Source organism: Jatropha curcas, chromosome 6, assembly GCF_041381405.1.
Source record: "Jatropha curcas cultivar XTBG-Jc1 chromosome 6, XTBG_Jcur_1.0, whole genome shotgun sequence".
In the NCBI taxonomy this organism is placed as follows: domain Eukaryota; kingdom Viridiplantae; phylum Streptophyta; class Magnoliopsida; order Malpighiales; family Euphorbiaceae; genus Jatropha; species Jatropha curcas.
Window position 1 is genome coordinate 896,024 of NC_143156.1, and position 144,179 is coordinate 1,040,202.

Sequence of the window (144,179 nt, forward strand, 5' to 3'; positions counted from 1 at the left end):
GATTTAGAGCATGTATATGATTTCAAGTTTAGCAAATTTTTTAATGGAAGAAAGAATTAATTAATTATTAGCATGTATATTATGAAAAATATAAATAAATATAACCTTATAGATCGATCTCCATCTTCAACCGCATCTCAGTTCTTTAACAATTAGGCAACCATCTTCAAATTCAAACAGCCCATGTGGCCATGCAATATTACATTTTCAGTTTAATTCTGGTTTATTTTTTAAATTTTCATTTGGATTTCAATTCCGCTAGCTGGTTCTATTATAAATTTCCTCATATAATTGGAATCAAGCATGACGTAAGCAAGCATACGTAAGCCCTTTTGCCCATGTGACAAACTGCATAAATGTAGACAATTGCTCTGATCTACATTTAATTATCTTGAAAGGTCAAATGTATTACGTTTCATAGGGAATACTAATTCTAATGAAAATAACAAATACCAGTAAGTAAAAAAATAGCAAAAAGGTAATTAATTAATTAATTAGTCCAACCCATTAATTAATTTCCTTCTCGATACAAGCAAATAAATAAAGAATGACTTCTCATGACCATTAATTAATTTTAAACTATTTGGAACCGTATATATTTAAAATTTTATTACTCGTATCTGATTCAAACCTGTTTAAATATCTATTTAATTACCCGTATTTGAACCCTTTTAAAATTTTACTACCTATATTCATCCCAAACTTATTTAAAGTACTCATTAAACAGGTAGGATATATGCAAAAATTCATATACCTTTTTAAAATTTTACAATTGTACTGAACTCATTACACTTCACAATTTAAGAGATTTACACTTGGCTATCATTTAAGATAAACTTATTTGCTTGAGGGAGGAAACACTTAAGGTGGAGGATGGGGAAATACCCAGAGTGGAAATACCCAAGGTGGAGGATGGGGCAATACCCAGGGTGGAAACACCCAAGGTGGTGGATGGGGCAATACCCAGGAAGGAAACACTCAAGGTGGTGGATGGGGTAATACCCAGGGTGGAAATACCCATGGTGGAGGATGGGGAAATACCCAAGGTGGTGTATGGGGCAATACCTAGGGAGGAAACACTCAAGGTAGTGGATGAGGCAATACCCAGGGTGGAAATACTCAGAGTGGTGGATGGGGCAATACCCAGGGTGGAAATACCCAAGGTGGAGGATGGGGCAACACCCTGGGTGGAAACACCCATGGTGGTGGATGGAGCAATACCCAGGGTGGAAACACTCAGGGTGGTGGATGGAGCAATATACAGGGAGGAAATACCCAAGGTGGAGGATGGGAAAACACCCAGGGTGGAGGATGGGGAAATACCCAGGGTGGAAACACACGAGGTGGTGGATGGGGTCCCTAGGGATGTTACCGCCCAGGTGGTGGATGGGGAAATACCCAGGGTGGAAACGCTCAAGGTGGTGGATGAGGTAATACCCAGGGAGGAAACACTCAAGGTGGCAGATCGGGTCCCCAGGGATGTTACGGCCCAAGAGGTGGATGAAGCAATACCCAGGGTGGAAAGACCCAAGGTGGTGGATGGGATAATTCACAGGGTGGAAATACCCAAGGTGGAGGATGGGGAAATACCCAAGGTGGTGGATTTGGTAATACCCAGGGAGGCAACACTCAAGGTGGTGGATTTGGCAATACTTATGGAGAAAACGCTCAAGGTGGAGGATGGGGCAATACCCAAGGTGGAAACACTCAGGGTGGAGGATGGAGAAATACCCAGGGTGAAAACACTCAAGGTGGAGGAGTTGCTAGTACCCAAGGTGGAAACACTCAAGGTGGAGGATTTGGAAATACCTAGGGTGGAAACACTCAAGGCGGCGAATTTGGTAATACACAGGGTGGAAACACTCAAGGCGGCGGATTTGGTAATACCCAGGGAGGAAACACTCAAGGCGGTGGGTTTGGTAATACTCAGGGTGGAAACACTCAAGGCAGCAGATTTGGCGGATTTGGTAATACCCAGGGAGGAAACACTCAAGGCGGCGGATTTGGAAATACCCAAGGAGGAAACACTCAAGGTGGTGGCAGTGGCAATACTCAAGGCGGAAACACTCAAGGTTGAGACGTAAGGAAACACTCAAGGTAGTTGCATGAAAGTTTTTTATATTTTAGTTAATTCAATTGGATGGAATAAATGGTAGTGTAAGTTTTGTATTAAAGGTGAGTATAATTATGAGCGCTATTGCTCCTAATGTAGGACTTCCAATGTGCGACTCGCAAAATAATATGAATTGTAATGTTCTTTGTATACTTTGCGAAAGTGATCTTCAATTGTGATGTTATTTCTAGTGAAAAAGTTTTATGTTTTTAGCACTCATCAAGTGTATATAACCAATGAGATATTTATTATTGGCTAAATACATAAATCAATCCTAAACTTTTCAACTTTAATCTTTTGATACCCTAAACTTTTTAGATGATCTATTATGCATCTAAACTTGTAAATTTTGGTAATATTATATACCTTTTGACACTAATTGACAGCTTAATTCGCAAGTGTACGAATCGCTACAAGTAATATATGATGAGGAAGATATCGTTCCCACGAGGATTGTAATCCAAATACCAAAATTATATTATCTTATTATTATTTAAACGATAAATGAGGAAATTGTTTATGGAAATTAAATTCAACAAGTAAAAATAAGAAGTTAAGCAAGCAATTATTGATTAAAGAAATCAAGTAAAACTACTAGGGGTTTTGATTTCACTTAACTCTATCCAATTTATTTCATTAGTTCATTAATCAATTTAATTATTCAAGTAGGGGAAACAACTCTGAATTCACTAACAAGCTCTTCCGATGTATTGCTAGCTATTTTAATTCCATTTAATTACCTATCTTCCAATAGCGCAATCAAATATAAATTAAATCATTAGGTTTTGTAGTTTGTTTATGAATCCACAAATTAAGGTTGTTAATTCATGAAAACCCCCCATGAGTCAAACTATATAACTTTCGCATCAAGTTGTTATTCTCATGTGATTTATTAACCTTTTTCATATCAAAGATCCTTCTTCCGATAGTGATAATTGAAATAAATCAATCTAGGGGAAAATTCTGCCTAGAAGCATTAAGTTCATTAATAAATCATAAATTGAATAAGGAAAAATAAATCTAATTGCATAAATTGAAAAAGAGATTAAGCTATATCAAACCCCTAGTAGAAGAATTTAGTTACATATAGTACTTAAATAAAACTCAACAATACTTGATAAATATTCCATAATCAATAAGAATAATGAAAGAAATAAACAAGATTAGGAGTTTAGAAATAAGAACTAGTGATAAATTGCTTGGATGGTTTCCTTGAATCTTTGCACAACTCTTGAATACTTAACTTCAAAAGAAAATAAAACTATGTACAAGACTAAGAGAATGAGAGATATATGAGATGGAAGATGAGATGATAGGATGTATTGGGATCCTTCCTCTCTTTATATAGACTTCTTGGATTCTACATTGTTTAGGGAATAAATTCCACCTTGTTTAGGGAATAAAGTCCAACTTTTTTAGGAATTAAAATCCTCAATAAAGCCTTAATTTTCTCTCAATCATGACTTTCCCATGTGCATAGCTTAAGGATTGATTTGCTTGTGAAGAAAGTATCCAAAGTGATCTCATGAAAATGGTGGGAATAAGTTGGCAATCTTGACTTAGTTTAGGATTCCCCACTGTAGCACGGGCGTGCTGATTAGCACAGTCTGGGGCGTGTGCGCCTTTGGAAGTCTTATGCAATAACAGCACGGGCGTGCTGATTAGCACGGGCACTGTAGCACGAGCACTGTAGCACAGGCGTGCTTAATGAATTTTTACCTCATTTTTATCATTTTCTTGCAAAACCCTGCATTTTTCCTCAAAATCAAGTGAGTTGTGTTTCTAGGAAGCTTTTAAATAAAAACATATCAATATTACATAAAAACTAATTTAAATAAATTAAAAGTAATAGAAATTTTAATCAAAATTACAATAAAAATACTATAAAAATAACACTTATCACTAATGTAAATAATTTTTAGGTTTTTTGGCTTTTATATGTAAAATATCGACTTAATATGTAGTTAACGTGACTTTTGGAACAATAATTTTCATAAATTTCAACTTTTCAATAAGTGCTTAATTGATCTAATTTTACAAGTTAAAGTGTTTAATGAAATAATTTTAAAAATTAAAGTGTTTAATAGATGTAGTTTTATAAGTTAAGTGTTTAATGGGTCAAAGTAAAAGTTGAAGATACTACAAGGTTAAACTGAAAAAGTTCAAGGGTGAATTTATGTATTCCGCCATTTATTATTATTATTATTATTTTACTGCTGCTAGTTTTTGAACATTACCTATGACATTTGTTTATCAAATATTTTTTTAACATATTTTTTCGTTTATGATATTACCTTGTCGAAATTGTAAAAAGGATGGTACTTAGATAAATAGAAGAGTAAATAAGCTTAGCTCGATTTCGATTCAAATTTCAAAAACTCAAGCACTAGTTTGAGTTTTGCTTAGATTCAATTTGCAACAAAACTTCTAAAAAAATTTGTAGTTCATTTACAAGCTCGAACTCGAGCTGGACCTCATTTATAAGATTTTTTTATAAGGTCATTTACTATATCAAATTTGTTGATGAATCGGTTCGGGAGTCTCATTCCAAAGTTTAAGCTCGTTAAATGTACTCAGTAAAAAAAATTTGAATTTAACTTGTTAAATTATCAAATGAGTTCAAATAGATTTTTCTTGAGTTGAATTACGAGCAATTCACAGTTTGTTTGGGTTATTTACAATGCTTTTATCTTGAATGCTATATTTACATAACTTTGCTATGAAAGAAAATCGAGTAAGCATTAATTCAAGCGAAATTGCAGGGTTTTTTTCACTTAATATTTCCAAGCTAGGAGTAATGTATTGGGAAGGTCTGATGCCCGAATTTAGATATTTGGCTATGTTAAGTTTTTTTCGAATTTTAATAGTAAAAGAAATTTTTTACTGATAAAAAAAATTCAAGGGAAATTAATTAACGAAGATATCGGAATTTCAGGAAGTACAGCTCAAGACCAATCTAAAGTACAAATTAAATGTTCATTTGGCAATTAATGAATTTTTAATTTATAATAAAAACAAGTAGATGTCTGTTAGCTTTATATTACTGGAACTGTATAGCAATAAATAATGTCAGTTAGCTTCTTTGCATGGAAGTCCATAAAGAAGCTTGAGAAATTTAAACTATATCTCGATTCTAAATTCCGTTGCTAATACATCCCTAAATCTGTCTCCAAATAACATTCCATTCCCGTAAATGTAGCAACGAAAATTGTCATCTAATTTCCGTTTCTAATTCGTTTCTGATCTGTTCCTAATTCATTTGTAACTTCAATAGGATATTTTTTTATCAGTTCCATTTCTAACCTGTTGTTAATTAGGAATGGATCAATTCCTGAAACGCAATTTTGTTATAGGTACAGTTGATAACTAAACCTAGAACAAAAGTATTAAGGAAATGGTTAATTAACGTCAATTCTATATTTTAAAAAATATATAATTGGCTAAATTAAACTTTTATTTATTATCAAAATAATTAGCGCTTATCTAATGGGCATATCCAAAGAAAATTAAACTTTTAAAACCCTAAATAAAAATACATTTAAAAAAAATTCTTATTTAAAACCCACAGACAATATAAATTTGAAAATATATTATTTATAAATATTCTTATATTTAATTTCTTTCAGTTCTTTTTATGAAAGAAAATAATCTAATTTCATGATAAAGTGGTATCTATGAAAATATTTAATTATTTTTTTCTTATAGACGATTGTCCATAAAAAATTAGTTACCTAATATTTTTCTTTTTTCAACTTTATCATCATAGAAAAGGAATATGTGATATTTGTTTCTTTTCTATACCCTTAGACATAATTGGATTATGGCAATAAAGGTAAAAAAAAGAAAAATTATAAAATAATAAAAATGATAAATATGTAATTGATCTACTAGTGTGAAATATAATATTTCTTTGTCTTCTTTTAAATATATTTATGAGAAATTTCTATAAATAAATATATGTCTATTTTTAATATTTAATCCATTTACACATTGGATAACTAAGAATATACAGAGGAAGAAAAACAATATAAATAGCAAGCATAAAGGAACTGTAGGATATATACCTACATTGTCGAAATAGATGGGTGATCAAGAAGGCCAAGATTAGTGGTCTTCTTTGCACTTAATTAGTATTATCCAATATATTCAAAATAATATTATTATTAGATTAACTAATTAAACATTATATTAACTAATGGTCTAAAATCATTCGAAGAAAGAGGATCTGGAATGTTATATTTATTATTATATTATATTATCTATTCTTCAGTCATTACTATCAGATGGTTCAGGTATGATGTGCTTGTGCATCATCAATGACCATTCCCTCATCTGTTATGTATATAAAATGAAAATTTCCCATAAAATAATCATAGGTTTGTGCTGTTAGAGAAATATGTCAAGTGCCACGTGAAAGCATTAATTGCCTTTTATCTTATCACAATTATAATTAGTCAAAATGGAAAATTAATGGCCAACATATTACTGATCCAATCTTAATATAATAATAACAGACTTTTAACGTTCACATTTGTGATTAATGTTTTTGACTAAACTATAATAATTAACTATATCTCCATTGCTATCAAACATGTGAAATGAATAGGATAATAATAATAATAATAATAATAATAATAATAATTTACCAATTAAGTATAAAAATTACGATTAAATCAGTTCAAGAAAGCATTATTATTAATTTAGATATCAACAATATATTTTCAGAACTAATTTCAAAACCTTGTTGTGCTATGTTTCATTATATTTTATTGTTCACATTTCGAACTAATGTTGGTCTATCTGAAATAATTAAATAATACCTCCATACCGGTCACTTAGTCACATATGCTACCAGTAATATAACAATTTCCAACGTCACATTTCATTCCTAGATGCCTATAAAAGGAGGCAAACTTCTTTGATTAGCACATCAGGTGAGAGACGCCATAATAGTTAACAAGAAACCTTCTAAAGTTTCTCTGAGCGAAACAATGAACACCCAAGGAGGAAATTCTCAAGGTGGAGGTAGGCATGGCCGATTCCGGTTCACCGAACCGACGGTTCAAATTTATTAAAATGTTGAACCTTAACCGACCCTTGAACCGTCGGTTTCGATTTTGTCCGGCTTCAACGCGGTTCCGATGAACCAACGGTTTCGTTCACGGTTTCTAGTGATATATGTTTTTTTTTAAAAAAAAAAATCGGTTTTAATGTTACATTTTTCTTTCATACATATTAATATGAGTTTAAAAAATATTAGTAAATTTTATTTTAAATAAATTTTAGAATGCTTATACTCATATAGGAATAAAATTATATAATTTTATAAAATAATCAAATAAATTATCACTTTATTTTGTTTAAATGTTATTAATTAAATAAATTATAAGAAAATTTTGAAAAATTCTTGAAAAGAATGTAATTTTAAACTTAGCAAACAATTTAAAAGGGTAAAAAAAAAAAGTTAAAAATAATATAAGTTTAGACTAAATATTTCTCTCTTTTCTTACCATTTTACTTTTTAGATTTTTAACTTTTAAAGTAAAGTGTATTTTAAAAAAAAAATTCTTAAATAAAGTATATCATGTAGTATAATATTATTGAGACTTTTAGAGATGTATAAAATAGGCTAAGTGATTATCATTTTGAAAATTTAAAAAAAAAAAATTTCAAGTTCAAACCAGACCGGAACCGCTGGTTCGGGGTCGGTTTCGGGTCATATTTTAACATTCACATGAACCTTAACCGGCCGGTTCCGGTCTAAAATTTTGGACCGCCGGTTCCAATCCGATTCCAGTTCATCTACAGTACGATTCGATTTTGATTCAGTTTCGGTTCAAACCGAACAGGTAGCCATACCTAGGTGGAGGATGGGGTAATATCCAGGGTGGTAACACTCAAGGTGGTGAATGGGGAAATACCCAAGGAGGAAACACTCAAGGTGGAGAAGGAGGATGGGGAAATACCCAGGGTGGAAACACTTAGGGTGGTGGATGGGGCAATACCCAGGATGGAAACACTTAGGGTGGAAGATCAAGAAATACCCAGGGTGGTGGATGGGGCAATACTCAGGGTGAAAATACTCAAGGTGGAGGATGGGGAAACACCCAGGGTGGTGGATGGGGTAATAACCGGGGTGGGAACACCCAAGGTGGTGGATGGGGTCCCCATGAATGTTACGGCCCAGGTGGTGGATGGGGAAATACCCAAGGTGGAAACATTCAAGGTGGTGGACAGGGTAATACCTAGGGAGGAAACACTCAAGGTGGCGGATGGGATCCCTAAGGATGTTACGGCCCATGTCCCTAGGGATGTTACGACTTAAGTGGTGGATGAGGCAATACCCAGGGTGGAAATATGCAAGGCGGTGGTTGGGGAAATGCCCAGGGAGGAAACACCCAAGGTGGTGGATGGGGCAACACCCAGGGTGGAAATATGCAAGGTGGTGGATGGGGAAATGCCCAGGGAGGAAACTGTCATGACTGTGGGTACCGAAGGAGGTGGCAGTCCATGCACTCAGGCGTATCCCACATCGGCTACGCACGAGGTAAAGGTCCTATACATAAAGGGTGGCAATCTAGAACATGGTAGACGCGTTTTGGGCTAGGAGGTGGTTCTCTGGCCCAGGAACAAAACCGTGCGGGCTTGTGTGTGGCCCAAAGCGGACAATATCTACCATGGGCCGGGTCGTTACAATTTGGTATCAGAGCCAAGCCTCGTCCCTATGGCTGGTGGTGGGCAAACCTCAGCGAGGGCGCTGAGTTCCCAAGGGGGGGAGAGTGTCATGACTGTGGGTACCGAAGGAGGTGGCAGTCCATGCACTCAGGCGTATCCCACATCGGCTACGCACGAGGTAAAGGTCCTATACATAAAGGGTGGCAATCTAGAACATGGTAGACGCGTTTTGGGCTAGGAGGTGGTTCTCTGGCCCAGGAACAAAACCGTGCGGGCTTGTGTGTGGCCCAAAGCGGACAATATCTACCATGGGCCGGGTCGTTACAGAAACACCCAAGGTGGTGGATGGGGAAATATTCAGGGTGAAAACACCCAAGGTAGAGGATGGGGAAATACCCAAGGTGGAAACACTCAAGGTGGTGGATTTGGTAATACTCAGGGAGGAAACACTTAAGGTGGTGGATTTGGTAATACTCAGGGTGGAAACACTCAAAGTGGAGGATGGAGCAATACCCAAGGTGTAAACACCCAGGGTGGAGGATTGGAAAATACCTAGGATGGAAACACACAAGGTGGAAACGCCCAAGGTGGAGGATTTAGTAATACCCTGGGTGGAAACACTCAAGGCGACGGATTTGGAAGTACCCAGGGAGGAAGCAAATCAAGGTGGCAGATTTTGTAATACCCAAAGTGGAAACAATCAAGGCGGTGGATTTGGTAATATCCAGGGTGGAAACACTCAAGAAGGTGGATTTGGTAATACCCAGGGTGGAAACACTCAAGGCAGCGGATTTGGTAATACCCAGGGAGGAAACACTCAAGGCGGCGGATTTGGAAATACCCAAAGAGAAAACACTCAAGGTGGTGGTAGTGGTAATACTCAGGGTGGAAATACTCAAGGTTGAGAGGCATGAAACACTCAAGGTAGTTGCATGAAAGTTTTTTATATTTTAGTTAATTCGATTGGATGGAATAAATGGTGGTGTAACTTTTGTATTAACGGTGAGTATAATTATGAGCGCTATTGCTCCTAATGTAGGACTCCTAATGTGCGAGTCGCAAAATAATATGATTTGTGATGTTCTTTGTATACTTTGCAAAAGTGATCTTCAATTGCGATGTTATTTCTAGTGAAAAAAGTTTATGTTTTTAGCACTCATCAAGTGTATATAACCAATGTGATATTTATTATTGGCTGAATACATAAATTCAAGCCTAAACTTTTCAACTCTAATCTTGTGGCACCCTAAACTTTGCGGATGTCCTATTATGCATCTGAATTTGTAAATTTTGATAATATTATATACCTTTCGACACTAATATAAATATTTTTTAGGTTTTTTGGCTTTTATATGTAAAATATCGACTTAGTATGTAGTTAGTATGACTTTTGGAACAATAATTTTCATAAATTTCAACTTTTTAATGAGTGCTTAATTGATCTAATTTTGCAAGTTAAAGTGTTTAATAAAATAATTGTAAAAATTAAAGTGTTTAATAAATGTAGTTTATAAGTTAAGTGTTTAATGGGTCAAAATAAAAGTTAAGCGTACCACAAGATTAAACTGAGAAAGTTTCAAGGGTGAATTTATGTATTCTGCCATTTATTATTATTTTACTGTTGCTAGTTTTTGAACATTACCTATGACATTTCTTTATCAAATATTTTTTTTAACATATTTTTTCGTTTATGATATTACCTTGTTGAAATTGTAAAAAGGATGGTAATTGGATAAATAGGAGAGTAAATAAGCTTAGCTCGAGTTTGATTCAAATTTCAAAACTCAAGCACTAGTTTGAGTTTTGCTTATATTCAATTTGCAACAAAACTTTTAAAAAAATTTGCAATTCATTTACAAGCTCAAAATCGAGCTGGAGCTCATTTATAAGTTTTTTTATAAGGTCATTTACCATATCGAACTTGTCGATGAATTAGTTTGCGATCTCATTTTAAAGTTTAAGCTCATTAAAAAATTTGAATTTCGCTTGTTAATTATCAAATGAGTTCAAATTGATTTTTCTTGAGTTGAATTACGAGCAATTCACAGTTAGTTTGGCTTATTTACAATGCTTTTATCTTGAATGTATGTTTATATAACTTTGCTATGAAAGAAAATCCGTAAGCATTAATTCAAGGGAAATTATCAAGTTTCTTTCCCTTAGTATTTCCAAGCTAGGAGTGATGTATTGGGAAGGTCTGATGCCCAGATTTAGATGTTTGGCTATTTTAAGTTTTTTTCGAATTTTAATAATAAAAGAAATTTTTTACTGATAAAAAAAATTCAAGGGAAATTAATTAATGAAGATATCGGAATTTAAGGAAGCACAGCGCAAGACCAATCCAAAGTACAAATTAAATGTTCATTTGTCAATTAATGAATTTTTATTTTATAATACAAACGAGTAGATGTCAGTTATGTTTATATTACTGGAACTGTATAGCAATAAATAATGTCAGTTAGCTTCTTTGCATGGAAGTCCATAAAGAAGCTTGAGAATTTTAAACTATTTCTCGATTCTAAATTCCGTTCCTAATACATTCCTAAATCTGTCTCCAAATAACATTCCATTCCCGTAAGTGTAGCAACGAAAATTTTCATTCTAATTTCCGTTTCTAATTCGTTTCTGATCTGTTCCTAATTCGTTCGTAACTTCAATAGGATATTTTTTGATCAGTTCCATTTCTAACCTGTTGTTAATTAGGAATGGATCAATTCCTAAAACGCAATTTTGTTATAGGTACAGTTGATAACTAAACCTAGAGCAAAAGTATTAAGGAGATGGTTAATTAACTTCAATTCTATATTTAAAAAAAATATATAATTGGCTAAATTAAACTTTTATTTATTATCAAAATAATTTGCGATTATCTAATGGGCATATCCAAAGATAATTAAACTTTTAAAACCCTAAATAAAACTACATTTAAAAAAAAAATTCTTATTTAAAACCCACAGACAATATAAATTTGAAAATATATTATTTATAAATATTCTTATATTTAATTTCTTTCAGTTCTTTTTAGGAAAGAAAATAATCTAATTTCATGATAAAGTGGTGTCTATGAAAATATTTAATTATTTTTTTCTTATAGACGATTGTCCATAAAAAATTAGTTACCTAATATTTTTCTTTTCTCAACTTTATCATTATAGAAAAGGAATATGTGATATTTGTTTCTTTTCTATCCCTTAGACATAATTGGATTATGGCAATAAAGGTAAAAAAAAAAAATTACAAAATAATAAAAATGATAAATATGTAATTGATCTAATAGTGTGAAATATAATATTTCTTTGTCTTCTTTTAAATATATTTATGAGAAATTTCTATAAATAAATATATGTCTATTTTTAATTTTTAATCCATTTCTACATTGGATAATTAAGAATATACAGAGAAAGAGAAACAATATAAATAGCTAGTATAAAGTAACTGTACAATATACCTACCCGGTCGAAATAGATGAGTAATGAAGAAGGCCAAGATTAGCGGTCTTCTTTGCACTTAATTAGCATTATCCAATATATTCAAAATAATATTATTATTAGATTAACTAATTAAACATTATATTCAAAAAATCATTTTTCATTAGTTTAGTCTAGTACAAACAAATAAACAATAGGTAGCATTTAATGCTAGCAATTGCTATTTTGCTAAACACCATTTATTTATAAATTGACCACCATCAGTCACCAACCACTTATGTCTACAGCAATCACTATCAGCTGGTATGAATATTAATTATGCAGAAACCATAACACAACTCGTTTACCTGTGTATCTTCATTCTTTCTTTAATTGTTTTTAGCAACTATGTCTCTGCCCATGCTTGTATTAGAATGGTATTAAGTTAAAACTCTCACAACAATGATAACACCAAATTTATCTCCTTATTTTTATTAATAATATTGTGAATTCTTAGAAAATAATAGTGTATTGTTTTAAAACTAGTTAGAGATATTTTGTTTTTATTTTTAAAGTTATTTTAAAAATTTATCTTATTGATTATTGATTATATTTTATCTACAAATAACTACATCAATTTGCTTAATAATACAACAATACAATAACTATATCAAACACTAAGTAAGTTTCATTGAAAAATTTAAATAAATTAATATGATAAAATAAATAACATATTCATATTCCATTTTCTCTCTTTTTTTTAGTCTTTTTATTCTATTTCTACCAAAAAAAATATCAATCCAATTTTCTATAAATTAAAAAATTATAAAAGCACTCTACCCGATATGTTAAAAATAATAAATATGAATACTTTTTTATATTGAGTGAATCTTATAAAGATATTATCGAAAATCCTATTGTTCCCTTATTAACTATAAATAATTGCTAAGATTTTAAAGTCCACTACTATCTAATATTTCTAAGGTTTGTATTATAAAACGTGAATTCATTAATTATCAAATAAATATTTAGAGTTTGGTGACAGTCGAAATGTGCTCCTCAAATTCTAACGTCATCTATGTTATGAAAGCAATATTTCTTTAGAAATATTAGCTGTTTTCTCAATGATTTAATGCTTACTCGACCTTCCTCCATAGCCAGACTTACGTAACATTGATATATATATATATATATATATATATATATATATATATATATATATATATATATATATATATACATATACTTATCAAGTCCTTTATTTTTTACTTATTGTTAAGGTTTAAAAGTTCATTAACAAATATCTACCTAATGTCTATTTGTTTGTATTATAAGGCTTGTTTCCGTAAAATGACTTGTAAGAAAATATTTTTCACAATTTTTTCGTTATTTTTGACATTCAGGAAAATAAGTAAACGGAAAATATTTTCCTGGTCAAAGGAAAATTAAGTCATTCTTTAAGGAAAATAACTTCACATTTTCAAAAGAGTAAACATTTTTCGGACATTGACAAACTTTGTAGATCCATATTTTTTTAATCTATTAATCATCATAGTCACTACCACCGGTCACCATTTACCACTGACTACCACCACTAGCTACCACAATCGGCAACCACCACCAGCCACCGGCGGCCACTACCACCCGCGACTTTCATAATATATATATATATATATATATATATATATATATATATATATATATATATATATATATATATATATATAAGGTATAGGTTGACCATGTTGTTGTTTAATATGATTTCTAACTTTTTCTCCCAAGAAATAAGGTAACCCAACTAAAAACTTTTCTTTCCAAAAGCTTTGATTAGAGTCTTTCCTTAACATTAATCGAGTGAGAAAAGTCGTTTTATAATATTGAAAATCACCTAAATTTCTACATTTAAGATTACTTAATAATTCTGCATTTTTATCTTTTAAGTGAGACGGATCGCCTATAAAATGTAATGAAATAGTAAGAATTAAAGATGACACTGCATCCTGGATTACTTCACCATTTTCATCATATATAGGTTCACCTTCATCATTTACTTGGATTGAGTTTAGTATTTCTAAATGTTGTTGGTTAGTTAGGTGATAATCCCACCAACCTTTAAGTTGACCTGTAAACCCAGCAATTAAAATTTCTGCTATAGCTTTATCAGAAATGATTGACTGGGTTTTATAAGCATTTGCAGCCATAGTCATTTGTTGCAAAATACTTAATATATTATATTCACTTAAACCATCTATATTCCATTCATAAATCGTTGAAGCATTATATTTAAATTGAGATATAGTGTTAGGTTTATCAATAATACCTAGATTTGGTGCCCTATTTACTATTTCTCTATGATGATTTATAGGATTTAATTCAAATTGCTTAACATCTTCTGAGTCAGGTTCACTAACATCAGAGTTGGTGTTTTCTTCTAATATATTTATGTTTCTGGATTCTTGGGAAGTATCAGGAGCTACTTGTTGTGTAGTTTCAGAGCGTACCCCAAGTTTACTTAATTGGTCTTTTAATTGATTCACAAATTCTTTTTGACTTGATTGAGAAATTTGGTATGGTTTAAACATGTGAGGTTTTACTGTTTCTTTACCTTTTATATTTTCTGTAATTAAAGGTTTATCTTCTAACAGATGTTCTATGCGTTTTAATTGAGAGTTTAAACAAATCAGACTTGCGTTACTAAAGTTATTTTGCTCAATTATTTTACTATTCACATCATTATCTCTAGCCACTTTATATGGTGCACAGATAATTTCATTATCTTGATGTTTTAATTTACTAATTATTTTAGGAGGAAAATCACTTTTAACAATTTGATTATTTACTATCCATTCAGATCTTTTATCTCTAGTGGTAATTGGGTTTAAACTTTTACCAGATTTATTTTCCTTAATTAATTCATACCATTCAAAGAATTTAATTTCAGTTTGGTTATTTATTTTATACTCTAAATATTCATGTTTTAATTCTTCAAAAGTATAAGTTTTTAATATCTTTTTCATTTTTATTAAATTTTTAGTTTTAGATATTTCTTTTATCAAACTTTTTTCAATATCTTCCTTACTAAGAACATTTAGTTCCCTATTTATATCACTAATATTTTCAGTTATAGCCGAAGCTGTTGGTGATTCTGGTGATCAAGTTACCAAATTAGATTGTTGATTTACATAATTATCTACGGGATTATAAACTGCTTGTGGAATGGAATTACTATAATCAACACCTTTCATTTTATTTGGAATATCTGAGGTAGAATACCTAGGTTTTACTAATGTCTGGATGATTGGTTTATTTTCAGGTTCTTTATATTTAGCATAAATTACTGAAGGTATAGAGGAACTAGGTTTATCATTTTCATCTGTAGTAACAGAGGAAGATGACCCTGTATATCTCATACTATGGCTCCTATTAAATTTTAGTGTAACTTTACCATCTTCAAACTGTTCAATTTTTTGTAAATTGACATTTGGTTTAATTGGTTCTAATATAGGAGGAGGTACAACCCCTTCCAAAATCCATTCATCGAGAAGTGTGATGTCTTTCCATTGAACGGTTTTAGGTATCACAGCGTTTGTTTTAGTTAAATCTGTTTGAAGAAAACGTGTTTCGCCAATTTTAGGTTGTAACTTATATTTAGTTCCAAAAGCTGAGTTCATTGCTTTATAATGAATTTTATAAATCAAAGCTATAGGAATTGATCCTTGTTTCATTTTATAATTGTGAGTTTTAATTTCCAAAACTATACTTTCTAAAATATTTAAATCATTTAAAGAGACAGTCATATCAGGATAGACCTCAAAAGAGATCGGTCCTTCACTTAAGCTAGTCTCAACAGATCCTAGTAATGAATCTTGAAAATTTAAAAATCTAGCATCTCTTATTACTGCAAGAATACTAGTGTTTAATCCTTCTCTTGTTAAAGGTTTTATTCCTACTTGTATTAATCCTATATGAATATATTTATATTTTTTACTTTTATGATGTTGTAAAGTTTTAGAAGATAAAAGAGTTATCCTTTCAAAAGGTTTACTGAGTTGAAAATCTCTTTTTTCAGTTTTAATAACATAATCAGTTTTAAATAAAGTAAATTTATTAATTTTATAAATCTGTTCTTTATCTACTTTAGGTATTTCTCATTCATCAATTGCTTTACTAAAATCTTGTAAAATTAATTCATTGCGATTTATGACCCTTTTAATTTCTGAGTTATCTGAGTCTTCAGATTTATTACTACTAGCCGATCTACATAATAAAGGATCCATTTTATAAGATACTATAAACCTTAATGACAACTGTCCGGTTATACCCTTCCTGTTATACCCTTTAGATGCCACACACACGGGTCTTACTCACGGGTTCAGACGGAATAGGTTCAGTGGAACACAGTCAAGACTGTCTATAATATATTATAAAATGAAGTCTTTATATGTATACCAGCAAGCAGATCTAAATCTCCTGGCTCTGATACCAACAAAAGAGATTTATAGACAGTCTTGACCCGATATATATATATATTTCCATTCTTCTCATATTTAACAATAAAATTTATAATTATAAAATTTCTGTTATTATTAATATTTTTTAAGGTCTTATGAGATAAAAACTTTAATATTTTTAACTAATTCTCAATATTACAATCAAACAACGGAAAATAAGTCATTTGAAAAATTATTTTCCATGGAAAATATTTTTCAGTAAGTTGTTTTACAAAAACAAATGGAGCATAAGAGAATGAATTATCTAAACTCGATTTATTGCCTCTTGTATGAACTGAATCAATAATATTTTTATACAAATTTATTTGTCAATGTGACTTACCGTTAATTAACGTGTATATACGCAAGTGTTGTTTGAGATAATTATATAAAAATTTAAATAAAACTCTTTCAATAGAAATTTTTTATTCGAAAGATAAAATAAGGATTAAAAGAACAAAGTGAGAAGCTTATATGCCAATTAATATATTTACAGACTAAAAAACATCATCATAAGGGCCTCTTTAGCAAGAGATGTGCCACCGAAATATACTCTAACCTACCAATAACATCAAGTCGAGAGGTTAATTCGGTTTAGAAACCTTAAACGAATCAAATTAATAATGGTGGTGATTCACATCGTGTGTTGGTTTGCCATAATCAAGTACAAAAATAAAAATTGACCAAGACCAATGTTGAAGAATTAATTAGGTTAAGTCTCTTTTAATTATTTCTCTGTTGATGCATAATGACGGCAACCCATCTGTGTACATTATATGTTGCAAGTTTTTAAAAAAATAATCCATATATAGAAATTTAGAGAAATTATTATTTTGTTGTCCAAATCAATTAAACAACTAATTGAAATTATGAAAAATTGCATTTTTTGACAAGACCATTTTTAAATGAAATGATATAATATTATCTCTTTTATTTTTAATTTTATTATTTAAAAGAATATATACAATTTATTTGATTTATTAAAATATCAATCAACTCTATTAGTTTTAATTGTATGTATGTCATATTATCAAGTCTTGCATTTTTGTTTATTGCTAAGATGGAATGATGGAATGTCACATAGTACATTAACACTCTTATTACTGTGAGTCGTACATTATGAGCAACAAGAATCATAATTATGTTGTGGTGGTGCCCACTCAAGTGGGACCCACACACAAATGAAAAGAAAAAGAAAAAAAAAAAAAGGGAAAAAACGTGTTTTTTTTTTTTTTTCGAAGGTTGGCAGCCAACCATTCAAAGGTTGGCATGCCATTTGACAAAAGAGTGCCGTGCATTGTTAATGCACGGCTCTCTCAAATGCTCTCATAACCTGCCTATAAATAGAGGCAGAGGCAGAACACACAACATACAACAGAAATACGAAGGAAAAATGTAGAGAGTTAGTTATTAGTTTTAGGAAGGGTTTCCTAACATTAGGGGAGAGAAAAATAGTGAGGATTATTTTGGGGTGTTTTTGGGAAACACTTTATGTGCCACTATTTTTGTATTGCTCTCTTTGTGTACCTACTATTTTTTAATAGTGGAAGAAAAAATATTCGGAGTTGGTCCTGTGGACGTAGCCCTAAACAGTTGAGGGTGAACCACGTAAATTTCTGTGTGTCCCATTTTAATATTTCCGCTGCTTAATTATTCTCGTATATTTTTATTGCCGGTATCCTAACAAGTGGTATCAGAGCTGATGCCCTAACAAGTGGTATCAGAGCCGAAGGTTTTGGTAGGTCCAGCCGGTCAGATAGCGGTACCGGATCCGTGGATATATTTGAAAATAAATATACCACGATGAAGAGAAAATTACGATGAGTCCATTGGTGCTGTCCGCTCGGAAAGACGTTGCAGAATCGACTTAGTGATGAATAGTAAAATAGTACCTCAAAGTTGGTGGTGAACAGTACTATTGGCGTTACTGTTGCTGAGCCCGTCACTGTTAAGCCCAGCACTATTACGTATAGTACTATTCACGTATACAGGTACTATTCACATACAGTACTATTTACGTGTACAGTTACTGTTCGAGTATACTTTTACTATTCATGGTCACTATTCACGTATACTACTGTTCACGTATACGGTTTATGTTGGTGATGATATTCTGCACAAGTCAAAATGGACAAGAAAAATGATCAGTCTAAATGGCGGGAATTATCATATATGGAGAACTGAGAGATCTCCTTATGGTAATCAAAATGCATTTGCTAGACAATACTGATGAGGAATGGGTTTTTGAGCATGCGTCCAAATCTCGATTGGTAGATTTGATGATGAAGGTTTCTGTAGCACCTTCAGAAATGATCAGTGGAAGCTCACAAAAGGTTCATTTGTGGTAGCTAAAGATCGGAAAAAGATCTGCAGGTGGTACCTTGTGTTGAAAGTCTTCTCGACAAGAGGAGGTCGGGCGGCGTGTCCCGCAGAGTTGTAGCGGCGGTACAAGATGGTTGACAGATCTAATAGATTATCGCTGGAAAGGAATATTGGACTGCAGTGAAATGGATTTTCAGGATATCCAATCACATTTGCAGGGGGAGCCGTGTCGTGGCAATCAAGATTACTGAAGTGTGCAAAGAGTTGCTGTGTAACAATAAGACCAAGACCGAAAAAAGATCTACAGGTGGTGCCTTGTGTCGAAAGTCTTCCCGACAAAAGGAGGTCGGGCGGCGTGTCCCGCAAAGTTGTAGCGGCGGTACAAGATGGTGGGCAGATCTAATAGATTATAGTTGTAGGGATGAGTATGGCGAATGTCCCCACTTGAGTGTGCAGAGGGAGATTTGTTGTGGTGGTGCCCACTCAAGTGGGACCCACACACAAATGAAAAGAAAAAGAAAAAAAAAAGGGAAAAAACGTGTTTTTTTTTTTTTTCAAAGGTTGGCAGCCAACCATTCAAAGGTTGGCATGCCATTTGACAAAGGAGTGCCGTGCATTGTTAATGCACGGCTCTCTCAAATGCTCTCATAACCTGCCTATAAATAGAGGTAGAGGCAGAACACACAACATACAGCAGAAATACGAAGGAAAAATGTAGAGAGTTAGTTATTAGTTTTAGGAAGGGTTTCCTAAAATTAGGGGAGAGAAAAATAGTGAGGATTATTTTGGGGTGTTTTTGGGAAACACTTTATGTGCCACTATTTTTGTATTGCTCTCTTTGTGTACCTACTATTTTTTAATAGTGGAAGAAAAATATTCGGAGTTGGTCCCGTGGACGTAGCCCTAAACAGTTGAGGGTAAACCACGTAAATTTCTGTGTGTCCCATTTTAATATTTCCGCTGCTTAATTATTCTCGTATATTTTTATTGCCGGTATCCTAACAAGTGGTATCAGAGCTGATGCCCTAACAAATTAACCTTAGCTTTCACAGATAAAACAAAAAAAAAAAAAAAAAAAAAACAACACCATTTATTCTGTCCAATTGAAATTACTTAAACACAGAAAACATGCATATTTCAACCTCGCGTATTTCCTCTTTGGGTATTATCCCATCCTCCACCCTGAGTGTTGCCTCCCAGAGTATTACCGCCACCTTCGCCTTGAGTGTTCCCTCCTTGGGTATTACCCCGTCCTCCACCCTGAGTGTTCTCATGCTTATATTTTATTTTTAAAAAAAATATATCCAATTAAATCATACAAATGTAAAGAAAAAAAGAACATATTTTTTTCTTTTTTTTTATTTCTCTCGGAATAAAATATTTCAACTTATAATTAAAATAGAATCAAATATTTAAAAAATAAAATATACAAATCTTCAAATGTCCCCTTATCATATATATTTATTAAAAGTAAATTTAAAAAAGATAAAACTTAAAATTTTCAAATCCTTACTATCCATATGTATTTATTTAAAAAATAATTTTTATCAATATATTCAATCAACTAATAAAATGTAATTTTCTATTTGACTATGACTAAAGTTATTTTAGTATATTTTAAATTTTATTAAGATTACTATCGGAAATCTCATTATTTTTCTCTATTCCTATATTTATATATAATATAGATAGATAGATTTTAAACGGCTTAATTAATTGATCCAGGGGTCGCTACAAGAAAAAAAAATAATAGAAACGGATTTACTCGTTTCTAAATTATAAAATACGCCAAATCAGTTTAGACACTGATACTATTTCCGTTTCTAGAGTGGCAAAGGACGATAAATCCGTTTCCAATATCCGTTCCTAAATTAAGCGCACTAATTCCACATGTAACTTAGCAACGGAACATTCCATTCTAAAATTCCGTTGCTAAATTTAACATAAGATTTTGAGCTTCATTCTGTTTAGAAACGGATTAGTCCGTTCTAAAATATGATAATAAATAAAATAAATAAAAAATAAGTATGTGTATACTTCATAGTAATGAAGTTTGATTCAAAAATGCACTATGATGAAATAAATATCATTTGTCATTTTCTCTTTTTTAAAAAATATTTTTTAGTATTTTTACTTAAAAAATGCTAATCAGACTTTTTCTATAAATTAAAAAAAAAATGATAAAAGCGCGCTGTCTCAACAAATTAAAAATAAATTAATTCACTTTCTTAGTTAAACTTCATTGAGTTAACCTTTGCAGAAAATAAAAATTAGGTGATGTTTGATTGGGGTAAGTAGATTAAGAAGTGCAATTTTTGATTGGGGTAAGTAGATTAAGAAGTTGCACTTCCCTAATTAAATGCAATAAAATTTTCAATTTATCATATTATATAAATCTGCATTTACATATTAACAAGTCTTTAATTTTCTTTTATTTATTGCTAACTAAGATTTAAAAATCCACTAATGAATAACTACCTAATGTAGACTTGTTTGTATTCTTAAATGTGAATTCATTAATTGTCAAACCAAATAAAAAAAAAAACTATAAATTATAATTCATTATTTATTGTTTGTATTATAATTCATTGATACAAATTTGTACAAAAAATAATGATTTGACATTACTCTATTATAATCTACGGATAAATAAATCACAATAAAAATTTTAAAAAATTTATCCCATTTTACTTTTTTTAAAGTAAATAGTTAGACATACCCTTATTTTTTTTTTATAAAAAAAAAATCATTTTTCATTGATTTAGTCTAATACAAACAAATAAACATTAGGTAGCATTTATTAGTAAACTTTTAAATTCAAACATTTGTTAAATGGTTCTAACTTCTAAAATATTCTAACATTTAGAATTTAGTTCAAACAATGCAATTCACTTTCATGGATCAATAAAATCTATTATTTTATTAATGGCTGCCTACTAAAGTCATTATTTAAATTAAATATGTGGATATATCTCTTCCTATTTTTCTCAATTCAAATAAACTTTAATGTCACAATTAATTATGGGGTGCTATTAATTACCAATCAAGTATAAGAAAATTAAGATTACGTTAGTTTAAGATTAGTATCCTAAATCTGCAAATGTATTTTAATGTTGACATTTTATATATGGTCTTGTTCTATCTTAAATAATTAACTATACCCAGTGAGGTTGTGGAAATACCCAGGGAGGAAACACATAAGGTGAAGGTTATGGGAATACTTAGGAAGGAAACACTCAAGGTGGATGTTATGGAAATCCTCAAGGAGGAAATCCTAAGGGAGAAATATTTTTTGTGTCTTGGTAATGTCTCAAAATATTTTAGGATATTTCAAATTTGACTACAGATATTTCGGAAAATTCGCATATTTGTATATAGTATAAATTATGTTTATTTTAATTTATTATAAATATATATAGATATATAGATATTACAATAAAAAATTACATATATTTTTTTATTTTTCTTATATCTCTTCTAATTAAAATTTCTAAACTATAATCAAATAATAAATATAAAATTAAAATTATTAGTTGTCCATTTAAAATCTTTTAAATTATAATGAAACAATAAAAAAGAGGGAAAGAAAAAAAACCATCTGGTAGAAAGCTGATAAATAAAGTGCTAGATAATATAAAATATAAATATAAATATAAATAAATTTGTAGTTGGCAATGCAGATCTATACTATAGACAAATTAATAATTTTAGGGACGTGAAATGATAAATATTTGAGAACGGAAGAAATATAATTTATAAATACATATCAAAAATACATGTTTTCCGTAAATTACTTTTTTTTTATTATATATCATATTTTATGAATTGTATTTAAAATATTATTAAAAGATTTATTTTTCCGCAAATAAATTTATTAAATTGCCATGTTATAGAAATTGTAGCGTCATTAGTTTATTTTAAATAATTATAAATTCAATTAAGTTTGTCTAGCGTTTTGTTAAAGCCCGCCCCCGCCCCCCTCTTTTTTTTTTTTAAGATGAAGGGTGCTCGTCCACAAGGAGGATTTGGGAGATCTCTTCCCGTGCTACTGCTTTGATGAAATCTAACTCCATAGACAATGGCCAGGGATCATCCTCTCAACAGGACAGAAAGAAAGAATCTTCCTAGAATGAACCTAGATTGTTTCTGGAAGCTCCTGTTACTTTGTCGTTCATTAAAAATTTTATGGCACCCTAAAGTTTTAGTTTGATCATTAAACACATATTAAATTCTTCAACTTACATAATCATTCTACTAAAAGGTCCTATTTGTCAATGTGATCGATCAAATATTAAATGTGTATGTAAAAATGAGAAAATTAATCAATATATTACTAGTAAAAGCCGAATATCCTAAAAATTATTGTTGTTAATTTGAAAAGATGTGCAATATTAATACAATTTGTATTTTAAGGTTTAATCATATTTGGGTATTACCAAATCCAGCTTTTATGTTATTATTACTGTCATTATGGATGATTTTTCTTGAATGATGATGTATTTTGTAATTTTACTTTGATTTTTTTTAAAAAAAAAATTAGAATTCTAGTTCTTCTTTGAAAAATATATTAATTTTAAATAAGGAAACTGAAACTAGAACCAACTAGCTTGAATTCAAATCCAACTGAAAATTTCAAATATAAAACAAAACATTAAACGAAATAAACTAAGGAATATGCATAGCTTTGTGCTGTTTGAGAAATATAATTAGTCAAGTGCCACATGAAAGCATTAATTGCCTTTTATCCAATCTTAATATAATACTAACAGATTTTTAACGTTCACATTTGTAGTTAATGTTTTTGTCTAAACTATAATAATTAACTATATCTCCATTGGTATCAAATTTTCAAATAACTTCAAAAATAAGAAAAAAATAGCTTTAACTAGTTAATTTAAAACAATACACTATTCTAATAACTAAGCAATATTAGTTCTAGGTGTATTAATAAAAATTTGGAGATAAATAGGGAGCTATTATTGTTGTGAGTGTTTTAATTTAATACCATTTCAATACAAGCGTGGGCGGAGAAATAATTGTTAAAATAATTTAAGAAAGAATGAAGATAGACTTGAAGTATTAGAATTACCGAAAACACTCGTACTAAATTATAGATTAACGAAAATATTTTGAAGGATTTTAATTTTATTGGTTGAAAAATAAATATAATTTTATTTTGATTGGCTATATTAATTTTTTATTTAAATTTAAATTTTATCGAATAAAAAAATTTATATTATATAGTACTAATAAGGTATATATTAAATATAGTAAAACTATAATAGCCTTAAGGATTTTAATTTTATTAGTATAAAAAATAAAGATATATATTAATAGTTAATAAAAAAAATATAATGGAATGAGAGAGTGTATGTTAATGGAATTAGAACCTAACTAGGAGAAAGCCAGCAATGCATAGGTTGTTTTATTACCGGATTATATATTTTATATACTTTTAAGATTAATAATGAATTATAGATCCTTTACAGAAACGTTAAAAATTATGCTCATGATCCAATTGTCATGCTACCCTTTATTCGAGAACTTTTTAATAATTATTTTGGAATATTATATAATTAAAAAAATTATTAATGCCGTTAAACTCTCATAATATGAGGAGTAAATAATTTTAAATTGTGAATTAACACCCTGCAGGCTTAATCAAGAATATTTCTATTGGTGGAGAGATAATTATGGTTAGATAAAGATAGTAGGAATTCTAGTTTATCTATTAGTTAGAGTTTATTTAGGAGTCTAATATTCTTCATATATATATTATTCTTTTATATATCAATAATATTAATGTTCAATAATTAATATTATCAGGAGTCCCAAAAGATGTTGGTCATTTATGTGCAATAAATGTTATAGTTGGTAGAGTGTTGTGGTTGAGTTACTTAAATCTGGAATGAATGGACTGATTTAAGTCCGAATAAGTGAATTGAATCTGTTTAAATGTTGAGGTGCTTCAGCTCGCTGTGAACTTCTTTAAGCTCGAATTTATTGAAGACTGCTTAAGTCCGTTGTATTGAGGACTGCTTAAGTATGAGCTGTTGGACTGTTTAAGTTCGAGTTGATGGACTGTTTATATCCGAACTGATGGACTGTTTATGGACCGCTTAAGTCCAAACTGGAGAATTGGCTGTGTCCGAACTAATGGACTGTTTATGGACCGCTTAAGTCCGAACTGAAGAATTTGTTGTGTCCGAACTGATGGACCGTTTATGGACCGCTTAAGTCCAAACTGGAGAATTTAATTATGTCCGAACTGATGGACTATTTATGGACATCTTAAGGTCAAACTGGAGAATTAGTTATGTCCAGTCTGATGGACTGTTTATAGATCGCTTAAGTCCGAATTTATTGACCTCCATTTTATTGTACTACCTGCAACCATTAGAGGAAGTGATGTTAATTTATCCACCAATGGAAGCCTTCCAAATTGAGTATGATACAAGGTTCCCAAGAGTGTAGGCAGTTGAGGCTGATCTCGGAATACTGGAAATTCAACCTGTAATTGCATCAGCCCATCGACCATTTAATCCGCACCCCAGTAGTAATCGAGGTCCATGACACAATGCTTCTCTGAGGAACTTCATGGAACATGATTCTTTCATCTTTTGAACGCGCACATTGAAAACAAAGTAATATAAATATATATATATATTAATGAAAAAAATATGTAGAGTAAATCTTATCTTTATATTTCTTTTAGGGAAGCTATGCTTCAATATTCGTGTAGTGTTACTATAGAAGGTACGTTCCACGCTCCCCGCACCAATTGTTAAACTCTAAGAATTTGAAGAGTAAATAATTGTGAATTTTGAATTAGCCCCTTGTACGCTTAATTGAGAATATTTATATTAGTGGAGAGATAATTATGGTTGGATAATGATAATAGAAATTCTAGTTTATCTGTTAGTTAGAATTTATTTAGAAGTCTAATATCTTTCAATATACATATATTATTCTTTTATATATCAATAATATTAATGTTCAATTATTAACATTATCAAATACTATTATTGTTTAAGACGAGGTTTGGTTTAACTTATTTATACAGTTGATAGCTGTTTCGTATCTAATGGCTAGTATTTCGTATCCAATAGCTGGTGAATTGTTCAAATTTTGGTTTTAAGACAAAGAGTAATTTAATTAAATTACACTTGATTTTGTTATAATTTAGGAGAATTAATACTTTGTTAATGATTAAAAAAAGACTTCGTTAAGTTAACCTTTGCAGAAAATAAGAATTAGGTGATGTTTGATTGGGGTAAGTAGATTAAGAAGTGCAATTTTTGATTGGGGTAAGTAGATTAAGAAAGTGCAATTTTTCGGGAAGTGCGTGAAATGCTTGTGTTTAACTTATATTCTCGATTCTATTTTTTAGGAAATAGGTCATCCAATTTCCCTTTCACAAGGAAGTAACTTCCTTAGGATGACTAAGAAAGTTGCACTTTCCTAGTAAAATGCAATAAAATTTTCAATTTATCATATTATCTAAATCTGTATTTACATATTAACAAGTCCTTATTTTTTTTTTTAATTTATTGCTAACTAAGATTTAAAAATCCACTAATGAATAACGACCTAATGTAGACTTGTTTGTATTCTTAAATGTGAATCCATTAATTGTCAAACCAAATAAAAAAAACTATAAATTATAATTCATTATTTATTGTTTGTATTATAATTCGTTGATAAAAATTTATACAAAAAATAATGATTTGACATTACTCTATTATAATCTACGGATAAATCAATCACAATAAAATTTAAACAAAAAATTTCTCCCATTTTACTCTATTATAAAAAAAAAAAAAAAACTTTTTTCATTGATTTATTCTAGTACAAACAAATAAACATTAGGTAGCATTTATTAGTAGACTTTTAAATTCAAACATTTGTTAAATGGTTCTAACTTCTAAAATATTCAACATTTAGAATTTAGTTCAAAACAAACCACCTTTTACTGGACTAGTCCTTGAACAATAATTATTCCTAATTCTTAACTCAACTCAACTCAATAATTACCTTAATTATTCTTAATTATTAGTAATTGGACTAGTCTTTGAACAATTAGTGTAACATTGGGTTACATCCTCCATTCCAAAATATAGGTTGTTTTACTGTGACTGTTTTGTCTCAAAATATAAGCCGTTTTGAGTATTTTTAAGGAGTAATAAATTATAGCTTTTCAATAATACATTTTCCTATATTAGATATAATAATCATCTTCATAAGTTACCCTTAGTTTTGAAATTAAGGGTAATATGGTTGATTTACTCTTTCTTTTATCGTAATTTAATAGAATTAATTAATTTCTTAAACCTCATGCAAAAACCTTAAACTACTTATATTTTGGGATAGAGATAGCGTATAGCAATTTAGTGCAAAGACTTTAAACTACTTATATTTTGGGACAGAGAGAGTATACAACGATCTAGATAATATTGCATGAGTTATTATACAAGCATAATCAACTATAAATCATAGAGAAATATTTATGCCATTCATATTCAACTTTATGTCTTATATATGATAATTGTTAAATAGATTCACCGAAAAATTCCCTATTATTGACCCAATTAACTAATTAAGAAGTTCATAAAATATTTGATAAGCCAATTTCTTATATAATGTCAAAACTAATAGCAGTAAATACTTGATGAGTAATAGGAACTCGAAATTTCTTCATTTAAAATATTATAGCATAAACTGAAGATCAATTATGTAAAGTACACAAAATACATTAAAAGTCTTGTTATTTTGTGAGTAGCAACACAATATGAGCAATGAGGCTCGTAGTTACTTGTTTTACACTTGGTTTTTGTATAATTTCACGAATTTGAAAAGATATTGAATTTAATTCTGATAACGACTCTAACTAATCATTTTACCAATTTTATTTATATATTTTTTTTGATTTATTGAGAGGTTCAATAAATCGAAATAACACTACAGGAGTAGCACTCTTTTGTACTCACCAAGTTTATGAAAGCACTTGTGGTCAAGATGACTCAAACTCGAGATTTCTAACTCCACACATAAATAAGAAAATCAACTAGACCACACCTCATTTACAAAAACTATATATTTGTTAGGCACTTTCTCAGTCTTTTTTTTTTTTTTTTTACTTTTTAATATACAAAGTCTTTTTATTACACACTCTCTCAGTCTTTTTTCATTTTTATTTTTTTCTATTTTTTCTTCTCATTGACTCTGCCTATTTTTCTTGATTCAAATAAACTGTAATGTCACAATTAATTATGGGGTGGTAATTAATTACCAATCAAGTATAATAAAATTAAGATTAAGTTAGTTTAAGAAGATGATTATACATTTACGATTAGTTTCCTAAGTCTGCAAATGTATTTTAATGTTGACATTTTATATATGGTCTTGGTCTATCTTAAATAATTAGTTATACCTGTCACCTAATCAGCAATGAATAGTGTAACAATTTTCTAAATCACGCTTCATTTCCGATATGCGTATATAAGGATTCACAAGTCTCTTGCCAAGACACAAAAATATTTCATCAAAACATTCTAACAAGTTCCGAGTGAAACAATGTCGACTCAAGGTGCAGGAAGCGGTAACACTAAGGTCGGAGACATTCAAGGTGGAGGAAGCGGTAACACTAAGGTCGGAGACATTCAAGGTGAACGAAGTGGTAACACTAAGATCGGAGACATTCAAGGTGAAGGAAGCGGTAACACTGACGTCGGAAACATTCAAGGTAAAGGAAGCGGTAACACTGACGTCGGAAACATTGAAGGTGGAGGAAGCGGTAACACTAATATCGGAAACATTGAAGGTGGAGGAAGTGGTAACACTGACGTCGGAAACATTGAAGGTGGAGGAAGCGGTAACACTCATGTCGGAAACATTGAAGGTGGAGGAAGCGGTAACACTAAGGTCGGAAACATTGAAGGTGGAGAAAGCGGTAACACTAAGGTCGGAAACATTGAAGGTGGAAAAAGCGGTAACACTAAGGTTGGAAACATTCAGGGTGGAGGTAGCAGGAGCAGTAGCACTCAGGCGGGGAGAGTGGGAACACTCAAGGCGGAGCTGGAGCTGGACATTCTCATGACAGAAACACTCAAGATGGAATTTTTCGTAGTGCCAAAAATGAATTAATTAAAGTGGACATCAGCATTAGTATCCCAAAAACTTTTTAATCAAATTCAAGCGCTTGTCATATTATATTATGTAAGGGAATAATCGGTGCTTGTTTTTCTGTGTGAAAGGTGAGGATAGTTAGAAGCATGATTGCTCCTAATGTATGACTCACAAAATAATAAAAGCTTTAATGTTGTTTGTATACTTTGCATAAGTGATCTTTAATTTATGCAATACTATTTCTAGTGAAATAATTTTATGTTTCTAATTCTATATATGATATTTCTATGTAATTAAATTTCAATAGTAACTATATAAGGACTAGTCTCATTCCTAAAAATGATGATTGATTTATTGAAAAGGTAAGTGAAATTTGCTATACTTGACAAGGTTAGAAATATGCTAAATACATACTTTGAAATTTTAACCTTGTAGCATTTTGAACTTTGAGGATAACCTATTATGTATTTGAACTTGTAAATTTTAATAATATTACACGTCTTTCTAAACTAATCACTACAAAAAAAATGTGCTTTTGCGACCGATGTACGTTGGTCGCAATATTGCGATGATGTTGCGACCAATTGCGATGAATGTTGAAGTAATAGAGATTTAACATTCACCGATGGATTTACGATCAAACTGCAACAAATTTAGCAACGGAATTGCGACCGCATGAATATCGGTTGCTAATTCTAGCGGTAATAACTCCCGCCAGTTTACCAGTAAAGTATAGGAAAATTAAGATTAAGTTGGTTTGAGAAGATGATTATACATTTACGATTAGTTTCCTAAGTTCGCAAATGTATTTTAATGGTGACATTTTATATATGGTCTTGGTCTATCTTAAATAATTATCTATACCCAGAGAGGTTGTGGGAATACCCATAGAGGAAACACACAAGGTTGAGATTATGGGAATACTCGGGGAGGAAACTCTCAAGATGGATGTTATGGAAATCCTCAAGGAGGGAATCCTAAGGGAGGAAATATTTTTTTGTCTTGGTAACGTCTCAAAATATTTCAGGATAACTCAAATTTGACTACAGATATTTCAGAAAATTTGCACATTTATATATAGTATAAATTATGTTTATTTTAATTTGTTATAAATATATATAGATATATAGATATTACAACAAAAAATTACATATATATTTTTATTTTTCTTATATCTCTTCTAATTAAACTTTCCAAACTATAATCAAATAATAAATATAAAATTAAAATTATTAGTTGTCCATTTAAAATCTTTTAAATTATAATGAAACAATAAAAAAGAGGGAAAGAAAAACAACCATCTAGTAGAAAGCTAATAAATAAAGTACTAGATAATATAAAATATAAATATAAATATAAATAAATTTGTAGTTGGCCATGCTGATCTTTGGACAAATTAATAATTTTAGGGACGTAAAATACCTAAAAGTGATAAATATTTGAGATCGGAGGAAGTATAATTTATAAATGCATATCAAAAATTAATGTTTTCCATAAATTGCTTTTTTTTTATTATATATCATACTTTATGAATCGTATTTAGTATATTATTAAAAGATTTATTTTTCCACAGGTAAATTTATTAAATTGCCATGTTATAGAAATTGTAATGTCATTAATTTATTTTAAATAATTATAAATGCAATTAAGTTTGTCTCGCATTTAGTTAAAGTCCTTTTTTTTTTTTTAAGATGAAGGGTGCTCGTCCACAAGGAGGATTTAGGAGATCTCTTCCCATGCTACTGCTTTAATGAAATCTAACTCCATAGACAATGGCGAGGGATCATCCTCTCAATAGGACAAAAAGAAAGAATCTTCCTAGAAGGAAAATAGACGGTTTCTGGAAGCTTCTGTTACTTTGTTGTTCACAGTAACAACTAGCCAGGTGGGAGAACGAGGATCGTTGGATCGACGGCATGAAGGCTATAACATAAAATTGGAGGCCTCATTTCTGCGGCATCCGGAAAAGCCATCCCATCCAAGATACTCCTTTCTATCCTTGATGAATCAATTGAATAACTTAATTTACAGATTGTTTTCCAAACTGTTATAAAGCGTTACAATTCGAATAATTCAATATGTATAATTTAATTATTATTACTAAATATTTATTTTACAAAACATAGAAAATAAAGAAAAAATTCAAAAATTTTTACACATCAATATATATTCATTAAAAATCTTATGGCACCCTCAAATTTAATCATTAAACATATATTAAATTCTTCAACTTAGGTAATTATTCTACTAAAAGGTATTACTTGTCAATGTGATCGATTAAATACTTAACGTGTAAGTAAAAATGAGAAAATTAATCAATATATTACTAGTAAAAGCCGAATATCCTAAAAATTATTGTTGTTAATACCAAAAGATGTGCAATATTAATAAAATTAGTATTTTAAGGTTTAATCATATTTGGAATGCCTACTTGGGTATAACCAAACCCAGCTTTTATGTTATTATTACTGTTATTATGGATGATTTTTCTTGAATGATGATGTATTTTGTAATTTTACCTTGCTTTTTTTTTTTTTTAATTAGAATTGTAGTTCTTCTTTGAAAAATATATTAATTTTAAATAAGCAAACTGAAACTAGAACCAACTAGCTTGAATTCAAATCCAACTGAAAATTTCAAATATTAAACAAATCATTAAACTAAATTAACTAAATTTTGTATAAGGTCATTTACCATATCAAACTTGTTGATGAATTAGTTCGGGACTCTCATTCCAAAGTTTAAGCTCATTAAATGTACTCAGTAAAAAAAAATTTGAATTTAACTTGTTAAATTATCAAATGAGTTCAAATAGATTTTTTCTTGAGTTGAATTACGAGCAATTCACAGTTTGTTTGGCTTATTTACAATGCTTTTATCTTGAATGCTATATTTATATAACTTTGCTATGAAAGAAAATCGAGTAAGCATTAATTCAAGGGAAATTATCAAGTTTCTTTCACTTAATATTTCCAAGCTAGGAGTGATGTATTGGGAAGGTCTGATGCCAGATTTAGATATTTGGCTATGTTAAGTTTTTTTCGAATTTTAATAATAAAAAAAAATTTTTACTGATAAAAAAAATTCAAGGAAAATTAATTAATGAAGATATCGGAATTTAAGGAAGCACAGCTCAAGACCAGTCCAAATTACAAATTAAATGTTCATTTGGCAATTATAATACAAACAAGTAGATGTCAGTTAGCTTTATATTACTGGAACTGTATAGCAATAAATAATGTCAGTTAGTTTCTTTGCATGGAAGTCCATAAAGAAGCTTGAGAATTTTAGAAACGACTATATCTCGATTCGAAATTCCGTTGCTAATACGTTCCTAAATCTGACTCCAAAAAGCATTCCATTCCCGTAAATGTAGCAACGAAATTTTCATTCTAAATTCCGTTTCTAATTCGTTTCTGATCTGTTCCTAATTCGTTCATTACTTAAGTGTGATATTTTGAGATCAGTTTCATTTCTAACCCGTTGTTAATTAGAAATGGATCAATTCCTAAAACGCAATTTACTTATCGGTAGAGTTGATAACTAAAAAAGCAATTTTCTTATAGGTAGCAAAAGTATTAAAGAAATGGTTAGCTAACGTCAATTCTATATTAAAAAAAAATTATAATTGGCTAAATTAAACTTTTATCTATTATCAAAATAATTAGCGCTTATCTAATGGGCATATCCAAAGATAATTAAGCTTTTAAAACCCTAAATAAAACTAAATTTAAAAAAAATTCTTATTTAAAACCGAGACAATATAAATTTGAAAATATATTATTTATAAATATTCTTATATTTAATTTCTTTCAGTTCTTTTTATGAAAGAAATAATCTAATTTCATGATAAAGTGGTATCTACGAAAATATTTAATTATTTTTTCTTTTCTTGTTCCTTTTCTTATAGACGATTGTCCAAAAAAAATTAGTTACCTAATATTTTTCTTTATTCATCTTTATCATTATAGAAAAGGAATATGTGATATTTGTTTCTTTTCTATACCCTTAGACATAATTGGATTATGGCAATAAAGGTAAAAAAAAAAAAATTATAGAAAAATAAAAATGATAAATATGTAATTGATCTAATAATGTGAAATATAATATTTCTTTTTCTTGTTGTAAATATATTTATGAGAAATTTCTATAAATAAATATATATTTATGAGAAAGAGAAACAATATAAATAGCAAGCATAAAGGAACTGTACAATATGCCTACCTGGTCGAAATAGATGGGTGATGAAGAAGGCCAAGATTAGCGGTCTTCTTTGCACTTAATTAGCATTATCCAATATATTCAAAATAATATTATTATTATATTAACTAATTAAACATTATATTAACTAATGGTCTAAAATCATTCGAAGAAAGAGGACCTCGAATGTTATATTTATTATTATATTATATTATATATTCTTCGGTCATTACTATATATCAGATGGCTAAGGTATGGTGTGCTTGTGCATCATCAATCACCATTCCCGCATCTATGATGTATTCAAAATGAAAATTTCCCATGAAATAATCATAACATACGAAGGCCATCAAATGAATAAACAAGGCAACATACAGGTTCACTGTAAGGATTTTTCCAAGTATAAGGTTTCCATAATAAGGTGATAGCCAATTTTTTAAAGTGTACGAAATCATAACAGGTAATAACGTATAATGAGTAGAGCATTGTTTTCAAGAATTGTATATACTTGAGCAGGCCTTTCAGCCGGCGTCGGAAGAAATTTTAGCAACTCAAACCGACAAACAAAATGCTATTATTGCGCAAGGTAGCGTTTGATGATTAGGACTATAGTGTTTCGGCCAAATTTGCCAAAAAATCTCACTAGTCCTGTCCACATAAAGAATTTCAATAAATAATTGCACAATGAACTTATTTAGTCAACGAGTAGAATCAGGTATGGAGGAAACTAAATAGTTATTTCAAGAAATAACAAATTGAAAACTTCAAGTTTTCGCTAAAATTTAAATATACCATAAATTATTTTATAATAAATAGTTTTACTATTTCATATAATAATGTTAAACTCTTATGATTTTGTGAGTCATACGTTAGGAGTAATAAGGCACATTAATTATCCTCACCTTTCACCAAAAGTAAAAAAAAAAATAAATTTTTTTCCATCAAATTAATGAAAACATAGAAAACTTTCACGCAAGATAACACAAGACAAACTTATATTAAACCCTCATGAGAAGTGTTTGAATTTGATAAAAAATTTTCTGATCCTAATGCATAGTTCTACTTTGATTATTACTTGCTTGGAATTATCAGAAACTTCACCTTGCTTATTTCCTCCCTGGGCATTACCCTAATCTAACTTGAGTGTTTGCACTTGGAGTATTGCCCAATCCCCCACCCTTAGTGTTTTCACCATATGTATTACAGCCTCCTCCACATTGACAGTTTCCTCCATGAGTATTGCCTCATCCCCCACCCTGAATGTTTCCATCCTGGGTATTACCCCCCTTCTCCACCTTAAGTATATCCTCCCTAGGTATAATCCTCACTCCCACCTTGAGTGTTTCCTCCCCAGGTATGACTACCACCTCCACCTTGAGTGTTTGTGCCATAAGTATTTGTCGATCCTCCACCTTGAGTGATTCCAAACAGAGTATTACCCCTACATCCACTTTGAGTATTTCAACCTTGGGTGTTACCACCTCTTCCAAGTTGCTTATTGCATCCTTGTGCATCTCCAACTCCTCCAACTTATGAATTTCATTTTTATGCATTATCTCCTCCTCCACCTTGAGTATTTCTTCCTTGAGTATTTCTTCCTTCAGTATTACCACAACCTCCACCTTGAGTATTATTGCCTCATCCCCCATGAATGTTCCATTACTGGGTATTATCCAACCTCTGCCATGAGTACTTCTTCCATGCAGATTCCACCATCCTCCACCTTTAATGTTTCCACCATGGGCTAACACCCCACCTCCATTTTGAGAGTCTTTAACTTGGGTATGACAACCTGTTCTATCCCCTTCATTTTCTATGTGCTGATTACCGCCTTCCCAACCTTCAGTGTTTCCTCCCTTGGTATTACCTCTATCTCCGCCTTGAGTGTTTCCTCCTTGGGTGTTGCCAACTTCGCCGCCTGGAGTGTTTCCTCCTTGGGTATTGCCAACTCTACCGCCTTGAGTTTTTCCACCAATTGTATTACCTCCATCTCCGCCTTGAGTGTTTCCTCCTTGGGTGTTGCAACCTCCACTGCCTTGAGTTTTTCCACCTAACGTATTACCTCCATCTCCGCCTTGAGTGTTTCCACCTTGGGTATTACCTCCATCTCCACCTTGAGTGTTTCCTCCTTGGGTGTCGCCAACGCCACCGCCTCCAGTGTTTCCACCTATGGTATTACCTCCATCTTCGCCTTGAGTGTTACCCCCAATGGTATTACCCCCTCTTCCACCTTGAGTATTTCCACCTATTGTATTACCTCCATCTCTGCCTTGAGTGTTTCCACCAATTGTATTACCTCCATCTTCGCCTTGAGTGTTTCCACCTTGAATATTACCTCCATCTCCGCCTTGAGTGTTTCCACCTATGGTATTGCCCCCTGTTCCACCTTGAATATTTCCACCTATTGTATTACCGCCATCTCCGCCTTGAGTGTTTCCACCTTGGGTATTACCTCCATCTCCACCTTGAGTGTTTCCTCCTTGGGTGTCGCCAACGCCACCGCCTCCAGTGTTTCCACCTATGGTATTACCTCCATCTTCGCCTTGAGTGTTACCCCCAATGGTATTACCCCCTCTTCCACCTTGAGTATTTCCACCTATTGTATTACCTCCATCTCTGCCTTGAGTGTTTCCACCAATTGTATTACCTCCATCTTCGCCTTGAGTGTTTCCACCTTGAATATTACCTCTATCTCCGCCTTGAGTGTTTCCACCTATGGTATTGCCCCCTGTTCCACCTTGAGTATTTCCACCTATTTTATTACCTCCATCTCCGCCTTGAGTGTTTCCTCCTTGGGTGTTGGCAACTCCATTGGCTTGAGTGTTTCCACCTATGATATTACCTCCATCTCCTCCTTGAGTGTTTTCAACTATGGTATTGCCCCCAGTTCCACCTTGAGTATTTCCACCTATTGTATTACCTCTATCTCCGCCTTGAGTGTTTCCACCTTTGGTATTACCTCCATCTCCGCCTTGAGTGTTTCCTCCTTGGGTGTTGCCAACTCTGCCACCTTGAGTGTTTCCACCAATTGTATTACCTCCATTTCCGCCTTGAGTGTTTCCACCCTGGGTATTACCTCCATCTCCGCCTTGAGCGTTTCCACCTATAGTATTGCCACCTGTTCCACCTTGAGTATTTCCACCTATTGTATTACCTCCATCTCCGCCTTGAGTGTTTCCCCCTTGGGTATTACCTTCATCTCCGCCTTGAGTGTTCCCTCCTTGGGTGTTGCCAACTCCGCCACCTTGAGTGTTTCCACCAATTGTATTACCTCCATCTCCGCCTTGAGTGTTTCCACCTATGGCATTGCCCCCTGTTCCACCTTGAGTATTTCCACCTATTGTATTACCTCTATCTCCGCCTCGAGTGTTTCCACCTTGGGTATTACCTCCATCTCCACCTTGAATGTTTCCTCCTTGGGTGTTGCCAACTCTGCCGGCTTGAGTGTTTCCACCTATGGTATTACCTCTATCTCCGCCTTGAGTGTTACCCCCAATGGTATTACCCGCTGTTCCACCTTGAGTATTTCCACCTATGGTATTACCTCCATCTCCGCCTTGAGTGTTTCCTCCTTGGGTGTTGCCAACTCCGCCACCTTGAGTGTTTCCACCTATTGTATTACCTGCATCTCCCCCTTGAGTGTTTCCACCTTGGGTATTCTCTCCATCTCTGCCTTGAGTGTTTCCTCCTTGGATATTGCCAACTCCGCCGCCTTCAGTGTTTCCACCTATGGTATTGCCTCCATCTCCGCCTTGAGTGTTTCCACCTATGGTATTGCCTCCATCTCTGCCTTGAGTGTTTCCACCTATGGCATTGCCCTCTGTTCCACCTTGAGTATTTCCACCTATTGTATTACCTCTATCTCCGCCTTGAGTGTTTCCACCTATGGCATTGCCCTCTGTTCCACCTTGAGTATTTCCACCTATTGTATTACCTTTATCTCCGCCTTGAGTGTTTCCACCTTGGGTATTACCTCCATCTCCACCTTGAGTGTTTCCTCCTTGGGTGTTGCCCACTCCGCCGGCTTGAGTGTTTCCACCTATGGTATTACCTCTATCTCCGCCTTGAGTGTTACCCCCAATGGTATTACCCGCTGTTCCACCTTGAGAATTTCCACCTATGGTATTACCTCCATCTCCGCCTTGAGTGTTTCCTCCTTGGGTGTTGCCAACTCCGCCACCATGAGTGTTTTCACCTATTGTATTACCTGCATCTCCACCTTGAGTGTTTCCACCTTGGGTATTCCCTCCATCTCCGCCTTGAGTGTTTCCTCCTTGGGTATTGCCAACTCTGCCGCCATGAGTGTTTCCGCCTATGGTATTGCCTCCATCTCCGCCTTGAGTGTTTCCACCTATGGCATTGCCCTCTGTTCCACCTTGAGTATTTCCACCTATTGTATAACCTCTATCTCCACCTTGAGTGTTTCCACCTTGGGTATTACCTCCATCTCCACCTTGAGTGTTTCCTCCTTGGGTGTTGCCAACTCCGCCGGCTTGAGTGTTTCCACCTATAGTATTACCTCTATCTCCGCCTTGAGTGTTACCCCCAATGGTATTACCCGCTGTTCCACCTTGAGTATTTCCACCTATGGTATTACCTCCATCTCCGCCTTGAGTGTTTCCTCCTTGGGTGTTGCCAACTCCGCCACCTTGAGTGTTTCCACCTATTGTATTACCTGCATCTCCACCTTGAGTGTTTCCACCTTGGGTATTCCCTCCATCTCCGCCTTGAGTGTTTCCTCCTTTGGTATTGCCAACTCCGCCGCCTTGAGTGTTTCCACCTATGGTATTGCCTCTATCTCCGCCTTGAGTGTTTCCACCTATGGTATTGCCTCCATCTCCGCCTTGAGTGTTTCCACCTATGGCATTGCCCCCTGTTCCACCTTGAGTATTTCCACCTATTGTATTACCTCTGTCTCCTCCTTGAGTGTTTCCACCTTGGGTATTACCTCCATCTCCACCTTGAGTGTTTCCTCCTTGGGTGTTGCCAACTCCGCCGGCTTGAGTGTTTCCCCCTATGGTATTACCTCTATCTCCGCCTTGAGTGTTACCCCCAATGGTATTACCCGCTGTTCCACCTTGAGTATTTCCACCTATGGTATTACCTTCATCTCCGCCTTGAGTGTTTCCTCCTTGGGTGTTGCCAACTCCGCCACCTTGAGTGTTTCCACCTATTGTATTACCTGCATCTCCACCTTGAGTGTTTCCACCTTGGGTATTCCCTCCATCTCCGCCTTGAGTGTCTCCTCCTTGGGTATTGCCAACTTCGCCGCCTTGAGTGTTTCCACCTATGGTATTGCCTCCATCTCCGCCTTGAGTGTTTCCACCTATGGTATTGCCCCCTGTTCCACCTTGAGTATTTCCACCTATTGTATTACCTCTATCTCCGCCTTGAGTGTTTCCACCTTGGGTATTACCTCGATCTCCGCCTTGAGTGTTTCCTCCTTGGGTGTTGCCAACTCCGCCGGCTTGAGTGTTTCCACCTATGGTATTACCTCTATCTCCGCTTTGAGTGTTACCCCCAATAGTATTACCCCCCGTTCCACCTTGAGTATTTCCACCTATGGTATTACCTCCATTTCCGCCTTGAGTGTTTCCTCCTTGGGTGTTGCCAACTCCGCCACCTTGAGTGTTTCCACCTATTGTATTTCCTGCATCTCCGCCTTGAGTATTTCCACCTTGGGTATTCCCTCCATCTCCGCCTTGAGTGTTTCCTCCTTGGGTATTGCCAACTCCGCCGCCTTGAGTGTTTCCACCTATGGTATTGCCTCCATCTCCGCCTTGAGTGTTTCCACCTATGACATTGCCCCCTGTTCCACCTTCAGTATTTCCACCTATTGTGTTACCTCTATCTCCGCCTTGAGTGTTTCCACATTGGGTATTTCCTCCATCTCCACCTTGAGTGTTTCCTCCTTGGGTGTTGCCAACTCCGCCACCTTGAGTGTTTCCACCAATTGTATTACTTCCATCTCCGCTTTGAGTGTTTCCACCCTGGGTATTACCTCCATCTCCGCCTTGAGTGTTTCCACCTATGGTATTGCCCCCTGTTCCACTTTGAGTATTTCCATCTATTGTATTACCTCCATCTCCGCCTTGAGTGTTTCCACCTTGGGTATTACCTCCATCTCCGCCTTGAGTGTTTTCTCCTTGGGTGTTGCCAACTCCGCCACCTTGAGTGTTTCCACCAATTGTATTACTTCCATCTCCGCCTTGAGTGTTTCCACCCTGGGTATTACCTCCATCTCCGCCTTGAGTGTTTCCACCTATGGTATTGCCACCTGTTCCACCTTGAGTATTTCCAGCTATTGTATTACCTCTATCTCCGCCTTGAGTGTTTCCACCTCGGATATTACCTCCATCTCCGCCTTGAGTGTTTCCTCCTTGGGTGTTACCAACTCCGCCACCTTGAGTGTTTCCACCAGCTGTATTACTTCCATCTCCGCCTTGACTGTTTCCACCCTGGGTATTACCTCCATCTCCGCCTTGAGTGTTTCCTCCTTGTGTATTGTCAGCTCCGCCGCCTTGAGTGTTTCTTCCGTGGGTATTAATGCCTGGTCCGCCTTGCATATTTGCTTCCTGGTTAGCATCACCGCCTTGTCCATTCCATCGTTGAATAATGCCACCTAGTGGATAAATAACTCCGTTGTGAATCCTAATGATAAGGTCATGATGTGGGCAATTTTGACACATGCATGACGTTGCACTTCCTAATTGAGGTAATGTTGAATGGTTCCCATGTGATGATAATTGGTTATTCCCATTTTGACAATATCCATAATGAATATTTGGCATTGGACAATAACCTATTGTTAAGATTCCGTTTTGAGGTCCGAATGATGGTATGCTCCCATTCTGAAAGTTTACCGACCGACAGTTTTGGTTATTTTTTCCGTGGGTATTTCCAGATGGTGGATCCCCTAATCTCGATCCTTGTTGATTGTATATTTCTTGGGAATTACCTCCTTGAGTATTCATCAATTGGTTTTCTTGGACATCTCGCACAGGCTGATTCCCGCATTGTTGGTTCAAGCAACAAGGAGGAGAAATGTATATTATCTGTACACAAGGGTTCAGACTGATAGGACATGTTGGTTGTAAAGTCAGTTGCTGTGTTTGGTTTGATTGGTTGTCCGCCATGGTTTCTTTGGGAGAGAACTTGGAATGTTTTTGTTAAATGGTTTGGTGTTTCTCATTTGATGTGCAAACCAAAGACTTCTGCGTCTTTATATAGACATCTAGGAGATGAAACGTGACTTGGAAAATTATTATCTTATTCGTTGCAAGTGGTTTGATGACAGTTAAACAAAATAAAAATAATTCTATTAACAATTCTATAAAAATGGAGGCCATTTGGTTTAAATTAAACAAAATTCAAACAATACAGCCATATCTCTGTCAAGACGTGGCCATGCATATTCCTCAGTTGAAATATTTCTAATTTTTTATTGCAAAAGAAATTTTTTTTTTTTTAATCCAAACTTATAACTTTTTATTTCAAATCCTACGGTACATGCCATCCGTATATCATTATGTTGGAAAAATTTCTTGCCTACGAGTTGAAGAGGAAAAAAAAAAAAATCTTTTATTGAACTCACATATTTTCAATATGGACAAATGCATAAATTATTATCTAAACATTATAAGAAAAGTTTAGTAGTTATTGATGTATTCAATCCTTAAATTTGTAAAATTATAATTATTGGATATTTTAACTTATAATTAAAATTGCACTTATTGACTCAAATTTTTTTTTAAATATACTTACTGAGCAAGTGAGAATGTGCGAGATATAAAAAATATATAAATTATTATTCAATAATTTATCGCAAAAGATTCATGAAATTTCATATATATATATCAAATAATTAATAAGTTGTGTAAAATTAATTTATTAGATGCAATGTTATAAATTGAAATATAGTTTTAATGATTTAAAAGTTTAATGGATTAACTTCAATGTTTTTTTTGTTTTTTTTTCTTTTTTGAATATTAGGGAGGGGGATTCGAACTTGAACCTATTGTTAAGCTGTATATGTACTCCTCATTAGACTATGCGGTGGTGTGCAGTTCTTTGATATATATAAACACAAAGTCTTGAGTCAATGAGAGAGCCATCAGCCTATAAATATATGATCTATGAATAAATAAAAATGATCTATGAATAAATAAAAATAAGTTGACGAAGACTTCCAGATTTTTTTTTTTTTTTTTTTGAAAAAGACTTTGAAAATTGTTGAATACTAGATCTAGAAGGATAAAATAAAATATGTATAAGACATTGAAAAAATATATATAAATTTTAAAAATATATATATTATATACCATAATACATAAAAACAAATATAAACTTAATGATTATTTTACATTCTAAGAGCAATTGTTATTGTACCAAACACCATTTATTTATAAATTAACCACCATCAGTCACCAACCACCAGTTATCAGCAATCACTATCAGCTGCTATGAATATTAATTATGCAGAGACCTAATAAAAATATAATTAATTTAGTCAATAATAATTTATTCAATCAACATAAGAATAATTTGCTTATTTTACAATTTGAAAAATCATTTAAATCTTATATTAAACTTGCATTTTTTCAATATGGATAAATGCATAAATATTCTCAAAGTCTTCGTCTACTTATTTTTATTTATTTGTAGATAATATATATTTAGGGGCTAATGGCTCTCTCATTGACTCAGCCTTTGTTTGTGTGTGTGTATATATATATATTTGTTATGAAAGCAATATTTCTTTAGAAAGATTTGCTGTTTTCTCCATGAATTAATGCTTACTAGACCTTCCTTCATAGCCAAGCTTACCTAACATTGATATATATATATATATATATATATTAATCAAGTCCTTTATTTTTTATTTATTGTTAAGGTTTAAAAGTTCATTAACAAATATCTACCTAATGTCTATTTGTTTGTATTATAAAGCTTGCTTCCGTTAAATAACCCGTAGGAAAATATTTTTCACAATTTTTCGTTGTTTGGGGCGTTTAGAAAAATAATTCAACAGAAAATAGTTTTCTGATAAAAAAAATTAAGTTATTTTTTAAGGAAAATAACTTATTATTTTCGACAAAATAAAACATTTTTCGAACATTAAAAAACTTTATACATCCATATTTTTTAATTTATTAATCATCGTAATCACTATAACTAATCATCATTTACCACCGACCACCAACCACTAGCCACCGGCAGCCACCAGCACCGGCCATCGGCGACTTTCATAATTTATATATTCTTTTGCATTCTTCCATATTTAACAATAAAATTTATAAATTACAAAATTTCTATTATTATTAATATTTTTATGGTCTTATGATATAAAAAATTTAATATTTTTAACTAATTCTCAATATTACAACCAAACAATGGAAAAATAAGTCATTTAGAAATATTAAAAATATTTTTCAGCAAGTTGTTTTACGGAAACAAATGCAGCATAAGAGAATGAATTATCTAAACTCAATTTATTGGCTCTTTTATAGGTATGAAATTTTAAAATTTTTATCATCATTTGATTAATTAAAAAATATTATTTGGTCCATAGAAAGTGACCAAAGTGATACGATATACTTAAGTCAAGCAAACAATTTCTATAAGATCAAAAGATCGATAAGTTAAAAAAAGTACTTATAGAGAATAATTCATGAAAAGATTCATTCTTTGTTGTTGTATCTATTTTGTTGAATGAAGCAATTTAAGTGAAGTAGTCTCTTGAATTTGGCTCTCCATTTTACAAAAAGGTAAAGTATATAATTGAAAAGATTTTAAAATATTTTTGCAAAAAATTTAGGAAAGGAGTTTTCCTTCAAAAAAAAAAACACTTATTTATTATATTATAAATAAATAAAACATAACACAAATAATAACTAAGCTTTAAACTGTGTTATGCTATATAAATCTTTTGAACAAAATTAATAAGAATTATATATAAAAAATATATTATTATTGTATTTCCTACAACATACCTTGAGTTCATTTGTCATCCTTGAAAATAAATAAAAACAATTAATGAATAAGACAGAAAAGTAAAAAGAAGTAGATTAAATTTGTTTAGCAGATTCTTATATATATATACACTCGTGTATAGAGCTTATAGCTATTTTTATTTATAAGTATATTTTTGGAAATTTAGAAATTATGAGTTGAATTTCTGAAGCTCTCTCTTTCTCCACCAATCCATTCATTCACTGTTCCATCCACTACCTCCTCCACTCTTTCCATTTGTCCAAAATGTTTCTTAGATTATCTCAAATTAAAATTTGGAATAATTAGTATAGGTTATACCTATGACTTCAAGAAGTGGGATAATATATATATATATATATATATATACACACACACACACACAAACAAAGGCTGAGTCAATGAGAGAGCCATTAGCTCACAAATTTACATTATCTACTAATAAATAAAAATAAGTAGACAAAGACTTAGAGAATTTTTTTTTTTCTTTCAGAATATTATCTGCCTATGCCTGTATTAGAATGGTATTAGGTTACAACTCTCACAACAATGACAACACCAAATTTATATCCATATTTTTACTAATAATATTGTGAATTCTTAGAAAATAATAGTGTATTGTTTTAAAACTAGTTACAGATATTTTGTTTTTATTTTTAAAGTTATTTTAAATTTTATCTTATTGATTATTTATTATATTTTATTTACAAATAACTACATCAATTTGCTTAATAATACAATAATACAATAACTATATCAAACACTAATTTAGTTTCATTGAAAAATAAATTAATATGATAAAAATAACATATTCATATTCCATTTTCTCTCTTTTTTTTTTATTCTATTTAGTCTTTTGCTACCAAAAAAAAATATCAATCCAACTTTCTATGAATTAAAAAATTATAAAAGCACTCTACCCAATAGATTAAAAATAATAAATATAAATATTGTTTTTGCATACTGAGTGAATCTTTAAAGAAATTATCGAAAATTCTGTTGTTCCCTTATTCTGATATTTATAATAATATAAATAGTTGCTAAGATTTTAAGGTCAACTACTATCCAATATTGTTAAGGTCTGTATTATAAATTATCAAATAAATATTTAGAGTTTGGATGAAAGTTGAAATGTGCTCCTCAAATTTTAACGTCATCTATGTTATGAAAGCAATACTTCTTTAGAAATATTTGCTGTTTTCTCTATGATTTAATGCTTACTCGACCTTCCTCCATAGCCAGACTTACCTAACATTGACATATATATATTTATTTATTTATTTTTAAGGTTTAAAAGTTCATTAACAAATATCTACCTAATGTCTATTTGTTTGTATTATAAGGCTTGTTTCCATAAAATGACTCGCAGGAAAATATTTTTCACAATTTTTCGTTATTTTTTGCATTCAGGAAAATGAGTCAACAGAAAATATTTTTCTGGTAAAAGGAAAATTAAGTCATTTTAAAGGAAAATAACTTATATTTTTTTAAACATTTTTTCAATTTTTTTAATCTATTAATCATCATAGTCACTACCACCAGTCACCATTTACCACCAACCACCACCACTAGCTACCACTATCGGCCACCACCACAAGCCACTGGCGACTTTCATATATATATATATATATATATATATTGCATTCTTCTCATATTTAACAATAAAATTTATATTATTATTAATATTTTTATGGTATTATGAGATAAAAACATTAATATTTTTAACTAATTCTCAATATTACAACCAAACAATGTAAAATAAGTCATTTGGAAAATTATTTTCAAGGAAAATGTTTATATATATTAATCAAGTCCTTTATTTTTTATTTATTGTTAAGGTTTAAAAGTTCATTAACAAATATCTACCTAATGTCTATTTGTTTGTATTATAAGGCTTGTTTCCGTAAAATAACTTGTAGAAAAATATTTTTCACAATTTTTTGTTGTTTGAGACGTTCAGAAAAATAATTCAATAGAAAATATTTTTTTGATAAAAAAAATTAAGTCATTTTTTAAGGAAAATAACTTCTCATTTTCGAGAGAATAAAACATTTTTCGGACATTAAAAAACCTTATACATCCATATTTTTTTAATTTATCAATCATCATAATCACTATAACTAGTCACCATTTACCATCGATCACCATCGCTAACTATCACCACCGACTATCGGCGACTTTCATAATTTATATATTCTTTTGCATTCTTCCATATTTAAAAATAAAATTTATAAATTACAAAATTTCTATTATTATTAATATTTTTTACGGTATTATTATGAGATAAAAAATTTAATATTTTTAACTAATTCTCAATATTACAACCAAACAATGGAAAATAAGCCATTTAGAAATATGAAAAATATTTTTTAGCAAGTTATTTTCCTGCAAGTTGTTTTACGGAAACAAACGCAGCATAAAAGAATGAATTATCTAAACTCTATTTATTGGCTCTTCTATGAACTGAATCAATAATTATTATTATTATTTTTTTTTTGGGCAAATGAAGGAGATTTTGACTTTCCAATTAAAATAGATAAAATGAGAGTAATTTTAAAAAATATTTACTTTATTGATTTGGTTTATGAATGAATTCATAGACCGAATCTGGACAAGTTTAATCCATATTATAAAATAAGAATTCATTAACGCGGAATCATTATTATTATATAAATTTGTCTGTCAATGTGACTTACCATTAATTAACGTGTGTATACGCAAGTGTTGTTTGAGATAATTATATAAAAATTTAAACAAAACTCTTTCAATAGGAATTTTCTACGCGAAAGATAAAATAAGGATTAAAAGAACAAAGTGAGAAGTTATATGCCAATAAATATATTTACAGACTTAAAAACATCATTAATATATTTACAGAAGTTATAAGGGCCTCTTTAGCAAGAGATGTGCCACCCAAATATACTCTAACCTATTAATAACATCAAGTCTAGAGGTTAATTCGGTTTAGAAAACTTAAGAAAATCAAATTAATAATGGTGGTGATTCACATCATGTGCTGGTTTGCCATAACCAAGAACAAAGATAAAAATTGACCAAGACCAATTTTGAAGAATTAATTAGGCTAATTCTCTTTTAATTATTTCTCTGTTGATGCATAGTAGTGGGAACCCATCTGTGTACAGTATATGTTGCAAGTTTTTAGAAAAATAATCTATGTGTAGAAAATCCAGAGAAATTATTATTTTATTATCCAAATCAATTAAAAAACTAATTGCTATTATGAAAATTTGCATTTTTTGACAAGACAATTTTTTAAGCGGAATGATATAATGTTATCTCTCTTATTTTTAATTTTATTATTTAAAAGAATATATACAATTCTTTTGATTTGTTAAAATATCAATTAACTCTATCAGTTTTAATTGTATGCATATCATATTATAAAGTCTTCCATTTTTATTTATTGCTAAGATGGAATGATGGAATGTCTTAAATAACAAAAGGATAACAAAAATAATAATCATAAAGAACAAAAATAATAATAATAAAAATAGACCAAGACCAATTTTGAAGAATTAATTAGATTAGGTCTTAAATAATTCTAAAAGTACACTTATAAATAACTACTTAATATCTACTTGTTTGTATTATTAAATGTCAAATTATTGCTTTTATTATTTATTTGTGTTACGTCACCTCTTTTCCAGGGCATGTTTTAATTTATCCAAGGAGCACTCACCTCTTCCCCTAAAATTCGGTCAGAATATTTTTTTTTTATCAGCAAAATTTTAATTTTATTAATTAAAATTACTAGGAAAAAATTTAACAAAACCTCAGCAAAGCTAAACCCAAGCCAACAGGCTTTTTTCAAAACACCCAATCCTAGTTGAAAAATGTTAAGTTAAAAAAATCTGAATTGCAATACATCGATATCATGAACAATGCTAGAAGTAAAATTCTTGAAAGAAGAAGCTATAACACTCCCGACAAAAATTTTGTAGTAAGTAAAACAGAATCAGATATAGTACTCTGACAATAACTTCAAACACGCTCTGTTGCTCACAAGATATACCTCTATTTGCTCAATCTCAACAAATCAAGTCACATAAGATATCGCCCTAAACCAAACGAAAAAAATTTAAAGAACACAACTGCAACACTGACATCTTCCATAAATCTATATCCAGGCGACGAAGTTTTGTCAGGAGAGTACCCCTTCCTTTGCCAGATGATTTGCAACGTGATTTTTTTTTCCTTGTTCACATGCTTAAAACAAAAAGAAGTTAGAGATGCAAGAAGAGAACGAAGCGTGTTGAACTTATTCTACCATCTCCATAGACGATTGTCAGGTTGGGTTACCCAACTAAAAATTACTTTAGAATCCATCTAAAAAATAATTGGATAATTCCGAATTTCTAAACTTGCAAAAATTTCTATTGCTTTTAATTATGCAAAAAACTCAGAATACATGAATTCACCCCTGAACTTTTTTACTTTAACTTTGTGGCACTCTCAACTTTCATTTTAACTTATCAAGCACTTCAATTTATAAAATCACATCTATTAGACACTTCAATTTTTAAAACTATTTTGTTAAACACTTCAATTAGCACAAATTAATGGTGTTTTTTATTTTATGTGTGCAAAACATGAGGATAATTTGGAGTTTTTTTTTTTTTAAACACTGGTATCCAAACCCTATTACCAGATACCGTCTAATCCAGCTCGGAGCTTAGTCACAGTCCCATATCACTCACCAAGACTGGACTGTGTGGCGCTTGCTTGGAACACCCTCAAACAAGCCAGCCAAGGATATCAATTAGTTATCTACAAGCCAATAAGGACGTTAGAACAACATAACATCAATACGTAATCATATAGATTCGCATATAAGAACAATTCGAGCATCATGAAGGAACATACAGCAACACATAGCACAACATCGCATATAGGGCAAAAATGGTAATTCTTATTTATATATCAAATATTACATCGAGGCAACTAAAATTATAATAAGGCAACCAATGACACCTTCTATAGGCGCAAGAGTACCTATGAAGGGCCGGGACAAAGACTCTAATATCCAAGTGACTTTGACCACTCGTCACTCTCCTACCTTCTCCCCCTACATTCCCATAATAAAAAAAAAAAGAAAAAAAATCAAGACAACAATGCAAGAGCCAATAAAACAAAGCCAACCTATTGAAACGCCATTTCTTGAGATGAGGAAAAGCAGAAAACAAAAAAAGCCTGTGATAAAGGTAGTTTGTAGCCAACTTGAAACGAGCATCAATGTATCCAAGCAACAAAGTGAGAAGTAGCATCAACACTCTTTTTTGATAGTACATTGGCAAAATAATTACAGATTAAAATATAATTTTTCATAAAAAGTTTTTTGGATTGGCCAGGTTCCAATGAGCTCCGCCCCCTATTTAATATAATTAATGGCTAAACAGTTTCATTTAAAAATTTATTGTTGCTGACCTAATTAAGAGGTTTATATAAGTATTGTCGAAACTAATAGCAATAAATAATTATAAATAACTGATGAGTAATAGAAACTTGAAATTTCTTCATTAGAAATAGTATTGCATAAATTGAAGATCAATTATGCAAACTAGACATAGTACAATAACACTCTTATTATCGTGAGTCGTACATATGAGCAATAAGACTCATAATTAACCTCACCTTTCACACAAAAAAAAAGAAAAAAAAAAAAACAACAACACCATTTATTCCATCCAATTGAAATTACTTAAACATAGAAAACATACATATTTCAACCTTGAGTGTTTTTTCCTTGAGTATTATCACATCCTCAACCTTGAGTGTTTCCTCCCTGAGTATTGCCACCACCTCCGCCTTGAGTGTTCCCTCCCTGAGTATTGCCACCACCTCCGCCTTGAGTGTTTCCTCCTTGGGTATTACCCCATCCTCCACCCTGGGTATTACCACCCTGAGTATTACCACCACCTCCACCTTGAGTGTTTCCTCCCTGAGTATTACCCCATCCTCCTTGAGTGTTTCCTCCTTGAGTCGACATTGTTTCGTTCAAAGAGATCTTGAAACTTGGTTAGAATGTTTTGGTGAAATATGTTTTGTGTCTTGGAAGTGAAGTGTGATTAACCAAAGAATTGTGAATCCTTATATAGGAAATGAAAATAGTTATATTATTCCTTGCTGATGAGATGACAAGTATAGAAGGTATAGTTAATTATTTAAGATAGACCAAGACCATAGAATTTCAACATTAAAATATAAATGAAAAGAAGTAGATGGGGAATTTGGGAAATACATATCTAATATAAGTAATCACTTTGGTCGGTAGCCATTAATAAAATAGGCAGTCTATGAAGACAAAAAACAGAAAAAAAAAAAAAAAAAAAAAAAAAGAGACTGAGAAAAAGAATATGTATTTTTTATGTGTTATCCACAATGCCATGTTGGCCAAATTGGTCTTTGATAATTAGCGCATACATATATAGTTTTCTTTATTCATTTTTATTATCTTTTATGAATCCTTTTTTTTATTATTAAAGATTTATTTATAAATGAAATGTAATAACGAATAAGATAAATGTTAAAATAACTTCAAAAATAAAAACAAAATAGCTCTAACTAGTTAATTTAAAACAATATACTATTCTAACAACTAAGTAATATTAGTTCTAAGTTTATTAATAAAAATATGGAGATAAATAGGGAGCTATCATTGCCGCGAGAGTTTTAATTTAATACCATTTCAATACAAGCGTGGGCCGAAAAATAATTGCTAAAAAATATTAAGAAAGAATGAAGATAGACAAGTAAAACGAGCTGTGTTATAATTCATTACATAAACAAAATAAATAAATAAATAAAGACTTGAGTTGCACTCCTCGGCGTTAGGATAGATATGTTTGTAATTCAAATGTGTTTAGTCAATCTGAATTACATAAATAATGGAAGAAGTCATTCTTTATTTTCTTTTATCAAGACGTATAATGGGAAGGGGGTTAATGAAATCTTTATATTTATTGTGAATTTAATATTTTATCTTATCTAATTTTATTACGTTCACTCAGCTAGTCACATCCTTTTATTGAATGATAATTTATTTTTATCATGATCTAATTAAAATTCATATTGTAATGATATATTGGTCAAACTTTTATTTTATGATTTATGTCTTTTCTGAGTTAGTTGCATGAAATTATTGGGATTATTTTAAGAAAGTTAATAGTAAAAAAAAAAAAAAAAAAACCTCAATCAGTTATATTAGAATGTATGAGAATTTGAAAAGATTAAATAAATAATTATATTTGTTCAATTAAGATAAATTAATATTATAATGATATATTTTTATATAAATTATTTAATTACAATCATTTCTTATGCTAATAAAATTTTTAGTTTATTACATGAAATCAATCAGTTGTATTAGGAATTAGACTAGTTCTTAAAGTTGTCATAACATAGCAGTCTAATTGATATTGTATGAGACTATCATTTTATAATATTACATAATCATAGAGTAATAAAAATATTATTTTATCTTAATAATATCATATAATATATATAAAAACTTAATTTTTTTTATATTTTTATTGTATAACATTATTTCAAAAGAGAAAGCTCATCATTTTTTATAGAGAAGAGTGCATAATTCTTGCTCGCATTTAAATGATGTGGAAATTTATTATTTAATAAATAGTGGTGTGTTATAAAACTACAAATTAAATGAGGAAAATTTTAATTTTCATAATCATCGTAACGCTCTCCTTTTAGTAACATTTACCATATTGATGATAACTTTATGGTGGAGAGGACTCGAACTCTTGAAAACGTTAAATTTTGTTTAGTTCATAAACCATTACCGATAAAATCTTGATTGGGGTGATAAGCAATTTAATTTTCGTAAGATTAAAAGCACTAATTTGCTAAAAGGATAAAAAATCTTTATGCTTTACAGTCCGAGAGAGATTCAACTGTTTATTCTGTTATTATTTAAATTAACAATATAACTATTAAAATTAAATTAAATACAATAGCTTTACAAATTCGTGAAACTATACCGTAAATATTATCTAATGTCTTTTAGTCTAAAAAACCATTTGTCTAATCAAAATCATATTTTCAATATGTATAGAAATATTTTCTTATTATAAAATTAAAAAATAAAATAAATTATGAAGTAGGATAAAGTTAAAAAAATTGGACCGAAATACATTAATCCAAAGAACAATGCTAGAAGGTAAAATTCTTGAAAGAAGAAGCTATAACACTCCCGATAAAGTTTCTGTAGTAAGTAAAACAGAATCAGATATAGTAACTCTAACAATAACTTCAAACACGCTCTGTTGCTAACTAGATATACCTCTATTCGCCCGATCTCAACAAATCAAGTCACATAAGATATCACCCTAAAGCTATTGTATTAGAGCATGTCCTTCGGTTTTGCTGCGTGGTGTTGACTTGTTGCATTTTCACTCTTCTTCCATTCATCACATATATCGTAAAAAAAATATATAAATAAAATTGGTAAAATGATTAGTTAGAGTCGTTATCAGAATTAAATTCAACATCATTTCAAATTCATGACGATGAGCCTCATTGCTCATAATGTGTTGCTACTCACAAAATAATAATACTTTTAATGAATTTTGTGTTCTTACATAATTGATATTCAGTTTATGCAATAATATTTTAAATGAAGAAATTTCGAGTTTCTATTACTCATCAAGTATTTACACAGGATTAGTTTTGACATTATGTAAGAAATTTGTTTATCAAATATTTTATGAACCTCTTAATTAGTTAATTAGGTCAGCAATAAGGAATTTTTGGGTGAATCTATTTAACAATTAATCATATATAACACATAAATATTTCTCTATGATTTATAGTTGATTATAATAATCTCATGCAATATTATCTAGATCGCTATATACTCCTTTTTTCCCAAAATATAAGTGGTTTAAAGTTTTTACACAGGATTGCTATATGCTATATTTATTCTAAAATATAAGTAGTTTAAGATTTTTACACGTAGATTAAGGAATTAATTAATTCTATTAAATTACGATAAAAGCAAGAGTAAATCGACCAAATTACCCTTAATTTCAAAACTAAGGGTAACTTGTGAAGATGATTATTATATCTAATATAAGAAAATGTATTATTGAAAAGATATAATTTATTACTCCTTAAAAATATTCAAAACAGCTTATATTTTGAGACAAAACAGTCATACTAAAACAATATATATTTTGGAATGAAGGATGTAACCCAATGTTACACTAATTGTTCAAGGACTTGTTACACAAACAATATATATTAGTAATGTCAAATCATTAATTTTTGTATAAATTTCTATCAATAAATTATAATACAAACAATAAATAATGAATTATAATTTATAGTTTTTTTTAGTTGGTTTGACAATTAATTAATTCACATTTAAGAATACAAACAAGTCTACATTAGGTAGTTATTCATTAGTGGATTTTTAAATATTAGTAAGCAATAAATAAAGAAAAAGGATTTGTTAATGTGTTGATGCATATGATTATGAATTAAGCTTACTTCATACTCTCCTGTCCCAAAATATAAGTCGTTTAAGGTTTTTATACAAGGATTAAGAAAACAATTAATTCTTCTAAATTATAACAAACTCAAGGGTAATTTTGACTAAATTATCCTTTATCTCAAAATCAATATTTGCTCATGAAAGTTTTTATTGTAGCTAATCCAAACAAGGATAATATTGGAAAAACATCATTTATTACTCATTAAAATACTTAAAACCAGTTATATTTTAGCCGGTGGTGGTGGCCACCGATGGCTGGTGGCCCGTGGTGGCAGCTAGTGGTGGATTACAATAGAGCAATGTCAAATCATTATTTTTTTGTATAAATTTGTATCAATGAATTATACTACAAACAATAAATAATGAATTATAATTTATAGTTTTTTTTAGTTGGTTTGGCAATTAATTAATTCACATCTAAGAATACAAACAAGTCTAAATTAGGTAGTTATTCATTAGTGGATTTTTAAATATTAGTAAGCAATAAATAAAGAAAAAGGATTTGTTAATGTGTTGATGCACATGATTATGAATTAAGCTTACTTCTTACTCCTTTGTTCCAAAACATAAGTCGTTTAAGGTTTTTATACAAGGATTAAAAAAACAATTAATTCTTCTAAATTATAACAAACTCAAAGGTAATTTTGACCAAATTATCCTTTATCTCAAAATCAATATTTGCTCGTAAAAGTTTTTATTGTAGCTAATCTAAACAAGGATAATATTGGAAAAACATCATTTATTACTCATTAAAATACTTAAAACAAGTTATATTTTGGCCGGTGGTGGCCACCGATGGCTGGTGGCCCGTGGTGGTAGCTAGTGGTGGATTACAATAGAGTAATGTCAAATCATTATTTTTTTGTATAAATTTGTATCAATGAATTATACTACAAACAATAAATAATGAATTATAATTTATAGTTTTTTTTAGTTGGTTTGACAATTAATGAATTCACATTTAAGAATACAAACAAGTCTACATTTAGGTAGTTATTCATTAGTGGATTTTTTAAGATTAGTTAGCAATAAAAAAAAGGACTTTGTTAATATGTAAATGCACATAATTATGAAATAAGCTTACTTCATACTCCTTCTGTTCCAAAATATAAGTAGTTTAACATTTTTATATAGGGATTAAGAAAATAATTAATTTGACCAAATTATCCTTTATCTCAAAATCAATAGTTATTTGTGAAAATATTTATTGTAGCTAATCTAAACAAGGACAACATTAAAAAAATATCGTCTATTACTAATTAAAATACTTAAAACAAAATAATCACTTAAAAACGACTTAATTATATTTTGAAAAAGAGGAGTAATTCATTTTATTTTTTAAATTATATAATAAGATAATATTTTCATACATATCGATTTTATCATTTTGATTAGAAAAATGGTTTTTTACACTAAAAAGACAAAATACCTTCTTTTAGTTTATGCCTTTATGGTATAATTTCACGAATTTTGTAACAATGACTTTAACTAATCATTTTTCTTTTATCTTTATGGGAGAACTAATCATTTAAGTAATAGTTATGATATTTAAGTGATAATTATTTATGGAACGAATTTTTTTTTTCCCCTTAATCATTAGAGAGGCTCTCTTGGTTTAAAATGATCTATTTTTGAGAAATATATTTTCCGGGAGGTACATTTTTATGGAAATTATTTTTCAGTAAATATAATTTGAATATATTTAGTATAAAAATCTAACTTTTTGAGAAGTAAATTGCTATTAAAAAGTAAAAGACAATAACATACATAATATAAAAATTAAATATATTTAGATAATGTGATAAATTGAAAAATTTATTGCATTTAACTAGAGAAGTGCAACTTTCTTAGTTATCCTAAGGAAGTTACTCCCGTTGTGTAAGAGAAGTTGGATGACATACTTCCTGAAAAATAAAATCCAGAATGTAAGTTAAATGCAAACATTTCATGCACTTCCCGAAAAATTGCACTTCTTAATCTGCTTACCCCAATCAACATCACCTAATTCTTTTTTCTGCAAAGGTTAACTTAATGAAGTCTTTTTTTTTAATCATTAACAAAGTCTTTTTATTAACTTCTTTTAAATAAAAACGATTAAACGTTAAAAGTAGATTTTATTGGTAATAACCATTTTATATTTACAGACATAGATATAAATGGTCTTTGTTTTTAATAAATTTAGGCAAGAAAAGAATGACAACAATTAAATTTTTTTTTTCCATTTTTTTGACTATTAAAATTATTAAAATAACCCAATAATTTCATACAACTAACTCAGAATAGACATAATTATAGATGACAATTGTAAAATAAAAGTTTGACCAATACATCATTATAATTAGATCATGACAAACATAAAAAGATAAGATAAAATATTAGATAAAATTACAAATGAATATAAAAAAATTCAATAATACCCTTCTCATTCTGTCTTGATAAAAGAAAATACAATATGACATCATCCATTGTTTATGTAATTCCAAGAAATGCCATTCAAGTCTTTTTTTTTTTTTTTTTTAAGTTTTACTTTGTTTACATAATGGACTATATTACAATTCATTTTACTTGTCTATCTTCATTCTTTCTTTAATTTTTTTATTCAACGAAAGGATGTAGTGAGTTGTGAACATAATAAATTAGATAAAATAAAATACTAAATTATAAATGAATAAAAACATCCAATAATTTCCTTTTCATTCCGTCTTGCTAAAAGAAAATAAAGAATGACTTCTTCCATTGTTTGTGTAATTCCAAGAAATGCAATTCGAGTCTTCTTTTTTTTTTTTAGTTTTATTTTGTTTTTGTAATGGACCATAATACAATTCGTTTTACATGTCTATCTTCATGCTTTCTTTAATTTTTTTTAGCAATTGTCTCCGTTCATGCTTATATTGAAATTTTAATATGACTTTTAATTAGGACATGACAAACATAAATCATGATTCATTCAGCAAAAAAATATGATGAGTTGTGACTGTAATAAAATTAGATAAGATACAATATTAAATTCACAATGAATATAAAAAGATTCATGAATTCTCTTGTCATTCAATCTTGATAAAAGAAAATAAAGAATGTACTTTCAAGAAATGCAATTTGAGTCTTTTTTTTATTTATTTTGTTTATGCAACGGATCATAACATAATTCGTTTTATATGTCTATCTTCATTCTTTCTCTAATTTATTTTAGCAATTGTCTCCGCCCATGCTTATACCGGAATTTTTAATATGACTTAATTAGGTTATGACAAACATAAATCATCATTCAACAAAAAGATGTGATGAGTTGTGAATGTAATAAAATTAGATAAGATAAAATATCAAATTCACAATGAATATATAATTCCCTTCTCATTCTGTCTTGATAAAAGAAAATAAAAAATGACTTCTGCCATTGATGCGATTCCAAGAAATGCAAGTCTTTTTTTTTTAAATTTTATTTTATTTATGTAACAGACCAATTCGTTTTACATGTCTATATTCATTCTTTCTCTAATTTCTTTCAGCAATTGTCTCCGCCCACGCTTTTACCGGAATTTTAATATGACTTTTAATCAGGTCATGACAAATTATAAATCATCATTCAATAAAAAAAATGTGATGTGATGAATTATGAACATAATAAAATTAGATATAGTAAAATATTAAATTCACAATAAATATTAAAAGATTCATTATTTCCTTCTCATTCCGTCTTGATAAAAAAGAAAATAAAGAATGACTTCTTATTCCTTTTTTATTATTATTTTGTTTATGTAATGATTCATAACACAACTCGTTTACTGGTCTATCTTCATTCTTTCTTTACTTTTTTTTCGCAACTGTATCTCCACCCCACACTTGTACTGGAATGGTGGTAATTTAAAACTCTCACAATAACAATAACTGTATATTTATCTTTATATGTAATGTTGTATTAGAAATTTTTTATTCGTTACTTATTATATTTATCAATTTGCTTAATAGTATAATATTTTATTAATAGATTAAAAAAATTCACAAAAAAATAGAAGGCAATAAACTCATTTTCTTAATTAACTAAAAAAAATAAAAAATATAAATATTACTTTTGCATATTAAGTGAATCTCCAAAACTAATGTGGACTGTGGTGATTTGTAATATAGAATAGAATGTGTGAATAATAATATTGCTAAATGTATATTTAATAAACGTTAAATTTTAAAAATCTCTCTCTAATGCACTATTTTCATATCCTTTTCCATTCTCTTTTTTCTTTTCTTTGCCGGATATACAATTTAACATAAAGCCAACCACTATAAAGCAATAAATAATCAAATTGTCTAAGAGACCCTTTAAAAATAAAAGGTGCGGTAGACAATATCTATTTATTTTTTTGACACCTCAGCTTGACATAGGATATAGTTATTATCATTTGAGTGCATTTTTTTAAAAAAATATTTTCATTTTTCTGATGTGGCAATTATATAGGAGTAATACACATTAGCGTTAGAGATGCTTTAAGAATATTATCGAAAATCATATTATTTCTTTATTCTCACGTTTATATGAAGTATAAATAAATAGATTACTAAGGTTTAAAAGTCAGTTACTACCTTTTTTCTCTTTTTTTTTTTTTTTTTTTTTTTTTTTTTTTTTTTTGAGTAAGGAAACGGGAATTGAAATTGAATCTATTTTCAGATTGTATATAGAATTATTATTAGGCTATGTCTTGGTATGCAGTGAATTACTACCTAATATCTACTTGTTTGTATTACAAAACGTGAATCTATTACTTCTTGAAAAAATATTTATTACTTCTTGAAACTATAAATGTGACAAGTATTTTGAAACAAACTATTTTGTCAAATGTGACAATTATTATGGAACGGAGGTAGTAGAAAAAAGCCACAAAATTTTCAAATTGACCATATTGAAATGAATTCTTACGGACGTCACCAAATATTTAAAAAATTATGCAATATTTAAATTACATTTTCAATAATCAAAGGCAGTTGGAAGGTTAAATGAACACAATTTCATCTTCACACAACTTTTCAAGTAAAGGATAAAAAATGAATTTCTCTCCATAGGTAAGAGCGTCAACTTCATTTTTGCAATTATTTGTATTCCCTTCGTTCCAACAGAACATTTAAAACCTAATTGAAGATTAAAATATAATTTAAGACATGCATTGATATTAGAGAAGGAATAAATTATATATTAGGGGTAAATTAAGAAAAAAAATGACAAAAAAGTTGGTTATACTAATTTCTTAATCTTAATAAAAAGAATGGAGGAAGTACTTCAGTTGTATTGGCATATAAAAACAGCCTTCATTTCCTAATTCTCATTAATTTTATCAACCAAATTTTGCTTTAATTCATTTACTGCATCCATTCTCAAAAACTTCAGCGAATAAATCAATGTTTACGAATCAGCGACAGGATTTCGGCTGAAGGAGATGGATTTTGGGAGGTACAAATATCTGTTTTGAATGAAGAGGTAAAAATTGAAAATGACAAATTCGGAATTTCAAAATCAGGAGCTGTTGTTTTGAGGGAATTGGAATAGCATGCAAAAAATGAAAATAATGCCATAAAATGAAAATTAACGGATAGAGAAAAGGATAACAGCTTTGCATTGATAATCTAAGCACATTTGATGCATTACGTGTATTTTGTCTGCCACTTTCTCGTTATTTTCATGTATTAATGCAGTAAAGAAAGCCAAAAAAAAGACAAGATGGGCTTTATACGTTGGTCTTGGTCCAAATATAGTAAGTTTGTCTATTTATAAAGGATACCCAAAATAAAAATGAATGAGAACAAATAAGTAGACGTCAGATAGTTATTCATTAGTGGATTTGATTTCCTATATAATTATGTACGGATTCACAATTCTCTGGTTGTAACAATGACTTTAACTAAACATTTTAGTATTTACTATAATATTAGAAAATAGTTATAATGTTGAATTAAACAATAATAGTTCTAATAATTTTATGTAGTACTTCAAAATTATTATCATAAAGTTCTCGAATAATAATTTTATGTTTCACAATCTTGGCCCGATTCATCTATCTGTGCCTTATCTCGTACCAATTTCTACATCCAGACATTAGACTCAAAAATGAATTTTCTCAACTAAATCAATTTTAAAAGATTTAAAACATAAAATTCAGGGTATATATACATATTTGCCATAACTATGAATCAGTATTGATATTTTAAAAAAATTGCCTCAGTTATAAAAAGTTTTTTGTTTTCTATTTGAAATTACCAATATAGGTATTGTCGAAACTAATAGTAATAAATAATTATAAATGATCGATGAGTAATAGAAACTTGAAATTTCTTCATTAGAAATAGTATTGCATAAATTGAAGATCAATTATGCAAAATACACATAGTACATTAACACTCTTATTATCGCGAGTCATAAATTATGAGCAATAAGACTCATAATTAACCTCACCTTTCACACATAAAAGGAAAAAAAAAAAAAAAAACAACACCGTTTATTCCATCCAATAGAAATTACTTATACATAGAAAATATGCATATTTCAACCTTGAGTATTTCCTCCTTGGGTATTATCCTATCCTCAACCCTGAGTATTGTCACCACCTCCGCCTTGAGTGTTCCCTCCCTGAGTATTGCCACCACCTCCGCTTTGAGTGTTCCCTCCTTGGGTATTACCCCATCCTCCACCCTGAGTATTACCACCCTGGGTATTACCACCACCTCCACCTTGAGTGTTTCCTCCCTGAGTATTACCCCATCCTCCTTGAGTGTTTCCTCCTTGAGTCGACATTGTTTCGTTCGGAGAGATGTTGAAACTTGGTTAGAATGTTTTGCCGAAATAAGTTTTGTGTTTTGGAAGTGAAGTGTGATTAACCAAAGAATTGTGAATCCTTATAAAGGCATATAGGAAATGAAAATTGTTATATTATTCCTTGCTGATGAAATGACAAGTATAGAAGGTGTAGTTAATTATTTTAGATAGACCAAGACCATAGAATGTCAACATTAAAATATAAATGAAAAGAAGTAGATAGGGAATTTGGGAAATACATATTTAATATAAGTAATCACTTTGGTCGGTAGCCATTAATAAAATAGGCAGTCAATGAAGAAAAAAATCAGAAAAAAAAAGACTGAGAAAAAGACTACATATTTTTAATGTGTTATCCACATGTAAAACGAGTTGTGTTATAATTCATTACATAAACAAAATAAATAAATAAATAAAGACTTGAATTGCACTCCTTGGTGTTAGGATGGATATGTTTGTAATTCAAATGTTAGCCGCCTTTGTTGAAAACAAATAAAAAAAATAATAGTTTTGCTCAATCCCACATCGGGGAGATGAGCAAAAGAGGGTGATAGGTTTGGCTATAAAAGGAAGTCAAAGTTTAGGTTTCAAAACACACCAAAAACACACTAAAAATACTTGAATGTGTTTTATATTAGGGATTTAGAGCAAGTCTCTTGGAGTCCCTTGGAGTATAAATATTTGGGGTGTTTTGAGGGTGTCGGGTAGAAAAATTTTTTGTAATTGTGGTTGTAACAATTTACCACATAGTGAATATTTTTCTTGATTGTCGTTTGGCAACGGCCGTGGTTTTTCTCCACTTGGGGAGTTTTCCACGTTAAACTATCGTGTTCTCTTTAATTTCTCAGTCATTATTTTATTTTCTCATTTGTTCCTGCTTGAAGCCGATCCGAAGGGCGGGAAAAATAGCAATTTCCCCAACAAGTGGTATCAGAGCCTAGTTGTTAGGCGTAACTTTTAGTGTTAAAATAATTTCTTATAATTTAAATTATAAGTATGCACTATGATTGCGGCTTAGTCTGATCTTCCACATCAGAAATACTGTTGTTAGAAATTATTTTATTTTAAAAGCAGGTGGAGTTTTGGAAGTCTTGAAGCGGGTGGAGCTTTGCTTTGGTGTGCTTGAGTATCGGTGGTGAAGGTCCTGACGATAATTATTGAAGTTATTATGATACGAAAGTTGTTTAGAGCCAGATTTTCAAGTTATATTAAAGGGATAAACAATCTTCTTGAATAGACTACACATGTTGTTTATTAGATTGAATTGGGTCTTTCTTATTCTTAATGCTACCAATATATTTTAATTTTAGGCGCATGTCAAAATTAGTATTTGGTAAGGGATTAATCAAAACGCGTTGTCTTGCTTATTCTGTTACTACGGAAAGACTAGGTTGTTTAAAGCATTTTTGGTAACCATAACCAATTTATTGATTATGTTAATGAGTCAATTTGAATTCAGTGATCAACACGAAGAACTAGTACAAGATTGACCTTGGCTGGAAATATTTCTCCAATTGAATTTCCCATTTTTAAATTACTATTTTTACTAGATTCAATAATTTTTCCAATCCTCCCATTCATAATTCATTTTTATTTTCTGGTTTTAAAAATAATATTTTTAATCTCTAGTCTCTGTGGATTTCGACCTTACTCACCATTTTCTTCAAGTTCTTTAAATTGGTAGTGAGATTATTAATTTTGGCGGATTCGACACCGGCCATCAAATTCGCATGTGTCTAGCAAAAAATGTTCTTGCTAATGTGCTTGGATTGTCCACGACAAAAGAGTTGTGGGAGAAACTGGAAGAATTGTACCAGGGAAAAAATATATCCAACAGGTTATATTTGAAGGAGCAATTTCATACATTGAAAATGGCGGAAGGTACAAGGCTGTCAGATCACCTGAGTGGTCTTAACAGCATCGTCTCTGAATTGGAAACTCTTGGAGTGCAAATCGAAGATGAAGATAAAGCTCTTCAACTCATCCTGTCACTTCCTTCGACATATGAGCACATGAAACATGTTCTGAAATATGGTAGTAAGGAAGTGGTGTATGCGGATGTGGTGAGTAAGCCCATTACTGAGGAGAGAAGACTGAATGAAATGAAAAATAAATCATATGAGGATTCAGCTTTATTTGTCGGTACCGGGTAAAAGAATAAAAGCTCCGGAAAGAGGAAGGTTGTCTGCTAGGTTTGTGGTCAAACTGGACACGTGAGGAAGGATTGCCCAAACGGTGGAGCTCATTCGGCTAGAAGCTCTAACGTTGTTGCTGCCAATGTGATCTCCTGTGGCGAAGGAGATGACGTGATCTCTCTGTAATTGAGAGATGTTTGTCCTCATGGCATGATTGCTACCCGTTGAGATGCCATGAAAGAGGACGGATTATTGGTAGTTGGTCCACGGAAATGCGCACGGCATTGGTTGACAGTTGATGCAAAGTGTGTGGTGGAAAAAAATATGTCGAAGGCTAATGAACTCTTGGAAAAAGTCAACAAGAGGGTTGCACCATAAACTATTAGCAGGATCCAACATGGCCGATGGAAAATTCTTGGAGTCGGTAAAGTGGTTCCAAGTGGCGATGCTCTTTTATGGTGGAGTATGATAATTCTTGACGATAAGAATTATGATTGTCGGTAGCAGACAATGTTGTGTTTTTTTTTTTTTTTTTCAAGATGGAGATTGTTAGCCGCCTTTGTTGAAAACAAATAAAAAAAAATAGTTTTGCTCAATCCCACATCGGGGAGATGAGCAAAAGAGGGTGATAGGTTTGGCTATAAAAGGAAGCCAAAGTTTAGGTTTCAAAACACACCAAAAATACTTGAATATGTTTTATATTAGGGATTTAGAGCAAGTCTCTTGGAGTCCCTTCGAGTATAAAATATTTGGGGTGTTTTGAGGGTGTCGGGTAGAAAAATATTTTGTAATTGTGGTTATAACAATTTGCCACATAGTAAATATTTTTCTTAATTGTCGTTTGGCAACGGCCGTGGTTTTCCTCCACTTGGGGAGTTTTCACGTTAAACTATCGTGTTCTCTTTAATTTCTCAGTCATTATTTTATTTTCTTATTTGTTCCTGGTTGAAACCGATCCGAAGGGCGGGAAAAATAGCGATTTCCTCAACATCAAATGTGTTTAGTCAATCTGAATTACATAAATAATGGAAGAAGTCATTCTTTATTTTCTTTTATCAAGACGTAATGGGAAGGGGTTAATGAAATTTTATATTTATTGTGAATTGAATATTTTATCTTATCTAATTTTATTATGTTCACTCAGCTAGTCACATCCTTTTATTGAATGATAATTTATTTTTATCATGATCTAATTAAAATTCATATTGTAATGATATATTGTAATGACATATTGTAATTAAAATTCATATTGGTCAAACTTTTATTTTATGATTTATGTCTTTTCTGAGTTAGTTGCATGAAATTATTGGGATTATTTTAAGAAAGTTAATAGTAAAAAAAAAAAAAAATTGAAAGTTGTTGTTCCATATCGTTTTCTCCCTTGTTGTTTTTCTTTTCTTATCTAAATTTGTCAAATAGGTGTTGTAAGTTGAACACTCTTAAAATATTTAAGGTGCTGAGTTGGTAAGAAAAATTATTTTTAGGGTATGAGTTGGCAAGAGAATTAATTTTAAAAATTTTGATTATCAATATAATTTTTAATGTAATTCCACTAAATTAATTATGTTATTTGATAAAGAAGTTAAAAACTACAATGGGTTAACTAATGGAATTAAAATATAACTTAAATTCATTAAAATTTATTGATGTCAAATTATATCTTTTTACACTCTTAAATTATAAAAAATTATGACATTAATAACCATTACAACTAAATGTGTGAGAATTTGAAAAGATTCAATAAATAATTATATTTGTTCAATTAAGATAATTTAATATTATAATAATATATTTTTATATAAATTATCTAATTACAATAATTTCTTATGCTAATAAAATTTTCAGTTTATTACATGAAATCAATTAGTAATATTAGGAATTAGACTAGTTCTTAAAGTTGGCATAACATAGCAGTCTAAATGATATTGTATGAGACTATGGTTTTATAATATTACATAATAATAGAGTAATAAAATTATTATTTTATATTAATAATATCATATAATATATATAAAAACTTAATTTTTTTATATTTTTATTGTATAACATTATTTGAAAAGAGAAAGCTGGTCATTTTTTATAGAGAAGAGTGCATAATTCTTGCTCGCATTTAAATGATGTGGAAATTTATTATTTAATAAATAATGGTATGTGATAAAACTAGAAATTAAATGTGGAAAATTTTAATCTTTTCATATTCATTGTAACACTCTCCTATGAGTAACATTCACCATATTGGTGATAATTTTGTGGTGAAGAGGATTCGAACTCTTGAAAACGTTAAATCTTGTTTAGTTCATAAACCATTACTAGATATGGAGAAAATTGAAAAATTATTTCAGAAATAACAAATTGAAAACTTTGAGTTTTGGTAAAATTCAAATGCACAACAATTTTTAGATTTATGAAACTCGAATTTCATATAATGTAAAGAATATATGTTCTATTTTATTCAACATCTATTATATTTCATGTAATTCCATTCGTTCATAAATCAAACTAGATCTATGAAATAATATAATAGCAGAAAAGTTGAAAATTTGGGCTAAAATAACTTAATTACCATTTTAGCCAAAATTTATTATTTCTAAAGATTATAAGTTCACTTATTTTTATAAAATAATTATTAAATGATATAGAGCAATCTAAATGATATTATATGAGATAATTATAGAAGCATGATCGACTATAAATTATAGTGAACTATTTAGGCGGCTCATATTTAATTTTATGTCTTACATATGATTATGAACAGGATTAAGCAAGCTCAAGAAAACAATGAACAATAATAAGCAAGATGGTATTGAAGAAGAAAAAAAAAAGGAGACAAAAAAAAACAAAAAAGAAAAAAGGAAGATGATGATGAAGAAGGGGAAAAAAAGGAAGAAAGAAAAAATAAAGAAGTAAGCTAAGGTAAGGAGAAAAAAAAAATGAATGTAGTTAGATGAGAAAAAAAGAAAGCTAACTTGGGTATGACAACCTGTTCCATCCTCTTCATTTCCTATGTGCTGATTACTGCCTTTCCAACCTTCAGTGTTTCCTCCCTTGGTATTACCTCCATCTCCGCCTTGAGTGTTTCCTCCTTGGGTATTGCCAACTCCGCCGCCTTGAGTGTTTCCACCAATTGTACTACCTCCATCTCTGCCTTGAGTATTTCCACCTTGGGTATTACCTCCATCTCCACCTTGAGTGTTTCCTTCTTGGGTGTTGCCAACTCCGCCGCCTTGAGTGTTTTCACCTATGGTATTACATCCATCTCCGCCTTGAGTGTTTCCACCTAAGGTATTGCCCCCTGTTCCACCTTGAGTATTTCCACCTATTGTATTACCTCCATCTCCGCCTTGAGTGTTTCCACCTTGGGTATTACCTCCATTTCTGCCTTGAGTGTTTCCTCCTTGAGGGTTGCCAACTCCGCTACCTTGAGTGTTTCCACCTATTGTATTACCTCCATCTCCGCCTTTAGTGTTTCCACCTTGGGTATTCCCTCCATCTCCGCCTTGAGTGTTTCCTCCTTGGGTATTGCCAACTCCTTCGCGTTGAGTGTTTCCACCTATTGTATTACCTCCATCTCTGCCTTGAGTGTTTCCACCTATGGTATTGCCCCCTGTTCCACCTTGAGTATTTCCTCCTTGGGTTTTGCCAACTCCGCCACCTTGAGTGTTTCCACCTATTGTATTACCTCCATTTCCGCCTTGAATGTTTCCACCTTGGGTATTCCCTCTATCTCTGCCTTGAGTGTTTCCTCCTTGGGTATTGCCAACTCCGCCGCCTTGAGTGTTTCCACCTATGGTATTACCTCCATCTCCGCCTTGAGTGTTTCCACCTATGGTATTGCCCCCTGTTCCACCTTGAGTATTTCCTCCTTCAGTGTTGCCAACTCCGCCGGCTCGAGTGTTTCCACCTATGCTATTATCTCCATCTCCGCCTTGAGTGTTTCCTCTTTGGGTGTTGCCAACTCCGCCACCTTTAATGTTTCCTCCTTGGGTATTGCCAACTCTGCCGCCATGACTTTTTCCACCTATGGTATTACCTCCATCTCTGCCTTGAGTGTTTTCACCTATGGTATTGCCTCCTATTCCACCTTGAGTATTTCCTCCTTGGGTGTTGCCAACTCCGCCACCTTGAGTGTTTCCATCTATTGTATTACCTCCATTTCCACCTTGAGTGTTTCCACCTTGGGTATTCCCTCCATCTTCGCCTTGAGTGTTTCCTCCTTGGGTATTGCCAACTCTGCCGCCTTGAATGTTTCCACCTATGGTATTGCCTCTATCTTCGCTTTGAGTGTTTCCACCTATGGTATTGCCCCCTATTCCACCTTGAGTATTTCCTCCTTGAGTGTTGCCAATTCCACCGCCTTGAGTGTTTCCACCTATCGTATTATCACTATCTCCGCCTTGAGTGTTTCCACCTATGGCATTGCCCCCAGTTCCACCTTGAGTATTTCCACCTATTGCATTACCTCTATCTCCGCCTTGAGTGTTTCCACCTTGGGTATTCCCTCCATCTCCGCCTTGAGTGTTTCCTCCTTGTGTATTGCCAACTCCGCCGCCTTGAGTGTTTCCACCTATGGTATTACCTTTAGCTCCGCCTTGAGTGTTTCCACCTATGGTATTGCCCCCTCTTCCACCTTGAGTATTTCCTCCTTGTATGTTGCCAACTCCGCCACCTTGAGTATTTCCACCTATTATATTACCTCCATTTCCGCCTTGAGTGTTTCCACCTTGGGTATTCCCTCCATCTTCGCCTTGAATGTTTCCTCCTTGGGTATTGCCAACTCCGCCGCCTTGAGTGCTTCCACCTATGGTATTGCCTCCATCTCCGCCTTGAGTGTTTCTACTTATGGTATTGACCCCTGTTCCACCTTGAGTATTTGCTCCTTCAGTGATGCCAACTCCGCCGGCTTGAGTGTTTCCACCTATGGTATTACCTCCATCTTCGCCTTGAGTGTTTCCTCCTTGGGTGTTCCCAACTCCGCCACCTATAGTGTTTCCTCCTTGGGTATTGCCAACTCCGCCGCCATGAGTGTTTCCACCTATGGTATTACCTCCATCTCCGCCTTCTGTGTTTCCACCTATGGTATTGCCCCCTGTTCCACCTTCAGTATTTGCTCCTTGAGTGACGCCAACTCCGCCAGCTTGAGTGTTTCCACCTATGGTATTACCTCCATCTCCGCCTTGAGTGTTTCCACCTATGGCATTGCCCCCAGTTCCACCTTGAGTATTTCCACCTATTGTATTACCTCCATCTCCGCCTTGAGTGTTTCCACCTTGGGTATTCCCTCCATCTCCGCCTTGAGTATTTCCTCCTTGAGTGTTGCCAACTACGCCACCTTGAGTGTTTCCACCTATCGTATTACCTCTATCTCCGCCTTTAGTGTTTCCACCTATGGCATTGCCCCCAGTTCCACCTTGAGTATTTCCACCTATTGTATTACCTCTATCTCCGCCTTGAGTGTTTCCATCTTGGGTATTCCCTCCATCTCCGCCTTGAGTGTTTCCTCCTTCGGTATTGCCAACTTCGCCGCCTTGAGTGTTTCCACCTATGGTATTACCTTCATCTCCGCCTTGAGTGTTTCCACCTATGGTATTGCCCTCTGTTCCACCTTGAGTATTTCCTCTTTGGGTGTTGCCAACTCCGCCACCTTTAGTGTTTCCACCTATTGTATTACCTCCATTTTCGCCTTGAGTGTTTCCACCTTGGGTATTCCCTCCATCTCCGCCTTGAGTGTTTCCTCCTTGTGTATTGCCAACTCCACCGCCTTGAGTGTTTCCACCTATGGTATTACCTCCATCTCCGCCTTGAGTGTTTCCACCTATGGTATTGCCCCCTGTTCCACCTTGAGTATTTGCTCCTTGAGTGATGCCAACTCCGACGGCTTGAATGTTTCCACCTATGGTATTACCTCCATCTCCGCCTTGAGTGTTTCCTCCTTGGCTGTTGCCAACTCCGCCACTTTTAGTGTTTCCTCCTTGGGTATTGCCAACTCCGCCGCCATGAGTGTTTCCACCTATGGTATTACCTCCATCTCCGCCTTGAGTGTTTCCACCTATGGTATTGCCCCCTGTTCCACCTTGAGTATTTCCTCCTTGGGTGTTGCCAACTCCACCACCTTGAGTGTTTCCACCTATTGTATTACCTCTATTTCCGCCTTGAGTGTTTCCACCTTGGATATTCCCTCCATCTCCGCCTTGAGTGTTTCCTCCTTGGGTATTGCCAATTCTGCCGCCTTGGGTGTATCCACCTATGGTATTGCCCCATGGTCCACCTTGAGTATTTCCTCCTTGAGTGTTGCCAACTCCACCGCTTTGAGTGTTTCCACCTTTGGTATTACCTCCATTTCCGCCTTGAGTGTTTCCATCTATGGCATTGCCCCCTGTTCCACCTTGAGTATTTCCACCGATTGTATTACCTCTATCTCCGCCTTGACTGCTTCCACCTTGGGTATTCCCTCCATCTCCGCCTTGAGTGTTTCCTCCTTGGGTATTGCCAACTCCGCTACCTTGAGTGTTTCGACCTATGGTATTACCTACATCTCCGCCCTGAGTGTTTCCACCTATGGTATTGCCCCCTATTCCACCTTGAGTATTTCCTCCTTGGGTGTTGCCAACTCTGCCACCTTGAGTGTTTCCACCTATTGTATTACCTCCATTTTCACCTTGAGTGTTTCCACCTTGGGTATTCCGTCCATCTCCGACTTGAGTGTTTCCTACTTGGGTATTGCCAACTCCGCCGCCTTTAGTGTTTCCACCTATGGTATTACCTCCATCTCCGCCTTGAGTGTTTCCACCTATGGTATTGCCCCCTGTTCCACCTTGAGTATTTCCTCCTTGAGTGTTGCCAACTCTGCCGGCTTGAGTGTTTCCACCTATGGTATTTCCTCCATCTCCGCCTTGAGTGTTTCCTCCTTTGGTGTTGCCCACTCCGCCACCTTTAGTGTTTCCTCCTTGGGTATTGCCAACTCCGCCGCCATGAGTGTTTCCACCTATGGTATTACCTCCATCTCCGCCTTGAGTGTTTCCACCTATGGTATTGTCCCCTGTTCCACCTTGAGTATTTCCTCCTGGGGTGTTGCGAACTCCGCCACCTTGAGTGTTTCCACCTATGGTATTTCCCCCTGTTCCACCTTGAGTATTTCCTCCTTGGGTGTTGCCAACTCCGCCACCTTGAGTGTTTCCACCTATTGTATTACCTCCATTTTCGCCTTGTGTGTTTCCACCTTGGATATTCCCTCCATCTCCACCTTGAGTGTTTCCTCCTTGGGTATTGCCATCTCTGTCGCCTTGAGTGTTTCCACCTATGGTATTACCTCCATCTTCGCTTTGAGTGTTTCCACCTATGGTATTGCCCACTATTCCACCTTGAGTATTTCCTCCTTGAGTGTTGCCAACTCCGCCGCCTTGAGTGTTTCCACCTATGGTATTACCTCCATCTCCGCCTTGAGTGTTTCCGCCTATGACATTGCCCCCTGTTCCACCTTGAGTATTTCCACCTATTGTATTACCTCTATTTCCGCCTTGAGTGTTTCCACCTTGGGTATTCCCTCCATCTCCGCCTTGAGTGTTTCCTCCTTGGGTATTGCCAACTTCGCTGCCTTGAGTGTTTCCACCTATGGTCTTACCTCTATCTCCGCGTTGAGTGTTTCCACCTGTTGTATTACCTCCATTTCCTCCTTGAGTGTTTCCACCTTGGGTATTCCCTTCATCTCCGCCTTGAGTGTTTCCTCCTTGGGTATTGCCAACTCCGCTGCCTTGAGTGTTTCCACCTATGGTATTACCTCCATCTCCGCCTTGAGTGTTTCCACCTATGGTATTGCCCCCTGTTCCACCTTGAGTATTTCCTCCTTGAGTGTTGCCAACTCCATCGGCTTGAGTGTTTCCACCTATGGTATTACCTCCATCTCCGCCTTGAGTGTTTCCTCCTTGGGTGTTCCCAACTCCGCCACCTTTAGTGTTTCCTCCTTGGGTATTGCCAACTCCGCCGCCTTGAGTGTTTCCACCTATTGTATTACCTCCATCTCCGCCTTTAGTGTTTCCACCTCGGGTATTCCCTCCATCTCCGCCTTGAGTGTTTCCTCTTTGGGTATTGCCAACTCCGCCGCCTTGAGTGTTTCCACCTATGGTATTACCTCCATCTCCGCCTTGAGTGTTTCCACCTATGGCATTGCCCCCTGTTCCACCTTGAGTATTTCCACCTATTGTATTACCTCCATCTCCGCCTTGAGTGTTTCCACCTTGGGTATTCCCTCCATCTCCGCCTTGAGTGTTTCCTTCTTGGGTATTGCCAACTCCGCCGCCTTGAGTGTTTCCACCTATGGTATTAACTCCATCTCCGCTTTGAGTGTTTCCACCTATGGTATTGCCCCCTGTTCCACCTTGCGTATTTCCACCTATTGCAGTACCTCCATCTCCGCCTTGAGTGTTTCCACCTTGGGTATTACCTCTATCTCTACCTTGAGTGTTTCCACCTTGGGTATTACCTCCATCTCCGCCTTGAGTGTTTCCTCCTTGAGTGTTGCCAACTCCGCCGGCTTGAGTGTTTCCACCTATGGTATTACCTCCATCTCCGCCTTGAGTGTTACCCCCAATGGAATTACCCCATGTTCTACCTTGAATATTTCCACCTATTGTATTACCTCCATCTCCGCCTTGATTGTTTCCACTTTGGGTATTACCTCCATCTCCGCCTTGAGTGTTTCCTCCTTGGGTATTGTCAGCTCCGGTGCCTTGAGTGTTTCGTCCGTGGGTATTAATGCCTGGTCCGCCTTGCATATTTCCTTCCTGGTTAGCATCACCGCCTTGTCCATTCCATCGTTGAATAATGCCACCTAGTTGATAAATAACTCCATTGTGAATCCTAATGATAAGGTCATGATGTGGGCAATTTTGACACATGCATGACATTGCACTTCCTAATTGAGGTAATGTTGAATGGTTCACATGTGATGATAATTGGTTATTCCCATTTTGACAATATCCATAATGAATGTTTGGCATTGGACAATAACCTATTGTTAAGATTCCGTTTTGAGGTCCGAATGATGGTATGCTCCCATTCTGAAAGTTTATTGACCGACAGTTTTGGTTATTTTTTCCGTGGGTGTTTCCAGATGGTTGATCCCCTAATCTGGATCCTTGTTGATTGTATATGTCTTGGGAATCACCTCCTTGAGCATTCATCAATTGGTTTTCTTGGACATCTCCCCCATACTGATTGCCGCATTGTTGGTTCAAGCAACAAGGAGGAGAAATGTATATTATCTGTACACAAGGGTTCAGACTCATAGGACATGTTGGTTGTAAAGTCAGCTGCTGTGTTTGGGTTGATTGGTTGTCCGCCATGGTTTCTCTGGGAGAGAACTTGGAATGTTTTTGTTAAATAGTTTGGTGTCTCTCATTTGATGTGCAAACCAAAGACTTCTGCGTCTTTATATAGACATCTAGGAGATGAAACGTGACTTGGAAAATTATTATCTTATTCGTTGCAAGTGGTTTGATGACAGTTAAACAAAATAAAAATAATTCTATTAACAATTCTATAAAAATGGAGGCCATTTGGTTTAAATTAAACAAAATTCAAACAATTCAGCCATTACATATGTCAAATAATTAATAAGTTGTGTAAAATTAATTTATTAGATGCAATTTTATAAATTGAAATATAGTTTTAATAATTTAAAAGTTTAATGGATTAACTTAAAATTTGAGGATACTAATATGTTTTTCTTATTCTTATAAATTTAAATGTCAATATTTTTTTGTTTTTTTTTTTGTTTTTGAGTATTAGGGAGAGGAGATTCGAACTTGAACCTATTGTCAAACTGTATATATACTCCTCATTAGACTATGCAGTGATGTGCATTTCTTTGATATATATAAACACAAAGTCTTGCGTCAATGAGAGAGCCATCAACCTATAAATATATGATCTATGAATAAATAAAAATAAGTTGACGAAGACTTCCAGAATTTTTTTTTTTTTTTTGAAAAAGACTTTGAGAATTGTTGAATACTAGATCTAGAAGGATAAAATAAAATATGTATAAGACATTGAAAAACCATTTATTTATAAATTAACCACCATCAGTCACCAACCACCAGTTATCAGCAATCACTATCAGCTGATATGAATATTAATTATGCAGAGACCTAATAAAAATATAATTAATTTAGTCAATAATAATTTATTCAATCAACATAAGAATAATTTGCTTATTTTACAATTTGTAAAATCATTTAAATCTTATATTAAACTTGCATATTTTCAATATGGATAAATGCAAAAATTTCCACTTAAATAATATTATAAGAAAAGTTTAGTGGCATCCCAAAGTCTTTGAGAATAAGTAGACAAAGACTTTGAGAATAACTTAATACCACTCTAAGTCTTCTCAAAGTCTTCGTCTACTTATTTTTATTTATTTGTAGATAATATATATTTAGGGGCTAATGGCTCTCTCACTGACTCAGCCTTTGTTTGTGTGTGTGTATATATATATATATATATATAGTTGTTATGAAAGCAATATTTCTTTAGAAAGATTTGCTGTTTTCTCCATGATTTAATGCTTACTAGACCTTCCTTCATAGCCAAACTTACCTAACATTGATATATATATATATTAATCAAGTCCTTTATTTTTTATTTATTGTTAAGGTTTAAAAGTTCATTAACAAATATCTACCTAATGCCTATTTGTTTGTATTATAAGGCTTGCTTCCGTAAAATAACCCGTAGGAAAATATTTTTTACAATTTTTCGTTGTTTGGGGCATTTAGAAAAATAATTCAACAGAAAATATTTTTCTGATAAAAAAAAATTAAGTCATTTTTTAAGGAAAATAACTTCTCATTTTCGACAGAATAAAACATTTTTCGGACATTAAAAAACTTTATACATCCATATTTTTTAATTTATTAATCATCGTAGTCACTATAACTAGTCATCATTTACCACCGACCACCGACCACTAGCCACCGGCAGCCACCAGCACCGGCCATCGGCGACTTTCATAATTTATATATTCTTTTGCATTCTTCCATATTTAACAAGAAAATTTATAAATTATAAATTTTCTATTATTATTAAAATTTTTTATGGTCTTATGAGATAAAAACTTTAATATTTTTAACTAATTCTCAATATTACAACCAAACAATGGAAAATAAGTCATTTAGAAATATGAAAAATATTTTTCAGCAAGCTATTTTCCTGCAAGTTGTTTTACGGAAACAAACGCAGCATAAGAGAATGAATTATCTAAACTCGATTTATTGGCTCTTCTATGAACTGAATCAATATATAGATATATATATATTTTTGGGCAAATGAAGGAGATTTTGACTTTCCAATTAAAATAGATAAAATGAGAGTAATTTTAAAAAATATTTACTTTATTGATTTGGTTTATGAATGAATTCATAGACCAAATCTGGACAAGTTTAATCCATATTATAAAATAAGAATTCATTAACGTGGAATCATTATTGTTATATAAATTTATCTGTCAATGTGACTTACCATTAATTAACGTGTGTATAAGCAAGTGTTGTTTGAGATAATTATATAAAAATTTAAATAGGAATTTTTTACTCGAAAGATAAAATAAGGATTAAAAGAACAAAGTGAGAAGTTATATGCCAATTAATATATTTACAGACTTAAAAACATCATTATAAGGGCCTCTTTAGCCAGAGATGTGCCACCTAAATATACTCTAACCTACCAATAACATCAAGTCGTGAGGTTAATTCGGTTTAGAAAACTAAACAAATCAAATTAATAATGGTGGTGATTCACATCATGTGCTGGTTTGCCATAACCAAGAACAAAGATAAAAATTGACCAAGACCAATTTTGAAGAATTAATTAGGCTAAGTCTCTTTTAATTATTTCTCTATTGATGCATAGTGGTGGGAATCCATCTGTGTACATTATATTTTGCAAGTTTTTAAAAAACAATCTATGTATAGAAAATCCAAAAATATTATTATTTTATTATCCAAATTAATTAAAAAAACTAATTGCTATTATGAAAAATTGCATTTTTTGACAAGACCATTGCTATTATGAAATTATTATGTTATCTCTCTTATTTTTAATTTTATTATTTAAAAGAATATATACAATTTTTTTGATTTATTAAAATATCAGTGAACTCTATTATCAAGTCTTCCATTTTTATTTATTGCAAAGATGGAATGATGGAATGTCGTGATCAAGCCGAGAGGTTAATTCGGTTTATAAAACTACAAATCAAAAGGATAACAAAAATAATAATCATAAAGAACAAAAATAATAATAGTAAAAATAGACCAAGACCAATTTTGAAGAATTAATTAGATTAGGTCTTAAATAATTCTAAATACTAAGAGACAATTTTTATCTTGACCATACGATATATATATATATATATGTATATATATATATATTCAACTGTTATTATTCTATATTATCATGTATCAAACAAATGGAAGAGATATAATGTAAACTAAAAGGATAACAAAAAAAAAAAAAAAAGTCATTTAATGCCTCCTAATTAAGATCAAACCAAAAGAGAGATCTTTTAGAAAACTTACGTATAATGCTTACTCGATTTTCTTTAGTAGGCAAACTTACGTAATCGTGCGCATGTCATATATATTATCATGTCTTTCATTTTTTATTTATTACACTAAATATTTAAAAGTACACTTATAAATAACTACTTAATATCTACATGTTTGTATTATTAAATGTCAAATTATTGCTTTTAATATTTATTTGTGTTACGTCACCTCTTTTCCAGGGCATGTTTTAATTTATCCAAGGAGCACTCACCTCTTCCCCTAAACTTCGGTCAGAATATTTTTTTTTTTATCAGCAAAATTTTAATTTTATTAATTAAAATTACTAGGAAAAAATTTAACAAAACCTCAACAAAGTTAAACCCAAGCCAACAGGTTTTTTCCCAAAACACCCAATCCTAGCCGAAAAATGTTAAGTTAAAAAAATTTGGACTGAAATACATCAATACAATGAACAATGCTAGAAGGTAAAATTCTTGAAAGAAGAAGCTATAACACTCCCGACAAAATTTTTGTAGTAAGTAAAAACAGAACCAGATATACCTCTATTTGCTCAATCTCAACAAATCAAGTCACATAAGATATCGCCCTAAACCAAATGAAAAAAAAATTTAAAGAACACAACTGCAACACTGACATCTTCCATAAATCTATATCCAGGCGACGAAGTTTTGTAAGGAGAGTACCCCTTTCTTTGCCAGATGATTTGCAACGTGATTTTTTTTCCTTGTTCACATGCTTAAAACAAAAAGAAGTTAGAGATGCAAGAAGAGAACGAAGCGTATTGAACTTATTCTACCATCTCCATAGACGATTGTCAGGTTGGGTTACCCAACTAAAAATTACTTTAGAATCCATCTAAAAAATAATTGGATAATTCCTAAATTCCGAACTTGCAAAAATTTCTATTGCTTTTTAATAATGCAAAAAACTCAGAATACATGAATTCACCCCTGAACTTTTTTACTTTAACTTTGTGGCACTCTCAACTTTCATTTTAACTTATCAAGCACTTCAATTTATAAATCACATCTATTAGACACTTCAATTTTTAAAATTATTTTGTTAAACACTTCAATTAGCACAATTAGATTAATGGTGTTTTTTTATTTTATGTGTGCAAAACATGAGGATAATTTGGAGTTTTTTTTTTTTAAATCACTGGTATACAAACCCTATTATCAGATATCGTCTAATCCAACTCGGAGCTTAGTCACAGTCCCATATCACTCACCAAGACTGGACTGTGTGGCGCTTGCTTGGAACACCCTCAAACAAGCCAGCCAAGGATATCAATTAATTATCTGTAAGCCAATAAGGGCGTTAGAACAACATAACATCAATACGTAATCATATAGATTCGCATATAAGAACAATTCAAGCATCATGAAGGAACATACAACAACACATAGCACAACATCGCATATAAGGGCAAAATGGTAATTCTTATTTATTTATCAAATATTACATCGAGACAACCAAAATTACAATAAGGCAACCAATGACACCTTCTATAGGCGTAAGAGTACCTATGAAGGGCCGGGACAAAGACTCTAATATCCAAGTGACTTTGACCACTCGTCACTCTCCTACCTTCACCCCCTACATTCCCATAATAAAGAAAAAAGAAAAAAAAATCAAGACAACAATGCAAGAGCCAATAAAAAAACGCCAACCTATTGAAACACCATTTCTTGAGATGAGGAAAAGCAGAAAACAAAAAAAGCCTGTGATAAAGGTAGTTTGTAGCCAACTTGAAAGAAGAAAGCATCAATGTATCCAAGCAACAAAGTGAGAAGTAGCATCAACACTCTTTTTTGATAGTACATTGACAAAATAATTACAGATTAAAATATAATTTTTCATAAAAAGTTTTTTGGATTGGCCAGGTTCCAATGAGCTTCGCCCCTATTTAATATAATTAATGGCTAAATAGTTTCATTTAAAAATTTCTTGTTGCTGACCTAATTAAGAGGTTTATATAAGTATTGTTGAAACTAATAGCAATAAATAATTATAAATAACCGATGAGTAATAGAAACTTGAAATTTCTTCATTAGAAATAGTATTGCATAAATTGAAGATCAATTATGCAAAATATACATAGTACATCAACACTCTTATTATCGTGAGTCGTACATATGAGCAATAAGACTCATAATTAACCTCACCTTTCACACATAAAAAAAAAAAAAAAACAACACCATTTATTCCATCCAATTGAAATTACTTAAACATAGAAAACATACATATTTCAACCTTGAGTATTTTCTCTTTGGGTATTATCACATCCTCAACCTTGAGTGTTTCCTCCCTGAGTATTGCCACCACCTCCGCCTTGAGTATTCCCTCCCTGAGTATTGCCACCACCTCCGCCTTGAGTGTTCCCTCCTTGGGTATTACCCCATCCTCCACCCTGAGTATTACCACCCTGGGTATTACCACCACCTCCACCTTGAGTGTTTCCTCCCTGAGTATTACCCCATCCTCCTTGAGTGTTTCCTCCTTGAGTCGACATTGTTTCGTTACGAGAGATCCTGAAACTTGGTTAGAATGTTTTGGTGAAATATGTGTCGTGTCTTGGAAGTGAAGTGTGATTAACCAAAGAATTGTGAATCCTTATATAGGCATATAGGAAATGAAAATTGTTATATTATTCCTTGCTGATGAGATGACAAGTATAGAAGGTATAGTTAATTATTTAAGATAGACCAAGACCATAGAATGTCAACATTAAAATATAAATGAAAAGAAGTAGATCGGGAATTTGGGAAATACATATCTAATATAAGTAATCACTTTGGTCGGTAGCCATTAATAAAATAGGCAGTCAATGAAGACAAAAAACAGAAAAAAAAAAAAAAAAAAAAAAAAAAGACTGAGAAAAAGACTATGTATTTTTAATGTGTTATCCACAATGCCATGTTGGCCAAATTGGTCTCTGATAACTAGCGCATACATATATAGTTTTCTTTATTCATTTTTATTATCTTTTATGAATCCTTTTTTTTATAAATGAAATGTAGTAACGAATAAGATAAATGTAAAATAACTTCAAAAATAAAAACAAAATAGCTCTAACTAGTTAATTTAAAACAATACACTATTCTAACAACTAAGTAATATTAGTTCTAAGTTTATTAATAAAAATATGGAGATAAATAGGGAGATATCATTGCTGCGAGAGTTTTAATTTAATACCATTTCAATACAAGCGTGGGCCGAAAAATAATTGCTAAAAAAATTTAAGAAAGAATGAAGATAGACAAGTAAAACGAGCTGTGTTATAATTCATTACATAAACAAAATAAATAAATAAATAAAGACTTGAATTGCAAGCCTTGGTGTTAGGATAGATATGTTTGTAATTCAAATGTGTTTAGTCAAGCTGAATTACATAAATAATGGAAGAAGTCATTCTTTATTTTCTTTTATCAAGACGTAATGGGAAGGGGTTATGAAATTTTATATTTATTGTGAATTGAATATTTTATCTTATCTAATTTTATTGTGTTCACTCAGCTAGTCACATCCTTTTATTGAATGATAATTTATTTTTATCATGACCTAATTAAAAGTCATATTGTAATGATATATTGGTCAAACTTTTATTTTATGATTTATGTCTTTTCTGAGTTAGTTGCATGAAATTATTGGGATTATTTTTAAGAAAGTTAATAGTAAAAAAAAAAAAAAAAATTGAAAGTTGTTGTTCCATATCGTTTTCTCCCTTGTTGTTTTTCTTTTCTTATCTAAATTTGTCAAATAGGTGCTGTAAGTTGAACACCCTTCAAATATTTAAGGTGCTGAATTGGTAAGAAAAATGATTTTTAGGGTATGAGTCGGCAAGAGAATTAATTTTAAAAATTTTGATTATCAATATAATTTTTAATGTAATTCCACTAAATTAATTATGTTATTTGATAAAGAAGTTAAAAACTACAATGGTTAACTAATGGAATTAAAATATAACTTAAATTCATTAAAATTTATTGATGTCGAATTATATCTTTTTACACTCTTAAATTATAAAAAATTATGACATTTATAACCATTACAACTAAATGTAAGAGAATTTGAAAAGATTCAATAAATAATTATATTTGTTCAATTAAGATAATTTAATATTATAATAATATATTTTTATATAAATTATCTAATTACAATAATTTCTTATGCTAATAAAATTTTCAGTTTATTACATGAAATCAATCAGTTATATTAGGAATTAGACTAGTTCTTAAAGTTGTCATAACATAGCAGTCTAAATGATATTGTATGACACTATCATTTTATAATATTACATAATAATAGAGCAATAAAATTATTATTTTATATTAATAATATCATATAATATATATAAAAACTTAATTTTTTTTATATTTTTATTGTATAACATTATTTCAAAAGAGAAAGCTGGTCATTTTTTATAGAGAAGAGTGCATAATTCTTGCTCGCATTTAAATGATGTGGAAATTTATTATTTAATAAATAGTGGTGTGTTATAAAACTAGAAATTAAATGAGGAAAATTTTAATCTTTTCATATTCATTGCAACGCTCTCCTTTTAGTAACATTTACCATATTTGTGATAACTTTATGGCGGAGAGGACTCAAATTCTCGTTAAATCTTGTTTAGTTCATAAACCATTACCGATAAAATCTTGATTGGGGTGATAAGAAATTTAATTTTCATAAGGTTAAAAGCACTAATTTGCTAAAAGGATAAAAATTTTTTATGTTTTACAGTCCGAGAGAGATTCAACTATTCATTCTGTTATTATTTAAATTAACAATATAAATATTAAAATGGAATTAAATACAATAGCTTTACAAATTCGTGAAACTATACCATAAATATTATCTAATGTCTTTTAGTGTAAAAAACTATTTGTCTAATCAAAATCATATTTTCAATATGTATAGAAATATTTTCTTATTATAAAGTTAAAAAATAAAATAAATTATGAAGTAGGATAAAGTTAAAAAAATTCGACTGAAATACATTAATACAAAGAACAATGCTATATGGTAAAATTCTTGAAAGAAGAAGCTATAACACTCCCGATAAAGTTTTTGTAATAAGCAAACAGAACCAGATATAGTAATTCTAACAACAACTTCAAACACGCTCTGTTGCTAACTAGATATACCTCTATTCGCCCAATCTCAACAAATCAAGTCACATATATAAGATATCGCCCTAAACCAAACGAAAAAAAATTTAAAGAACACAACTGCAACACTGACATCTTCCATAAATCTATATCCAGGCGACGAAGTTTTGTAAGGAGAGTACCCCTTTCTTTGCCAGATGATTTGCAACGTGATTTTTTTTCCTTGTTCACATGCTTAAAACAAAAAGAAGTTAGAGATGCAAGAAGAGAACGAAGCATATTGAACTTATTCCACCATCTCCATGGACGATTGTCAGGTTGGGTTACCCAACTAAAAATTACTTTAGAATCCATCTAAAAAATAATTGGATAATTCTGAAATTCTAAACTTGCAAAAAATTTCTACTGCTTTTAACAATGCAAAAACTCAAAATACATGAATTTACCCCTGAACTTTTTTACTTTAACTTTATAACACTCTTAACTTTCACTTTTAACTCATCAAACACTTCAATTTATAAAAACACATCTATTAGACACTTTAATTTTCAAAATTATTTTATTAAACACGACAATTTGCACAATGAGATCAATTAAGTACTCATTAAAAAGTTGAAATTCATGAAAATAATTATTGTAAAAATCATGCTAACTATAGATGAAGTTGATATTTTACGGATAAAAGCCAAAAATTCTAAAAATTATTGATATTAGTGTCGAAAAGTGTATAATATTATTAAAATTTACAAGTTCAAATGAACGATAAGTCATCTGTAAAATTTAGGATACTACAAAGTTGCAAAATCCAGGAGCGAATTTATGTATTCAACCCTAAAATTAGGTTTCGTTTTGTTCAACGGTTGTACCAGCTTAAAGCTCATATATATATGACATAATTTTTTTATATATTAATTATTTTTGTTCTTTTACATTTTTGTTCTTCAAAAATAATACAGAATCAGTAGACCTAACTAAATTTTCATCATACAAAAAAAAAAAAAAAAATAGAAGTTTATCAAGTCATTAACTTTAAGTCCTTTAAAAAAAAAAGAAATTAATTTAAGCAAATTAAATGTGAAAAATAATATATAACGAATCAACAAATATCCATTAGTCTATCCGGAAGTCAATTAATTTGCCACACAACAAAAAAGAGAAATAAATGCTGAAGTTAAAAAATCTGCAAAATATATATTATTTTTATTTTTAAAAAAGCATAAATAGAATTATTATGTTGTATAAAACAAATATTTATTTTCATAAATCAATATGTCAAATGATTTTAAAAAATAAAAGCAAATGAATTGTCAATTTTTAAATTTATTCCAAACGTAGTTATATGAAATTCATTTGAATTAGATGCTTAGTTACACCTAATAAAAATTTATTTCCAAAGGAATTCTACCCAAAATTCATTTGCATGAATTATGGACTATAAAATTAAAAGATATAAAGTTTTTTTATTAAATATTTATCAAAGTGCTTTTCTACTATCATTTTCTTTTAAGAAGTAGATACGAACCTATGCATTTGACCCTAACTAATTTCTTCTCGATCCATAGAAAACTCATTAATTCCCTTCTTATTCCATTGAGAAAAGAAAATAAAAAATGGCCTCTTTCATTAGTTATGTAATTTCAAGGAATGCAATTCAAAGTCTTTTTATATTTATTTATTTTGTATACGTAATGCGGCGTAACACAACTCGTTTTACTTTTCTATTTCCATTTCTTTCTTTATTTTTTTAGCAACTCTTATAATAACAATAACTTTGTATTATTTATTAATATATTTATAACTAAAATAGTGAGTTCTCAGTGATAAGTGCTATTTTTATAGTATTTTTATTATAATTTTGATTAAAATTTCTATTACTTTTAATTTATTTAAATTAGTTTGTTATGTAATATTGATATGTTTTTATTTAAAAGCTTCCTTGAAACACAACTCACTTGATTTTGAGGAAAAATGCAGGGTTTTGCAAGAAAATGATAAAAATGAGGTAAAAATTCATTAAACACGCCTGTGCTAATCAGCACGCCCGTGCTACAGTGGGGAATCCTAAACTAAGTCAAGATTGACAACTTATTCCCACCATTTTCATGAGATCACTTTGGATACTTTCTTCACAAGCAAATCAATCCTTAAGCTATGCACATGGGAAAGTCATGATTGAGAGAAAATTAAGGCTTGATTGAGGATTTTAATTCCTAAAACACATGAGAATAATAACTTGATGCGGAAGCTATATGGTTTGACTCATGGGGGGGTTTTTATGATTTAGCAACCTTAAATTGTAAATTCATAAACAACTACATAACTTAATGATTTAATTCATAGTTAATTGCGCTATTGGAAGATAGGTAATTAAATGGAATGAAAATAGCTAGCAATACATCGGAAGAGCTTGTTAGTGAATTCAGAGTTGTTTCCCCTACTTGAATAATTAAATTGATTAATGAACTAATGAAATAAATTGGATAGAATTAAGTGAAATTAAAACCCCTAGCAGTTTTACTTCCTTGATTTCTTTAATCAATAATTATTTGCTTAACTTCTTATTTTTACTTGTTGAATTTAATTTCTACAAACAATTTCCTCATTTATCGTTTAAATAATAACAAGATAACATAATTTTGGTACTTGGATTACAATTCTCGTGGGAATGATATCTTACTCATCATATGTTACTTGTAGCGATTTCGTACACTTGCGAAAATCACTATCACTTAGAAAATAATAGTCTGTTATTTTAAATTAACTAGTCATATTTCCGTACGTTGTGCATATTTAATGTATATAAATTATTTACTGTAAATAGTGCTTTTTTATTTTTTATATTTAAAATTATTTAAATTTTATCTTATTTGTTATTTATTATGTTTTGTCTACAAATAACTATATCAATTTGCTTAATAATATAATATTTATTAATAAATTAAAAAAGGATTTATAAGAGATGATTAAAATGAATAATGAAAAAAAAACATATATATATATATATATATATATATATATATATATATATATATATATATATATATATATATAATGCTTGATACTAATTAAGTTTTTATTTAAAAATTTTAATAAATTAATATGATAAAATAGATAACATATTCATAAAACATTTTGTAATATGTTACATGTCATTTTGAAATTTTAATGTAATTTATTTTATTCGTTAATTCTCATGTAAAAAACTGAAAATTTTGTTAGCATAAGAAATTATTGTAATTAAATGATATTATTATAATTATTGTAATTAAATATCGTAATTGAACAGATATAATTATTTATTTAATATTTTGGAATTTTCATATATTTAGTTGTAACGTTTACAATTGTCATAATTTTTTATAATTTAATTAAGAGTATCAAAAGATTTAATTGTACTGCAATAAATTTTAATGAAGTTATGTTATATTTTAATTTCATTAGTTAACCCATCATTGTAGTTTTTAACTTCTTTTAAATAAAAATAATTAATGCAATGGAATTACATTAACAATTTTATTAATAATTAATGTAGCTTTAACATTAGCCAATTTGCTTCTATGATTATATTTACAGATATAGATATAAATGGTCTTTGTTTTTAATAATAACCATTTTATCCGTTTAATTAAGTATTGTCTACAATCATAGCGCCTATTTAATAAGTTTAGGCAAGAAAAGAATAACAACAATTAACATAAATCATCACTCAACGAAAGGATGTGAGGTGATGAGTTGTGAACATAATAAATTAGATAAAATAAAATTCTAAATATAAATGAATAAAAAAATCCAATAATTTCCTTTGCATTCCGTCTTGCTAAAAGAAAATAAAGAATGACTTTTTCCATTGTTTATGTAATTCCAAGAAATGCAATTCAAGTCTTTTTTTTTTTTTTTAAGTTTTATTTTGTAAAGTCTTTTTTTAAGTTTTATTTTGTTTTTGTAATGGACCATAATACAATTCGTTTTACGTGTCTATCTCCATTCTTTCTTTAATTTTTTTTTGTAGTAATTGTCTCCTCTCACACTTATGGATAATTTTTAATTGTCTCCTCTCAAGACATAAATCATTCACCAGAAAGATATGATGAGTTGTGAACGTAATAAAATTAGATAAAATACAATATTAAATTCACAATGAATATAAAAAGATTCATGAATTCACATAAATCATCATTCTTTCTTTTATTCGGTCTTGATAAAAGAAAATAAAGAATGATTTCTTCCATTTTTTTATGTACTTTCAACAAATGCAATTTGAGTCTTTTGTTTTATTCATTCTTTCTCTAATTTCTTTTAGCAATTGTCTCCGTCCATGCTTATACCGAAATTTTAATATGACTTTTAATTATGTCATGGCAAACATAAATCATTATTCAACAAAAGGATGTGATGAGTTGTGAACGTAATAAAATTAGATAAGATCAAATACACAATGAATATAAAAGGATTCATTATTTTCTTCTCATTCAGTCTTAATAAAAGAAAATAAAGAATGACTTCTTCCTTTGTTTATGTAATTTCAAGAAATGTCATTCGAGTCTTTTTATTTATTTATTTATTTTGTCTATGCAACGAACCATAACATAATTTGTTTTATATGTCTATCTTCATTCTTTCTCTAATTTGTTTTAGTACTTTTGGTGATTTGTAATATAAAATAGAAGTTGTGAATAATAATGTTGCTAAATGTCTATTTAATAGACGTTAAATTTTAAAAATCTCTATCCAATACACTATTTTCATATCCTTTTTCATTCTCCTTTTTCTTTTCTTTGCTGGATCTACAATTTAACATAAAGCCAACCACTATAAAGCAATAAATGATCAAATTGTCTAAGAGACTCTTTAAAAATAAAAGGTGCGGTAGACAATGTCTATTTATTTTTTGAAACCTCAGCTTGATATAGCAAATAGATATTATCATTTGAGAGAATTTTTTAAAAATATATTTTCATTTTTCTGATGTGGCAATTATATAGGAGTAATACAAATTAGCATTGGAGATGCTTTAAGAATATTATCTAAAATCATATTATTTCTTTATTCTCAATAGATTACTAAGGTTTAAAAGTTAGCTACTACCTTTTTTTTTTTTTTTTTTTTTTTGAGTAAGGAAACGGGAATCGAACTTGAATCTATTGTCAGGTTATATATGGAATTACTATTAGGCTATGTCTTGGTGTGCAGTGAACTACTACCTAATATCTACTTGTTTGTATTACAAAACGTGAATCTATTACTTCTTGAATAAATATTTATTACTTCTTGAAACTATAAATGTGACAAGTATTTTGAAACAAACTATTTTCTTAAATGTGACAAGTATTATGGAACGGAGGTAGTAGGAAAAAAAGCCACAAAATTTTTAAAAAAATTATGCAATATTTAAAGTACATTTTCAATAATCAAAGGCAGTTGGAAGGTTAAATGAACACAATTTCATTTTCACACAACTTTTCAAGTACAGGATAAAAAACGAATTTCTCTATACAGATAAGAGCGTCAACTTCATTTTTGCAATTGTTTGTATTACCTTCATTTCAACAAAACATTTAAAACCTAATTGAAGATTAAAATATAATTTAAGACATGCATTGATATTAGAGAAGGAACAAATTATATATTAGGGGTAAATTAAAAAAAAATGATAAAAAGTTGGTTAAACTACTTTCTTAATCTTAATAAAAAGAACAGAGGAAGTATTTTTCTCAATTTGCACATTTTCAACAGCGTCATGTACTTCAGTTATATTGGCATATAAAAACAGCCTTCATTTCCTCAACTCTCATGCACTATTCTCATTAATTTTATCAACCAAATTTTGCAATAATTCATTTACTGCATCCATTCTCAAAAACTTCAGCGAATAAATCAATGTTTACGAATCAACGACAGAATTTCCGCTGGAGGAGATGGATTTTGGGAGGTACAAATACCTGTTTTGAATGAAGAGGTAAAAATTGAAAATGACAAATTCGGAATTTCAAAATCAGGAGCTGTTGTTTTGAGGGAATTGAAATAGCATGCAAGAAATGAAAATAATGTCATAAAATGAAAATTAACGGATAGAGAAAAGGATAACAGCTTTGCATTGATAATCTAAGCACATTTGATGCATTACCTGTATTTTGTCTGCCATATTTTCATGTATTAATGCAGTAAAGAAAGCCAAATAAAAGACAAGATGGACTTTATACTTTGGTCTTGGTCCAAATCTAGTAAGTTTGTCTATTTATAAAGGATACCCAAAATAAAAATGAATGAGAACAAATAAGTAGACGTCAGATAGTTATTCATTAGTGGATTTGATTTCCTATATAATTATATACGGATTCACACTTCTCTGGTTGTAACAATGACTTTAACTAAACATTTTAGTATTTACTATAATATTAGAAAATAGTTATAATGTTGAATTAAGCAATAATAGTACTAATAATTTTATTTAGTACTTCAAAATTATTATTAGAAAGTTCTCGAATAAAGGTCACCATGACAATTGTTTCATAATCTTGGCCCGATTCATCTATCTGTGCCTTATCTCGTACCAATTTCTACATCCAGACATTAGACACAAAAAATGAATTTTCTCAACTAAATCAATTTTAAAAGATTTAAAACATAAAATTCAGGGTATATATACATATTTGCCATAACTATGAATCAGTATTGATATTTTAAAAAAATTGCCTCAGTTATAAAAAGTTTTTTGTTTTCTATTTGAAATTACCAATATAGGTATTGTCGAACTAATAGTAATAAATAATTATAAATAATCGATGAGTAATAGAAACTTGAAATTTCTTCATTAGAAATAGTATTGCATAAATTGAAGATCAATTATGCAAAATACACATAGTACATTAACACTCTTATTATCGTGAGTTGTACATTATGAGCAATAAGACTCATAATTAACCTCACCTTTCACACATAAAAGAAAAAAAAAAAAAAAACAACACCATTTATTCCATGCAATAGAAATTACTTATACATAGAAAACATGCATATTTCAACCTTGAGTGTTTCCTTCTTGGGTATTATCTTATCCTCAACCCTGAGTGTTTCCTCCCTGAGTATTGCCACCACCTCCGCCTTGAGTGTTCCCTCCCTGAGTATTGCCACCACCTCCGCCTTGAGTGTTCCCTCCTTGGGTATTACCCCATCCTCCACCCTGAGTATTACCACCCTGGGTATTACCACCACCTCCACCTTGAGTGTTTCCTCCCTGAGTATTACCCCATCCACCTTGAGTGTTTCCTCCTTGAGTCGACATTATTTCGTTCGGAGAGATGTTGAAACTTGGTTAGAATGTTTTGGTGAAATAAGTTTTGTGTTTTGGAAGTGAAGTGTGATTAACCAAAGAATTGTGAATCCTTATAAAGGCATATAGGAAATGAAAATTGTTATATTATTCCTTGCTGATGAGATGACAAGTATAGAAGGTGTAGTTAATTATTTTAGATAGACCAAGACCATAGAATGTCAACATTAAAATATAAATGAAAAGAAGTAGATGGGGAATTTGGGAAATACATATTTAATATAAGTAATCACTTTGGTCGGTAGCCATTAATAAAATAGGCAGTCAATGAAGAAAAAAATCAGAAAAAAAAAGACTGAGAAAAAGACTACATATTTTTAATGTGTTATCCACAAGTAAAACGAGTTGTGTTATAATTCATTACATAAACAAAATAAATAAATAAATAAATAAAGACTTGAATTGCACTCCTTGGTGTTAGGATAGATATGTTTGTAATTCAAATGTTAGCCGCCTTTGTTGAAAACAAATAAAAAAAAAATAATAGTTTTGCTCAATCCCACATCGGGGAGATGAGCAAAAGAGGGTGATAGGTTTGGCTATAAAAGGAAGTCAAAGTTTAGGTTTCAAAACACACCAAAAAAACACTAAAAATACTTGAATGTGTTTTATATTAGGGATTTAGAGCAAGTCTCTTGAAGTCCCTTGGAGTATAAAATATTTGGGGTGTTTTGAGGGTGTCAGGTAGAAAAATTTTTTGTAATTGTGGTTGTAACAATTTGCCACATAGTGAATATTTTTCTTGATTGTCGTTTGGCAACAGCCGTGGTTTTTCTCCACTTGGGGAGTTTTCCACGTTAAACTATCGTGTTCTCTTTAATTTCTCAGTCATTATTTTATTTTCTCATTTGTTCCTGCTTGAAGCCGATCCGAAGGGCGGGAAAAATAGCAATTTTCCCAACAAGTGGTATCAGAGCCTAGTTGTTAGGCGTAGCTTTTAGTGTTAAAATAATTTCTTGTAATTTAAATTATAAGTATGCACTATGGTTGCGGCTTAGTCTGATCTTCCACATCAGAAATACTGTTGTTAGAAATTATTTTATTTTAAAAGCAGGTGGAGTTTTGGAAGTCTTGAAGCGGGTGGAGCTTTGCTTTGGTGTGCTTGAGTATCGGTGGTGAAGGTCCTGACGATAATTATTGAAGTTATTCTGATACGAAAGTTCTGATAATATACCGTGCAAGTAACTTCTGTCTAGAAGGCCGGATTTTAAGTGGGACCACTTGTGACCCCTCCGTCCAACTGAGATTTTACGTGGAATGGTAATATTGTCTAGGAGATCATTGTGATCTTTCCTGGGTATTGCCGAATCGGTTTACTTCACTAATTATTGGGTTCATTGTTATAAGCACAAGTAAGCATGTCAGCTATGAGAGATGTGAGATTGAGAAATTTGACGGGAGAATGAATTTTGCACTGTGGCAAGTGCAAGTCAAAGACGTGTTGATTCAGTCTGGACTGTATAAGGTTTTGAAGGGTAAACCAGTCAGCGGAAAGAATTCAGGAAAAGACAGTAGCAGTGGAGACTCAGAAAAATCCAAGATTAGCGATGAAGAATGGGAGGAGCTGGATATCAAAGCGGCAAGTCAAATGATGGGTTTATTATTTGTGCCGAATAACCTATGAAAATGTAACTATTTTAGTCATATAATTTGGTATTTTTGATGGGTTTGTTGGTCTATGTGATTAAATAGATGCAGGTATTAGTTGACTCTATTTATTTGCCTTTCTGGGATAAAATCACTAAGTCAGAGGATGAGGAGCTGCTGGATTCTTTTTGGAAGATTTATTCAAAGGTTTTGAAGAATAGAGAGGATCATGGGATTTTATTTTGTTGGATTTGATTTGATTGTAAATATATTTTTTCAGTTTCCTTTGAAATAGTCTTCTCTTCTCTTCTATAAAAGGGAGAGATGGGCTATTAGTTGGGATATCAGAGTTTTGAGTTAATAATTCTTTTCTTTAGTTTGTAAGCTTGGAAATGGCCATACGTGGCTGAATTCTTTCAATTCCAGCTTAAGGTTTAATCAAGTGCTAGTTCTACCGAAGTGTTGTGAGAATTGTTCTTCTTTTTACTCATTTAACTCTTCAATATTTGTTTATCTCTTGCAATGAATGGTTTAGATGGATATTGTTGTTCTATTTAATTAAGTAAATGACCAGTTATTTGATTAGTTTAGAGTGACAGGTGCTAGTTAATACAATCAAATCCGTAATTGTTTGATTGAGTTAACAATTTGTAGCAATTAATATAGCTTGTTTAGAGCCAGATTTTCAAGTTATATTAAAGGGATAAACAATCTTCTTGAATAGACTACACATGTTGTTTATTAGATTGAATTGGGTCTTTCTTATTCTTAATGCTACCAATATATTTTAATTTTAGGCGCGTGTCAAAATTAGTATTTGGTAAGGGATTAATCAAAACGCGTTGTCTTGCTTATTCTGTTACTACGGAAAGACTAGGTTGTTTAAAGCATTTTTGGTAACCATAACCAATTTATTGATTATGTTAATGAGGCAATTTGAATTCAGTGATCAACACGAAGAACTAGTACAAGATTGACCTTGGCTGGAAATATTTCTCCAATTGAATTTTCCATTTTTAAATTACTATTTTTACTATATTCAATAATTTTTCCAATCCTCCCATTCATAATTCATTTTTATTTTCTGGTTTTAAAAATAATATTTTTAATCTCTAGTCTCTGTGGATTTCGACTTACTCACCATTTTCTTCAAGTTCTTTAAATTGGTAGTGAGATTATTAATTTTGGCGGATTCGACACCGGCCATCAAATTCGCATGTGTCTAGCAAAAAATGTTCTTGCTAATGTGCTTGGATTGTCCACGACAAAAGAGATGTGGGAGAAACTGGAAGAATTGTACCAGGGAAAAAATATATCCAACAGGTTATATTTGAAGGAGCAATTTCATACATTGAAAATGGCGGAAGGTACAAGGCTGTCAGATCACCTGAGTGGTCTTAACAGCATCGTCTCTGAATTGGAAACTCTTGGAGTGCTAATCGAAGATGAAGATAAAGCTCTTCAACTCATCCTGTCACTTCCTTCGACATATGAGCACATGAAACCTGTTCTGAAATATGGTAGTAAGGAAGTGGTGTATGCGGATGTGGTGAGTAAGCCCATTACTGAGGAGAGAAGACTGAATGAAATGAAAAATAAATCATATGAGGATTCAGCTTTATTTGTCGATACCGGGTAAAAGAATAAAAGCTCCGGAAAGAGGAAGGTTGTCTGCTAGGTTTGTGGTCAAACTGGACACGTGAGGAAGGATTGCCCAAACGGTGGAGCTGATTCGGCTAGAAGCTCTAACGTTGTTGCTGCCAATGTGATCTCCTGTGGCGAAGGAGATGACGTGATCTCTCTGTAATTGAGAGATGTTTGTCCTCATGGCATGATTGCTACCCGTTGAGATGCCATGAAAGAGGACGGATTATTGGTAGTTGGTCCACGGAAATGCGCACGGCATTGGTTGACAGTTGATGCAAAGTGTGTGGTGGAAAAAAATATGTCGAAGGCTAATGAAATCTTGGGAAAAGTCAACAAGAGGGTTGCACCATAAACTATTAGCGGGATCCGACATGGCTGATGGAAAATTCTTGGAGTCGGTAAAGTGGTTCCAAGTGGCGATGCTCTTTTATGGTGGAGTATGATAATTCTTGACGATAAGAATTATGATTGTCGGTAGCAGACAATATTGTGTTTTTTTTTTTTTTTTTTTCAAGATGGAGATTGTTAGCCACCTTTGTTGAAAACAAATAAAAAAAAAATAGTTTTGCTCAATCCCACATCGGGGAGATGAGCAAAAGAGGTTGGTAGGTTTGGCTATAAAAGGAAGCCAAAGTTTAGGTTTCAAAACACACCAAAAATACTTGAATATGTTTTATATTAGGGATTTAGAGCAAATCTCTTGGAGTCCCTTCGAGTATAAAATATTTGGGGTGTTTTGAGAGTGTCGGGTAGAAAAATATTTTGTAATTGTGGTTATAACAATTTGCCACATAGTAAATATTTTTCTTAATTGTCGTTTGGCAACGGTCGTGGTTTTTCTCCACTTGGGGAGTTTTCACGTTAAACTATCGTGTTCTCTTTAATTTCTCAGTCATTATTTTATTTTCTCATTTGTTCCTGGTTGAAACCGATCCGAAGGGCGGGAAAAATAGCGATTTCCTCAACATCAAATGTGTTTAGTCAATCTGAATTACATAAATAATGGAAGAAGTCATTCTTTATTTTCTTTTATCAAGACGTAATGGGAAGGGGTTAATGAAATTTTATATTTATTGTGAATTGAATATTTTATCTTATCTAATTTTATTACGTTCACTCAGCTAGTCACATCCTTTTATTGAATGATAATTTATTTTTATCATGATCTAATTAAAATTCATATTGTAATGATATATTGTAATGACATATTGTAATTAAAATTCATATTGGTCAAACTTTTATTTTATGATTTATGTCTTTTCTGAGTTAGTTGCATGAAATTATTGGGATTATTTTAAGAAAGTTAATAGTAAAAAAAAAAAAATTTGAAAGTTGTTGTTCCATATCGTTTTCTCCCTTGTTGTTTTTCTTTTCTTATCTAAATTTGTCAAATAGGTGTTGTAAGTTGAACACTCTTAAAATATTTAAGGTGCTGAATTGGTAAGAAAAATGATTTTTAGGGTATGAGTCGGCAAGAAAATTAATTTTAAAAATTTTGATTATCAATATAATTTTTAATGTAATTCCATTAAATTAATTATGTTATTTGATAAAGAAGTTAAAAACTACAATGGGTTAACTAATGGAATTAAAATATAACTTAAATTCATTAAAATTTATTGATGTGGAATTATATCTTTTTACACTCTTAAATTATAAAAAATTATGACATTAATAACCATTACAACTAAATGTATGAGAATTTGAAAAGATTCAATAAATAATTATATTTGTTCAATTAAGATAATTTAATATTATAATAATATATTTTTATATAAATTATCTAATTACAATAATTTCTTATGCTAATAAAATTTTCAGTTTATTACATGAAATCAATTAGTAATATTAGGAATTAGACTAGTTCTTAAAGTTGGCATAACATAGCAGTCTAAATGATATTGTATGAGACTATCGTTTTATAATATTACATAATAATAGAGTAATAAAATTATTATTTTATATTAATAATATCATATAATATATATAAAAACTTAATTTTTTTATATTTTTATTGTATAACATTATTTGAAAAGAGAAAGCTGGTCATTTTTTATAGAGAAGAGTGCATAATTTTTGCTCGCATTTAAATGATGTGGAAATTTATTATTTAATAAATAATGGTATGTGATAAAACTAGAAATTAAATGTGGAAAATTTTAATCTTTTCATATTCATTGTAACACTCTCCTGTGAGTAACATTCACCATATTGGTGATAATTTTGTGGTGAAGAGGATTCGAACTCTTGAAAACGTTAAATCTTGTTTAGTTCATAAACCATTACTAGATATGGAGAAAATTGAAAAATTATTTCAGAAATAACAAATTGAAAACTTTGAGTTTTGGTAAAATTCAAATGCACAACAATTTTTAGATTTATGAAACTCGAATTTCATATAATGTCAAGAATATATGTTCTATTTTATTCAACATCTATTATATTTCATGTAATTCCATTCGTTCATAAATCAAACTAGATCTATGAAATAATATAATAGCAGAAAAGTTGAAAATTTGGGCTAAAATAACTTAATTACCATTTTAGCCAAAATTTATTATTTCTAAAGATTATAAGTTCACTTATTTTTATAAAATAATTATTAAATGATATAGAGCAATCTAAATGATATTACATGAGATAATTATAGAAGCATGATCGACTATAAATTATAGTGAACTATTTAGGCGGCTCATATTTAATTTTATGTCTTACATATGATTATGAACAGGATTAAGCAAGCTCAAGAAAACAATGAACAATAATAAGCAAGATGGTATTGAAGAAGAAAAAAAAAAAAGAAGACAAAAAAAAAACAAAAAAGAAAAAAGGAAGATGATGATGAAGAAGGGGAAAAAAAGGAAGAAAGAAAAAATAAAGAAGAAAGCTAAGGTAAGGAGAAAAAAAAAAAATGAATGTAGTTAGATGAGAAAAAAAATAAAGGGTTCGGGCTTAAAATCAAAATTTTAGTATTTAGTGACAGAATTTTTTATCACTAAATTCTGAAATTCTGTCGCTAAATATTATCTTACCACTCATTTATCCTGCGTAAAATTTTTAAATTTTTTTCGAAATTGATAGGTAATATATAGTAATTGATCGGTAAATACCCACAAATTAGCAACAGAAAATACCCACAAATTTTTCGAAATTGATAGGTAATATTATTTAAATCAAGAAAAAAATAGGAAGGGATTTATCTACATATTTAAAATAAAGTAATAATACCACTTGTTCTAAAATCAAATAAGTGATTTTGAAACTAATTTGAATGGTAAATTTTACTTTTCTTCAAAGGGACAATGGAGGTTGGTATGAATAAAAATAACTCAGGTCCCTTAAATAAAATATTGAATGTTCAATCCTTATAGTGGAGAAAATTTCGGCTTGGAACGCTTCACTTTATGGGCCTGACGCGGCACTGGCCCACATAGGCTTGCAACACCAATATTATAAACAAAAAAATATGATTTGGAATTACATCAATTTTGTCAAAACTGACCGAATTATAATTTGGAATTACATCAATTTTTTATTATATCAAAAAGTTGTTTAATTTATTTCTAGAAACTTAAAATGAAAAATATTCTACTTATTGGGATTTTTTATTTTCATTAGAATAAAAAATGTAGATCCAGAGCATTGGGCTCCTAATTATCCCAATTATCATTAGGATATAAACTTATAAAGCCAAGTCCACTTTTAAAAATAACTAGTGTTTGATTATTCTAGTTATATACTCATTTTTTATACTCTTTTAATTTTTTATCTGTATAATAATAAAATATAAATTTTTATTTAGATTAAAATAAATACAAGTGGTTAATTTGTATTCTACTTTGCCGCACAAACTACTTATAATGTTACTTCTTATATATTTAATTCTATTTTTATATAATAAAATGATCTCAAACTAAATTGATAATGGTAATCATTTTGGCTACAGTAGAGAAAGAAATATATACACATACACATACACATACACATAAATTCTTGAAACCCTAAAAAGTGACCCAAACCAGAAATATATACTTCTAGTTTTTTCTAGTTTCCTAATCACTACTTTCTTTTAAGTGAAACAAATTTAGGATATATGAGAAAAAAGATCAAGAAAATAAAAAATGCTTAATCATCAAGAGGCTATCTATTTATTATAGGAAAAGATAAATCTCTTACTAAATTAAAATGATAATAGCTATAAATTATTTGGTAACGAAAAAGAAAATAAAAAATAAAAAATTATTATTAAGAATAAAATTCTTTTCAAAAATTACCTACCAAAAAAGTTTTAATATATATATATATTTTTTAAACTTAAAATTTTAAATTATTCGCCAATTCCACACATACATATATTCAATTTGTTTAAAATAAATTATAAAAATTAAAAAATCAAAAATTTTGAAATGTTTAATTATATGTATTCTATTTATTTTTTTTTTAAAAAAATATCTAATCAAACCGTATAAACATAAAGAAAAATACTAATAAAAATATTATACTTTTTATTTCTTTTTTTACACTCTACTAAATAAAGTATTATGTATATTCTATTTGAAATTTTTTTTTAAAAAAAATATCCAATCAAATCATACAAATATAAAGAAAAAACGAATATATTTTTTTCTTTTTTTATTTCTCTCAGAAATAAAATATTTCAACTTATAATTAAAATAGAATCAAACATTTAAAAAATAAAATATAAAAATCTTCAAATGTCCCCTTATCATATATATTTATCAAAATTAAATTTTAAAAAGATAAAACATAAAATTTACAAATCCTTAATTACGTATATGTATTTATTTAAAAAATAATTTTATAAATATATTCAATCAACTAATAAAATATAATTTTCTATTTGATTATGATTATGGTTATTTTAGTATATTCTAAATTTCATTAAGATTACTATCGAAAATTTCATTATTTTTCTCTATTTCTACATTTATATATAAGTATGGATTGATAGAATTTGGACCGCATAATTAATTTAAAAGGTCTAAAGGGTTGCTACAAGAAAAAAAAAATAATAGAAACGGATTTCTGCGTTTCTAAATTATAAAGTATGCTAAATCAGTTTAGAAACCGATCCTATTTCCGTTTCTAGAGTGGCAAGGGAGTGTAAATCCGTTTCCAATATCGGTTAAACTAAGCGCACTAATTCGCATGAAACTTAGCAACGGAACATTCCATTCTAAAATTCCGTTGCTAAATCTAACATCAGATTTTGAGCTATATTCCGTTTCCAATCCGTTCCTAAACTATTAATAGAAACGGATTAGTCCGTTCTAAAATATGATAACAAATAAAAAAATAATAAATAAGTATATGTATACACGCACATATATAATACTTCATACTAATAAAGTAACTGTTTAAGGGCTAGTATAATTTCTAATTAACAATGGTGATTGATTTCATTGAAAAGATAATTAAAATTTAATTTTTATATATATATATACCGTGATAATTTATTTTTCTGACTTTACACATAAAGAATTTGTATAACAAATTTAATAAATGTAATACCCATACACAAAATACTTAAAAGGAAATATTAAAGTTTGGAAAAAAAAAAACACAAGCTTAAGAAAAAAAAAACACAAGCTTAAGAAAATGTGAGAGTAAGAAAAATCCACATCATGTTGAAAGAACCTAACTAGGAGAGTGTGTATGTTAATGGAATTAGAACCTAACTAGGAGAAAGCCCGCGCAATGCGCGGGTTATTTTATTATCAGATTGTATATTTTATATATTTTTGAAATTAATAATGAATTATAGATCATTTGTGGAAAAGTTAAAAATTAATGTAAAGAACTTTAATAATGAATCGGGCCAGGCTCATGATCCAATTGTCATGCTAGCCTCTATTCGAGAACTTTTTAATAATTATTTTGGAATATTATATAATTAAAAAAATTATTAATACTGTTAAACTCTTAGAATTTGGGGAGTAAATAATTGTGGATTGTGGTTAGATAATTATGGTTATATTGGTGAATTAGCCCCTAAATTATTTGTTAATTAGAGTTTATATAGGAGTCTAATATCCTTCAATATATATATTATTCATTTATATATCAATAACATAAATGTTCAATAATTAATATTATCAAGAGTCCCCAAAAGATGTTGGTTATTTATGTCCAACGAATGTTATAGTTGGTAGAGTGTTATGGTTGAGTTACTTAAATCTGGAATGAATGGACTGCTTTAAGTCCGAATAGGTGAATTTAGTCCGTTAAAATGTTAAGGTGTTTCAGCTCGGCGTGAACTGTTTTAAGCCCGAATTTATTGAGAATTGCTTAAGTCCGAATTTATTGAGGATTGCTTAAGTCCGTTGTATTGAGGACTTCTTAAGTATGAGCTGTTGGACTGCTTAAGTCCGAGTTGATAGACTGTTTATGTCTGAACTGATAGACTGTTTATATCTGAACTGATGGATTGTTTATAGACCGCTTAAGTATGAATTGGAGAATTGGTTATGTCTGATTTGATGGACTATTTATGGACCGCTTAAGTCCAAACTGGAGATTTTAATTATGTCCAAACTGATGGACTATTTATGAACCACTTAAAGCCGAACTGGATAATTAGTTATATCCGATCTGATGGACTATTTATTAATCACTTAAGTCCAAATTTATTGACTTTCATTTAATTGTGCTACCTGTAGCCATTAGAGGAAGTGATGTTAATTTATTGACCTTCAAAAAACATAGATCATTTTGAACCAAACAAGGCCTCTCAAATGATTAAGAAAAAAAAAAATTCCGTTCCATAAATAATTATCACTTAAATATCATAACTATTACTTAAATGATTAGTCTCCTCAAAAAAAAAAAAAAGAAAAAAAAAAGAAAAATGATTAGTTAAAGTGATTGTTATAAAATTCGTGAAATTACACCATAAAGGCATAAATTAAAAGAAGGTATTTTGTCTTTTTAGTGTAAAAAACCATTTTTCTAATCAAAATGATAAAATCGATGTGTAAAAATATTATCTTATTATAAAATTAAAAATAAAATGAATTACTCATCTTTCCCAAAATATAAGTCGTTTTTAAGTGATTATTTTGTTTCAAAATATATTTTGTTTTAAGTATTTTAATTTGTAATGAACGATATTTTTTCAATGTTATCCTTGTTTAGATTAGCTACAATAAATATTTTTACAAGTAACTATTGATTTTGAAATAAAGGATAATTTGGTCAAATTACCCTGGAATTTGTTATAATTTAGAAGAATTAATTATTTTCTTAATCCTTATATAAAAACCTTAAATGACTTATATTTTGGAATAGAGGGAGTATAAAGTAAGCTTAGTTCATAATCATGTGCGTTTACACATTAAAAAGTCTACCTAATGTAGACTTGTTTGTATTCTTAAATGTGAATTCATTAATTGTCAAACCAAATAAATAAATAAAAAAACCATAAAGTATAATTTATTATTTATTGTTTGTATTATAATTCATTGACACAAATTTATACAAAAAATAATGATTTAACATTACTCTATTATAATCCACGGATAAATCAATCACAATAAATTTTTTTAAAAAAATTTTCTCCCATTTTACTTTTTTTAGAGTAAATAGTTAGAAATATCCTTATTTTATAAAAAATTATAAAAAATTCATTTATCATGTATTTTGCGGATGACTTATCATGTACTTCAACTTGTAAATTTTGATAATATTACATGCCTTTCGATACTAATATCAATAATTTTTTGGAGGTTTTGGCTTTTATCAGTAAAATATCTACTTGATATGTAGTTAGTATGGCTTTTGGAATAATAATTTTCATAAATTTTAACTTTTTAATGAGTGCCTAATTGATCTAATTTTGTAAGTTGAAATGTTTAATAAAATAAATTTAAATTAATAGGTATAATTTGATAAGTTAAAGTGTTTGATGGATCAAAGTAAAAGTTGAAGGTGCCACAAGATTATAGTAACAAAGTTCAGGAGTGAATTTATATATTCGACGGTTAAAAATATAATAATATTGGGTGTTAACGTTTTAGTATCAGAGGGAGATTAGATGTATGGAAAAAAAAAATTATAGTGATTTATATATTGTGTGTTTGTAGGAGACAAATAAATAAATTAATTTCATTATTGGAAAAGGGTTTGATAAAAAAGAAACAAAAAAAAAAAAAAAAAAAAAAAAAAAAAAACATGTAGGAGTTTTGTAGGGATGTGTAGTTCATTGATATGGTTCACGTACTTTAAATCGAGAAATTCTCAATTTTTAGATTTCACCTTTTTTTTTTTGTCAATAATCAAATAAGTTTTATTAAGTAATATCTACTTAATCCTTTAACTTGTAAAATTACATTTATTAAATATTTTTTTGTCTCAAAATATATGTTGTTTAAAGTTTTTAAACGTAGATAAAAAAAAAATGATTGTCTTAAACTATATAAAATCAAGAATAATTTAATCAAATTATTCTTAACTGTACTGTTAATAGTGCTTTTTTATTTTTTATATTTAAAATTACTTAAAATTTATCTTATTGGTTATTTATTATATTTTTTCGTTATTCATTTTAATCATCTTTTATAAACGTGTACATATATATATATATATATATATATATATATATATATATATATATATATATATATATATATATAATTTTAATAAATTAATATGATATAGATGACATTCATAAAACATTTTGTAAGCACCTATGTTACATGTCATTTTTGAAATTTTAATGCAATTTATTTTATTCGTTAAGAATTCTCATGTAAAAACTGAGAATTTTGTTAGCATAAGAAATTATTGTAATTAAATATCGTAATTGAACAGATATAATTATTTATTTAATCTTTTTTGAATTTTCATATATTTAGTTGTAACGGTTATAATTGTCATAATTAATGTAGATTTTACATTACCAATTTGCTTCTATGATTATATATTTTTATATTTACAGACATAGATATTTAATAAATTTAGGCAAGAAAAGAATAATAACAATTAACTTTTTTTTCCATTTTTTTGACTATTAAAATTCTTAAAATAACCCAATAATTTCATACAACTAACTCAGAAAAGACATAAAGGTTTGACCAATATATCATTATAATTAGATCATGACAAACATAAAAAGATAAGATAAAATATTAGATAAAATTACTAATGAATATAAAAAATTCATTAATACCCTTCTCATTCTGTCTTGATAAAAGAAAACAAAAAATGACATCTTCCATTGTTTATGTAATTCCAAGAAATGCCATTCAAGTCTTTTTTTTTTCTTTTTTTTTTTCAAGTTTTATTTTGTTTACATAATGGACCATAATGCAATTCATTTCACTTGTCTATCTTCATTCTTTCTTTAATTTTTTTAGCAATTGTCTCCATCTACGCTTATACCGGAATTTTCATATGACTTTTAATTAGGTCATGGCAAACATAAATCATTATTCAACAAAAGAATGTGATAAGTTGTGAACGTATTAAAATTAGATAAACATAAATCATTAATCAAAAAAAGGATGTGGTGAGTTGTGAACATAATAAATTAAATAAAATAAAATACTAAATTATAAATGAATAAAAACATCCAAGAATTTCCTTTTCATTCCGTCTTGCTAAAAGAAAATAAAGAATGACTTCTTCCATTGTTTGTGTAATTCCAAGAAATGCAATTCGAGTCAACAAAGTTGTGTTATAATTCATTACATAAACAAAATAAATAAATAAATAAAGACTTGAATTGCACTCGTTGGTGTTAGGATAGATATGTTTGTAATTCAAATGTGTTTAGTCAATCTGAATTACATAAATAATGAAAGAAGTCATTCTTTATTTTCTTTTATCAAGACGTAATGAGAAGGATATTAATAAATTTTTTATATTTATTGTGAATTGAATATTTTATCTTATCTAATTTTATTACGTTCACTCAGCTAGTCACATCCTTTTATTGAATGATAAATTATTTTTATCATGACCTAATTAAAAGTCATATTGTAATGATATATTGGTCAAACTTTTATTTTATTATTTATGTCTTTTCTGAGTTAGTTGCATGAAATTATTGGGATTATTTTTAAGAAAGTTAATAGTAAAAAAAAAAAAAAAAAAAAAAAAAAAAAAAAACTTGAAAGCTGTTCCATATCGTTTTCTCCCTTGTTGTTTTTCTTTTCTTATCTAAATTTGTCAAATAGGTGTTGTAAGTTGAACACTCTTAAAATATTTAAGGTGCTGAATTGGTAAGAAAAATGATTTTTAGGGTATGAGTCGGCAAGAAAATTAATTTTAAAAATTTTGATTATCAATATAATTTTTAATGTAATTCCATTAAATTAATTATGTTATTTGATAAAGAAGTTAAAAACTACAATGGGTTAACTAATGGAATTAAAATATAAGTTAAATTCATTAAAATTTATTGATGTCGAATTATATCTTTTTACACTCTTAAATTATAAAAAATTATGACATTTATAACCATTACAACTAAATGTAAGAGAATTTGAAAAGATTCAATAAATAATTATATTTGTTCAATTAAGATATTTAATATTATAATAATATATTTTTATATAAATTATCTAATTACAATAATTTCTTATGCTAATAAAATTTTCAGTTTATTACATGAAATCAATCAGTTATATTAGGAATTAGACTAGTTAATGATATTAGAACCTAACTAGGAGAAAGCCCGTGCAATACGCGGTTTATTTTATTATCACATTGTATATTTTATATATTTTTGAAATTAATAATGAATTATAGATCATTTGCGGAAAAGTTAAAAATTAATGTAAAGAACTTTAATAATGAATCGGACCAAGCTCATGATCCAATTGTCATGCTAGCCTTTATTCGAGAACTTTTTAATAATTATTTTGGAATATTATATAATTAAAAAAATTATTAATACCGTTAAACTCTTAGAATTTGAGGAGTAAATAATTGTGGATTGTGAATTAGCCCCTTGTAGGCTTAATTGAGCATATCTATATTTCCATTGATGAGCAATGTAGTTCGAAACTGATGGACTGTTTATGGACGGCTTAAGGCCGAACTGGAGAATTAGTTATGTCCGATCTGATTGACTATTTATGGATCGCCTAAGTCCGAATTTATTGATCTCCATTTGATTGTGCTACCTATTAGTTTAGGGAGCTATAAGGATGTCCCTCAGGAGTAATAAGGCTGATGTGTCTAGGCTTGAGTAATGGAGTAATAAGGGTGAATTCTGTAAATATTATTTATTTGAATGGGTCTTGTGGTTGAGATTCTTAGGGTGATTTGTTCACTTACTAGTGATATTTTCCACTATTTCTTCCTATTTTTAGGCAACTTCTGTTACTACTCTTCTTATTTAAGTGGCGTGTATATTGTAAGTTTGATATAATAGAGATTATATTCTATTAAAACTCTTTCTTTTCTACTTTGTTATCTTGGTATCAGAGCAGTGACGATCTTCCTATCATGGCTTCTTCAACTCTGAATGTTGCCAACTTCGTCACATTGAAACTAAAACAAACAAATTATCCACTTTGGAGAGAACAAGTTTTGAGTCTAGCTGAAAGCCAGGAGTTATCTGATCATCTTGATAATAGCTTCCCTGAAGATCAGAAATTCAATTCACCACCCAACCCAATTCCCGAAAATTACCAACCACAATCTTCCGATAATTTCAAAACATGGCAAAAGTCCGATCGAATACTCCGCGGTTGGATCTGTGGAACATTGAGTGAGGAATCGCTTGGCCTTGTAATCGGATTAGACACCGTTCATGCCGTCTGGAGGGCATTAAAAGATGCATATGCCCAAGACTCACAAGAGAGGGAATTTACCCTCCGACAGTAATTGACCTATTTTCGCAAAGAAGAGAATCGGTCGATCACCGAACATCTGCGATTGTTTAAAGAAATCTGTGACAATTTAGCAGCAATTGGGAAAACTGTTCCCGATGGTGAGAAAATATTCTGCCTTCTTACCAGTCTGGGTCCGCAGTACGAAACATTTACAACAACAATGCTCAAACCACCAAGACCGACGTTTAATGAACTGGTCTCACAACTGAAAAATCACGATCAGCGACGGATGTGGTTTTCCACACAATCCGAAATAGGAGTTGAACAAATCGCTTCTCATGTGGCTTTCTATGGAAATCAACAGACTTTGTCTAATTCCTCATCAAATCGGCATCCTAAATTCAACTCACAAGGACGTGGTTTTCAAGCTCAACAAACACAAGGGTATGGCCAACACAAAGAATCTAATTCTTCTCAGCGACGACCTCCTCCGCCAGGACGTAGGAGAATGACACCAGCTGAACGGGAACAATATAAGAATGAAGTCTGCCAATACTGCAACAGAGCTGGTCATGTAGCAAAAATCTGTTGGTGGATTCCACAAGACAAACAGACCAGCCCGGCTCAAGCTCTCACAGCACTTACATTGGATACTGATGTCGTTGACACCGATTGGGTAGCAGATTCTGGTGCGTCGAACCATATGACAGGTAATAAAAATCTGTTACATAAGCTTACAGACTACTATGGACCTGATTCTATAACCATTAGAGATGGAACTTTTCTTCCTATCGATGGTGTTGGAATGACTTCCATAGAACAGAAACATAAATTACCTATTTCAAATGTTTTATCAGTTCCTGCTTTAAAAAAGAATTTGTTGTCTATAGGCCAATTAACAGATGATTATCCAGTCAATTGTGAATTCTCTAATGTTTCTATTTCTGTAAAGGATCGACAAACGGGACAAGTACTGCTACGAGGACCGCAGAAACATAATCTTTATTTTTTGTCAGGAAATCCCAAAGCACATTATTCCAATCGGTTTAAGACTGTGACAGCAGACATTTGGCATCAACGATTGGGCCATCCTCAAACATCTACAATTTCTGTTTTATTTAACAAGAATCTTATAGATGTTCAAGGTTCCTTGCATTCAAAATCTTTATGTGATAGTTGTCAGTTAGGGAAGTTGAGTAGATTTCCATTCAGTTTGTCTTCGAATAATAGTTCCTCTGTGTTTGAAAAAATTCATTGTGATTTATGGGGACCAGCCCCTATTTTATCTTTTGCAAAATTCAAATATTATGCTTGTTTGGTTTATGACTATTCTAAATATTCGTGGCTTATACCATTGCGGAAAAAATCTGAATTTTTTGTTGCGTATCAAGCATTTGAACAATATGTTCTTCGACAATTTGGGAAGACAATCAAAATCTTCCATTCCGATGGTGGAGGAGAATTTTTAAACACTGCTTTATCTTCACATTTTCTTGCACAGGGAATTAAACATCAAGTCTCTTGTCCACATACACCTGAGCAAACAGGTAAAGTTGAGCGACGACACCGTATTATTCGTGAATTAGGACTAACAATGATGTATCATAGTCATGTGCCATTGTCTATGTGGGTTGAAGCTTTTCAAACTGCTGTTTTTTTAATGAATAGGTTGCCATCTTCAGTTTTAGGACATGACACACCATATCATAAATTGCATGGTTCTCATTTTGATTATAGCTCACTGCGTGTATTTGGTTCTAAATGTTTTCCGTATATTTGGGACACCAAACGACATAAGTTTGATCCTAAATCATGCTTATGTGTTTTTTTAGGCTATAGTGAAAAATACAAAGGGTACAAATGCTTCAACCCTATAACAAAAAAATTCATTATTTCTCGTCATGTGAGCTTTGATGAAACTTCTTTTCCATACAAGTCTACTTCCTCTGATAAAATGTTTGTTGTTCAGCTTATAGACTCTTGGTTACCGTCCTCTGAAGCTAACAATTCTGCTTTAAGCTCTGCTAAAAGTGCAGGTACATCTTCATTACCAGAGAATGTCACAGCTGAACAAGACAATTTGGTCATACAGAGTGGAGGTCCTGCAACTCCTACACCACCAGTAGTTACTGCCATATTTGACCAGCCATTTGAATCCACACCAGTTTCAGACCAAGTTTCTGCACTTGTTCCTGCTCCTTTACTACTACCAGCAGCTACCACACAGCAACAAGACCAACTTCAAGAACTTGTTATGCCCCTTTCCCCGACAGAACAGGAACAAGCTGCACCAACGTCGTCGTCAACGTCACCTATAGCAGCAAACATTGAAATACACTCCCCTGCAGAAACTGAGTTGGTTGATGATCATCCAACTGCCACAATTCCTCAACCCGATTCCTTGCTCACTTTCGATTCACAGGACATGCCACTAGCTGTCACTGCAGCTGAACAAGAGGTTAATTCCCCAGAAACTTGCAGAGATCAAGAAGCATTGTTGCCTGAAGATGGACTGTCCACACCGACTGGTTCCACCTCTTCGACTGCAAACTCAGATGATCAGGTTCCCGATGAAGCATTGCAACCTCGACACGCGATGGTCACAAGATCGCAATCAGGTATTGTAAAACCCAATCCTCAATATGCTTTGAATGTGTCTAAATCTTGTGATATTCCACCTGAGCCTAAAAGTGTCAAAAGTGCTCTTGCACATGAAGGCTGGAAACAAGCTATGATTGATGAGTTCCAAGCTTTACATTCTAATCAAACTTGGATACTAGTTCCACGACCACAACATGTGAATATTATAGGGTGTAAGTGGGTTTTTAAAGCTAAACTTAATTCTGTTGGGACTTTGGATAGATTAAAGGCACGACTCGTAGCCAAGGGGTTTCATAAAAAAAATGGTGTCGACTACACTGAAACCTTTTCCCCTGTCATCAAACCAGGCACTATTAGATTAGTACTATCAGTTGATTTAGTGAAGCAGTGGCCGATACGTCAATTGGACGTTAAAAATGCCTTCTTGCATGGGTTTATAACCGAAGATATTTATATGGATCAGCCACCTGGGATGCGAGATCCTACTTATCCCGATCATGTTTGTAAGCTACAACGTGCCTTGTATGGGTTGAAACAGGCTCCTAGAGCCTGGTTTAATCGGTTGAGTACTTTTCTCATTGACTATGGTTTTACATGTAGTTTGGCTGATCCTTCTTTGTTTGTCATGCATACATCAAACGGTATCTTGGTTTTACTCATATATGTAGATGATATGTTGTTAACAGGGTCTTCTATGGCTCTAGTTCAGATTTTTTTGCAGGTATTGAGCAAGGAATTTTCTATGAAAGACCTTGGGCCATTGCATCACTTTATAGGAATTCAAGTCCAAACCATTGATGCTGGTTTACATTTAAATCAGACAAGATATGCAATCTCAATCTTAGAACGAGCTCAAATGGTTGATTGTCAGCCAATGCCAACACCGCTTGTCCAACGAAATGAAGACACTTCGGATTCCACACCAGTTGGTGATCCAACTTATTTTCGGGGCTTAGTTGGCTCATTACAATATTTGACGCTTACACGTCCGGATTTATCCTATAGTGTCAACTATGTTTCTCAATTCATGCATAATCCCACATTGTCTCACTTAAAACTTGTTCGACGTATTTTACGCTACTTAAAAGGAACGATTCATTATGGTCTTTCTTTTCATTCCGGTACATCACTTGTTCTTAGTGCTTTTTCAGATGCAGATTGGGCGGGTTGTCCAACCACACGGCGATCAACTACTGGCTACTGTACATTTCTTGGATCGAATATCATCTCCTGGTGTGCCAAAAAGCAACATACCGTTGCTCGTTCCAGCACTGAGGCCGAGTATCGGTCAATGGCTCACACAGCAGCCGAACTTACTTGGCTTGGCTTTCTCCTGGATGACTTGCACGTATTCCCCAAGCGGCCGCCAATTTTATATGGCGATAATCTAAGTGCCTTACACTTGACAATCAATCCAGTCTTACATACACGCAGCAAACATGTTGCCCTTGATTATCACTATGTCAGGGAACGCGTTGCCCAAGGAGTTTTGATCACCAGATACATTCCTTTAGCATACCAGGTTGCTGATATATTTACAAAGTCCATGACAAAGGCTCGCCTAGCACAGTTTCGACGCAAACTATGTCTCCAGCCTGTACATAGTTTGAGGGGGGATATTAGTTTAGGGAGCTATAAGGATGTCCCTCAGGAGTAATAAGGCTGATGTGTCTAGGCTTGAGTAATGGAGTAATAAGGGTGAATTCTGTAAATATTATTTATTTGAATGGGTCTTGTGGTTGAGATTCTTAGGGTGATTTGTTCACTTACTAGTGATATTTTCCACTATTTCTTCCTATTTTTAGGCAACTTCTGTTACTACTCTTCTTATTTAAGTGGCGTGTATATTGTAAGTTTGATATAATAGAGATTATATTCTATTAAAACTCTTTCTTTTCTACTTTGTTATCTCTACCTACAGCCATTAGATGAAGTGATGTTAATTTATGCACCAATGGAAGCCTCGCAAATTGAGTATGATACAAGGTTCCCAAGAGTGTAGGCAATTGAGGCTGATCTCGGAATACTGGCAATTCAACCTGTAATTGCATCAGCTCATCGACCATCTAATCGGCACCCCAATAGTCATCGAAGTCCATGACACAATGTTTCTCTGAGGAACTTCATCGAATAGGATTCTTGCATCGTTTAAACACGCACATTGAAAACAAAGTAATATCAATATCTCATGTTAATGTAAATAGAACACATGTATCTATAATATAGGAAACATCTTATCTTTATATATATATTTTTTATATAGGAGCTATGCTTCAATATTTGTGTAGTTTTACTATAGAAGGTGTACTCCACGTTCACCGCACCAATTGTTAAACTTTCAGAATTTGAGGAATAAATAATTGTGAATTGTGAATTAGCCCCTTGTACGCTTAATTGAGAATATTTATATTAGTGGAGAGATAATTATGGTTGGATAAGGAAAGCAGTAATTCTAGTTTATTTACTAGTTAGAGTTTATTTAGGAGTCTAATATCCTTCAATATATATATTATTCTTTTATATATCAATAATATTAATGTTCAATTATTAATATTATCAAATACTATTATTGTTTAAGATGGGGTTTGGTTCAACTGATTTATACAGTTGATAGCTGTTTCGTATCTAATGGCTACTATTTTGTATCCAATAGCTGGTAAATTGTTCAAATTTTGGTTTTAAGATAAAAAGTAATTTAATTAAATTACACTTGATTTTGTTATAATTTAGGAGAATTAATAGTTTTCTTAATACCCATACAAAAACGTTAAACGATTTATATGTTGGAAGAGATGAACCAGTAAATACTAAACATGATTAGGCAAAGTAATCACTTTGTTTGATAGCCATCAAGAAAATAGGCCGAGTCAATTAGGACAAAAAAAAAAAAAGTAAAGAAAGATGGAGAAAATGTTTAATAAAAAGACTTTGTTAATGATTAAAAACAAGAATTCATAAAGTTAACCTTTGCAGAAAATAAAAATTAGGTGATGTTGATTGGGGTAAGTAGATTAAGAAGTGTAATTTTTCGGGAAGTGCATGAAATGCTTGCGTTTAACTTATATTCTCGATTCTATTTTTCAGGAAGTAGGTCATCCAACTTCCCTTACACAAGGGAAGTAACTTCCTTAGGATAACCAAGAAAGTTGCACTTCTCTAGTTAAATGGAATAAAATTTTCAATTTATCACATTATCTAAATATATTTAATTTTTATATTATGTATATTATTGTCTTTTACTTTTAATAGCAATTTACTTCTCAAAAAGTTAGATTTTTATACTAAATATATTCAAATCGTATTTACTGGAAAATAATTTCCATAAAAATGTACCTCCCGGAAAATATATTTCTCAAAAAATAGATCATTTTGAACCAAGAGAGCCTCTCTTATAATGATTAAGGAAAAAAAAAATTTCGTTCCATAAATAATTATCACTTAAATATCATAACTATTACTTAAATGATTAGTTCTCCTCAAAAAAAAAAAAAAAAAAGATAAAAGAAAGAAAAATGATTAGTTAAAGTCATTATTACAAAATTCGTGAAATTATACCATAAAGGCATAAACTAAAAGAAGGTATTTTGTCTTTTTAGTGTAAAAAACCATTTTTCTAATCAAAATGATAAAATCGATATGTATGAAAATATTATCTTATTATATAATTAAAAAAATAAAATGCATTACTTCTCTGTCCCAAAATATAAGTCGTTTTTAAGTGATTATTTTGTCCCAAAATATAACTTGTTTTAAGTATTTTAATGAGTAATAATTGATATTTTTCCAATATTATCCTTATTTAGATTAGCTACAATAAATACTTTCACAAGTAACTATTGATTTTGAGATAAAGGATAATTTGGTCAAATTACCCTTGAGTTTGTAATAATTTAGAAGCATTAATTGTTTTCTTAATCCTTGTAAAAAAATCTTAAACTGCTTATATTTTGGGACAGAAGGAGTACGAAGTAATCTTATTTCATAATTATGTGCATTTACATATTAACAAGTCCTTTTTTTATTGCTAACTAATCTTAAAAAATCCACTAATGAACAACTAACTAATGTAGACTTGTTTGTATTCTTAAATGTGAATTCATTAATTGTCAAACCAACTAAAAAAAACTATAAATTATAATTCATTATATATTGTTTGTATTATAATTCATTGATACAAATTTATACAATAAAATAATGATTTGACATTACTCTATTGTAATCCACCACTACCTACTACCATGGGCCACCAGCCACCGGCCAAAATATAACTTGTTTTAAGTATTTTAATGAGTAATAAATGATATTTTTTCAATATTATCCTTGTTTAGATTAGCTATAATAAATACTTTCACGAGCAACTATTGATTTTGAGATAATGGATAATTTGGTCAAAATTACCCTTCATTTTATTATAATTTAGAAGAATTAATTGTTTTCTTAATTCTTGTATAAAAACCTTAAACGACTTATATTTTGGGACAGGGGAGTATGAAGTAAGCTTAATTCATAATCATGGGCATTAACACATTAACAAATCCCTTTTCTTTATTTATTGCTCACTAATATTTAAAAATCCACTAATGAATAACTACCTAATGTAGACTTGTTTGTATTCTTAAATGTGAATTCATTAATTGTCAAACCAACTAAAAAAAACTATAAATTATAATTCATTGTTTATTGTTTGTATTATAATTTATTGATACAAATTTATACAAAAATTAATTATTTGACATTACTAATAATTCCTAATTCTTAACTCAACTCAACTCAATAATTTTCTTAATTATTAGTAATTGGGTTACTAATATATATTGTTTTAGTGTAACAAGTCCTTGAACAATTAGTGTAACATTAGGTTACATCCTTCATTCCAAAATATATATTGTTTTAGTATGACTATTTTGTCTCAAAATATAAGCCGTTTTGAATATTTTTAAGGAGTAATAAATTATATATTTTCAATAATACATTTTCTTATATTAGATATAATAATCATCTTCACAAGTTACCCTTAGTTTTGAAATTAAGGGTAATTTGGTCGATTTACTCTTGCTTTTATCGTAATTTAATAGAATTAATTAATTTCTTAATCCATGTGCAAAAATCTTAAACTACTTATATTTTGGGATAAAGATAGCATATAGCAATCCTGTAGAAAAACTTTAAACCACTTATATTTTGGGAAAAAGAGAGTATATAGCGATCTAGATAATATTGCATAAGATTATTACAATCAACTATAAATCATAGAGAAATATATATGCCATTCATATTCAACTTTATGTCTTATATATGATTAATTGTTAAATAGATTCACACAAAAATTCCTTATCGTTGACCTAATTAACTAATTAAGAGGTTCATAAAATATTTGATAAAACAATTTCTTACATAATGTCAAAACTAGAAACTCGAAATTTCTTCATTTAAAATATTATTGCATAAACTGAATATCAATTATGTAAAGTACACAAAATACATTTAAAGTCTCGTTATTTTGTGAGTAGCAACACATTATGAGCAATGAGGCTCATCGTCATGAATTTGAAATGATATTGAAATTAATTCTGATAACGACTCTAACTAATCATTTTACCAATTTTATTTATATATTTTTTTTGATTTATTGAGAGATTTAATAGCCGAAATAACACTAGAAGGGTAGCACTCTTTTGGACTCACCAAGTTTATGAAAGCACTTGTGGTTAAGATGATTCAAACTCGAAATCTCTAACTCCATACATAAATAAGAAGATCAATCAAACCACACCTCATTCACAAAAACTATATATTTGTTAGACACTTTCTCGGTCTTTTTATTTTTTAATATACAAAGTCTTTTTATTAAACACTTTCTCAGTCTTTTTTTTTTATTTTTTTCTATTTTTTCATCTCATTGACTCTGCCTTTTTTTTATTAATGGCTACCGATAAATTAAATATGTCTTCCTATTTTTCTCAATTCAAATAAACTGTAATGTCACAATTAATTATGGGATGGTAATTAATTACCAATCAAGTATAAGAAAATTAAGATTACGTTAGTTTAAGAAGATGATTCTACATTTACGATTAGTTTCCTAAGTCTGCAAATGTATTTTAATGTTGACATTTTATATATGGTCTTGGTCTATCTTAAATAATTAACTATTCCTGTCATCTAATCAGCAATGAATAATATAACAATTTTATAAATCACGCTTCATTTCCTATATGCCTATATAAGGATTCACAATTCTCTTGCCAAGCCACCAAAATATTTCATCAAAACATTCTAACAAGTTCCAAGAGAAAGAATGTCTACTCAAGGAGGAAACACTCAAGGAGGATGGGGTAACACCCAAGGGGGAAACACTCAAGGTGGAGGTAGTGGCAATACCCAGGGCGGAAACACCCAAGGCGGAGGTAGCGGAAATACCCAGGGCGGAAACACTCAAGGGGGAGGTAACAGTAACACCCAAGGGGGAAACACTCAAGGAGGAGGTAGCGGCAATACCCAAGGTGGAAACACTCAAGGAGGAGGAAGCGGTAACACTCAGGGCGGAAACACTCAAGGTGGAGGAAGTGGTAACACTCAGGGAGGAAACACTCAAGGCGGAGGTACTGGAAATACCCAGGGTGGTAACACTCAAGGGGGAGGTAATGGTAACACCCAGGGTGGTAATACTCAAGGGGGAGGTAGCGGTAACACTCAGGGTGGAAACACTCAAGGTGGAGGAAGCGGTAACACTCAGGGGGGAAACACTCAAGGTGGAGGAGGCAGTAACACTCAAGGCGGAAACTCTCAAGGGGGAGGTAACGGTAACACCCAAGGGGGAAACACTCAAGGCGGAGGTAGCGGCAATACCCAGGGTGGAAACACTCAAGGAGGAGGAAGCGGTAACACTCAGGGCGGAAACACTCAAGGTGGAGGAAGTGGTAACACTCAGGGAGGAAACACTCAAGGCGGAGGTACTGGAAATACCCAGGGTGGTAACACTCAAGGGGGAGGTAATGGTAACACCCAGGGTGGTAACACTCAAGGGGGAGGTAGCGGTAACACTCAGGGTGGAAACACTCAAGGTGGAGGAAGTGGTAACACTCAGGGGGGAAACACTCAAGGTGGAGGAGGCGGTAACACTCAAGGTGGAAACACTCAAGGTGGAGGTAGCGGCAATACCCAAGGCGGAAACACTCAAGGCGGAGGTAGTGGTAACACCCAGGGCGGAAACACTCAAGGCGGAGTTGGAGTTCGAAATTCTCAGGGTGGCAATGCACAAGGTGGAAATTCTGATACTGCCAAAGAGGGAATAATCAAGGTGGAAATCAGCATTAGTATCCCAAAAATTTTTTAATCAAATTCAAGCACTTGTCATGGTTGTTGTTGTGTTATTTTTATGTTTTTTATGTTTCAGTAATTTCATTTGGATGGAATAATCGGTGCTTGTTTTTCTGCGTGAATGGTGAGGATAATTATGAGCATGATTGCTCCTAACGTAAGACTCACAAAATAATAAAAGCTTTAATGTTGTTTGTATACCTTGCATAAGTGATCTTTAATTTATGCAATACTATTTCCAGTTAAACGATTTTATGTTTCTAATTCTATATATGATATTTCTATATAATTAAATTTCAATAGTAACTGTATTAGGTCTAGTCTAATTCCTAAAAATGGTGACTGATTTATTGAAAAGGTAAGTAAAATTTAATATAAATGTCAATCCTTTATATTTGATCTATTATTTATCCTATATGAAATTTGATTTTTATAAGTCTAAAAACTATATTTTTTACATAAAATAAATTTTATTTATCATGTATTTTGCGGATGACCTATCATGTATTTCAATTTGTAAATTTTGATAATATTACATGCCTTTTGATACTAATATCAATAATTTTGTGGGATTTTGGCTTTTATTAATAAAATATCTACTTGATATGTAGTTAGCATGACTTTTGGAATAATAATTTTCATAAATTTCAACTTTTTAATGAGTGCATAATTGATCTAATTTTGTAAGTTGAAGTGTTTAATAAAATAAATTTAAATTAATATGTATAATTTTATAAGTTAAAGTGTTTGATGGGCCAAAGTAAAAGTTGAAGGTGCCACAAGATTAAAGTAACAAAGTTCAGAGGTGAATTTATATATTCGACGGTTAAAAATATAATAATATTGGGTGTTACCTTTTTTTTTTTTTTTGTCAATAATCAAATAAGTTTTATTAAGTAATATCTACTTAACCCTTTAACTTGTAAAATTACATTTATTAAATATTTTTTTGTCTCAAAATATATGTTGTTTAAAGTTTTTAAACATAGATAAAAAAAATGATTCTCTTAAACTATATAAAATCAAGAATAATTTGTACTGTTACTAGTGCTTTTTTATTTTTTATATTTAAAATTACTTAAAATTTATCTTATTGGTTATTTATTATATTTTATCTAAAAATAACTATATCAATTTTGCTTAATAATATAATATTTATTGATAAATTAAAAAAGGATTTATAAAAGATGATTAAAATGAATAACGAAAAAAAACGTGTGTATATATATTTTAATTAAAATTAGATCTCAGCCCCTATTTAATAAATTTAGGCAAGAAAAGAATAACAACAATTAACTTTTTTTCCATTTTTTTGACTATTAAATTTCTTAAAATAACCCAATAATTTCATACAACTAACTCAGAAAAGACATAAAGGTTTGACCAATATATCATTATAATTAGATCATGACAAACATAAAAAGATAAGATAAAATATTAGATAAAATTACAAATGAATATAAAAAATTCATTAATACCCTTCTCATTCTGTCTTGATAAAAGAAAATACAATATGACATCTTCCATTGTTTATGTAATTCCAAGAAATGCCATTCAAGTCTTTTTTTTTTTTTTTTTTTTCAAGTTTTATTTTGTTTACATAATGGACCATAATGCAATTCATTTCACTTGTCTATCTTCATTCTTTCTTTAATTTTTTTAGCAATTGTCTCCATCTACGCTTATACCGAAATTTTCATATGACTTTTAATTAGGTCATGGCAAACATAAATCATTATTCAACAAAAGAATGTGATAAGTTGTGAACGTATTAAAATTAGATAAGATCAAATACACAATGAATATAAAAGGATTCATTATTCTCTTCTCATTCAGTCTTGATAAAAGAAAATAAAGAATGACTTCTTCCTTTGTTTATGTAATTTCAAGAAATGCCATTTGAGTCTTTTTTTTTATTTATTTTGTTTATGCAACGAACCATAACATAATTTGTTTTATATGTCTATCTTCATTCTTTCTTCTAATTTCTTTTAGCAATTGTCTACGCCCATGCTCATACCGGAATTTTTAATATGACTTAATTAGGTTATGACAAACATAAATCTATCATTCAACAAAAAGATGTGATGAGTTGTGAATCTAATAAAATTAGATAAATTAAAATAATAAATTCACAATAAATATAAAAAGATTCATTATTTACTTCCCATTCCGTCTTGATAAAAAAGAAAATAAAGAATGACTTCTTACATTGTTTATATAATTCCAAGCAATGCAATTCAAGTCCTTTTTTATTATTATTTTGTTTATGTAATGGTTCATAACACAACTCGTTTACTTGTCTATCTTCATTCTTTCTTTACTTTTTTTTTTTCGCAACTATATCTCCACCCCACACTTGTTCTGGAATGGTGTCAATTTAAAACTCTCACAATAGGAATAACTGTATATTTATCTCTATACTTTTATCAATATACAGTTCGAGCTATTTTATTTTTATATTTAATGTTGTATTAGAATTTTTTTATTCGTTCCTTATTATATTTTATCTACAAGTAACTACATCAATTTGCTTAATAGTATAATAATTTATTGATAAATTAAAAAAAATTCATAAAAGAAATAGAAGGCAATAAACTCATTTTCTTAATTAACTAAAAAAAATAAAAAAATATAAATATTACTTTTGCATATTAAGCGAATCTCCAAAACTAATGTGACTTGTAATATAGAATAGAATGTGTGACTAATAATGTTGCTAAATGTCTATTTGATAGACATTAAATTTTAAAAATCTCTCACCAATGTACTATTTTGATATCCTTTTCCATTCTCTTTTTTCTTTTCTTTGTTGGATCTACAATTTAACATAAAACCAACCACTATAAAGCAATAAATGATCAAATTGTTTAAGAGACATTTTAAAAATAAAAGGTGCGGTAGACAATGTCTATTTATTTTTTTGACACATCAACTTGACATAGCAAATAGATATTATCATTTGAGAGAATTTTTTAAAAATATATTTTCATTTTTCTGATGTGATAATTAGATAGGAGTAATACACATTAGCATCGGAGATGCTTTAAGAATATTATCTAAAATCATATTATTTCTTTATTCTCACGTTTATATGAAGTATAAATAAATAGATTACTAAGGTTAGTTGCAATGATATATTGGTCAAACTTTTATTTTATGATTTATGTCTTTTCTGAGTTAGTTGCATGAAATTATTGGGATTATTTTTAAGAAAGTTAATAGTAAAAAAAAAAAAAACTTGAAAGCTGTTCCATATCGTTTTCTCCCTTGTTGTTTTTCTTTTCTTATCTAAATTTGTCAAATAGGTGTTGTAAGTTGAACACTTTTATAATATTTAAGGTGCTGAATTGGTAAGAAAAATGATTTTTAGGGTATGAGTAGGCAAGAAAATTAATTTTAAAAATTTTGATTATCAATATAATTATTAATGTAATTCCATTAAATTAATTATGTTATTTGATAAAGAAGTTAAAAACTACAATGGGTTAACTAATGGAATTAAATTATAACTTAAATTCATTAAAATTTATTGATGTCGAATTATATATATTTTTACACTCTTAAATTATAAAAAATTATGACATTAATAACCATTACAACTAAATGTATGAGAATTTGAAAAGATTCAATAAATAATTATATTTGTTCAATTAAGATAATTTAATATTATAATAATATATTTTTATATAAATTATCTAATTACAATAATTTCTTATGCTAATAAAATTTTCAGTTTATTACATGAAATCAATTAGTAATATTAGGACTTAGACTAGTTCTTAAAGTTGGCATAACATAGCAGTCTAAATGATATTGTATGAGACTATCGTTTTATAATATTACATAATAATAGAGTAATAAAATTATTATTTTATATTAATAACATCATATAATATATATAAAAACTTAATTTTTTTTATATTTTTATTGTATAACATTATTTCAAAAGAGAAAGCTGGTCATTTTTTATAGAGAAGAGTGCATAATTCTTGCTCGCATTTAAATGATGTGGAAATTTATTATTTAATAAATAATGGTATGTGATAAAACTAGAAATTAAATGCGGAAAATTTTAATCTTTTCATATTCATTGTAACACTTCCCTTTCAGTAACATTCACCATATCGGTGATAACTCCATAGTGGAGAGGACTCGAACTCTTGAAAACGTTAAATCTTGTTTAGTTGATAAACCATTACTAGATATGGAGAAAATTGAAAAATTATTTCAGAAATAACAAATTGAAAACTTTGAGTTTTGGCTAAAATTCAAATGCACGATAATTTTTAGATTTATGAAACGCGAATTTCATGTAATGTAAAGAATATATGTTCTATTTTATTCAACATCTATTTTATATTTCTCGTAATTCGATTATTTCATAAATCAAACTAGATCTATGAAATAATATAATAGCAGAAAAGTTGAAAATTTGGGCTAAAATAACTTAATTACCATTTTAGCCAAAATTTATTATTTCTAAAGATTATAAGTTCACTTATTTTTATAAAATAATTATTAAATAATATATAGCAATCTAAATGATATTATATGAGATTATTATAGAAGCATGATCAACTATAAATTATAGCGAAATATTTATGCATGCGACTCATATTTAATTTTATGTCTTATAATGTTACTTTTCCGCTTTTGTATTCCACTTTTCCGCACAAGCTACTTATAATGTTACTTCTTATATATTTAATTCTATTTTTATATAATGAATTGATCTCAAACTAAATTGGTAATGGTAATCATTTTGGCTACAGTATCAGTATTACTTACTCAGTGTATTAGAAAAAGCAATTAATACACATACACATACACATACAAATAAATTCTTGAAACCCTAAAAAGTGACCCAAACAAGAAATATATACGTCTAGTTTTTTCTAGTTTCCTAATCACTATTTTCTTTTAAGTGAAACAAATTTAGGATATATGAGAAAAAAGATCAAGAAAATTAAAATTGCTTAATCATCAAGAGGCTATCTATTTATTATAGGAAAATATAAATCTCTTACTAAATTAAAATAATAATAGCTATAAGTTATTCGTTAACGAAAAAGAAAATAAAAAATAAAAAATTATTCTTAAGAATAAAATTCTTTTCAGAAATTACCTAACAAAAATCGTTTTAATATATATATATATATATATATATATGTATATATATATTAAAATTTTAAATTATTCGTCAATCCCACACATACATATACATATATTCAATTTGTTTAAAATAAATTATGAAAATTAAAAAATTAAAAATTTTGAAATGTTTAATTATATGTATTCTATTTAATTTTGTTTTTTAAAAAATACCTAATCAAACCGTATAAACATAATGAAAAATACTAATAAAGATAATATGCTTTTTTTTCTTTTTTTACACACTACTAAATAAAGTATTATGTATATTCTATTTGAAATTTTTAAAAAAATATATATATATATCCAATCAAATCATACAAATATAAAAGGAAAAAAGAATATATTTTTTTCTTTTTTATTTCTCTCAGAAATAAAATATTTCAACTTATAATTAAAATAGAATCAAACATTTAAAAAATAAAATATACAAATCTTCAAATGTCCCCTTATCATATATATTTATCAAAAATAAATTTTAAAAAGATAAAACTTAAAATTTACAAATCCTTAATTATGTATATGTATTTATTTAAAAAATAATTTTATAAATATATTCAATCAACTAATAAAATATAATTTTCTATTTGACTATGATTATGGTTATTTTAGTATATTCTAAATTTTACTGAGGTTACTATCGAAAATCTCATTATTTTTCTTTATTTCTACATTTATATATAGTATAGATTGATAGAATTTGGACCGCATAATTAATTTAAAAGGTCTAAAGGGTCGCTACAAGAAAAAAAATGAATAGAAACGGATTTCCGCGTTTCTAAATTATAAAATACGCTAAATCAGTTTAGAAACAGATCCTATTTCCGTTTCTAGAGTGGCAAGGGAGTGTAAATCCGTTTCCAATATCGGTTCCTAAATTAAGCGCACTAATTCTCATGTAACTTAGCAACGGAACAGTCCATTCTAAAAGGCCGTTGCTAAATCTAACATCAGATTTTGAGCTATATTCCGTTTCCAATCCGTTCCTAAACTATTAATAGAAACGGATTAGTCCGTTCTAAAAAATGATAACAAATAAAAAAAATAATAAATAAGTATATGTATACACGCACATATATAATACTTCATACTAATAAAGTAACTGTTTAAGGGCTAGTCTAATTTCTAATTAACAATGGTGATTGATTTCATTGAAAAGATAATTAAAATTTAATTTATATATATATATATATATATAGCCGTTATAATTTATTTTTCTGACTTTACACATAAAGAATTTGTATAACACATGTAATAAATGTAATATCCATACACAAAATACTTAAAAGGAAATATTAAAGTTTGGAAAAAAGAAAAACACAAGCTTAAAAAAATGTGAGAGTAAAAAAAATCCACATCATGTTGTGGGGTGAAGACATTGAAAGTATATATAGTACAAATAAAAATAACTAATAAATAGCAACTTAATATATGCTTGTTTGAGTTATACAACATGAATTCACGAGATATATATATATATATATATATATATATATATATATATATATATATATATATATATATATATATATATATATATATATAAAAGTAGAAATGGTGAGGAAAACATTAGGATCGCCGAAAACGCTCATACTAAATTATAGATTAATAAAAATATTTTGAAGGATTTTAATTTTAGTAGTTGAAAAATAAATATAATTTAATTTTAATTGGTTATATTAATTTTCTATTTAAATCTAAATTTTAATGGATAAAAAAATTTATACTATATAGTACTAAATAAGGTAATATTAAATATAGTAAAAATATAATAGCTTCAAGGATTTTAATTTTATTAATTGAAAAAATAAGGAAAGATATATATTAATAGCTAATAAAATATATAATGGAATGAGAGAGTGTATGTTAATGGAATTAGAACCTAACTAGGAGAAAACTAGCGCAATGCGCGGATTATTTTATTATCAGATTGTATATTTTATATATTTTTTAAATTAACAATGAATTATAGATCATTTGCGGAAAAGTTAAAAATTAATGTAAAGAACTTTAATAATGAATCGGGCCAAGCTCATGATCCAATTGTCATGCTAGCCTTCATTCGAGAACTTTTTAATAATTATTTTGGAATATTACATAATTAAAAAAATTATTAATACCGTTAAACTCTTAGAATTTGAGGAGTAAATAATTGTGGATTGTGAATTAGCCCCTTGTAGGCTTAATTGAGTATATTTATATTGGTGGTTAGATAATTATGGTTATATTGGTGAATTAGCCCCTAGTTTATTTGTTAGTTAGAGTTTATATATTATTTAGGAGTCTAATATCTTTCAATATATATATATTATTCATTTATATATCAATAACATTAACGTTCAATAATTAATATTATCAGGAGTCCCCAAAAGATGTTGGTTATTTATGTCCAACAAATGTTATAGTTGGTAGAGTGTTGTGGTTGAGTTACTTAAATCTGGACTGAATGGATTGCTTTAAGTCCGAATAGGTGAATTGAGTCTGTTTAAATGTTAAGGTGTTTCAGCTCGGCGTGAACTGTTTTAACCCCGAATCTATTGAGGACTACTTAAATCCAAATTTATTGAGGACTGTTTAAGTCCGAATTTATTGAGGACTGCTTAAGTATGAGCTGTTGGACTGCTTAAGTCTGAGTTGATAGACTGTTTATGTCTGAACTGATGGGCTGTTTATGAACCGCTTAAGTATGAACTGGAGAATTGGTTATGTCTGATCTGATGGACTGTTTATGGACTGCTTAAGTCCAAACTGGAGAATTAATTATGTCCGAACTGCTGGACTATTTATGAACCACTTAAAGCTGAACTGGATAATTAGTTATGTCCAATTTGATGTACTGTTTAGTAATCACTTAAGTCCGAATTTATTGACTTTCATTTGATTGTGCTACCTGCAGCCATTAGAGGAAGTGATGTTAATTTATTGACCTTCAAAAAAATAGATCATTTTGAACCAAACAAGGCCTCTCAAATGATTAAGAAAAAAAAAAATCCGTTCCATAAATAATTATCACTTAAATATCATAACTATTACTTAAATGATTAGTTCTCCTCAAAAAAAAAAAAAAAAAAAAAAAAAAAAAAAAAAAAAAAAAAAACAAAAGAAAAATGATTAGTTAAAGTGATTGTTACAAAATTCGTGAAATTACACCATAAAGGCATAAATTAAAAGAAGGTATTTTGTCTTTTTAGTGTAAAAAACCATTTTTCTAATCAAAATGATAAAATCGATATGTATGAAAATATTATCTTATTATAAAATTAAAAAATAAAATGAATTACTCCTCTTTCCCAAAATATAAATCGTTTTTAAGTGATTATTTTGTTTCAAAATATATTTTGTTTTAAGTATTTTAATTAGTAATAAACGATATTTTTTTAATGTTATCCTTGTTTAGATTAGCTATAATAAATATTTTCACAAGTAACTATTGATTTTGAGATAAAAGATAATTTGGTTAAATTACCCTGCAGTTTGTTATAATTTAGAAGAATCAATTATTTTCTTAATCCTTATATAAAAACCTTAAATGACTTATAATTTGGGAGTATAAAGTAAGCTTAGTTCATAATCAAGTGCATTTACATATTAACAGGTCCTTTTTTTTAATTTATTGCTGACTAACATTTAAAAATCCACTAATGAATAACTACCAAATGTAGACTTGTTTGTATTCTTAAATGTGAATTCATTAATTGTCAAACCAACTAAAAAAAAACTATAAATTATAATTCATTGTTTATTGTTTGTATTATAATTCATTGATACAAATTTATACAAAAAAATAATGATTTGACATTACTCTATTGTAATCCACTATTTATTGTAATCCTTTTTTTTTTTTTTGTCAATAATCAAATAAGTTTTACTAAGTAATATCTACTTAACCCTTTAATTTGTAAAATTACACTTATTAAATATTTTTTTGTCTCAAAATTATAGTGATTTATATATATGTAAGTTGAAATGTTTAATAAAATAAATTTAAATTAATATGTATAATTTTATAAGTTAAAGTGTTTGATGGGTCAAAGTAAAAGTTGAAGGTGCCACAAGATTAAAGTAACAAAGTTCAGAGGTGAATTTATATATTCGACGGTTAAAAATATAATAATATTGGGTGTTACCGTTTTTTTTTTTTTCTTTGTCAATAATCAAATAAGTTTTATTAAGTAATATCTACTTAACCCTTTAACTTGTAAAATTACATTTATTAAATATTTTTTTGTCTCAAAATATATTTTGTTTAAAGTTTTTAAACGTAGATAAAAAAAAATGATTCTCTTAAACTATATAAAATCAAGAATAATTTAATCAAATTATTCTTAATTGTACTGTTACTAGTGCTTTTTTATTTTTTATATTTAAAATTACTTAAAATTTATCTTATTGGTTATTTATTATATTTTATCTAAAAATAACTATATCAGTTTTGCTTAATAATATAATATTTATTGATAAATTAAAAAAGGATTTATAAAAGATGATTAAAATGAATAACGAAAAAAAACGTGTGTATATATATTTTAATTAAAATTAGATCACAGCCCCTATTTAATAAATTTAGGCAAGAAAAGAATAACAACAATTAACTTTTTTTCCATTTTTTTGACTATTAAATTTCTTAAAATAACCCAATAATCTCATACAACTAACTCAGAAAAGACATAAAGGTTTGACCAATATATCATTATAATTAGATCATGACAAACATAAAAAGATAAGATAAAATATTAGATAAAATTACAAATGAATATAAAAAATTCATTAATACCCTTCTCATTCTGTCTTGATAAAAGAAAATACAATATGACATCTTCCATTGTTTATGTAATTCCAAGAAATGCCATTCAAGTCTTTTTTTTTTTTTTTTTTTTCAAGTTTTATTTTGTTTACATAATGGACCATAATGCAATTCATTTCACTTGTCTATCTTCATTCTTTCTTTAATTTTTTTAGCAATTGTCTCCATCTACGCTTATACCGAAATTTTAATATGACTTTTAATTAGGTCATGGCAAACATAAATCATTATTCAACAAAAGAATGTGATAAGTTGTGAACGTATTAAAATTAGATAAGATCAAATACACAATGAATATAAAAAGATTTATTATTCTCTTCTCATTCAGTCTTGATAAAAGAAAATAAAGAATGACTTCTTCCTTTGTTTATGTAATTTCAAGAAATGCCATTTGAGTCTTTTTATTTATTTATTTATTTTGTTTATGCAATGAACCATAACATAATTTGTTTTATATGTCTATCTTCATTCTTTCTCTAATTTCTTTTAGCAATTGTCTCCGCCCATGCTTATACTGGAATTTTTAATATGACTTAATTAGGTTATGACAAACATAAATCATCATTCAACAAAAAGATGTGATGAGTTGTGAATCTAATAAAATTAGATAAGATAAAATATCAAATTCACAATGAATATATAATTCCTTTCCTTCTCATTCCGTCTTGATAAAAGAAAATAAAAAATGACTTCTTCCAAGAAATGCAAGTCTTTTTTTTTTTTTTAATTTTATTTTATTTACGTAACAGACCAATTCGTTTTACATGTTCATTCTTTCTCTAATTTCTTTTAGCAATTGTCTCCGCCCACGCTTTTACCAGAATTTTAATATGACTTTTAATCAGGTCATGACAAATTATAAATCATCATTCAATAAAAAAAATTTGATGTGATGAATTATGAATATAATAAAATTAGATATAGTAAAATATTAAATTCACAATAAATATAAAAAGATTCATTATTTCCTTCTCATTCCGTCTTGATAAAAAAGAAAATAAAGAATGACTTCTTCCAATGTTTATATAATTCGAAGCAATGCAATTCAACAATGAAATATTTTTGTGCCTCTCGACTTATGTGCTAATCAAAGAATTGTGAATCCTTATATAGGCATATAGGAAATGAAGTGTGACTTGGAATATTGTTATATTATTCATTGTTGATTAGGTGACATGTGTACAAGGTATTGTTAATTATTTAAGATAGACCAAGACTTTACTCATATTAAAAAAAGATTCAATACATAAATTCACCATGTACTTTTCACGAAACATTTTGTGGTACTCTTAATTTTTACTTTGACTCATTAAATACTTTAAATTATAAAATTAGAATTATAAATATTTAATTGGATCAATGAAACACTTCAATTTATAAAATTAGATCAATTAAACACTTATTGAATATTTTAAGTTATAAAATTAGACTTATAAAATATTTTATTTGATCAATTAAACCCTTCAAATTATAAAATTAGATCAATTAAATACTTATTGAATAGTTGAAAATGTAAAAAATCATTGTTACATAAAATACAAGAAACGCGATTAGCACGGAATTTTAGAAACTGAAAGATCTGTTTCTATTATGCAGCGGATTAGGAACAGTTTAGAAACGAAACAACACTTGCACGTTATAAAGCTAGAAACGAATTAGAAAGAGATTTAGAAACATTATTTAGATACGGTAATATCTGTTTCTAAATTTACTGGAATTAAAAATTTTAGGAAGTAATATAAATCAATCAATGTTTACGAATCAAAATTTTAGAAAGTAATATAAAGTAATATAAATATTACTTTTGCATATTAAAAAAATTCTCAAAAACTTCAGCGAATAAATCAATGTTTACGAATCAGCGACAGGATTTCGACTGGAGGAGATGGATTTTGGGAGGTATAAATATCTGTTTTGAAAGAAGAGGTAAAAATTGAAAATGACAAACTCGGAATTTCAAAATCAGGAGCTGTTGTTTTGAGGGAATTGAATAGCATGCAAAAAATGAAAATAATGCCATAAAATGAAAATTAACGGATAGAGAAAAGGATAACAGCTTTGCATTGATAATCTAAGCACATTTGATGCATTACGTGTATTTTGTCTGCCACTTTCTTGTTATTTTCATGTATTAATGCAGTAAAGAAAGCCAAATAAAAGACAAGATGGAATTTATACTTTGGTCTTGGTCCAAATCTAGTAAGTTTGTCTATTTATAAAGGATACCCAAAATAAAAATGAATGAGAACAAATAAGTAGACGTATATAATTATGTACGGATTCACAATTCTCTGGTTGTAACAATGACTTTAACTAAAAATTTTAGTATTTACTATAATATTAGAAAATAGTTATAATGTTATTTTCTTTAGAACTTCAAAATTATTATTAGAAAGTTCTCGAATAAAGGCTACCATGACAATTGTTTCACAATCTTGGCCCGATTCATCTATCTGTGCCTTATCTCGTACCAATTTCTACATCCAGACATTATACTCGAAAATGAATTTTCTCAACCAAATCAATTTTAAAAGATTTAAAACATAAAATTCCTCAGTTATAAATAATCGATGGGTAATAGAAACTTGGAATTTCTTCATTAGAAATAGTATTGCATAAATTGAAGATCAATTATGCAAAATACACATAGTACATTAACACTCTTATTATTGTGAGTTGTACATTATGAGCAATAAGACTCATAATTAACCTCACCTTTCACACATAAAAGAAAAAAAACAACACTATTTATTCCATCCAATTGAAATTACTTAAACATAGAAAATATGCATATTTCAACCCTGAGTATTACCACCTTGGGTATTGCCACCACCTCCACCTTGAGTGTTCCCTCCCTGAGTATTGCCACCACCTCCGCCTTGAGTGTTTCCTCCTTGGGTATTACCCCATCCTCCACCCTGAGTATTACCACCTTGGGTATTGCCACCACCTCCACCTTGAGTGTTCCCTCCCTGAGTATTGCCACCACCTCCACCTTGAGTGTTTCCTCCTTGGGTATTACCCCATCCTCCACCCTGAGTATTACCACCTTGGGTATTGCCACCACCTCCACCTTGAGTGTTCCCTCCCTGAGTATTGCCACCACCTTCGCCTTGAGTGTTTCCTCCTTGGGTATTCCCCCATCCTCCACCCTGAGTATTACCACCTTGGGTATTGCCACCACCTCCACCTTGAGTGTTCCCTCCCTGAGTATTGCCACCACCTCCGCCTTGAGTGTTTCCTCCTTGGGTATTCCCCCATCCTCCACCCTGAGTATTACCACCTTGGGTATTGCCACCACCTCCACCTTGAGTGTTCCCTCCCTGAGTATTGGCACCACCTCCGCCTTGAGTGTTTCCTCCTTGGGTATTCCCCCATCCTCCACCCTGAGTATTACCACCTTGGGTATTGCCACCACCTCCACCTTGAGTGTTCCCTCCCTGAGTATTGCCACCACCTCCGCCTTGAGTGTTACCTCCTTGGGTATTACCCCATCCTCCACCTTGAGTATTACCACCTTGGGTATTGCCACCACCTCCACCTTGAGTGTTCCCTCCCTGAGTATTGGCACCACCTCCGCCTTGAGTGTTTCCTCCTTGGGTATTCCCCCATCCTCCACCCTGAGTATTACCACCTTGGGTATTGCCACCACCTCCACCTTGAGTGTTCCCTCCCTGAGTATTGCCACCACATCCGCCTTGAGTGTTTCCTCCTTGGGTATTACCCCATCCTCCACCCTGAGTATTACCACCTTGGGTATTGCCACCACCTCCACCTTGAGTGTTCCCTCCCTGAGTATTGCCACCACCTCCGCCTTGAGTGTTGCCTCCTTGGGTATTACCCCATCCTCCACCTTGAGTATTACCACCTTGGGTATTGCCACCACCTCCACCTTGAGTGTTCCCTCCCTGAGTATTGCCACCACCTCCGCCTTGAGTGTTTCCTCCTTGGGTATTCCCCCATCCTCCACCCTGAGTATTACCACCTTGGGTATTGCCACCACCTCCACCTTGAGTGTTCCCTCCCTGAGTATTGCCACCACCTCCGCCTTGAGTGTTTCCTCCTTGGGTATTACCCCATCCTCCACCCTGAGTATTACCACCTTGGGTATTGCCACCACCTCCACCTTGAGTGTTCCCTCCCTGAGTATTGCCACCACCTCCGCCTTGAGTGTTACCTCCTTGGGTATTACCCCATCCTCCACCTTGAGTATTACCACCTTGGGTATTGCCACCACCTCCACCTTGAGTGTTCCCTCCCTGAGTATTGCCACCACCTCCGCCTTGAGTGTTACCTCCTTGGGTATTACCCCATCCTCCACCTTGAGTATTACCACCTTGGGTATTGCCACCACCTCCACCTTGAGTGTTCCCTCCCTGAGTATTGCCACCACCTCCGCCTTGAGTGTTTCCTCCTTGGGTATTCCCCCATCCTCCACCCTGAGTATTACCACCTTGGGTATTGCCACCACCTCCACCTTGAGTGTTCCCTCCCTGAGTATTGCCACCACCTCCGCCTTGAGTGTTTCCTCCTTGGGTATTACCCCATCCTCCACCCTGAGTATTACCACCTTGGGTATTACCACCACCTCCTCCTTGAGTGTTTCCTCCCTGAGTGTTGCCACCACCTCCGCCTTGAGTGTTTCCTCCTTGGGTATTGCCCCATCCTCCACCTTGAGTATTACCACCTTGGGTATTACCACCACCTCCACCTTGAGTGTTTCCTCCCTGAGTATTACCCCATCCTCCTTGAGTGTTTCCTCCTTGAGTCGACATTGTTTCGTTCAGAGAAATCTTGAAACTTGGTTAGAATGTTTTGGTGAAATATTTTTTGTGTCTTGGAAGTGAAGTGTGATTAACCAAAGAATTGTGAATCCTTATATAGGCAGATAGGAAATGAAAATTGTTATATTATTCATTGCTGATGGGATGACAAGTATATAAGGTATAGTTAATTATTTAAGATAGACCAAGACCAAAGAATGTCAATATTAAAATATAAATGAAAAGAAATAGATCGGGAATTTGGGGAATACATATTTAATATAAGTAATCACTTTGGTCGGTAGCCGTTAATAAAATAGCAATCAATGAAGACAAAACACTGGGAAAAAAAAAAAAAGACTGAGAAAAAGACTATATATTTTAAATGTGTTATCCACAAGTAAAACGAGTTGTGTTATAATTCATTACATAAACAAAATAAATAAATAAATAAAGACTTGAATTGCACTCGTTGGTGTTAGGATAGATATGTTTGTAATTCAAATGTGTTTAGTCAATCTGAATTACATAAATAATGGAAGAAGTCATTCTTTATTTTCTTTTATCAAGACATAATGAGAAGGGGATTAATGAATTTGTTTTTAATATTTATTGTGAATTGAATATTTCATTTTATCTAATTTTATTATGTTCACACAGCTTGTCACATCTTTTTATTGAATGATAATTTATTTTTATCATGACCTAATTAAAAGTCATATTGTGATGATATATTGGTCAAACTTTTATTTTATAATTTATGTCTTTTCTGAGTTAGTTATATGAAATTATTGGGATTATTTTTAAAAAGTTAATAGTAAAAAAAAAAAAAAACCTCAAAGTTGCTGTTCCATATCGTTTTCTCCCTCGTTGTTTTTCTTTTCTTATCTAAATTTATCAAATAGGTGTTGTAAGTTGAACACTCCTAAAATATTTAAGCTGCTGAATTGGTAAGAAAAATGATTTTTAAGGTATGAGTCGGCAAGAAAATTATTTTTTTAAATTTTGATTATCAATATAAATTTAATGTAATTCCATTAAATTAATTATGCTATTTATTGATGTCGAATTATATCTTTTTATACTCTTAAAGTATTAAAAATTATGACATTAATAACCATTACAACTAAATATACGAGAATTTGAAAAGACTAAATAAATAATTATATTTGTTCAATTAAGATAATTTAATATTATAATAATATATTTTTATATACATTGTTTGATTACAATAATTTCTTATGCTAATAAAATTTTCAGTTTATTACATGAAATCAATCAGTTAGTTCTTAAAGTTGTCATAACATATATAGGAGTCTAAATGATATTTTATGAGACTATCATTTTATATTATTACAAAATAATAGAGTAATAAAATTATTATTTTATCTTAATAATATCAAATATATATATATATATATATATATATACATATATATATAAACTTAATTTTTTTATTTTTTTACTGTTTAACATTATTTCAAAAGAGCTTTTTATGGAGAAGACTGCATAATTCTTGCTCGCATTTAAATGATGTGGAAATTTATTATTTAATAAATAGTGGTATGTGATAAAATTAGAAATTAAATGCAGAAAATTTTAATCTTTTCATATTTATTGTAATAACTTTGTGGTAGAGAGGATTCGAACTTTTGAAAACGTTTATAAAATATTTCTTATTATTGACCTAATTAAGAGGTTTATAAAATATTTGACAAACCAATTTCACATGACAAACCAAAACTAGTAACAGTTAATAGTATAAATATTTGATGAGTAATAGAAACTTGAAATTTCTTCATTAGAAATATTATTGGATAAATTGAAGATCAATTATGCAAAGTATACACGAAACTCTTATTATTCTGTGAGTCGCACATTATGAGCAATAAAGCTCATAATTACGCTCATCCAACGAAATTACTTAAACATAGGAAATATGCATATTTCAACATTGAATATTTCTTCCCTAGGTATTTTCTCTAACACCTTCGGGGATAACAATAATATTGGGGATAGTAACAATAATATCCTCCACCTTGAGTGTTTGCTCTTTGGGGATAACTCCATCCTCCTCCTTGAGTGTTTCCTCCCTGCGTATTGCCCCAGCCTCCGCCTTGAGCGTTTCCACCCTGCGTATTGCCCCAACCTCCGCCTTGAGTATTTCCTCCTTGGGTATTGCCCCAACCTCCTCCTTGAGTGTTTCCTCCCTGGGTATTTCCCCATCCTCCACCTTGAGTGTTTCCACCCTGAGTATTACCCCATCCCCACCCACCTTGAGTGTTTCCACCCTGAGTATTACCCCAATATCCTCCTTGATAGGCCATTATTTCACTCAGAGAGACCTGAGAACCTTGCTAGAATGTTTTTGTGAAATATTTTTGTGTCTCTCAACTTATGTGCTAATCAAAGAATTGTGAATCCTTAAATAGGCATAAAGCAAATGAAGTATGACTTCAAATATTGTTAAATTATTTATTGCTGATTAGATAACAGGTGTATGAGGTATAGTTAATTAATTTAGATAGACCAAGACCTTACCAATGTCAACATCAAAATACATGACTTTAGAAATTAATCGTAAATAATATATTGATCTTCTTCTTAAATATTGATTCATTTTTACAGCATATATATATATATATATATACCTGAATTTTATTTTTCAAATCTTTTAAAATTAATTTAAATCGAGAAAATCCAGTTTTGAATCCAATGTGTGGACGTAGAAATTGGTATAACACTAGAAGAAATTTGGCAAATAGACGCGGACATTCCGTTTCTAAATGACGAAAAGAGGTTGCAAGATAAGGCTCGGAAAAAAGAATCGGGCCAAGCTCATGATCCAATTGCCATGCTAGCCTTTATTCGAGAACTTTTTCATAATTATTTTGGAATATTATATAATTAAAAAAAATTATTAGTACCATTATTTTTTAAGTTGTTCTAAATTTGATTTTTAAGATAGAGGATAATTTAATTAAATTACATTTGATTTTATTATAATGTAGAGAATTAATAATTTTCTTAATACCGTGCAAAAATGTTAAATGATTTATTTTTTGAGAGAGATGGACTAGTAAATGATAAACATGATTAAAAGTAATCACTTTGGTCGATAGCCATCAACAAAATAGGCCGAGATAGACAGAGAAAATGTTCAATAAAAAGACTTTGTTAATGATTAAAAAAAGACTTCATTAAGTTAACCTTTGCAGAAAATAAAAATTTGGTGACGTTTGATTGGGATAAGTAGATAAGGAACTGCAATTTTTTGGAAAGTGTATAAAATACTTAAGTAGATAAGGTCATCCAGCTTTCCTTACACGAGGGAAGTAACTTCCTTAGAATAGTTAAGAAAGTTGCACTTACCTATTTAAATGTAATAAAATTTTCAATTTATCATATTATCTAAATCTGCATTTACATGTTAACAAGGCTTTAATTTTTTTTATTTATTGCTAACTAAGATTTAAAAATCCACTAATGAATAACTACCTAATGTCTACTTGTTTGTATTCTTAAATGTGAATTCATTAATTGTCAAACCCAATAAAAAAAAAACTATAAATTATAATTCATTATTTATTGTTTGTATTATAATTCATTGATACAAATTTATACAAAAAATAATGACTTGACATTACTCTATTATAATCCACGGTTAAATCAATCACAATAAAATTTTTAAAAAAATTTCTTAGTTAGAAATACCCTTATTTTTTTTTTTATAAAAAAAAATCATTTTTCATTGATTTAATCTAATACAAACAAATAAACATTAGGTAGACTTTTAAATTCAAACATTTGTTAATGTTAAGTTCAAACATTTGTTAAGACTTTTAAAATATTCAACATTTAGAATTTAGTTTAAACAAACCACCTTTTAGAAATGCAATCGACTTTCATGGATCAATCACATCTATTACTTCATAAATCAAACTACATCTTAAGGTTATAAGTTCACTATTTTATAAAATAAATATTATATAATTAAATTTAAATCAAAGTTTTGAACATTAAAGTGGTATTTGGAAGTAGTTTTACTTCAAATCTCCACGTATTCAGTTTAACTCAGCTCAATAAGGCTTTAAATTCAAGAAATTAATTCTTAATATTGTCATAATTATATAAATTTGTTCTTATTCTTAACTCAACTCAATAGTTATCTAAATTATTCTTAATTATTAGGAATAAGACTAGTCATTGAACAATTAGTGTGACACTGAGTAACTTCCTCCATTCTAAATATAGGTCGTTTTAGAATGACTGTTTTGTCTCAAAAATATAAACCATTTTGAATATTTTAAGGAGTCATAAACTATATCTTTCCAATTTTACCTTTTTCTTATATTAGATATAATAATCATCTTCACAAATTACCCTTTGTTTTGAAATTAAGGATAATTTGATCGATTTACTCTTACTTTTATAATAATTTAAGAGAATTAATTGATTCTTTAATTCTCGTTTAAAAACTTTAAACTATCTATATTTTGGAACAAAAAGAGTATATAACAATCCAGATAATATTGCATGAGATTATTATAATCATAGAGAAGTATTTACAACATTTATGTTCAATTTTATGTCTTATATATGATTAATGGTTGTTTTTCTGTCAGCAATTATCAATTTTATTAGATGAATGATAAAAAGAAAAAAATTTATCAAAACTGAGCGAAACTAAATCCAAGCTGGCAGGCTTTTCCTATGCACCCAAAGAACCTAATGCTCAGAATGGTTAATGGTTAAGTAGATTCACCTAAAAATTTCTTATTGTTGACCTAATTAACTAATTAAGAGGTTCATAAAATATTTGTTAAACTAAATTCTTACATAATGTCAAAACTAGTAGTAGTAAATACTTGATGAGCAATAGAAACTCGAAATTTCGTCATTTAAAATATTATTACATAAACTGAATATCAATGAGGCTCATAGTTACGCTTACCTTTTACACATAATTAAAAAAAAAAAAACAACAATTATTCCATTCAATTGAAATTATTTAAACATAGGAAATATGCATATTTCAACATTGAATATTTTCTCCCCAGATATTATCTCTAATACCTTCGGGGATAACCATATCCTCCACCTTGAGTATTTCCTCCTTGGATATTACCCCATCATCCATCTTGAGTGTTTTCATCCTGGGGAATTTTTCCATTCTCCACCTTGAGTGTTTCTACCCTGAATATTCCCCCATCCTTCACCTTGAGTGTTTCCGTCTTAGATATTGCCCCATCCTCCACCATGAGTATTTTTCACCATTGAGTATTACCTCATCCTCTTTGAGTGTTTCCTCCTCGAGTAGACATTGTTTTGCTTAGAGGAACCTAAACTTCGATAGACTATTTTTGTGAAATATTTTAGTGTCTCTCTGACTTGATGTGCTAATCAAAGAATTGTGAATCCTTATAGGAAACGAAGTGTGAGTTGGAAATAGTTAAATATTTTTTATAGACCAACACCTCACCAATTTCAACATTAAAATACATGACTTTGGAAATTAATGGTAAATAATATATATTCATCTTCTTCTTAAATATTTCAGTGCTTAAGCTAACTTAATCGTAATTTTTTTATACTCAGTAAATATTTACAGTTTATTTGAATCAAGAAAAAAATAGGAAGGGATTTATCTACATATTTAATATAAAGTAATAATAGAAATGATTCAAAGATCTTAAATAAGACGTTGAATGTTCAATCCTTATAGTGCCCAGAATTTCGGCTTGGAACGCTTCATTTTATGGGCTTGACTCGGCACTGGCCTGGATAGGCTAGCGACACCAATATCACAAACAAAAAAAAAATATGATTTGGAATTACATTAATTTTGTCAAAACTGACCGAATCATAATTTGGAATTACATCAATTTTTTATTATATCAAAAAGTTGTTTAATTTCTTTGTAGAAACTTAAAATGAAAAATATTCTACTTGAAAAATTAATATGATAAAATAGATAACATATTCATAAAACATTTTGTAAGCACTTATGTTACATGTCATTTTTGAAATTTTAATGTAATATATTTTATACGTCAAGAATTCTCATGTAAAAAACTGAAAATATTGTTAACATAAGAAATTATTGTAATTAAATAACATTATTATAATTATTGTAATTAAATATCGTAATTGAACAGATATAATTATTTATTTAATCTTTTTGAACTTTTCATATATTTAGTTGTAACGGTTATAATTGTCATAATTTTTTATAATTTAATTAAGAGTATCAAAAGATTTAATTGTACCGCAATAAATTTTAATGAAAGTTAAGTTATATTTTAATTTCATTAGTTAACCCATCATTGTAGTTTTTAAATTCTTTTAAATAAAAATAATTAATGTAATAAATTTAGCTTTTATTACATTGACGATTTCATTAATAATTAAATTTAAAAAATAATTAATGTAGCTTTTACATTAGCCAATTTGCTTCTATGATTATATTTACAGATATAGATATAAATGGTCTTTGTTTTTAATAATAACCATTTTATCCGTTTAATTAAGTATTGTCTACAATCACAGCGCCTATTTAATAAATTTAGGCAAGAAAAGAATAACAACAATTAACTTTTTTTTTTTCCCATTTTTTTGACTATTAAATTTCTTAAAATAACCCAATAATTTCATACAACTAACTCAGAAAAGACATAATTAAGATGAAAATTGTAAAATAAAAGTTTGACCAATATATCATTATAATATGACTTTTAGTTAGATCATGACAAACATAAAAAGATAAGATAAAATTACATTAATACCCTTCGCATTCTGTCTTCATAAAAGAAAATAAAAAATGACCTCTTCCATTGTTTATGTAATTCCAAGAAATGCCATTCAAAGTCTTTTTTTTTTTTTTTTAAGTTTTATTTTGTTTATATAATGGACTATAATACAATTCGTTTTACTTGCTTATCTTCATTCTTTCTTTAAGTTTTTTTAGCAATTGTCTCCATCTACGCTTATACCGGAATTTTAATATGACTTTTAATTAGAAATCATCATTCAACGAAAGGATACCTATATAAGTATTCACAAGTATATAAGTATTCACAACGAACATAATAAATTATATAAAATAAAATACTAAATCACGCATCATTTCCTATATGCCTATATAAGTATTCACAAGTCTCTTGCCAAGACACCAAAATATTTCATCAAAACATTCTAACAAGTTTCAAGTGAAACAATGTCTAACCGAGGAGGAAACATTTAAGGAGGATGGGATAACACCGAGAGAGAAAACACACCACATGGAGGTTGTGGGGATATCGATAGAGGTTTTTTCCCACAAGGTGGACGTTACAAAAATACACAGGGAGGAAACGTACAATGTGGAAATTACGAAAATACTCAGGGAAGAAACACTCAAGGTGGAGATTGTGGGGATATCCACGGAGGTTATTTCCCATGTGATAGAGGTTACGCGAGTACTCAGGGAGAAAACACTCAAGGTGGAGGTTATGAAAATGCTCAAGAAGAAAACACTCTAGGTAGAGGCTATGGAAACACTTATGAAAGAAACACTCAGAGTTGAAATGTGCATGTTTTCTATATTTAAGTAATGTCAATTGGTGTGGTGTTTTTTTTTTTTTTTTTTTTTTTTTTTTTTTTTTTTTTTTTTTCTTCTTCTCTTTTTTATGTGTGAAAGGCGACGGTAATTATGAGCCTTATTGCTCATAATGTACCCTCGCCGAATAATAAGAGTATTATTATACTCGGTGTACTCTGCATAATTGATCTTCAATTTATGCAAAATACTATTTCTAATGAATGAAATTCAAGTTTCTATCACTTATCAAGTGTTTATAATTTTTTACTGCTACTAGTTTTGACATTACCTATATTGGTAATTTCATATATGAAATATTTTATAAACCTCTTAATTGGGTTAATAACAAGAAATTTTTAGGTGAAAATATTTAACCATTAATCATATGTAAGATATAAAATTAAACATGAGTCGTTAAAGTTTCTCTATGATCATGCTTGTATAAAATTATCTATCATCATGCTTGTATAATAATCTCCTACAATATCATTTAGACTGCTATAAAATTTAACGATAAAGTAATTGTTTAAGGGCTAGTCTATTTCTAATTAACAGTGGTGATTAATTTCATTCAAAAGATACTTAAAATTTAATATATATATATATAGCTGTTAATCCTTTACATTTGTATAGCATATTAAGAATAAACGTATTGAATTTTTTTTTTTTAAATGATAAACTTTTCTGAATTTAAAGTCTTATTAAGTTGAGTTAAACTACATACATAAAAATTCAAACTAAAACTACTTTAAATATATTTCAGACTTTAATTCAACTTGCACATCAAGGCATAGCATAGTGGTAAGTATATATACGTTCTGACAATTAATCTAGGTTCGAATCCTCCTCTCCTAATACTCAAAAAAAAAAAAAAGTTCAAATTTTAATATGTACTAGTTATTTTATAAAATAGTGAATTGTCGACCTAATAAAATTAGATAAGATAATATATTAAATTTGCAATATAAAAAGATTAAATTCGTGATAATAAATTAGTCTATTTAAATTTTAACCAAAACTCAAAATTTTCAAAATTTTCAAATTTTCAAAATTTGAAATGTATATTGTTCAATTTCCTCCATAAAAGAAAATAACTATTCATGAATTCCCTTCTCATTTCGTCTTGATAAAAGAAATTAAAGAATGACTTTTTTCCATTGTTTATGTAATTCCAAAGAATTCAATTTAAGTCTTTTTTTTTTATTATTTTGTGTATATTATATTTGATCTCTATTAAATATCAAATATTGTAATAATATTAAACTACATAACTCTTTTTTACTTGTCTATTTGTATTCTTTTATTTGTTCATATTTTTAGAAAATTATTATATTTATGTCTAATTTTATATATAAACAAGATGGTATTGAAGAAGAAAAAAAAAAAAAGAAAAAAGGAAGATGATGATGAAGAAGGGGGAAAAAAAAGAAGAAAGAAAAAATGAAGAAGAAAGCTAAGGTAAGGAGAAAAAAAAAATGAATGAGAAGTTAGATGAGAAAAAAAATAAAGCGTTGGTGCTTAAAATAAAAATTTCAGTATTTAGTGACAGAATTTTTTATCACTAAATGCTGAAATTCTGTCGCTAAGTATTATCTTTATCACTCATTTAAATTTTTTTCGAAATTGATAGGTAATATATAGTAATTATCAGTAAATACCCACAAATTAGCACAGAAGATTTTGTCGCCAATTAGTTTGTTGCTAAATTTGTCATTTTTTGCCCATTTATATTGCTTGGAATTAAAATTTTTTTATAGAAATCGATCAATAATCTATTGGTAACTAGTCAGTAATCTATCAACAATCGGTCGGTAAACAATTGCTAATCTATCAGTAATTACCAATAAAATATGTCCGTCGGTAAAATTTATCGCTAAATGCTGATTTTTTCATAATGATATCTTGCATATGGTTAATGGTTAAATAGCTTCACCCAAAAATTTCTTATTATTAACCTAATTAAGGGGTTTATAAATATATGATAAATCGATATCATAGGTAATGTCAAAACAATTATAAATATATGATAAATCAATATCATAGTAATGTCATAGTTTCACCTAAAAATTTCTTATTATTGACCTAATTAAGGGTTAAATAGTAGAACTAAATTATAAATACTAGATGAGTAATATATAGAAATTTGAAATTTCTTCATTATAAATAGTATTGCATAAATTGAAGATCAATTATTGAAAGTACACAGGGTAAATTAAAACTCTTATTATTTTGAGAGTCGCACGTTATGAGCAATAAGGCTCATAATTACGCCCACTTTTCACACATAAAAAAAACAATATATTATATTTGTTAAAATATAACTCTTTTATTTGTTCAAATATTGTACACATATTATTATATATTATATTTGTTTAAACCAGGTCTATGGCTCCACTTGTGGATCAAATCAATAAAAATAGAAATTTTTAAAAATTATTCATATTTTATCTTTTTTTTTTCCCTTATGTTTGGTCACAGATGTCCTCGTTTCAGCAAAAATCTCTATTTTTATTAGTTTAGTCCATGAAATAGTGTTTTCTCACTTTTATTCTTTAATATCTTTTTAATTACATTTATAATTTTTTTTTATTATGAAAAGTGAATACCCATTTTTATTGGCATGCCAAAATAACATTTCTTACTTTACTCTTTGGTATCTCTTTAATTACATTTATATTCTTTTATTTTTGTGTTGTGTAAAAAGGTAATAAACTCATTTTTGTTAAGATGATTCTTACAATAAAACCCACAATAGTGTTTTTCACTTTAGCCTTTTGATATATATATATTTTTTTCATTACACTGATGTCATTTTGCTGCCAATTGACAATTTCACTTTTATAGCTTCAATTTATATAATATTATCCTTCAATTATTTAATAATTTACATACCATTGTGTCTTTATCTCTGGCCGTGTTTCCTCACTTGGACCGAAATAGTGTTTAATAAAACTCTCACAACAATTAATAAATTCTCCATTTTTCTTAATTACTTCATTTTATTGAGTCTAGAATTAATATGAAGTTTAGAGAGAGATGGAGAAAACCATTGAAAATTACTAAGAATAGAATTATTCGAGAAATTTATATAAATTTATAAAATAGGTTGAACAATGGGTGCACAAAGTCTTTTTATTTTACATTTTTCAAAGTCTTTTTCTATTTATTGTTGTCTTCATTGATTTTATTAACGGCTACCAACCAAAGTGATTAGTTATATCAAATATGTACATACATCTCTTTCTATTTTTCTTCATTCAAGTAAACTATAATGTTACAATCAAGTATGGACTCATTGGGTGGTAATTATTTAACAATCAAATATAATTAACTATACCTTGGTCTTCGTCTACCTAATATAATTAAGTATACCTTGTACAACTGTCATCTAATCGGCAAGAATAATATAACTATATTCCAAGTCACACTTCATTTCCTCTATGCTTATATAAGATTCACAATTTTCTGATTAGTAACAGTTCACTTCCAAGACACGAAAATATTACACAAAACATTCTAACAAAAGTTCCAAGTTCTCTCTCATTGAAACAATGGCCTCCCAGGAAGGAAACACTCAAATTGGAGGTAGCAGTAATATTCAAGGAGGAAATATACAAGGCGGAAGTGGCAATATTTGGGAGGAAACATTCACGGCGGAAATTCTCAAGTCACTCAAGCAGGAGATACCCCAAGTAAGAATCTACAAGGTGACAATGCCCAAGAAGGAATTTTGAGTCAAATTGTATCACTTCTCAGATCAATATCAAGACTTTGCGGTTGTCTTCCATCAGTGTTTTAGCAATTTCAATTAGATGCAATCAATGGTGTTTTTTTTTTTTTTTTTATATGCGTGTGAAAGGTTGTTTTAGTAATTTCAATTAGATGGAACTACTGGTGTTATTTTATTTTATGTGTGCGAAACGTGAGGATAATTTGTTTTTTTTTTTTTTTTGTAAACCACTGTTACCCGAACTCTATTACCCCAGGACCGCCTAATCCAACTCGAGGTTTAATCACAGTTAAAGCTGTTCGTCCTTCCCGGCAGATGTGTCTAGTGGAAATCAAACCTAAGAGCTATTTCCACATATGTAGCTTGCGTTGCCAACTGAGCTACAATTAGTAGGTTAAGAGTTTTATTATTAATAATATGCAACTCACAAAATAATAAGAGTTTTAATGTAATTTGTATACTTCGCTTAAGTGATTTTCAATTTATGCAATACTATTTCTAGTGAAAAAATTTTTTTGAGCTTTTATTACTCATCAAGTATATATATGTCCAGTATTATTTTACCGCAACTAGTTTTTCAGCGTTAGCTATGACATTGACTTAATTAATATTTTATAAACCTTGAAATTATGTCCATAACAAGAAATTTTAATTTGAAACTATTTATCCCGAGTCAATAGGCCCCCGCATACATCCAACCTAATTCAGATATTTTAAATCAAAAATTTAGTCAAAACATCAATACTCATCAACAACAGTAGAACAAAAAATCAAAGATGCTAATCAACTTCTCATAATAAAAGGAACCAAGACAAACAAATGCAAGAGCCAATAAAACGAAGCCAGCCTATTGAAACGCCATTTCTTGAGATGAGGAAAAGCCGGATAAAGGTAGTTTGCAGCCAACTTGAAAGAAGAAAGCATCAATGTATCCAAGCAATAAAGAGAGAAGTAGCACCAACACTCTTTTTTGATAGTATATTCGCAAAATAATTGCAGATTAAAATATAATTTCGCATAAAAAGTTTTTTGGATTGGCCAGGCTCCAATGAGCTCGGCCTGTTTAATATAATTAATGGCTAATTTCATTTAAAAACTTCTTGTTGCTGACCTAATTAAAAGGTTTATATAAGTATTGTCGAAATTAATAGCAATAAATAATTATAAATAATCGATGAGTAGTAGAAACTTGAAATTTCTTCATTAGAAATAGTATTGCATAAATTGAAGATCAATTATGCAAAATACACATAGCACATTAACACTCTTATTATTGTGAGTCGTACATTATGAGCAATAAGACTCATAATTAACCTCACCTTTCACACATGAAAGAAAAAAAAAAAAAAAACAACACCATTTATTTCATCCAATTGAAATTATTTAAACATAGAAAACATGCATATTTCAACCCTGAGTATTACCACCCTGGGTATTACCACCACCTCCACCTTGAGTGTTTCCTCCCTGAGTATTGCCACCACCTCCGCCTTGAGTGTTCCCTCCTTGAGTATTGCCCCATCCTCCACCCTGAGTATTACCACCTTGAGTATTACCACCACCTCCACCTTGAGTGTTTCCTCCCTGAGTATTACCCCATCCTCCTTGAGTGTTTCCTCCTTGAGTTGACATTGTTTTGTTCAGAGAAATCTTAAAACTTGGTTAGAATGTTTTGGTGAAATATTTTTTGTGTCTTGGAAGTGAAGTGTGATTAACCAAAGAATTGTGAATCCTTATATAGGCATATAGGAAATGAATATTGTTATATTTTTCATTGCCGATGAGATGACAAGTATAGAAGGTATAGTTAATTATTTAAGATAGACCAAGACCATAGAATGTCAACATTAAAATATAAATGAAAAGAAGTAGATCCGGAATTTTGGAAATAGGCAGTTGGGAATTTGGGAAGTAATCAATTTGGTCGGTAGCCATTAATAAAATAGGCAATCAATGAAGACAAAAAACAGAAAAAAAAAAAAAAAGTTGATTAAAATAATTTTGAAGATCAAGTGATTGAATCTCATTAATATATTTTCTTATAAATTCAAGTGATTTAAATCTCATTTTTTGTAATTAAGATCATAAAATCTCATTATACTTGTGAAAGATTATTTTAAAAGTAACCAATATTTATATAATAATCTGAAAAAAGAAATTATTCTGCAAAGAGTTAGCTACATGTTTCTTAAATTATCTCAAATTAAAATCTGGAATAATTAGTCTAGGTAATACCTATGACTTCAAGAAGTGGATAAAAAAATATATATACACACACACAAACAAAGGCTGAGTCAATGAGAGAGCCATTAGCCCATAAATATATATTATCTACAAATAAATAAAAATAAGTAGACAAAGACTTTGAGAATATTTTTTTCTCTCGAAAAAGACTTCGAGAATATTTTTTCTTTTAAAGAAAGACTGTGGGAATTTTGAACAGCATATAAGATGACTCTAAGTAGCATGGTAATGTACTTCTGAATTAGGAATTGATGATACCATCGTTTTCTGGGTCTTTCTAAATTGTAATATCAATTTATGTAATTAGGTATTTGTAATTAGGTGTTTGATTGTACGTAATTAGGTATTTGTAATATCAATATATGAAATCATTTTGGCTTTGGGGATTTTAATATAATTTTTTAATTAGCTCATGAAAAACATAAATCATCATGTCAGAAGGCAATAAAATTAGATACAATAAAATACTAAATTCACAATGAATACAAAAAGATTCATAGATTCCATTCTCATTCCGTTTTGATAAAAGAAAATAAAGAATGACTATGTAATTCCAAAGAATGCAATTTATATTTACTTATTTATTTTGGTTATGTAATGGACCATAACACAACTCGTTTGCCGGTATATCTTCATTGTTTCTTTAATTGTTTTTAGCAACTATGTCTCTGCCATGCTTATATATATATATATTATATCAAGTCATTTATTTTTTTATTTATTGTTAAGGTTTAAAAGTTCATTAACAAATATCTACCAAATGTCTATTTGTTTGCATTATAAGGCTTATTTCCGTAAAATAACAAATATCTACCTAATGTAGACTTGTTTGTATTCTTAAATGTGAATTCATTAATTGTCAAACCAAATAAAAAAAAACTACAAATTATCATTCATTATTTTTTTATAAAAAAAATCATTTTTCATTGATTTAGTTTAGTACAAACAAATAAATATTAGATAACATTTATTTATTTAAGATAATTATTTAAGATAGACCAAGACCATAGAATGTCAACATTAAAATATAAATGAAAAGAAGTAGATCGGGAATTTAGAAATACATATTTAATATAAGAAATCACTTTGGTCTCTGATAATTAGCGCATACATATATAGTTTTCTTTATTCATTTTGATCATCTTTTATTAAGCAAATTGATAGAGTTATCTATAAATATAATAAATAACGAATAAGATAAATTTTAAAATAACTTAAAAAATAAAAACAAAATAGCTCTAACTAGTTAATTTAAAACAATACACTACTCTAATAACTAAGCAATATTAGTTCATTACATAAACAGTTAATTAAAATATATAGTTGTGAGTGTTTTAATTTAATACCATTTCAATACAAGCGTGGGTGGAGAAATAATTGCTAAAATAATTTAAGAAAGAATGACGATAGACAAGTAAAACGAGTTGTGTTATAATTCATTACATAAACAAAATAAATAAATATTAGGATAGATATGCTTGTAATTCAAATGTGTTTAGTCAATCTGAATTACATAAATAAAGGAAGAAGCCATTCTTTATTTTCTTTTATCAAGACGTAATGAGAAGGGGATAAATGAATTTTTTATATTCATTGTGAATTGAAAATTTTATCTTATCTAATTTTATTACGTTCACATAACTTGTCACATTCTTTTATTGAATGATAAATTATTTTTATCATGACCTAATTAAAAGTCATATTGTAATGATATATTGGTCAAACTTTTATTTTATAATTTATGTCTTTTCTGAGTTAGTTGTATGAAATTATTGGGATTATTTTAAGAAAGTTAATAGTAAAAAAGAATCGGTTACATTAAAAATTTTTTTAAAATATTTTTTATTGCTTTTGTCCATTACAAAATGAATTGACATTAGCATTTCATTGATTTTATTGATACTCAATCCATCAAATTTAATATGTCTGCTAATATTATTTAATCAAAACAAAAAAACTAACTTGCTTTTGTCTTCTGTTTCACTAAAAGAAGACTATTATTATTTGTTGAAAAAAAGGGATTGGATAATTTCTTGCAAAAAACATTTGATGCAATATTGGTTCTAGGCGTTACTAAAAAGATTATTAATGATCATATGTTGAGTTCAATTTGACAGAATGTTTGCCTTCCAATCCCTCTTCAATTCCACAGCATGCAATTATTAGATTTATGTAAAGATTAAATAATTCTTCTTCTCAATTGTATACAATATTTGATTATATAAAAACTAGAAAAAATAGAATAAATATCGAGAAGAAATTAAATAATGCACGTTCTTAAATACTACTATATATAAAAGTGAGAATAAAGAAGGCAATATCAAAATTGCAACAATTAAACCTTTCAAGTTAAAAGAATTTTTACGCGACTTATATTTATGTCTAATTTTATATATAAACAAGATGGTATTGAAGAAGAAAAAAAAAAAGAAAACAAAAAAAAAGGAAGATAATGATGAAGAAGGGGGAAAAAAGGAAGAAAGAAAAAATGAAGAAGAAAGCTAAGGTAAGGACAAAAAAAAAAAGAGAAGAGAAGTTAGATGAGAAAAAAAAATAAAGCGTTGATGCTTAAAATAAAAATTTCAGTATTTAGTGACAGAATTTTTTCTCACTAAATACTGAAATTCTGTCGCTAAATGTTATCTTTACCACTCATTTAAATTTTTTTTCGAAATTGATAGGTAATATATAGTAATTATCGGTAAACACCCACAAATTAGCGACAGAAGATTTTGTCGCCAATTAGTTTGTTGTTAAATTTTGTCATTTTTTGCCCATCTATACTGCCTGAAATTAAAATTTTTTTATAGAAATCGATCGATAATCTGTTGGTAACTAGTCAGTAATCTATCAACAACCAGTCGATAAACAATTGCTAATCTATCAATAATTATCAAGAAAATATGTCTGTCAGTAAAATTTATCGCTAAATACTGATTTTTTCATAGTGATATCTTGCATATGGCTAATGGTTAAATAGTTTTATCTAAAAATTTCTTATTATTAACCTAATTACAGGGTTTATAAATATATGATAAATCGATATCATAGGATGCAATGTGAAGGAAATTAATGGGTTATGCATAGGAGTTTTAAAATGTCTGTATAAATAAAATTATTTTTTTGTCACTTTGCAAAGTCTTGGTCTACATTTTGTACGTAATTATCAACATTAGTATATAGTCTCAGAAAATCAACTCTACTTTTAAAAATAATTTTGGACGGTGTGATTACCTTATAAAATCTAAAGGGTGGTTTGTTTAGAGAGTAAAAGTTACTTGTTTAGAAAGATAAAAAAAAAAAAAAAAAAATCAAATTTCACACTTTCGGTTAATTTGGCTCCTAAATTTGTTTAGAAAAATTAAAAAAACTACATTTGACCTTTTAAATTAATTTAGCGCTTAAAAAAGACTTCATTAAGTTAACCTTTGTAGAATATAAAAATCAGGTATTTTTGATTAGGGTAAATAGATTAAGAAGTGCAATTTTTTATTGGAGTAAGTAGATTAAGAAGTCGGAAAGTGCATGAAATGCTTATGTTTAACTTACATTCTCAATTCTATTTTTCAGGAAGTGGGTCGTCCAACTTCGCTTACACAAGGGAAGTAACTTCCTTAGGATGGCTAAGAAACTTGCATCATGCAGTAAATTTTTCAATTTTATCATATTATCTAAATATACTTAATTTTTATATTATGTATATTATTGTCTTTTACTTTTTAATATACTTCTCAAAATGTTAGATTTTTATAATAAATATATTCAAATTATATTTACTGAAAAATAATTTCCATAAAAGTGTACCTCCCGGAAAATATACTTCTCAAAAAATAGATCATTTTGAACAAGACAAGGTCTCTCTAATGATTAAGAAAAAAAAAAGTTTCGTTCCATAAATAATTCTCACTTAAATATCATAACTATTAATTAAATGATTAGTTCTCCTCAAAAAAAAGAAAAAAAAGAAAAATAATTAGTTAAAGTCATTGTTACAAAATTCGTGAAATTATACCATAAAGGCATAAACTAAAATCGATATGTATGAAAATATTATCTATTATAAAATTAAAAAATAAAAAAAATTACTTCTTTATCTCAAAATATAAGTCATTTTTTAAGTGATTATTTAGTCCCAAAATATTAATTTAGCGCTTAAA

The 144,179-nt window shown here is 30.0% G+C and overlaps 1 protein-coding gene across 1 annotated transcript; it reads left to right on the top strand.

The window, feature by feature from the left end:
• Window positions 1–101,883: 101,883 nt before the first annotated feature.
• On the top strand, window positions 101,884–102,826 carry LOC149495195 (uncharacterized). Its single transcript, XM_089722606.1, has 2 exons — window positions 101,884–102,537; window positions 102,780–102,826. The coding sequence occupies exons 1-2, from the start codon at window positions 102,048–102,050 to the stop codon at window positions 102,824–102,826; spliced, it is 537 nt and encodes a 178-aa protein (XP_089578732.1). The 5' UTR covers window positions 101,884–102,047.
• Window positions 102,827–144,179: the final 41,353 nt, after the last annotated feature.

Bases quoted from the DNA above. Each gene is read 5' to 3' on its own strand.
- LOC149495195 (XM_089722606.1), top strand. From the start codon at position 102,048: ATGCTCAAACCACCAAGACCGACGTTTAATGAACTGGTCTCACAACTG. The intron at 102,538-102,779 runs GTAATAAAAATC...ATTTCTGTAAAG, and splicing joins TGCGTCGAACCATATGACAG to GATCGACAAACGGGACAAGT.